Genomic DNA, 123871 nt, shown 5'->3' with positions numbered 1-123871 from the left:
AGTCTGTTTAACCCTTATAAGAAAATAAATCGAAGATTTTCGTTGTTCATTGTTATAGGAACGAGTGTGTATGATCATGAGATAAGAGATAAATTGTTTAGAAGGAAGGAAGAAAAATCTATTCTGAATTGTATCGATTATCATATGATATACTTATAGCCTATTGATATCGTCAAGCGATCAAGGGAAAAAGAGTAAAGGAAAGAGCGAAGGAAAAGGGCGTTTCAACGAGGAGAAGGCGGTGGAGGGAGGGAGGTGGGTGGGAGGGGAGGGGGGGGACGAATGGGAAAAGACTGAACGAAGAAAAATAGGGAGGGTTTTCGATTCAACGCCGTTCTCATTTATCATTCGACCTCAAATGCCAATCTTCTTTTGGGTGGGATAATACAAGAGAAAAAAGAAAGAAATAAAAGAAAGAAAAATAAAAAGAAGAAGAAGAAGAAGAAGAAGAAGAAGAAAGGAGAAACGAAGATAAAGAAAGTCTCGAGAAATTCGACAGGATTATTATTTGTACAAGAATTAAATTCTCCCTTAATTCTTTGCTTTTTTTTGTTCTGTTTGTATCTTTTTTGTTTTCTTTCTCTCTAACTCCCTCCCTCCCTCAAAGAAGAGAAACATTAAAAGATCTTAATGCAAGAAAATCACTGAATGATAATCAAACTCCCTTATCCCTGCCTCTTCACCTAACCTCCCCCCTCCCACCCCTACACCCCTCGTCGTCGCTTCCTATTTTGTTTCGTTTTCACCCCATTAGGCTTCTTGTTCTTCGATGAAATCTACCGTGAATACCGTTTCGTTTCGGTTAATCGACGAGATCGTTCGATCGATTTCGATTATCGAAGTCACGTTTAAACAGCGATCTTTGGCTCCTGCACAACTGTACATACATACATACATACATACATACATACATGCATACATACATGCATATATATATATATATATATATATATATATATATATATATATATATATATATATATATTCTCTTTTTTCTTTTTTTTCTTTTTTTTTTCTTTTTCTTTTAACGCGTTACCATTCTGTACGTGATCGAGGCAAAGGAAGAAGGGGTTTGAGGGGGTTGAAAGAAAAAAAGCAGCTAATGCGAGTCGCCATATTGAAAGGGATTTGGCAAGGTACCAATGATCATTCCTGTATCGGCAATATTCACCTCGTGTCGTTACACGAAAACGTAGATACGTATCCTATATATATATTGTTATATATTGTAGTATTGTTCGTCGGTGTTGAATGAACTTTTTCATTAAAAGGAAAGAAAAAAAACAACAAAAAACAGAGAGAGAGAGAGAGAGAGAGAGAAAGCAGAAAGAAAAGAAAGAAAAAGTATTCCCTAGGTAAAGCACGTACCTATCGATTTTGGATAATACTTCGTATAAAATTAAAAGTCATATCTATCATCGATTATGACCATCTCCAAACCCTCATCATCTTCAACTCTCATGAGTGAAATTTTTCATATGACCGCTTGAAAATTCTTTATATCGTTAAAATTTATACGGTGGCGGGGGAGGGGGGAGGGAGGTGCTGGTTGGAGATTCTTACGAAAAAGAAAAGAATGTTCTTTTCTCTTTCTTTTTTTCTGTTTTCTTTTTTCTGTTTTCTTTTTTATTTTTCTTTTTCTTTTTTTCTTTATTTTTTCTTTTCCTTTTATTTCTCTCCTATCCGCCCTCTCCTATCCCGTGATTTTCGATCGATCGACGAATCAATGTTGTTCATTCAATTCTCTCGCAACGGAGAGATCGAGAGAGAAAATTCGTAAAGCACAGCGGGAGACTTAATCTTTTTCCCGTTCGTTTCGTTCGATTTGTCAGCGGATATCCCAAAGAGACGTGAACCAAATCGCGAAGTTTTCATCCGTTTCGCTATTTATTCAATTTATTGTTCTCTCTTTTTCTTTCCCTTTCTCTCCTCTTCTCTATCTATCCTCATTCTTTTTTTATTTCTTCCATGTACGTATAGTCGTATAAAAAATATACTTTTTTTTTTTTTTTTTTCTTTTTTTTTTTTACAGGTCAAACAATTCGATCTTTTGAAATCCTCCGGCGTAGTTTCGTATTTCGAGATGAAACGAGGGAAAAGTGAAATGCCAAAAAGAGTGTGTTTCGCAGGATCTCTCCATCAGAACCTAAATCTCCTTTGAACGTGGTCCAACGATAATAGTCAGTCCTCTCTTGGATTTACATCCGGTTACTGTAGGCCGAGGAAATGAAAAAAAAGGGGAAAAAAAAAAAGAAAAAAAAAGAAAAAGAGAGAAAAAAAAAAGAGAAAAATAAATCTCTCGTTATTTTTCGTTATTCAACGAGAGATCTGGAACGAGAAATAACGAGAGGAGTTTCAATCTCTCTCACGCATCGAAATTCGGAACGCGCTTGATATATCAAATGAAGTGACAAGAGAGAAGTAGAAAGTTGAAGAGAGTGCGAGGAGAGAGAGAGAGAGAGAGAGAGAGAGAGAGAGAGAGAGAGAGAGAGAGAAAGGAGTATTTGTAAGAGGGAGAAAATGCTTATGCCGTCATTCGATGCTTCCCCACGCTTAGTTGCACGTGCTATGCCATTACTGCCGGCTCGAAAAATTCTCACGTATTTTTCCAACCTTTTTCTTACCTTCCTCCTTCTGATATCTAGTTTTCTAGATAAAACTTTCGACTGTTATCGATCTCCACCATCGCCACTTCCTTCTCCATTTCCTCCTTTCGAGTTTACGAGAAAAATATATTGTCTTCGATATATAATATCTATACTTTGTCATAACGATAGAAAAAAAGTAAGTATAGTTCTTGAGAAAGTGCTAACAACTTGGATATAATGGTAATGTTGAGGAAAAAAATAAGTAAGTAGAAAATGAATGAAAAGCAAGATCTTTTCAAATATATATATATATATATATTGATGATTTTTTAATGTTCTATCGATTAATTGATAAAATATTTTTTTACGAAGACATTACTATCTACTTCTCCTTCTTTTTTTTCATTTGTTTTTTTTTTTTTATTTTTTGCTTCTTCTTTTTTTTCTCCTTGATTGCATTTAATCCTTTCCATGCGAACGATCGATGGAAAGAGAATCGCACGAGGTTGTGCCCCGATGTAAAAGGAGAAGTGCCCAGCGATGGATCATCGTATAACTCGGAAATTCTATTGCGATAACTCGATCCAAACTGAAAGTCGACTTTGTGCTCGGTGAAACGTATAGAAACGACGTCGGACTCTATATTAATGGGTGGTAACTCATGGTAGCTCAAGAACGTAACCGCGAAGAGGGATAACTTTGAGTAGGTATATCAAAGTAAGCCAAGCGTAGAAAAGAGATAATCAATTTTATTTTGAAATCGAGAGTGATTTTATAATCGGCTCTTATAAGTTTTTACTATTTAGTTTCTATAAAATTGGTCGGTCCTTCTTTCTTTTTCCTTTTAACCCTTTCCTCATCTTTTCCTTTTTTTTTTTTTTTTTTCTATTTTGTTGTTTAATATGAACACCATGGGAGATCTTTGAAGTCCTCACGTACGCGGATATACGGGCAACCTAAAATCGAAAAGAGGGCTCGTGGGAAGCATAGTTTCTGCAGTGATTCGACAAATCGTCGAGAACTGCAGTCCGTTTGTGTGTTCAGGTGCCAAGTGAAGGAGATCGGACCGACAAATTGCTCTAGAAACTTCGAAAAACATCGTTCGCAGATTTTAAGAATTCAGGAGGTTTGCCAAACGACAGACTTTCGTCGCAGACCAACAGACCGCAAAGATTTTAATGTCCCGAAGAAACGACTAATTTTCTATCTATGAAATTTACGAACCTGACATACGCGATAATTTTATCTCATCCTAACCCCCCCGCCGACAATCCCCATCCCCATTGAGATTTATCATTATTAAATTATTATTTTTATTTTGGTATACGGATTAAGTTAAATGATTTTAATCGATCATAATTGTTCGAAACTCTTGGATTAATATTTTATAGATGTTTTTATTTTAAACGTATTAATTTTTAAGATAATACAATTTAGCATTAACTTTAGTATCAATTAATTTTTGTTTACCTTTGGAGTCAATTTGAATCGAGAGATGCTGAATTGACAATATCGACTGTTGATTCGTAGAAAATTACTTTACCGACGCATGCTTCATGACTATACAGAAACCTGCAATATCGACGGACGTAAAAAAAAAAGGATACACCTCTCGCTCGATAATCATAGGAAAGATCTGTCTGGTCTGATAATCATAGGGAATTACTTGAAAGAGATAGAAAAAAGGAAGAAAACAAGAAAAGAACATTTTCTTTTTCATATTATTATTTTTATTAATTATATTAAATAAATCCTATTTATTAAATAACGTATAAATATTATATCAGATATATAAGCGTCGAATTATTTTCGTATAACGTTGTCAAGTGTTTAAATTATTCTCATAAATCTATAAACGTAGTCGGTGTGAGTCATAGCTTTTTACGTTTTAAGAGTTGTATTTTTTTTTCTTTCTCTCTCCTTTGAAAGAAACCGTTAAAATATTTCGCAAACGTATATAAATATTTAGCATGGAATGTGGTATATAATTTATTGTCAAAGAAGCGCGATTACCAGCTATGTATATTTTCCTACCCACGTGTACCATGTGCTTTCTCTAATCCATGCCAATGACTTTTCAATGACGATAAATTCATTTTAACGTCGACAGTATCGTCGAGATAGTTCACCATGGTATTAGCAAAATAGAGTTCGACTTAGTATTGATAAATATAGATAATTCGAATACATGAGAAAATTCTCATGTCGGTTAAAGGACAGAAAAGTAAAAAGTGAAAAGAAAAAAACAAAAAAAAACAAAAAAAAAAAAAATAAAGAAAAGAAAAAAGAAGAAGAAATGTTAAAAAATGACATGGTATTATCAAGAAATTATCTTGATTTGTAATTCGAGACAAGATCCATTCATGATAAGACGATCTTAAGAGTCACGAAAGTTTGTCGAACGGAAGAGAAAAAACTCAGACTAAACTTTTCGATCGGCAGCACGTAATCATCTGATGATGAGCAGCGTCCATCGCGTGATCGAGCTGCTCCTTTAGTTCCCTCGCTTTCACGTAAACGTCCTCTTTCATAAGATTATAACACATGGCGATCAGTCCCATGCCAAGAAGAAGATAGACGAAATTGATGACCAATTTGGTATGACTGCTCTCCGTGGATTCACCGAGTGTCCATCCAGGTATAAAATCTCCCATACCGATCTTACAGAGTGAGGTCACGCAAAAATAAGTGCTGTCGAGAAGATCCCAGCCCTCCCATTGGGCGAACATGATCGATCCAACTAGGACATATCCAAAGATAACCCAAAGACAAGCGGTAGAGGGTACGGTTATCCTTTGCCCAGGTTTTCTCTGTCCCGTACACTCGTGTAAATTTGTGTAGAGCCATCTGAACGTTTGTGCCAAGATTTTTCCCATGTTCAAAAAATATAAAACGTATAAGGGAATTCCCAATACGGCATACATGACCGTTGCACCTTTGCCCCATGGAGTTCTAGGTACCAAATTTCCATATCCGATCATGGTGAATATCGATAGGCAAAACATGAGAGCTGCGGGGAATGACCATTGCTCGGACGAGGTCATACCGATGTTACAACTATTTTTCAAATAGACAGCGGTAAAATTTTCCTGAAGTTCCCTAAGAATATTGTTCGATACAACGAAGAAAGCCGTCCTATTGAATATATTTACCGTTTGGTCGCCTGCTGTTCTATACCAAAGAATTTCAGCGTACATCCTTTGAATCGGATAACGATAACAATCAGGATCGACGATACTGTTCTGCTTCTCGATCATTATGAAACCAAAAGCACCCACTATGGCATAGCCAACGACTAGTCCACCTACGCCAACTTGAGTACACATAAAAGCGACCAACTTACGACAACAATCCTTTATTCGTTCTCTTGCGTCTGGTCCTGTAGACGTTGAGGAAGAATCACGACTTCTAAGGGACGATCTTACCGTTGGTCGAACCATTATTTTACAACGATCAACGGACCTGGAGTAATCAAAAAAGTACGAGAGATACGATATCGTGGGGAACCACATGGAACTCCACCCTGGCTGACACTAAACGACTTTCCTAAACCGCTTTTCTATTTTCGTTCGGAACGCGCCTCTTCTTCGTCTCTTCGTTTCTCTCTCTCTCTCTCTCTCTCTCTCTCCCTCTCTCTCTCTCTCTCTCCCTCTTTCATCGCACATGGATACATGTATATAAGCATGTAGATATATATACATTTATATATGCATACAGCATCCATCTTTCTCTCTTCTCTTCGTTTCCTCTTTGTTTTTTACTCGAAATCTTTAGCGTACTATATCCGACTCCACTTTATATCAACTTAGTATTCTCTTGGATATTAAAAGAAGAAGAAGAAGGAAGAGAAGGAGAGTACAGAGAGAGAGAGAGAGAGAGAGAGAGAGAGAGAGAGAGAGAGAGAAAGAGAGCTTTCTTATCGATAGAAAAATAAAAAAGGAAAAAAGTAAAAAGAAAATTTATTCTTATTCCTTATTCGAACAAGTTTCCTTACTCATCTATCTTTCTACTGTCATTTTATTATTTGATTAGTTTGAATCGTCTTCGCAGTACGTTAATTAGTAATCGATAAATAACGTAAAAATCGTGATTCATAAATCATTGGCGATATCATTTATTTATTATCGAGCGTATGTCTGTTCTTCAATGTTTTACTTAATTGCTTTTTTTCTCTCTCTCTCTCTCTCTCTCTCTCTCTTTCTTCCTTTCTTACTTTCTTTCTTTTTATGTTTTCAAAAATAGAAACGTATTAATGGAATAATGGCATTTTCTATTTGCTCCTATGGCTATATTATTGGCATTATTTCAACCAGACCGCGAATAGAGAGAGAAAGAGAGAGAAAGAGAGAGAAAACGAGTACCGAGTTTCACGAACTTTCAGTTTCTGCATATCTCAGTAAGAATAAGTGGTTGGACCACGTTCGCGAAATATACCGCGAAACTTGAAATAGTTACACTCGAGATAGTTATTTCTCTATGCTGCCAAATGAATTCTTTACGGTCTATGCTCTTTCTCTCTCTCTCTCTCTCTCTCTCTCTTTCTCTTTCTCTTTCAAAGATGAGAAAACGATCATCGGACACATAAAAAATTCGAAGGACATTTGATTGAGAAAACTTTTACTTTTACATAATATTATTTTCTATCAAAAGAACTTTCTTTTTTTTTCTTTTTCTCTTTTTTTTTTGTTTTTTTTTTTTTTTTTTTATTTGTTTCTTTCTATTCTACTTTTTCAGATCGAGAGAGAAAGATGGTTGTTTTGCGAAACTCGATACGCAGAATCTGTGCTCGTTTTCCTGGTCATACTATTTCAAGATGTAGACAGTATCATTTTACGAGCTCCTTTTCTCTCTCTCTCTCTCTATTTCTCTCGCTTTCTCTTTTTCTCATTCGTATTGTTTGAACTTTATCTGATTTTTTATTCCAATCTATTCGGTGAATGTCGAATTAAAAATAACATTACACACCGCTTACATCAACAGACAAAAATTTCTTTTTTTTTTATAATTAATTCAATTATTATTTTATTCAACATTTCGACAAGTTATATTTAATAATAATAATAATAATAATAATAATAATGATATTTTAACGTGAAAGTAAGATTTAGATATCTAATAATCGATATTAAATAATTCTAAAAAAAAAAAAAAAAAAAAAAAATTATAACGATTAAACAAATTAATCAATCAAAATATCAATCAATAAATAAACATTAATACAATAACAAATAATAATAATGATAATGAGAAAAATATAATATTTTGGTTTTTCGATTAAATGGACGCGATCGATGGGGGGGGGGGGGAGGAAAAAATCCTTAGTGATAAAAAAAATAAAAAGAAGAAAAGAGAAACAAAAAAAAAAAAAAGAAGAAAAAGAATCCGTTGGACGTATAAATATCAAAATGGAATTTTTTTATTTATCTTTGTTTCATCTTTTTTTCTTTTCGAATAAAAAAAAGTTCACGATCGCGTATTTCGGACGAACGAACGACAAACGAACGAACGAACGAACGAACGAACGAACGAATGAAACGATAGAACGATAGAACGAATGGCGTTGGTTGTGTCGATTGAAAAGTTTAGAGAGGAGAGTTTAGAAGAGGTGCAAACCAGCGTGTTTGAAGCACGAAGCCGGTCAATTGGACGAGGGAGGACGCGATCACGAAACGGCTGATCGCGCTGCTGGCTTCGTCCAGGCTCGTTGACGAAGCTCGTGCAAACGTTAAATCTCGTCGATAGGTCCTCTCTCACGTAATCTCGAGGGTTATTCAGTCAGATTTACGTCGCGTATACAGCCAGCCAGTCAGTCAGTCAGTCAGTCAGTCAGTCAGTCAGTCAGGCAGTCGTACACCTGACGCTGACACACGACAATTGTGTGTGCGTGCGCGTGTGTGCCTATCTTTTTTTTCTTTCTTTATCCATCTATCTATCCATCTATTTCCATTTTTTCCCCTTATTTTCTCTCTCTCTCTCTCTCTCTCTCCCTTTCTCTCACTTTTCTTTTTTTCTCCTTACCAAACGAATTCTCTCATTTTAAAGAACTCTATCTCGTACCAAGTTTTTTATTTGTTTTCTTTTTTTTTTCCTTTTTTTACTTTTTTTCTTCTCTCCTTTCTTTCACGAGATGTGGATTTATCCTACGTTCTTCATCGTTATCGCAGGTAAAAAAGAAAAAGAAACGGAAGTTCGCGATCTTTAAACTGTTCTGTCTGTCTCTCTCTCTCTCTCTCTCTCTCTTTCTTTCTCTCCCTTTCTTTCTCTCTCCCTCTCACTCTCTCTTTCTCTTTCCATCCTTCCGAGGGGTGGCTTCGTTTAATTCGATTTTTCCAAGAGTCTTAAATCCCTCGGGTCATTCGTTTCCAACAATTTCATCATTTTTATTCGAGGAAGCCAATAAAAAAAAAAAAAACAAAAGAAAAAAAAAAAAGAAAGAAAAAAAGAAATAAATCCATGCCCTTGCTCTTTCATGCGAGAAAATTCCAAAGTTGTTATATGTATTATTATCTTCTTTTTTTTTTTTTTTTTTTTTTTTTTTTTTTTTTTTTTTTTTTTTTCTTTTTCCATTGCGACGGTTTATCGACACGAAACATCGTCGAGAACGACGATGACGATAATGAAATATTGCGATGATTGAACGGAAGTGCGAGTTGCGTTCATTAAAATCTGCTGGTCGTTCGAACGATTCGACTATGTAATATAACGATAATAATGGCTATCTATAAAGCGCCGGCGTTTCTATCTACGTTACACGATTGTGCCTCAATCAGGATGGATGTTCTTCATCTCCATCAATCGTTCCGTTCTCGGAAGTTTCTATCTCTATCTCTTTCGTCCTCTCTCTCTCTCTCTCTCTTTCTCTTTCTCTTTCTCTCTTTCTCTCTCTCTCTCTCTCTCTCTCTCTCTCTTTCTCTCTCTCTTGTTCTCGTTTCTCTCGTATCAATGGTAACAAAAAGTGCGTACATCGAATGGATGTTCCGCGCGAGTGACCAAATGAATCTGTGCTTGGGCTTAACGGTCAATGAGGTCAATTCTCTTTCCTGTCGTGCACATTCAATTACTTGTTGGGTTCATTGAGTAAATGCACTACTGACGAGGAAACGTTCTTTCCCTTATTTTTTTTTCTTTTTTGTTTGTTTGTTTATTTGTTTGTTTGTTTGTTTGTTTGTTTGTTTGTTTGTTTGTTTGTTTGTTTTACTTTTCGTTCGGTTTTCTACGTTTCCACTTTTCAATCGATTAAATGATTAATCTCAAAGAAAATCGAGAAGAATTTTCTTTTTCTCTTTCCCGTTAAAAAAAAAGAAAAAAAAAAAGAAAAAAAAATAAATAAATAAATAAAAGAAAAAACAAAAAGATATGGAAAGAGTGTATTCAATAGAATTTCGTTTCAATGAATTTCATTAGGTCAATGAATATGTATCTCATTATGACGTATTGTTCAATTCGATAAGATGAATTCTATTCGATAATGACTATTACGTTAGAGATGTATTTATTTAGTGTGACCTGATCGATTCGATCGGATTCATGGCAATTTCATTCGGTACACGATCATAATCGTTCTTTCCTCTACTAATTACAATTCAATGTAAACTTCGATCGTGTGATCGTGTAATCTTCTTTTGTAATTTTTTGCACTTTTGTATATAAAACGATTTAAATAGATAATCTATAATATATATTTATAAATTGTATGTTGAATTTTTATTTTTGATTTGTTTTATTTCTAGGTGTTCACACGGTCAGAACAGCCGATTGGTCATATTGGGGAGATCATGGTAATTTGCCTATAATCAATTTTAATCTATAACAATAAGATAATGAAAAATGATAATAATTTGTTGACGATCGATGTACGATGAAATTATCGATAACAATCGAGGACGAAGATAACGAATCGTTTACTTTTTAATCGTCGACGAATAGTAACCACAATGATCGAGCTATAAATTATTTTTTTTTCTTTTTTTTTTTTTTCTTTCTATATTTTCCTTCTTCTTTTTCTTTTTTACGCTTACGACTGACAATTCAAAAAAAAAAAAAAAAAAAGAAAAAAAAAAGGAAAACATTGAATATTTACTCGTTATTTCATTTATCTAATTTTATAAATACTTTCTCTTATAAATAATGTATAATATTATATGAGCGTTTTATGTACGTATTTTATTCGACATTATGATATTTTTCTCGTAATGACACGTCGGCACGTTAACGAACGTGACACCCAATATTAAATCGTAATCACAAGATCATAAGATTCTTAGCGTACGTTATTAATTTCTGCACGGCCAATGATACTAATAATGTGACAGTGAGAATTATATCGTATGCCTCGCAGAGACCAATGCTATTTCTAGCAAAATGGTAACCGACTTCGCAACTTCGTTGAATATAAATTTACTCGTACCTACGCGAGAAACTTCGCGACAAATTCAATCGCTGATAACTATTATATGAGATTGGATAATTTGCTTATAACTATTTTATGCGATTTGAGTACACGATAAAAGAAAAAAGAAAAAAGAAAAAAGAAAAAAGAAAAAAGAAGAAAAAAAAAAAAGTAGGTCAAAGAACGAAATGTGTGAAAATTTTTTGCGAAAAGAAAAGAAAAGAAAAAAGAAAACAGATTTCATAATTATTTTTCTTTCCTTTCTTTTTCTTTTTTTTTTTTTTTTTTTTACCCTATTTAGGTCCTAACAATTGGCCAGGACAATGCAAAACTGGAAAGAAACAGTCGCCTATTAACATCGTTACGGTGAATACAATAAAAAAAGATTTGGGTGAGCTTCATTTCATAGGATACGATCATTCGTTCAACGGAATGGTAACCAATAATGGACATACCAGTAAGTAAAAGATATATTAGATAATAATTTATTTCGATAAAAGCAATTCGTAATACCACGATTATTTTTATTTTTAACAGTACAAGTTAATCTTCATGATTTGCCAATGCAATTGGAAAGCGAATATCTTTCGTCAAAATATACCTTCGAACAATTACATTTTCATTGGGGATCTGAGCATACAATAAATTCTTATCGTTATCCCTTGGAAATGCATTTGGTTCATTACAATGATCAATATAATAATGCCAGTATAGCATCTGAGAATAAGAACGGTATAGTCGTGGTTACCGTATTGTTCAAGGTAAATATATTTATGTTGTATTTACCTTTTTTGTTCTCTCTCTTTCTCTCTCTCTCTCTCTCTCTCTCTCTCTCTCTCTTTCTATTTTTATAAGAAAGAAAAATAAAAATATGTGGGCAGGACGGCGGGGGAGGGAGAAATATTTGAGATATACGATAGAAGGGTATATTGAAAAAAAAAAATTTGAAACTCCATCGAAGTTGAGCTATTTAAAAAAAGTAATGAAAAATAAAGAAGGAAAGGAAAAAAAAAAATACATGATAATTTATAAATATATGATAATTACGTTGTAGTTAAGTCAGGAGGATAATAAGGCATTAAATCCAATAATAAATGCAACTGAGCAAGTTTCAGCATGGGTCGGAAGTAGTACAGCTGCATTAAGAGCAAAACTCGTCCCCCATTTATTACTTCCGAATAATCGAAAGAGTTATTATACCTACGAAGGATCATTGACTACTCCTAATTGTCAGGAAGTAGTAACATGGTTCATAATGACTGAAGAACTCACAATATCCAAAGATCAGGTAAATGAATGTGAATACACGATTAAAGAAGATAATATCGAATAATTAATAAATATGTTTAAATTGAAGTGAAATGTTTTTTTCTCTTTTTTTTTTCTTTTTTTTTTTCTTTTTTTCTTTTTTCATTGCAGTTAGGAGTCTTCCAAGGCGTCGAGTCAGCCAATGGAACATTGAAATTCAATTATCGACCGAATCAAAATGAAGGCGATCGAGAGATTTATCATCATCTTTCAGGATATTCCAATGCCAGAAGAATGTTTTCGATTCATATATATCTTATCATTTTCTGTCTTTCCATTATGAAATTATCATAACTGCCAAATTCAATAATTTTTTGCACGGTAATAATGATCTTGCCAAAGATTATATAAGTAAGTATGACATATATATATATATATATATATATATATATATATACATGTCTTTTCTTTTTTTTTCTTCGATAAAACGCAAAACGCGTTATTTCGTAAGCAAAACGCCTTAATCGTTATTATTATTATTATTATTATTATTATTATTATTATTATTATTATTATTATTATTATTTTTATGCATAATCGCTGATAATATTTATTTAACAACTTTGTATTTTCTTCGAGATTTAGGATAAGGAAGTTTTCTTTTCTTTTCTTTTTTTCTTTTTATACGTAACTAAAGTTATTTTACCAAAGAGAAATTGTGCCATTAGAAAGTGCCAAATAATGGAAATGTGTATGTGTTTTTTTTTTCTTTTTGTAATAAAAAAAAAGAATAGTCGAATTGTATATTAGTTAATATTTGAAAACGTATTCGACAAAAAATATATTACTTATTAAAGGTGACATGTTATCTTTTCAAATATATAAAAGATAATATTATATATTGTATAAAAATATTCACAATCTATGCTCATAATTATTATCTAATAGAAAACATTTGCCTTTCTTCTTTTCATTTTACAATCGAAACGAATCTACAATAAGTGTACGATGAATTTTTTTTTTTTCTTTTTTTTTTTTTTTATATATATATATAATCTCTCATATCAATCACATATCTGGTAATATGTTGTACTATAAAATTAAGTGTCATAACAAACAACGACGTAACTATAAAAGGACTATAAAAAAAAAAAAAAGGAGAAAAAATAAAGTCAATCGATACAATACGCTATGCATATCTAATGCGTCAATAAGATTTAAAGTGATAAAGAATTTGCGTAGGAAAAAGTTTCAATATGAAAATTCACACGTAAACAAAATAATGCATTTAAATACAAACCACTATAAAATTAGGGTAGTTGTTGTTGACTCGTCGAAACGTTCTAAAATATATATATATATATATATATATATATATATATATATATAAAATTGTATGATAATTAATAATTAAAACGAACGTTTCTAAAAATATTAAATCAATTTGTCAATTAATTTCAATGTCAATCAGTATCCTCGGAATATTTTTTACTCTTGGAAGATTTCTTTTTACATTGCGCAGCCTTGTTACTCGAATACTTCCATCTTTTTTCATCGCGATCCTGTTGGCATCCCGTAGCGAAGAACTCTATGCTCGTACCGTGCTCATCCCTTTTATCATTGCTATATAAATTTCTCACGTTCACGCTGTACGTGCAATCTTGTTTAAGATTACGTAGATCGTAATGGGGCGTCTGCGAAATAAAAATATCTTTTTTTCTTTTTTGTGTCATTTCTTTTCTTTTTTCTTCTTAACATTCTCGAGAGATCTTGTTAGATATGAAAAGATATTGATCGAACGATCGTCGACGAGATTTATATGGAAGTTTGTAATCTAAGTAGTTAGAGCAAATATATGGTCGGACGATATCTCAGAGACCATTCATTTAATTTTTATTTATTTTAGAGGATAAACATTTTCATCGTTATCACGAGCAGACGATTAACGATAAATAAGATAAGAGAGACCTAAAGATTACCTGAATTGCTTTCCACGATAGTCTCTTTTTCGTATTCACATTGTCCTCGTAAATCGACGTAGTACATGATTCTTCCTTCCAACTGATGTTATACATTTTTGCATCTTGATTAATCGTCCATACCAATCGTACCTTAACGTCACCACAATGACATATCATTCTTCTTACGTGAAGACCTTCCTGATATCTTTCGCACCTGCGAGAACGTCTTCCGACGTCGGCTTCAATTGAAAGTGCACATTTTTTCGATGACTTATTCGACATTAATTATTATTCGTCGTCGAGTAAAAAAAGATAGATCAAAAAAAAAAAAAATAAGAAAAAAAGAAGAAAGAAGAAGAAGAAATAAAAATAAGGAAAAGAAAAAAAAAAAGAAAAACAAAAGAGAAAAAGTAGAGAGAATCCTATCTAATACTTTCCAAAAAAGATTCTTCGAGTTCTTACCAAAGGCCATATAATCCGTTGCGTTGAAAACTTTTGACGCCTTTCGTGAAGCCAAACGTCTTCCACCGTATAACGCGACCGCTTGTACTTGAAGAAAGTATTGACACTTTGGTTCTAAGTTCTTCAACTCGTAACAAGTTTTATCCTAAGACAATAAAGTTTGAAAATTCGTTGATACGAATGTCATGCGAAATTAGAAGAACATATAACATTTCTTCCCTTGGCATTTTAATTGCATTTTCAATGAAATTCCAAGGGACTTGTTTTCGTAAGAAATTAGGACAAACAACAAACGAAACATTTAATATACGGTATGTCCGATTTAAATATATTTTACATGATTATTATTTCCTTTAATGTTAAATAAATCCAAGAAAATTATTATTTAATATATATATATATAAATATTTAAATAAATTATATATTTATTTGAATTATTATTTATTATTTATTCATATAAAAATATTATTGTAATTGACATCGAATTGTTTTAAAAATATTATATACTAAATTGTTATTCTTTAATAATTAACCGTATCCATTTAGATAATACATTTAAAAACGGACAACGATTTATACATAACGATCGTATTAGAAATTTTGTTAACATGATTGTACCTTTAAAACGGTCCTGTGATATACGAGTACAGAATCGTTCGTTGGACTGTGAATGCGTCTGCTCCAGAAAACTTTGTAAAAGGTTATCGGAACGTCCGATGAGGGTTTAAACCATCGAAGATTGATTCTCAACTTTCCACCGACCAAACGTGCCCCTGAAAGGGTCAGGTTCTGTGGTTCTTTAGGATTTCGTGGCTCTGAAAGTAAAAAGAAAAAAAAAAGAATAAAATAAAAAGAAATAGAAGCTACAGGTTTTAGCTATATGTTCTTCCACCGACTATCGATTTCTGCATAATAAATTTAAAGGGAAATTGTACCTTTCACCTTTCATTAATATATTATACGATGATGATAGTCGGACAAAGTTAAGCCGATTAAAAAGGAAAGGATGAACAGCTTCTCTTCTTCTTTTATTTTCTTCTTTTTCATGTTTCTAATGTCAGATATTATTATCACTTATATATACATATATATATATATATATTTTTTTTTCTTTTTTTTTTTGCGTTTCGAACAAAGGGGATATTTCCGATCGACTAATAATTAGACGTACGACGAAAAACACAAGGATATTTATTAATAGTTAGAATCATATGCATATTTCAATAGCGAGACCAAGTATATATATATATATATATATATATATATATATATATATGTATGTATTCATTTTTATAAATAATAAATTAGAAAGGACCTGGATTGTTCTTTCAAAGGGAAATACAGTCGATACGGAACAACTTCGAAGTACGGATCTGTTTACGTAAATAATTCTATAAATTTCAAACGGTTCTTATCGATGTCGATCAATTTTCAAAACACCAATCGATTAAACGTCTTAGCGAATCTTTTTTCGGGCAATGTTTTACCCATAACTTCAGACGGATCTGAATTATCCTTACTTTCCGAATTATATGCCATTTCTACTTGGATAATAGTATTAATATATACAAGTGGTTGCATCATTGGAATATTTCGTGTGCCCAAAGAATATGCCTTGAGAGAATCTACAGTGAATTTAATAATCATCGTTGAGATTTTCTTTAATCTTTTTCATATGTACCGGCAAAGGAATCTTTTGAAACGATTGATCGGGAATTACAATTTTTTATTTTCTATCGATAATGATTTATTAAAAACCATTGTTGTAACTTACGTTGGGCCCGTAGAAAAAATGTTGAAATTTTATACGATTACCGAAGTCTCTACGGTTGTACTTTGGGTCTCAACGGCATTTATAACGTTCTTTCAAAAAGAAGAATTCGTACATGAGGATTACGTTCTACCAATTAGTTTCTCCGAGGAATCAATCTCACGTAATGTTTATATCATTAATGTTATCATTGAAATATTCGGATCTTTTTATGTGATTTTGAAAAAGGTCAGTACTGATATATACACTTTGCATTTAATACTATTGTTAACATCGCAATACAAGTATATGAGAATAAAATTCGGGATGGTATTTCGAAGAAAAGAAAATTCTTTAAAATCGAAATATCTAAGTGATCGTGTTATCGAGAAAGAACTTGATTCGTTGTTCCATCATCATTCCGTCGTTGTCCGGTAAGTCGGCCGTTTATTTCGTTAAAAATTAGTTTCTTTTTTTTTTTTTTTTTTTTTTTTTTTGAAAATCACACAGACACACGCTAATGCATCGTAATAAATTTCTTGCTTTCTTTTTTTGTTTTTATCCCTTTTTTTCTTTTCAGAGCCACGATCATGCTGAAAGAAATACTCTCGTTCAATGTTTGTATCATTCATTTGGACAGCGTCTTTCGATTTTGTTTTTTAAGCTTCATGCTTGCCACGGTATTATTTATGACATATTTCTAATGTAATATCTATTATTTAATGTGATTTTATACTTTTAGAACATGAGAATGAACATAGAAGGATTCATAATAATATCGTATAGCATTGCTGCTGTTTTACAATTGTACATGATATGTTTCTATGTACAAGAACTTTTCGAAGCGGTGAGTCGATAAACATAAAGATATATCAATTAATTCAATTTAAATCTTTTGTAATTAAAGGGTACAAAATTGACGGACGACGCTTTTAACGAAGAATGGTATTCCTGCGAATTATCGGTGAAAAAAAATTTCCAAATAATGATACACGCGAATAAGTTGAAGTGTCAGCTAACTCCATGTCAAAGCGTCGACTTGTCCTTACCATCTTTCATGCAGGTAAAAGAAAATCCAAAGTTAATGCAACTTTCATCGCTCGTTTCTAATTAGAATTTTTTTTGTTTTCTTTTTTTTTGTTTTTTTTTTGTTTGTTTTTTTTTTTGTTTTTTTTTTTCTTTGAGATTATGAATCAAGCCTACTCCGTGTGTCTGCTCTTTTTGAAGATGAAATAAAACCGGTTTGAAGGTGGAAGAAATGTTGGGCCCTCCGCAAAAAAATATCTCTCTTTGGGAGAATTTCATTTTGATGAGGTGCACGTGCTATTTCATCGAAACCAATTGTAAATGGGATCGATAAGAAATTAAACGTATCAATGTATCTTTTCCCTCATAGTTGTGAATTTCTTTAATGCTTAAAAATTGATTTCTATAAAAATAGTCATAAACCTTGATAATTACCTTTTGTCTTGAAAGGTCTCGATGGTTGAGAGTAACCCTTCGAACCATTTCCATTGATCGCTGCAACACGAAATTGATACCAATGGCCTGTCTTCAATCGACCACGAAGAGTCGCGTGAGGTTTCGTAGAAACATGTCGGACGGTCCATGAACTTAATCTTGATTCTAAATAACGTGGACCAATAAGATGACGTTCCTCCACTAAATATCTGACATCCCCGTTACCGGATACATTTGGATAAACATGACCAATGTTTCGCCAATTCAAATGAATGAGATTACTTTTTTGTTGTCTTATCTGTAGATTTTGCGGGATCGGTGGTAAATCTGAAATTTTAGAAAACTTTTATTAGAGAATTAAAATGATCGCGTTTATATTCATTATGTAAAGTATATATTGAGAATGTTGATTTACCAGTTCTGTTGTCTAAACCGACGGGATGCATACATGTAACTCCGCAATCGTGCGAACAACACTTTGCCAAATCTGGACAACGTGAATCATTGTCACAAGCGATCAAACAAACGGCTTCGAAGGGTGACATAAAAGCAGTATCAGGACAGTAACCAGGTTTCGAATAATTCGATGCTAAACAATTTTCTATACACTGAAACAATGTAGAAACATTTCTCTTTTCTAATAATAATATTGAGATTTTCTTTTCTGCTATTAATATCGATCCTTTATATACTTTGACGATATTACTCCGAAGATATAAACCGCTTGAAAGTTAAATAATGTGTTTTCAGTTGAAACGAAAAAAAAAAGAAGAAGAAATAAATAAAATAAAATAAAATAAAATAAAATAAAATAAAAAAATTTGCGGTTAACGTATCCCAGAAGATCGCCCGTACAATTTTTCTTTCCTTTCCTCTTTGATCGTTGCTTGTCTCCGCGTGAAACCGATTTCGAAGTACCAAACGAGCTACCAAACGAGAACTCTCCGATCGTTGAAACGTATATGATTATCTTAAGAGTTATTTTGTAAATCGATTCAGTTGAAATGAATTTCTTCGTTATCTTACCAAAAAATTATTTTTCGAGTGAAGAAAAGAGAGAGAGAGAGAGAGAGAGAGAGAGAGAGAGAGAGAGAGAGAGAGAGAGAGAGAGAGAGAGAACTAAAGATTCGACCCATTCGCTCGAACCAATCATCATCTTCAATTCTTTCTGTTTCGATTTGGATATAATTAAAAAAAAAAGAAAAAAGAGAAAAACCGTTGATTACCATTAATTTCACTTTCATAAAGTAAACACCAAAAAAGTCTTCCTTTTTAAAACTTTCATTTTATCTCTTACCTCTGATAATGTATTTGAACTTCGATAACTGATAAATCCTATGATACCTTGGTTAAAATGCATTGAGAAACATGAAACTTCGATTTCTGAATTTGCCAAAGTAATTTTTCTCAAATGGATCTCTGATTCTTGGCCGTATCATTGGCAGATGCAAGGACAGTTGAATGTCGGAAAACTAGCTTTTTCCTTTACGATCAATGACTCGGAATGGTTCGACGTAGTCGGTGGGAAAAGATTTATGTTAGAGATATGTAAGTCTTCCTAGGAGGAAGAAATTAGAGAAAGGAAGGAATAAAAGAAAGAAAGGAGGAAAGGATGAAGGAAGGAAGGAAGGAATAGAAGAGGAAAAGAGATATATAGCTTTTCGATTCCTTTTATCCATCTCGTTCTCTCTCTTTCTCTCTTTCTCTCTCTTTCCCTTTATCTAGATCGGATCCTCGAAGGAAATCCAGAAACGTTTTCAGCGTTAGTAGTTCCGAACACCGAGGGTATTCGCTCGGACTGTCCTGGCTGTCGCAGAAGAGGCATATATCATTCGAACGGTCGAAGAAACTGGTTCGCTTACTTATTGGCCTACTTTTTACGAGCAATGTAGAGAGGCGAACGTGTGCTTGCCTCGGCATCGGTGATCGCCCTACGGGGGCCGTTGACCAGCTAATGAGAGAACTTCACTACAAAGATATCAGAAGAGATATCGATTGATCAACATTGTTATTATCGTAAAATTTTATTTTAGTCTAACTTAACCTACTATTCCGATTTTATTCTCTTTTCTCTCTTTCTCTTTTCTTTTTAATCTTTCTCTCTCTCTCTCTCTCTCTCTCTCTCTCTCTCTCTCTCTTTATTAAGCCATTGATTTCTTTCCTATCTAGATTCTCTTCTAGAATTTCTATTCTTTTTTTCTTTTAAATATATATATATATATATATATATATATATATATATATATTTCGGCGCATAGTTGATCGATAAAGGATTTTAAACGTTCATCGATCATCATTCGTTTTCTTCTCAGGCGAGCTATTAGTTGCAGCTAGTTGACTAAAGTCAAGTTTAGTCGAGTCGTATCGCCACGCCTCGTCACGCGTCGCTTCGTGACTTGTAACAGGTAATTGTGAAAGTTGCGTAAAGCGCGGAAGCTTCTCTTATTTAATGATACCAATGGGAATATCTCGAATCGTATCGTCGGCATAATCTTCTCATCTTTATAGTTCGAAACTTTCCTCGAACCGTTGCCAAGCGAAACGGTGAACGCAAAATAAAGGACATAATTCAAAAGATTCGAACTCGAGAGAGAGAGAGAGAGAGAGAGAGAGAGAGAGAGAGAGAGAGACGGACGAGGGACTCCGAAAGAAAATAAATATAAGAAATACACACAGCGAGAATCGAATCGACGAAATCGATTGGAGCAAAAGAGAGAGAGAGAGAGAGAGAGAGAGAGAGAGAGAGAGAGAGAGAGAGAGAAAGAATTCAACCATCAGCGAGGTCTCGCATTATGCTCGAAAAGACTGGCACACGATGGTTCATGACCTTCGATTTCTCGACAGGAGAGGAGCGTAAAAGAAGAAGAGAAAGAAACAGGAAAGAAGAAGGAGAAGGTGGTGGCGGTGGTGGTGGTGTTGCTCCTGGTGATGGGATTGGGAAGGCAATGTGGAAGAGAAGAAGATGATGAATAAGAAGAAAACTACAAGGAAGAAAAAGAGAAGAAAGCGCAAAGTTAACGAAGTCGACCGCAAAGGAACGCCGACGAAACGCAGCGATATTGTAAACTGAAATTGTAATCCTCCCGCGATTCGTACTTGAATTAAGCCCAAGAAGGTCCTATCACGACTTTATTCTTGCAACTTCGTTCGAAGACCGGACTTGTTCCTTTCTCTCTCTCTCTCTGACTTTCTTTTCCCCAACTCCGTTCTTTCTTCATCATCTTCTGCATCAATTCAGAATCACGATCGGGTTGAGAAGAAAAGAAGGAAGCTTTTATCACCGTTCCCATTCGTGTTTCGATGACGACCGATCGTGGCGCCATTAACGAGGTAGATCGGCAGAAATCTCAATCTTTGCTTCTCTTCTTCTCTCTCTCTTTCTTTCTCTCTTTCTCTCTCTCTTTCTCTGTTTCTCTTTTTCTCCGCCTCCCTCTCTCTCTCTCTCTCTCTTTCTCTCTTTCTCTGTCTCTGTCTCTCTCTCTCTCTCTGTTTCTCTCTCTCTCTCTCTCTCTCTTTCTCTCTCTCCTTATAAAAGGATTCGTCGCGCGAAGATAGCCTGTAATTTCCAAGAGGGTAAATTAATGAAGTTTGTGTCCGAGAAACTTCTGGACCGCCCTCGTTGGCCCGAAGCAACATTGTTAACGAAATTGTATGGTGATTCATGCCGGGTCAATTTTTTACCTGTCGCGGAAATGAATAACTTTCAAGCGGAGAAGTAACCGTCCTCTTTCTTTTTCTTTCTCTCTACCTCTCTCTCCCTTTTCTTCCTCTCTCTACCTTTTCTCAGGTCAACATGAACTCTCCGATGCAATCAAAGGAAAGAAGATATTAAAGGTAGCCTTATGGTAACCATAAAGTTGCACAGCAACTTTTGATTGAGAGATGAGCAATCTTCGATCATCGGTTATCTCTTCTTCTTCTTCTTATTCTTCTCCTCCTCCTCCTCCTCCTCTTCCTTCTCCTCCTTCTTCTTCTTCTTTTTCTTCTTTTTCCAACCAAATCGTAACCAACGATTCCGTTTAACGAACTCTTTGAATTAACTAGCAAGATACATCGAACAAATATCCATTAAAGGTTGTATGTAAATTGGAGATAAGATTCACCAACAACTTTACGACAAAAGAAAGAGCGATAGTGATGTATAAGCAAAAGAGAAAGAAAACATTTCATCTCTTAAGGATGACGAAGCAATACGGTCAACAAGGAGACGTTCAGCTTGCTACTTTGAAGTCTTTGCACCGAGAAGCAAACACGTTTTCCAATTCCGACAGCGGCCAATCATAAACATTGCGAAGTTCATTCGTGACACATACGGATGTTCATAATTCAACGAGCCGAGAAATGAAGTCCGATTTTGACACATGCTCGTGATCGATTGAGGCGAAGTACCACGTAGATTTAACTTTTCGATAACGGTTACATACGATGTTGCTTTGCAACATTCGAAGAGAAGTTACCCTTCGAGATTCCATCGACATTGTGAAACGAAACAAAAGAAGAAGGAGAAGAAGAAGAAGAAGAAGAAGAAGAAGAAACAAAGAAGAAGAATAAGAAGAAAAAAGAAATTCATAGTTAGATCGATGGATCCTCTACTTTTTCGAGGAAGTGAAACTTTAATCGAATTAAATATATTTCTTATCCAAGGACAAATTATATTTATATGAAATCATTCATAATATTTAATCCATTTAGCGATTAGATCATCGTCTTGTAAATGAAATTTTTACGTCATACGAATTTATTTTATTTTACGTCATACGATAAATAATCCTCTTTACGAATAATCGCAAAGGATTTGAGGATGTCCGGCCGGTGTATTTCGCGAGTTTTCCAAAGAGCAAACGGTATACGATCTAATGTCACCGTTAAGATTGATCGTCGGTGCAACAGGGATAAGAACCTGTTTTCGATAATGTCGGAAGATACGTTTCTAGTCCGCCTATAGAGAGACAGAGAGAAAAAGAAAGAGAGAGAGAGAGAGAGAGAGAGAGAGAGAGAGAGAGAGAGAGAGAGAGAGGAAAGAGCAAGAACGAGAGAGGAAAGAGAAAAAAGATAACAAAAAGAAATGAGTAGAGGGAGTCACAACATTGGAACTCGCGTTACGCGTTGCCGGTATAAGCTTTTATAGGCTATTACTTCGGAGACTTTATTGCCACCCGCCAGTCAAAGCTTCAGGGCTATCTCCTCCACCTTTGTCATAGTCCTCTATACCGGTACAACCGATTGCCTGAATCATTGCAAACGTTATGCAGCCAAGAGAGAAAAGAGAGAGAGAGAGAGAGAGAGAGAGAGAGAGAAAGTATTAGCAATAAAGGAACTCATTGGAATCACCCAAACGTAAGTCATATCTGTATGTAACCGAGAACTCAAAAACTATAACACGATGATGATTCTCTCATCAAAGTTTAAAATAACATTTGTCATTGGACAAAACTTTCGAATACGTTTTCGATAATCGATAATCGGAATCAACTTTGGACAATAATTTCAAAGTTCAGCGGAGGTTTAACGTTAAAAGGTAGGAAGGAAAGGGAAAGAAAAAAATTTATAAAAAAGGAGAGAGAGAGAGAGAGAGAGAGAGAGAGAGAGACTAATGCATCGATATTAAATATTAATGAACAGTCACATCCATAATGAAACGTGGAACGATTTGTAAGCACGTAACTTGGATTTATCGCGGAAATGAGGAGATATGCGAGTGAGTTAATCGTTTGTCGAGGAAATAAGAAGAAAAATAAAAAAGGAAGATAGGTGAAGGGGGGGGGGGAGGGGAAAAGAACAAGAAAAGGAGGACAAAAAGCGGAAAAAAGTTCGAAGAAGAAAAGAAAAGAGAGGGAGGATGAAGAGGAAGAGGAGGAGGAGGGAGGAGGAGGGAGGAGGAGGAGGAGAGAGGATAAGAGGTAGAAACACGAGATGGAAGGACAAGATCCAAGTTCCCAGGAAACCACGCTTACGTATAAACGGTTTGCTTGCATCGCGTTTATTTGCGAGGATCGAGGAATCTCTTTCTCCGGCACTTTCGCCCTCGAAATCGCGTGGATCCTTCGGCTCGATTAGCATTTTCGAAGTTCCACCTCTTGCCGCGAGCGAACCCCATAAATCGTCGAGCGTGACGATGATTCAAGTGGACGCGGATTCAGGGACATTCGCATAATTAATTAGATGCGGACGAAAGTGCACAAAGCCTCGAACGCCGAATGATTCATGCTTGCTTCTGCTTGAGTTTAAGCAGCAACGATGTCGTGGTTCGCGCACGATATATATATATATATAGACGCGTATACTCATGTGAAAGCGCACGAGCGCACAGATACACGCACACACACACACACACACATATATACATACATACATACATACATACATACATGTACACGTAAGTACGCGCATGCGAAGAGAGAAAACCGACTGGTCCGGTGATTTTATCACGATATAAATTTTAAATCGTTCCGCGCTTCGAACAAAGTACTACACTTGCGTTATACTCTTCTTTGCGTTAGCCGCGCCTTTACTCAGCCTCAGGATTGGCCATTTTTGCACACTCGCTCGATCGTTTCGTTGAAGAAGAAATTGATCGACAAAGAAATCGATCGAAGGAAATTTAACGCTCTTCTTCCTCTTTCTATCTCTCTCTCTTCCTCTTTCTCTCTACCTATCTGTCTATCTACCTATATATAAACATATATTGTTCTCTCTCGAATCTGATTAAATTTTACCTCGTCCGGATGATTATCCCCGCAGCGTGCGTCGCATCTGGCGACTCTGATCGAGTCGTACTCCTCGACATACTTTGTCCACGAGGCGAAACATCCTGGCAATAACAACCACCATGGCCACCACTCTGTGAAGGAACAAATGAAGAAAAAAAAGAAAAGAAAGGGATCTGTTTTGTCTATTCATAAAACAAAATATATTATATCACGATACATATATTTAACATATTTATACGTATAACAAAGAGAGAGAGAGAAAGAGAGAAAGAAATAAAATAGATAAAGAAAGGATAGAAACACATGAAGAGGGACGGAAAATTTTCAATAAATCTCCGTAATTCACATATATAGACGAGAGTATACAGAAAGTAGTAACGTAAACGATTGTAGTATACTATGTTTATGTATTGAGATATGACCGAGTTACCATTTCACGCCTCATTAAAGGGATTTAATGGATCTCACACGCGCACGCGCGCGCGCGCGTATACACGCAAAAGAAAAAAAGAGAAATAGAGAGAAAGAGAGAGAGAGAGAGAGAGAGAGAGAGAGAGAACAACCGGCTTAATCGTTCGTTTTATAGATATATACCAAACCGGAGAAATTAACGAATCCGTTAAAAAGCTAGTACTTTATGTACATGAGTGTTACACCTATATAATACGTACAATGTTTCTGGAATTTCTGATACCTCAGTGAAAAATCCTTGAGGATAGGACGTAGAGGTACTTAACGTTTTAACATAAGGATTCCTAGAAAGAGAAACGCATCGGATGAATCTCATAATGGAAGAGACCTTTAATACCCGTTCTTTCTCTCTCTCTCTCTCTCTCTCTCTCTCTCTCTCTCTCTCTCTCTCTCACTGTCTCTCTCTTTACTTCGAGAGCTAACCGATCCAAGAAGTTCTCTGGCTATCATTACGATCTTAACGTTTTACGTTAAAAGCGAAAAAGCAGGCGCGACCTTCTTATTCGTCGGACTCTCGATAGGAATTCCGAAGGAGGAGTAGTAGTCGAGAAGAAGACTTCCTTCGCTTTCTTCGGGAACTCAGGGACCACGGTATCTCGATCGCGATCGTCCGCATAAATCGTATTTTGCTAAATCGAAGAACAATCTTCTTCTCTTTGGATTCGAAGCGGGCTCTCTCTCTTTCTCTCTCTTTCTCTATCTATCTCTTTCTCTCTGTCCTTCCTTCTTTCTTTCCTTTTATCTATCTCTCTCCGTTTCGCGTACGAGCGCTTCTTTCACCGGCGTTCGAAAGTAAAAAAGACGAATTCCTAAACAAGTTAAGTGGCGATCGAAGGTACCCAAGTCGTGGTACCGGCTTACAAGCTGCTAAGCCTCTTCTTCGACGAAGCGCCATCGTGGAAGATGCAATAGGAATGTGGAAAACTTTACTATACTCTTTCTTTTATTGTCTATCCTATCTATCCTATCTATATATCTATCTATCCATCTTCATATATATATATATATATATATATATATATATATATATATATATGAATATATATATATATCCTTCCTTTTTCGTTCATTTAGAATTTTAAAATAACCACAAGAGTTTTCAACATTGATAGTTTATCTTCTTCTTTTTTTATTAACGAACGTCTATCGTCGATCGTAGATTTTTCTCCTTAAAGGAAAAAGAAAAAAAAAAAAAGAAAGAAAAAAAGTACGAAGGAAAAGAAAGAGAAAAGTACACTTCGAAGATTTCATTGAACATCGATCGGATCGACCCTTTTAGTCTTGACCTTGTCGAGCAACAAGTTACGATATTTCCATTCTATACGAATCCGAGCAAATTCTCGAAATGGCACTGATCCGATCGTGCTGCTGAATCTTTCTATTTAATTCTTCCTCATTCTCTCTTTCTTTCTTTCTTTCTTTCTTTTTCGTTTTTTTCTTTATTTGATCGTGTCTCAATAAACTTTTTCACGATCGAACTTTTCTATTTCGTTCTTTTTTGTTTTAGCTTTTACCACCTCGTCGTCACGCCTTCGATACGACGAAACTTTCATTTGATTAATTTCACGTGGGAATATCGAAATGTCACGATTGCGATATGTTGTTTACATCGTTGTACGTTCACGTAATTAACAGTACCGACCGAGGGAACCAACCGAACGAACTTATGATCGTACGAACGTACAAATGAACGAACGAACGAACGAACGAACGATTAAAAATGTCTTCTTGAGAAAAAGCACACGCCTTATGATCGGTTCGACTTCTAAGATTTCATATGCGTTTGCGAGTATAAGAGAAATATGAAACTCTAATGCAGTCGAAACATCGAATTGTTTTGCATTGCCACACGTCGTAAAAGAGAAAGGGGATAAAGAAAGAAAAAGAGAGAGAGAGAGAGAGAAAGTGTGCGTGTATATGTGTGAGAGAGAGAGAGAGAGAGAGAGAGAGAGAGAGAGAGAAAGCTTTTGAAACTTTATTCCGTTTATCTCTAGAAATGACAAAAATAGATTGATCGATTGAACGATTAATCGATTGATCGATCGATTGATCGAAAAAAGTTTGATCTTTGATAAAAAAGATTTTTTTGAATTGAAATGGAAAAACGAGATCGATCGACGTTTCAGAAATAAGTTGGTTGTTTTCTTTTCTTTTTCTTTTTTTTTTTTTTTTTGTTCTTTTTTTCCCCGTTTAATGTCAAGAAATATGCGCGAAGAACGTTAGAAAGTTTGAATAGATCATAGGGCAATCTTATATAGATGTTTAACTGCCGGTCGAGATGATGAGTACAACCTTTCTTTTACACCTTCCGTCTCGATCGTATCTGTCTATATTAGCGATTCTTAATCAACCTAACTCGTACAATTTTCACCGTATAAACGATGATTTCCTATTTTCTAATTCATCATCCTCGTTTTATTTATTTAAAATTTCTTTCTACTTCCATATTTCTACATTTATTATTTATAAAAATATTTTTTTATAAATTCAAAGGTTCAACAATATCTAGGATCGATTAACATTTGATAAATGATAATTCAAACGCGAAAGATATGACAACAAATTATATATATATATATATATATATATATATATATATATATATATATATATATATATATATGTATATATACATAAACGAGATCGTTAGAAATCTGTCCCTTATTATCCTGAACGATATTCGACCGCTTTACAGGAAGGATTTTATCGAAAGCGATGACTCATATACCTGTTTTCTTAATGCCAGTTCGACTTTATTCACAAAACTAATCCCTGCGATACCTCGAGAGGAACGTTCTCTCGGTCCTGCTCGATCGACTGTTAAATCCTAAATCTTTTTTCGAGGGCACTCGCGAAGGTAATATATACTATGGTTGTCCTTGATCGATGATACGCGAGTTAGAATCCAAAAGTGTAATTTCTTTGTCCAACGGAGATAATTTGGATTATTCAAAATTCTATGAGTTTCTTAATGAAAAAGGAAAGAGAAGAGAGAGAGAGGGAGAGAGAGAGAGAGAGAGAGAGAGAAGAGGAAAAAAGAAAAAAGAAAAAAGAAAAAAGATGCACAACGAATAAAAGATTCTCACTTCAAATCGAACGAATTACTCACACTTGTGTGACGTGGACGCAACACCCCCTCCCTCCCACACCACCCGTCTAAAAAAACAAAGGTTAAAATCATTCTGAAAAGAGAAAGAAAAAGAGAAAAGAACAAACGAGGTGAGAGACACGTGGTGGTGAGAGAATAAGGGGAACTCGGTAAAAATTAGGGCTGGAGCTTCGCTCGTATCTCCTACCCCTCGGTCTATAACATACGTACTTTTAAGGGTGGTGGTAGTAGGTGGTGGCCGCCAGCCGTTGCTGCCTTCGATGCTGCTAGAGCCCGAGTTGCGTTTGGACGTTGGCCTACCGGGTGGAAGCATCGAGCCGCTTGCCAAAGGGACCTTCGCCGTCAGCTGAAGTCTAATGAAGATGATAGACGTCCTCGATAATATTGTTGGACGTTCAAAAAATGATCCTTTTTATCACTGATAACGAGAACGACAATCGAAAACGAAGAAGAACGTTCTCCTCATAAACGAACATTCAAAGAGAGAAAACGAAACGCAGCGGTTACGATCGAGACGAGGCCGTTCGAACTGGGATCGAGCTTACTTTCCTGACCGGGCCGATCCTGCTGCTGCTATTGCTGGTGGTGGTGCTGGTGCTGCTGGTGCTGCTGCTGTTGGTGCTGCTGCTGCTGCTGCTGCTGGTGCTGGTGCTGCTGGTGCTGCTGCTGCTCTTGCCTGCCGCTTGCCTCCCCCAGCACTTCTCCTACTCTAACTCCGGCCCACACCATTCGTTTCCACCACCCTTCTACCACCCATCGCAATGACCGAATCATTAAGTTCAGGAAGGGTCCTACCTTCGTTAAGGAATCTCTGCGCTTTCTGATCTCTCGATTTCTTTCTTTATCCTATACCCGACTCCATATCTTTCTTATTATACTTTTCATTTTATTCCTATATCTTCTATCAACGACAATTAGAGACAATTAGACTCTTTTTTTTTTCTTTCTTTCTTTCTTTTTCTCTTCCTTCCTCTTCTTCTTACCTTCCTCTTCTTTCCTTCCTTCCTTCCTTCCTTCCTTCCTTCCTTCCTTCTTCCCTCTTCTCCTTCTTTCTATTCTTTTCTTTCTTTTATTATTATTACATTAGATATACAATTACATTTCACGCTTCTTTTCGATCATCAGATAACATACATACATATTTATAACATCCATATTATATCTAAACATCTTTTTATTAACACACGTAAACTTACGTAACTTTTTTACATCATTTCGAAGAGGAGGTGGGAGAGATGGCAGGAGGAAGAGGAGGAGGAGGAGGAGGAAAAGAAGGAAGAGAGACAATGATTCCGAGGTAATTTATTTCAACGAACCCATAGTCAACGGGTATTTCGAAAATGGTCAAGAGAAAAGGGCACAGGAGTAAGTTGAGCGATTTTTATCGACGGGGATCGTGGGGTCTCTTTGCAAAATTAACGAGAGAGAAAGGTTTTATCGTCGACGGTTTCGTGAATAGGTTTTCAGCGGTGAAGGAGAGGGAGAGGGAACGAGATGATGGTGGGAGAGAGAGAAAGAGAGAGAGAGAGAGAGAGAGAGAAAGAGAGAGAGAGAGAGAAACAGAAAGAGAGAGAGAGAAAGAGAAAGAGAAAGAGAGAGAGAGAAAGAGAGAGAAGGACAGGGGGAGAGCCGAGGGTCTATCTTCGAGTTCTTGGCAAATCCTACCTCGAGCCTGCCGCACAGGTACTGCAACCTGTGTGGCATGAGAACGGGGCCTCTCTTCCCACATAATGAACGACTTCGAAGAACGGTAGTGGCATTGACCTGAATCTATTAGGGTTTTGGTTTGGCGGTATTATAACTGGCCGTGAATCAATCCCTTACATAGGAACGTTCACTTCATGGCACAGACAAAAATTCAATTTGTTTTTCCAAAGTTTTGAATCCATTTGAAAATGATGGTACTTCATAGGTTAAAGTTAATCGTAAATATTTCTTCTTCCATTTTTCAGGCAATCCTTACTCTCGTTCATAGTATCTGCGATGATCCTTAATCGGTCGATCGTCTAAAGTTTGGAGAAAGTTCAATCATCGAGAGGATCCTTTCGAGTTTAATGCGATTCTTATGAAAGGCTCGAACTTCTTCTTCTTTTTATTTTTCTTTCTTTTTCTTCTCTTTCTCTCGAATACGAATAAATGAGATAGATAGATAGATAGAGAGAGAGAGAGAGAGAAAGATTCGTGCCGAAATGTTAACATATTAGGAATGCGTGGTTGAAAAAAGAAGAAAGAGAAAAAGCAAAAAAAGAAAATATTTAATAAAATAAAAGGAAAGAAAAGAAAAGAAAAAATTATGAGGAACAATCTCTCACCACGTTCTTGTGCCTTCGGTTCCAAGCGACGTTGAACTTGACGTCATTAATTATCGTCTCGATTAGTGTATCGTACTTACTGCCAGGAGAACCTTTGAAACGTGTTAGCTGAAAAAACGTATGTGTAACAGTGTGAATTATCGTGAAAGTTTAGCGTAGGTCTTAAATTAGACAAAGAGTATTGTATGTGTGTACTAAATATGTATCTAATGTATCTTTATCCTACTAATCTAAATTATACCATTACTAATACGATACCGTTTCGATATTAAGAACTATCTTTTATATAATTTACAAACCCATTTAACGTTCTCCTCTTGATCCATAGTAGTGGAGAAATCGTAAAAAATGTTAACCAATGGATCGTAATATTCGATACTGAAAAAATATCGAAGGGTCGTAAAGCAAAATGTTCATATTGTTGTAGTAATACGATATATTATTTTTCTATGCCCTTGCGTGTTATATCATGATAGATGTCGAGGATCTAGCGATCACTTACTTGCTATACCTTTTATCAACGTTTTCGAGTTGTTCTATAAAGGCCATCGTTAGATTAAGTGCACTCGGATTATTAGCGATAGCCATAAGCGTAACCTCGACATATTGATTTTCATTATTCTTCGAATTTTTATTTTCGAGTGAAATCGACGACAAATACCTATAAACATCGTTCGACAACTACTTATATTTCAATCGAATATATAAAGTGCTTCTATTAGTTCGACATTTTTTATTTCTATATAGATCTATATAATATAATATAATATAGAAATAGCTTATATATCTTACCGTTCGATCAAAGTTATATTTAGAGTACAACCAAGAGCATAAGCGAGGCTATATTTATCGTTTTCTTTTGCTTCGTGATATTTGGCCAATAACTTCGACCATTGTTCTTCCGAAGAAAATTTAGCGTACGTACAATAGGCCCACAAACGAAATTCCCTCGTTAGATCATCTCTAATAAATAAAAATGAAAATTTTAATAATTTATTATTACGAATGGTTCTCAATTAATAATAATCGATAATTATAATTTACGTTATCGAGGTATCGTTTTCCAATAATTCATCTACAAAATTCAGAACGGATTTTATGCAAGTTTTGTGTCCCATCGAGCATGCCCATTTTGTCATTTCGAAATTAAATGTACTCCAGCTATCGATGTCGATTTCAAACAAATTTTTTACCTTCGAAATGTATACGTCCTCGACTAATTTGCACGTTACAAACTGAAACACATTTATTCCAACTAAGTAAAAATTTTTTTATGCCAATTTAAAGCCTATTCTATTTTGGGTATTTTAATTGATAAAAAATAATCAAAAATAATTTTATAAAAAAAGAAAAAAAAGGAATAGAAAGACAGATGGATAGATAGATAGATAGATAGATTGATAGATTGATGGATTGATAGACAGATAGATAGAGAAGGAAAAGAACAAATCGAGTTAAAGATTCTTTCATGTCGTTTCTTTGGACGAGCGAAGGTATATAATCGAGGAGTCGAGTAGGATTCGATTTATGTAAATAAATTCTCGTTCTCTCGATGGGTAGAAATGAGACAAAACGAGAAAAGAAAAAAAAAAAAAAGAAGGAAACAAACGAAATAAAAAAGAAAAACAAGAACGAAAAAGGAAAGAAGAAAAGAGAAGCCAAAAAAAAAAAAAAAGAAAAGAAAAGAAAAGAAAAGAAAAAAGAAAGAAAGAAGAAAAAGGAAAGGAAGAAACGTAAACGGTTTTTCGATTTTTTTTTCCAATGATAGTTTCTCCGAAAAGAAAACTGTTGCGTAGCAAAGTGGTTAATTAAGCGTTCTCGAAGGTTCGTATTTCGGTGCAAATAATGATTGAGTCTTTCAAGGGCTAATTGAACGTCGAATCGTAATGACAGGCGGCGGACGATGATCGCTTGTATTCCTGTCGAAGGGATAATCACTTGTTTTATGATGCTATACTTAAGACTTAACTGCACATAATAGGCGACATAACGCAGAACAACGTGGTAAACGATTTAAGCCTTTAAGCCTGTTATCGGCTATCTTGCATATCTTATCGTAGGTAGTAGCGGCATAAATTAATAATAAAATGAGAGAAAGAGAGAGAGAGAGAGAGAGAGAGAGAGAAAACACGTTTGGCTCTTTTTCGATCGGAAGGAAGAAAGAGAGAGAGAGAGAGAGAGACGATGGTGGAGGATAGAGACGAGTAAAAGGCGTTCGTATAAACGTACTTGTTTTTTAAAGATATAAAGTAATAACAAGAGAGATTGAAATGACGTTCTCATATAGAGAGAGAGAGAGAGAAAAAAGAAGAAAAGAAAAAAAAAAGAAAAAGAAAAGAAAGAGAAAAATCAAAAATAAACAAAACTTTTTAGATGTTTCACATGAAAATATTTTGGCACATTGAAATTTCGTCAAAGTTGTTTAATAAAAAGTACGATATTATGTGTAGATATTTTATCTCTTTATTTATTTCTTTTCTTTTCTTTTCTTTTCTTTTTTTTTCTTTTATTCTTTTATTTTTTATTACTTTTTATTTTTCTTATTTTTTTTTCTTTTTTTCTTTTTTTAATCTTTCTCTTTAATAACAAAACGCGAATGAGAGTAGTAATTACCTCGAAAACTTGAGAATCCCATAGACGATATTCGATATATTTGAAGGCATCCTTAACTGACAACCACACTGTTTCCTCGGTATCAACGTTGAACTTAAGAAGAATCTTCCAGAGGAAAGCTTGATCGAGTAATCCTGCGTTGAACATAGCAAAGGCATCATTCAGGATCTGGAGCTTTGTCGTTTCGGGAAGGATATCGAATCGATTCGTTAAAAGTCTCCAATTTTCTACATCGTAATTCACTCGGTACAATCCTGTTAAAAGATATATAAAAAGAGAATATTGAAATGTACGGGCTCGTTAACGTTAAATATCTTTTCTCTCTCTCTCTCCCTCTCTCTCTCTCTCTCTCTCTCTCACTCTTTTATTTTTTTAATTATTATTATTTTTTCTTTTTTTTGTTTTTTTTTTTCGTCCTTATACGAGATTATACTATACTACATTGTGACCTGTTTGGTTGATATTAAAGAGAATCCATTGATTATTGAAAATTGCTTCACTCAAGCCAGTATCATTAATCACCATGCGTCTTTCAAGCATCCATGCCTTCGGCAACGTCCCATCGAATCGCTGATCACTTTCGATTGTCCACGTTAAAGGGATGGACCATAATTCCTCGCTCGTACCATGAGGGTTTAAAGCGTCCCTATAAAATCTCTCCTAAAAACAGCATCGATTTTTTATCGTTACTTTGATCTTTACAAAATTTTCTATACTCGACGGATAGAAAAAGAGTAATGGTAATATTTTTTTTCTTTTTATATATATATATATATATTTTTTTTTTTTTTTTATATATTTTTTTTTATTGAGACCTGCGTTAGTTCAACAAGACCGGTCTCGTTATTCCTTAGGACGTGAACGACCGGAAATCCTGCATGATCGGTCCAATTTTTCATAATATTTCTCATGGAGAATTCCATATGTGACCTCGACTTTATTTCCTCTTGAAATATATCCCAAAGATCTTCCTGATCGGCGGCACCGTGACGATAAATATTTATGTATCTTTTGATCGATGAAAAAAAAATCGACTCGCCGAGAAAATGAAATATCATATTGACGAGACAATTGCCCTTTAGATATGCCCTTGAATCGTATATATCTCGAAGTGATTTTTTCATACTTAAATTGAGATACAACGGGTATGCCTTTTCCTTCGCTTCTCTCTCAAACATTTTACGATATTGCCCCGCCATAATATACTCCATACTCCAAGACGATTCGATCTGAAAGTTGTAACCGCAATGGAAATTAAAGGAAATGAAAGAAAGAAAAAGAAAGAAAGAAAGAAAGAAAGAAATAAAAGGAATGGGAGAAAAAAAGAAATAAAATAATAACGAAAATGATCGTTCTCACCATGCTCAAAGCCTTAATACCGAAGAAAGAAGAAAAGCCTTCTTTTAGCCATACATCGGACCACCATTTTGGCGTCACCAAATTACCGAACCATTGATGTGCCACCGCGTGCGACGCTATAATCGCGGATCTTAGCTTGCTATCAAGATGTTGCTTTTTATTTCGCACGAGTATGTTGTTCTCCCTGCAATCAGAACGTCTTATATTATTATTTGACGTGCCAGACTCGACGTATTCGTTCTCTTCTTTATCATTTTCAACGACCATGAAAATATCTTTTAACTTAATAACTCTTTCGATCATTACTGAGAACAAGTATTAACGAGTATAAGATTTTACAAACTTGTTGATAAATTATATTGATCTTTATGAAAATTATATTGACAAAATCGACAATAGATAATATAAATGACTATTCTATTAAAAGAAAATCTTTGATAAACATTGAGAATTATTTTTATATCGAGTAATTATTTCGATCATATTTCTTTTTTTGTTTTTGTTTTTTTTTTTTCTTTTTTCCTTTTTTTTAGCTCAAAATTCAAGATGACGATTATCAATTTTTTGGATTCCATCGATTTTGTAACATCCTATAGATTATTCCCACGTATGTGTGTGTATATATATATACACACACGCGCGTGCGTACGCGTACACACATACATCATATATACTGGTGAATATACCGAAACGTAATGAGACCCCAATTTTCCATCGACGAATATGCCAAACTTGGTACCGCTATCATGTCGAGCTTGTCCAAGTCGTAATGGAATCCCGTTAAATTTTGCATGAGCCTGACTATCCGAGGTATTAAATTTCCAATATACATGGTATCATTTTGCACGTCTTTTCTGGCGAACACATTATGAAATGGCCGATCGGTAACGTTGATCTGATAACTTTGGAAGTCAGTCACCATGAAAGCTACCAAGTACGTCGACATTGGTAGGGTTTTATTGTAATGATCCCAAACATGACCTGATATATCGTGACTATGAAATCATAAGGATACGTATTACATATTAAATTTAATCAGTATCAATAACTATATATATATATATATATTTTTTTTTTGTTTAACAAACTTCCTATCTCTTTCTTTTTCTCTTTAAAAGAGAAAAAAGTTCTTCCTTGGGATTTTAAATTGATAAAGAATTACGGTAAATACATTAACGATTGAGTGCACACTTACTTTATCTCGGTGGCAATAAGTATTGAATTTGAATGAGTCCGCATGTCGATCTTTCGACTAATCGAGATTCGAAAAGGAGTCTTAATTGATGGTTCGTCGAAGCATGGAAAAGTTCTTCGAGCGAAATCAGGATAAAAATTCGATACGGCTATCCACCTGAAAATATATCGAAAAATCGACGAAAAAATTGTACGTCTTGCCATTTATTATCTTTATTTTATTTTATTTCTTATTTTTTTTTGTCTTCTTCTTATCTTAACTTCTTCTTCTTCTTCTTCTTCTTCTTCCAAGATATAAATTTTATTGTTTTTTTTTTTCTTTTAAGCTCTTTAAATAACTTGTCTTACTAACCTTGTAACATTAGATATCTTGTTTCTATATTTGCTACGAAACAATCCAATCGGTTCTTCGTTTAAATCAGCGGTATATCTAATGCTCAGCATGTAACTTTGATTTTTGATCAAAAGTTGTAAGAGAAAAATATCGAGAAATTCATCGTCCGAAATTAACTTGTAATTCTCGATAATGTACGATTTGTTTGCGGGACGAATGTTCGTGATTTTGACGTTCTTTATATTTAATTTACGAGAATGAAGCCGTATGTGTTTTGTCGGATGTTTGCAATAAAGTTGAATCTTGACGTCACCGATGATACTAAAATTGTTCTCTGCCAATAACGGAATTATTCGCAATCTGTAGAAATAATCAATGGCTTAATGATTCCAGGTGTGACTTTTCCTCGATTTATATAGACATCTACATATATATTTTCTTCGTTTCGTTTTATCATATTTCTTCCATCATATATATATATATATATATATATATATATATATATATATATATATTTAGCTATATAGACGCACATACACACACGCATACTTACGTATATTCCAATGGTATAACCTGACTAGGAAGTTGAAAGTGAGACTGTTTTCTCAAAGCAGAACGATACCTATTCGAATCAAAATGCTTACTTTCATTGTGATTAACCAGAATCGAATTAATGAACCAATATATAATAAGAGAAGCGATCACTGTGGAAACTATTGCCATTAGAATAAATCGAATTTTCAAATGATAACATCTTCGCGGTTCCTCGTTTGTTATCTGCTGTCTTGCATAAGCTTGGAACGTAACTTCCGCGATATCTACAAAAGTTTTCAAATTATTCCAAAAAGATATTGGGACAAACTTTTATAAGGAGAAAAAAAGATATGTAAAAGAGAGAGAAAGAGAGAGAGAGAGAGAGAGAGAGAGAGAGAAAAGAGAAGAAAGAAACTACCTGCTGGTCCCGTATGATTTGCCATAAGAAATCGTTGTCTTATAGATTCGTCTTTGAAAAATAAAGAGAAACAAAATCAGATTTCTAGTCTCAAGGATTATAACCAACGCAAGAGCAAACGACGACTGACCATTTCCGAAGTCAAGACGTCAAAGGTTTACGTCCAACCAGATGCTATGTCCAAAAATATCCGTACACTTGTAGACACCATATTACGTTTACCACCAGTTCGATATATACCGTTTCATTAAGGCTCATCGTTTATCTCTCTCTCCCTTTCTCTCTTTATCTTTCTTATTAATACAGAGAACAATATTTTCATTTTGATTTTCTTTTCTTTCATTAACGTGAAAAATATCACACGAATTCCATGATTTTAAATCGATGAAGAAACGCAAGTATTAAACTCCACGACTTAGACTTGAGTCACGAGAGACTGATTTAACTGATTTAACTACTGCACGGTCTACGGTAATGTCGAACGGTTAGATGATCGTGCTGGAATCGTGGGAGTCTAATCTATCTTTAATACGCTGTTCCGGCAACGTTCAAGGTACACTTCGCGATCGTAACGCTTTAAGCTCGCTAGTTAAGCTCTCGCTATACCATACAATTTCTTCGTCGTTAATGACAAAACCAGAGATATCTTTCTTTTGGATCTTAGACTACTACCACTGGCTATTACTACTACTAATACTCCTTTATTATCTCTTTATCGTGGGAATCTTTCGAGATCTACGATCGAATCTTTTTTTTTTTATCCAACGGACGACAGGTTTATCGAATGAAATCTATGACGGATTCAGTAACTTACCGTAGAAAATTGTCGGTGACATTTCTTTTTTTACAAGATTAAAACAAAAAAAAAAACAAAAAAAAAAGAACAAAAAAAAAAGAAATAAAGAATAAAATAAAAAAGAGAAACTAAAGAATCGTTGATCTCGTTGAATTTTCAAACGTGTTATACCTCATAAAAAAATAAAAAAATTTTTAATTATTAAAAATGCGATTGATAACGTTAATGACACGTTACGAGCACGGAATGGCGCGCTCTCTCACAAAAGATATTTGACCGCGATCGAAAGAGTCGAGTAAACAAGGACATTTCTTTAAAGTCCGATCCAGTCGTTTTCTGAACAGACTGCTTGGCACCGCCGACCAGAAAGGTATCTCGTATTTCAAGGAATTTCGTTTCCTGTAAATGGTAGAGGAAGAAGGACGAGAAATAAGAAGAAATACTTTTGAATGAGGATGGAGAAACGAAGAGGAGGTCCTCCTTTTTTTTTCCTTTTCTCTCTCTCTCTCTCTCTCTCTCTCTCGAACTTATGGCTCGGTGAAAATGAGAGAGAGAGAGAGAAAGAGAGAGAGAGAGAGAGAGAGAGAGAGAGAAAGAGAGCAGAAAGGAAACTAAACAATACTGATGACTAATGAGGGGGTATATGACCCTTGAAAAAGGACCTGACCCATTCTAACACCCAACCTACTTTTCTCCGATGTTTTCTTAGGTGGCTTACTCCCTTACGTTTTTTACTTTTTTTTTTTTTTTTTTTTTTTTTTTTTATCTTTTCTCTTTTTTCCTTCGTAAATTTTATTTACGGCCATGATCGTCGACGTATTAACGGCCAAGCGCAATCAATGAAATTTCTCCGATCGATCTATGAATGAAGATGCAAACGGGTTTTTTTTCTTCGCTTATCTCATTCATTTTATTTCCTTTCGATTGACGATCGAACTTTTTTCTCTTTTTTCTTTTTTTTCTTTTTATATTTGTTCTTTTTCTTTTTTTTTTCTCTTCTTCTTTCTTTCTTTCAGTTTCCATTCGAAAGTACACACAAAAGGGAAGGTCTAACCTCCGTTACGATTATTTTCGCAATATAAATTCTCGAAGAGAGAGGATGCGTCAAAAGCGTGTCAGACCTTTCTAATTTAATGCGACACGAGCATGCCTCTCGATCGGAAGTCATTCTCGCATTCCAAAAGGGCGGATCTTTCCGGGCATCCTCTTGCAAAAAGATATTAGGTCCTCCCTCCCTCCCCCTCCCCTCTCTCTCTCTCTCTCTCTTTCTTTGACTTGTCTTTTCGTGTTTTCTTTTCTTTTCTTTTTTTTTTTCGAATAAGTAAATATAACTATATGTATCATAGTTTTATTATAAAAAAAAGGGAAGAAAATAAGAGGAAAGAAACAGAAAGGAGACGTGAACGAATAATCGATATGAGATCAAAAAAAAAAAAAAAAAAGGAAAAAAAAGGAAAAAGAAAATAAGAAAGTAAAAAAATTATAACGTATACAATACATATATTACTTCGTAAAAATATTCATGTATTCCTATAGACGAGAAATGAACGAGGGATCGCGCTAAACTTCTATATCTCTTTACGAGAGTACCTGATCGATAATATTCAAAATATATATAACGAGACGTGAAAGGGTCATTTAATAAAGCTTATCGTATTTAATTATATAGTATTTGACATAAGAAATATATAATTATTACGTACTTACCGCTGCTATATCTTTCTTCCTCTCTCTCTCTCTCTCTCTCTCTCTCTCTCTCTCTCTTTCATTCTCTCACTCGCTCTTTCTCTGTCTTCCTTCCAATATGCAGAAAACGCAGTAAAACTCATGAACATCGTATACGATAACCTTGATCAATTAATATTCGACATAAACGACGTTTTATTTTATAATCAATTTCTATGATTGCAATTAAAAGATCTTTCAATAAATTGAAAACTTATTTCGTTGGACAAAATATCATGACGATTATTCGTATAATTAAATGTAAATCTCGGAAAAAGTTAGTCGCGTTTTCTCATATTTTCTAAACACGCTCGTATTTCTAGACAGAGAAAAAGAGAGAAAAAGAAAAAAAAAAAAAGAAAGAAAGAAAGGAAGCAGAAGAGGGGAAAGAGAGAAAAAGAAGGAGGGAAAAAAAAAGAAAAATAAAAGATGAAAATCTTTTCGACCCGCCCATCATCTTCTTTCGCGAGATTTCGACCAGTTAATATTCTCTATGTACTATAAGACTTAACGATGATTGGTCCATTCCGAAAGAACCGTAACGAATATGTTCCAGCATCTTTCCAGCCCTCCTCCCACATGCAACGCGTTTCTCATATCTCGCCTACGTCCACCCTAGCCTTCTTCTCCTTGCCTTAACGTTTTGCTCTCAAGATACTCAACTACGAATGCGTTTCTTTGACATTTCCAAGTTGCTTCTAAGACAATACGCACGACGACTCTAATCCAAGCGCGTTAATTAATATCTTTATTTATTCGTTCGTTTATTAATTTTATTATCAGGAAAAAAGAAAAAAAATACGAGCTTCTTATACATATATATACATATATATATATATATATATATATATATGTTCGTAAAAAGTGAAATCGTGAGGAATATTATTCGTTTTTGTCTTTTTTTCCCTTTTTTCTTCTTCTTTTTTTTTTTTTTTTTTCTTATTTTTGTTCGAAGAGATAATCACGAAAGGATAAAGAATAAAAGGAAAAAAAAAAAATAGAAAGGATCTTCTTCCATCTTTACGATCCTTAAAGATGGAATCCTGGACGGACAATGTTAATTCGAATCAACGCTTATCGGATGAGATTTTCGAATCTTCTTACTTCGATCGAGAAAACTTACGGCTTGGAACAAATTGCGAAACGTTCTGGAATCACAAGTACTGGAACAGATCTTCCAGTTCCTCGAGCATTGTTAGCACCTCAAGAGAAATGGGTCAACTTCTTGCTCCGTATAATGCCACTGGCAGTTACTCACAGAACACGGATGCCAGTCAGAATTATCGTCTTTACAGGTATATACAGTTTAAAAGACATTTCTATATAGAAATAGATTATATCCAATCGATTATTATTATCATTATTATATTTTTCTATTATTGATTTTTTCTTTCTTTTTTTATTTTATATATATTTATAGGATTTATATAAAATGTTATATAATATTCTATAAAGAGATTAAAAATGAACGATTAGAATGGACGTGTCAAATCGGAATGTTTGACATTTAATATTTTCTCCGAAGGTGGGGTCAATATTATCAACGAAGTGATCGAGACGACTCTATGGCTGATCCCTCTCGAGATTTTTTTGGCGAGAAACACACCGACAGTCAAGTGACTACCACGGCCACGGTCATTCGTACGGGTGAAATTTTACACTTTCAAAGTAATTTACAAAATAACCTTGTCGACTCTGAACGACGAGACACAAAGTTTCAAACTTGGCCGACGGCTCAATCTCAACTCGATCTTCCTAACTTTTCTTGCGACGAAGAACCTTCTTCGGTTGATCACGGTAAGTTTATACATATATATATATATATATATTTGAATGAGAGTCTCTCATTTTTTTACAAGAGAAAAAAAAAATAATTGTTTCAAATTTGAACCTTATAAAAGTAGGAATACGTACTAATCAAATGATCGATTAAATAGATCAATAAAGAGTCAAAATCGTTTATTTTCTTTCGTCGATCTTTCTTAGAAGGAAGAAGAAACAAGTTCTCGATTGAAGGAACATAAAAGCGAGAGATTTTTACGAGGAGCTTTCGCATTCCAACGACATTTGCTTGTTGATAATCCGTTTGCATTAACCGCGTTTATAGCTTCGCCGTCGCCGATGCGGCTGTAACAGACCCAGTATAGCCTAAATATTTATGAGCAAGTTATATCAGCATCGGTACTCATTAACCCGCATGATCTTACGTAAGAAACGTACCTAATTGTCGGCCCTTTATTTCGACTTTACTACCACGTAATCGCGATCATTCGTATGCATAGAAATGGTTATACATTTTGTGGTTTACTAATGTAAAAGAAAAGATTCAGATGATAATCAAAAAATATAGAAATTTCAATAAAAATTTCTCTTTAAAGATAAACTGTATTTACTTCGATCAAATTTAAACTTTAAATGTGATCGTTTTTCATAATACTAACGTGTAACCCAAAGAAATAAGTTAAATTTATAATAAATGTGAAATACATAGAAAATTTAATGAGAATTATCGAAGCAATAAATTAGAATCACGTTCGTTTTATTTCATTCGGTTAAAAAGAGCTTGACAATGTTGACCTAAATATATATCGTTTGGTCTTATCAATGACGTAATTAATCATAAATGTTATTGAAGGAATGATCGTAAATTTGATATATTTTCATTGTCTTTTAGAAATCGAATTACGCGTTTCGTTGACTTTCAAAAGTTCTCGTTCTCGTACTCGTCATCAACGAATTTCAACGATTTACGTCAGACGATAATTAAAGTAGTCGGGCATAGAGACAAAAAGGAGCATAAGAAAAAAAGATGAAGAAAAAAAAGATCTAAAGATCCTTCGTCATGCTAACACACCGGAATTCTAAGCGGCGATTTAGATATTTCTCTAGACTCCGACGCGATTCAATTAACTTTCACGTTTTAGAAGCGGCATCAACATCGCACAAGGGTTTATCAGTCGGCACGGCGCACTACTCGTGCAATGACGCATCGAATATGCGGCTATTTTCATCATCACGCGGCATAAGACGACAAAAAGGTCGGCCCGCGGTAAAATTCTCTTGTAGTTCCGCGAAGTGGCAAGAAAATCGCTCGCTTTAAGGAATGACTCGATCCTACTTGACCATTCAGATTTATATATATATATAAATCTTAGTATATATATATATATATATATACACACACATTCTTTTTTTGCAAGAAAAAAAAACCTTGTATTTCTTAATATTACAGTCAAGTTTATTAAAATATTATATGATAGAATTTTCAATCCATACTTGCGATATACTTCTGTTTCTTCTTCCTTACTTCCTTTTTCTTTATTTCTTTTTTTTTCGAATCGGCAAGCAAACAAGCAAGCAAGTTGGTTCTTCCTTTTATATCATATACTAATAAAGTTAATCTCTACATTTAAGATATTTCACATTGTGCAATAAATATAATCTGACAAATGTTACTTTTAATTATTAGATTATTAATCTGTCTATTAATTTTTTTTTTTTTTATCGTAGAAAAGATAAGAAAATTAAATAACAATACAGTCGATAAACCGCGCAAAGAAAGGACAGCCTTTACGAAGCAACAGGTCCGTCATTTGGAATGCGAATTTGCGCACAGCAATTATCTGACGCGTTTGCGCCGATACGAGATCGCTGTTGCATTGGATTTAACCGAACGTCAAGTAAGAATTATACTCGATAATGAATATTTCTTCTTAGATATTTCATATGCTAACATATAAAAAAAAAAAAAGAACAAAAAAAAATTTACTGATACAACTCTGTCTATTTTTATAGGTCAAAGTATGGTTTCAAAATAGACGCATGAAGTGGAAGAGAACTAAAGGAAATACAACCAATCTACGAGAACGAAATGCTGTATCTTAATACACTTGATATTCGAACATAAACGTAAATGTATGTACATAATAGTTAATATTAATTATTTACTCGTACTATGTTATGTAAAATCCTTTCAAAATTTGTACATTATTTAGAACAAATCGTTCATTGACGCAATTTAAATATTTTGATTATCAACTTGTTCCACTGGTGGAACAAAAAAAAAAAAAAAAGAAAAAAGAAAGAAAGAAAAAACGCTTAATAAAAATCACATTAACGAGTTAGAATATTTATTTTATTTCGTTTCTTTCGCTTGCTCGTCAGGAAGAACGATCGAATTGAATTTCAAATTAATACCATTCTCTTTTAATTTCTCCTCCAATTTTGTCAGATTTCTTAAACTCTTTTTTGTATATAGCTTGTGCTTATCGTCACTTATAATAGAATTTCTAATAATCGTTATCTTTCTTCTATTTATTACTTTTGGATACCTCGTCTTCGTCCAACTTTTTCCAACGAAGAATCCTATGTGCTGTTTCTCTGGTGGTATATACGTGGCTACAAATTGTCATATAAAATATAATAATCTTAAACTTTAATTTGTTTTAAATCAATATAATACTGAATATAATACCTTTCAATAATCTACCGCACATTAAATAATTATTCATCGTTTCGGCTGCTATCTTAGCAACATCAGGATATTGAAATTCGACGTAACCATAACCTCGACTAATTCCAGTCTACAATGAATTAGGAAGAACATAATTAACATAATTGTTTAAAATATATATATATATATATATATATATATATATATATATATATATCATCATGATAATAAAAGGAATGTAAAATGTATGTATAAAAAGTCTGTACCTTGCTAGATCTTACAAGCCTAACTTTGGTAACTCTACCAAATTGTGAAAAATAATCTTTCATTTGATCCTCAAAGAATCCATGTGGTATATGACCAAGATATATAAGTCCCCTACTCGACTTAAATTCCCATTTCTTTTTCGCAGCTTTCACAGTAAAAGATTCTTTCAGATTATCTTTTTTTGATCTGTCTTCAATCTGTTTCTTCTATAACAGCACGTAAAATTATGAATATATTTACAATTGATATTAAAGAAATTATTTGAAAACATAATTCTGTATAAACACGTGACACCTAACCTCAAATACTTCTTTAACATTTTTCACAGCTTTCCGTAGAGTCGATTCTCCTGAATTTCTTGTTGCTTTTGTTTTATTCCTCACAGCTTTCTTAAGTGCTTTATCTCTTAAAGTGTTTGTTTTATTTTTTACTTTCATTTTGATAAATAATAATACACGTAGATCTTATAATATCACTGTGCAACAAGCAACGAGCGACTTCGCCTTCGAGACGAAACTAGAGACATCTAGTTGTATCCGCTAACACGACGACGACGGTTTCTGATTGGTCGAGTAAAATGTGGGAAATTCAATGGCTTTACTTTTTCATTCTCATTTTTCTGAATGAATTTATTCAATTTACGATAGCTTATCAAAGTTCCCTGAATACAAATGGGCATGTTTTATATTTAAATAAACAACGTATAGGTAAAAGATTTGGACCTATGAGATAGAATTGAAAGATTACTTTAAAATATTTATATCTGTAATGGAAAGTATTGGAAAACGGTAAATAAAGAATAAAAAGAAAACAAGAAGAAGAAGAGGAAGAAGAAGAAAAGAAAAAGATAGATAAAAGAAAAAAAGTAATTGAACTAATCGATAGAATTTAATCTCTCTCATTCAAACTTTACATTGCATTCATTTCTGTTCGCATGTTTTGCGAGCTTACGTGCATACGTCCATAGATTTATCCAACATTTATGCGCCCTCGCGTTTCCCTTTAAAAGCATGACCTACGTATGTCTTAGCCTTTTCTATCCTTTTAACCTTTTTACAATCCTGTTTATTGTCGATTCTAGCAGGCTTTAAAAAATTCAACAATTTATCTTTGAAAGTCTATCTAAAAGTTAAAAATATCTCACAAACTTCCAATGTACACTATTTCCTTAATGCAATATTAACATCAAATATCAGTTATTTAAAATCGGTATAAAATTTTATAATGTAAGAGGAAAAACACGAAGATATCCCTTTTTTTTTTTTATAGGTAATAAGTATAATATAACTCTACTGGTATTCACCCCTTTTCTTAAGAGTATGGAAACTCATTCTCAGACATTCTTATGCCGGTATAAAGGTATTTCGAAAATCGTACTGTTTTCTAATGTTACGCGATCGCAACTAAAGTTTTTTTATGGAGACGGAGAGAAAGAATAAATAAGAAGAAGAAAAATAAAAATAGAAAGAGGAGAAGAAGAAGATACGAGAGAAAGAGGAGTATATGATTGAAAAAGAAATTGTTCGAGAATGTTATAAAAAATCAATGATCTTTAAAAGATATATACCAATAATTTTCTGTATTTCTTCTTCTTCTTCTTCTTCTTTTTCTTCTTCTACGTTTGTTGTATATTTTCAAAATATTTTAATAGATTTTCTACGAAATTTATTATATATTCCGTCGCTCTTACATCCAATCCCATACTAACGTAAACCATACTAAGGTTTACTAGTAAAAGAAAATTTTCTGAAAGATGTAAAGAGGGTGAAGAAGGAGAAAGAGGTGCGAGGAGTAGCGATGGTAGTATATGCTATTGCGCACGCATCTTTGAATGAACATGCTTTTCAAGGCTTCAGTATCTCCGCCGAGGTTCGTGAGAACGGTATACCCAACTAAATCTCTTGATTTTATTTCGACATTGTATATCTCGTAACATTATAATCTAAAAAGGAAAAGTGTTCTCTTTTTTTTTTTTTTCGATCGAGCGATAAAAAGTTCTATTTGTCCGTTGATCGAATTAAAAAACGATAGACCGAAGAAAAAAAAGGAATAAAAATAAAAAGAAAAAGAAAAAGAAAAAATAAAAAGAAAAGAAAATAATAGCAAAAGGAAAAAAAAATGTTTCAACCTTTTTTTTTTTTTTACTTTTAATCGATCACAATGATCGATCATTTTTCTTTCGATCATTCGAGGATAACCGAATAATCATAATAATCTTAAAACTTTTCCATTTCCTATTTCTAGTGAAATTTTAATTATGGTGTACCCTCGGTGGTTGCGATTTCTCGATAAAGAAAGGACATGCGATACAAGGATTCGCGCGTGTATTTTAATAAATGTTTCGAATGTTTCAGATCAAAATTCAAATGTCAAAAGTAAAAGTGATACGATCCTTCTATCAAATTATCATAACGTTTAAGCTTTTGGGTTTAAGTGTGCTTTAAATTAAGGAGAATAGTTCTTCTTCTTTTTTCTTCTCTCCCTCTCTCTCTCTCTCTCTCTCTGTCTCTCTCTCTCTGTCTCTCCCTCTCTCTTTATTCCACGTTAGTGTTAATCTCCTGTGAAAATAAATGTGCTTGTTCTTCATCAACTTTAAAAATTCTTCAATCGCGGATCATCAAGGATCGTAGAAGAAGAATATAATCGACGAATTTATCGAAGATTTATCAAACGAATATTGAAATAACGTTAATTTTCGTAATAATAAAATATTGATATAATATAGAAGGAAGCACGATACGATTTATATTAAGATTGAAAACTGATCCTGAATATAAAAGAGATAATGATATTTGATATTATCGTTGTGTTATCTTAATGCAAGATTCTTAGGAAAACAAACTACAGGAGAAGAAGAATTGGAATTTTTAAAGGCGCATCTTTCTTAACTCAGATTTCAAGAGAGATTTTCTTATTAGTACAGTAGCTAAGCGTGTTTGACAATACTCTTAACAAGACTGTCCAATTAATAATAATCGTACAAAATAATAAATTCGAGAAGAAAAGGAAAACGAAAAAAAAAAAAAAACAGAACAAAAAGAAAGAAAGAAAGAAAATAAAAAGGAAAGGGAGAACACGTAATACCATTTTCGAATTGGAATCGATTAAAACTACCAATTATTCTATTCGTTAACAAGTTATTTTAATTCCGCTCGCATAAATCTTATGATTTTATTAATATATATATATATATAATAGAAAACGAAATGAAATCAGTTCGAGATCATTGAATCATTAAATTCACATTGAAAATATTCATTATCAAGAAAATATACCCATATTTGTTTGCGCATCGTTTATTAATTCGATTTTAAAAAGATTCTCATGAAAATCGTATTGGTTTTAAATGATAAACTGACGATTAAGTAAATAACATTTGTTAAAATCTAAAAAGGAGGAAGGATATTTTTTCTCACGATTATAATTGAAGAAAATTATTTGAGATAAAGTCTCGGATAAAATATGAATAGCGTTAATAAATTACATTTGTACAATTGCACTGCGTCGATTCTCGAACTTAATATATCTTTGTTAATAAAATTAAATCGTAGCGAGTTTTTAATCGTCTCCGAAGAAGCTTTAAGAAGATCGACGCAAAGAGATGTTCTTCGCGATGCACTTTCCGATTGTATCTTTGGTATTCAAGAACCACCATTCGATCTACCTTGGTGGCAAAAGCTTACATGGTCGTTGATATATGCGATCATTTTATTAATTGCAACCGGTGGAAATATAATCGTCATGTGGATAGTACTCGGTAAGGATTTTATCTACCTTCAAATTAATATTTTCATATTTCTATCGTAATTTTTAACATTAAAATTAGGAATCATTTCAACTCCATTTTATATCGTTCAATTAGATGATAACAATGAGATAACGATAACGTAAATATCGTAATCTCGTCCTTTCTTATATTTCTTTATCACCTGTGCATTCAAAGAATCATTAAAAATTTTAAGTACAATGATAATATCTCGAAATTTTAATTGTAAACTAAAAATTCTTCTCGATATTTATCAGTTATCATTTTGGATAAGTTTATTAAAATTTCTTAATACTTTATTAAACTTTACTTATCGTTAGAAAAGAAAAGAAAAGAAAAAAAAATACTTTTACTTTCTTTACTTACGTTATAATTTCTATGGTATGATCTCACTTTTATCGGAATTTATTATCAACACAGAAATTATTCTACTTATATGCTACGATGCTAACAAAATAGATAAACTTACGTAGATATTTACGTAGGATATGTGTAAGAGTACGTAGATGATTACTGAATAATAATAAGAAAGTATTATCGCGACAATTTCAAATAAGATCAGTATTCTCGATATAGTTGTGAAATATTCTATCGGTGAAAATGTCCCATCGAATATCATTCTGAGATAGATAGATAACATGTTACTAATGAAACTCTCGAGCGTAAAAAAGTCCTACGTCAATCGTAACTTTTTTCCTTTTCTTTTTCCTTCTTCCTTTTTGGTTTCTTTTTTCTTTTTTTTTTTTTTTTTCTCTATCGTTCCAAAAACGAATCAATTAGTTTTACATCCATGTGAAATGACTTGTCAATGAGATATATATATATATATATATATATATATATATATATATATATATATATACATACATATACATAGGTGTAAGTATAGGAAAAATATATGAAGATCGTGTAATCGATCGGGAATACCTAAAGAAAGATATCACGTTACAGAATGATTTACGTCTTTCAAGGATTTTCTTTTCCTGAAACATATATTTATTACCGTCATAACGATACTCCTTTTTCTGTATCACGATATACTTAGAAAGACACAGTTATGGATAAAAAGGTATCCAACATATATTTCACGTTAACAAATCCTATATCTTTTATGTTTCCCAACGTTCGATAAAAATCCGAAGTGTATAAAACAGACGATGTAATATAAAAAAAAAAGAAAAAAAAAGAAAAAAAAAAAAAGAAAAGGAAAAGAAAAAAGAAAAAAATGTGGTGAAGAAAGTTGTCCGTCAAAAAAATAATTCAATTGCCCTGAATATCGTACTATGAAAGATAGTACCGTAATATAAAAGATAAAATGATATCCGTAAAAGGGGGAAAGAAAAAAGAAAAAGAAAGACAAGGAAAACGAATCGAAAAAAGAATTTCGCTTCAAATGTAATACAATTTTAGCTTTTAGCTTTCGACGGAGAACAAATTTGAAGATTTTTTCGATTTATTTGATTCTTTTCGAATAATCACCAATTCTTTTTTTTCTTTCTTTTCTTTTGTTCCGTGCAAAGGTCTTCTATTACTTTGAAAGCTGCAAGATATTTCACGAGATGGATAGACAAGTTTTTAGTAGCTAGCTACGTGATTTCGTACGGTCGAAAAAGTCGAACGTGACCATGCCAATGTTTATCCACTTTTAGTGTTGAGAAAGGTTTTTCTCATAAAAAATTCTTTAAGAAGGAGCAGACGAATCTAACTTTTCCCAAAAGTAAATCGTTCTAAAGTCCAATCGGTTTTTCTCCTTTTTTTTTCTTCCTTTCTCTCTCTCTCTCTCTCTCTCTCTCTCTCTCTCTCGTGTAAAGTCATTAGAAGTCAGAAATTTATTAGCATATCCTAGAAAATTAAACGAACTATTTTCGTAATATCAAACAAAATGTTCTTTTGCTTTTTCTATTTTCTTTCTCTCTTTCTCTCTTTTATTGATCTCTCTTTTTCATCCTAAATTTTCTTGAGAAAGTATTACGAGATATTTAACTCTATGGAGAAGGAACAGGTAGAATTTAATTACAGAAGAAAAATAGAACATATCCATTTATCAACGTGAAAGTATGTTCCTTCTGTGAAGTTTTTACCCTTACATCTCGTTAACTTCGAAATTTCCACCCTAACATTTAGCCAGAAATTGAACTAATCTTTGGTTCCCCATTGAGAAATGCTAGATGACTAAACATTTATACCATACGTATGTACATATATATATATATATATATATATATATATATATATATATATATATATATATGTATTACTGTGTGTGAAACGAGTGTTTGTCTTTTTTACGTGACAGGCTGGAAAAAAAGTTGTACGTATGAATATCATGATTGCACGTTTTGTTATCGATCTTTGGGTCTGCGAGTGAGAGAGAGAGAGAGAGAGAGAGAGAGAGAGAGAGAGAGAGAGAGAGAGAGAAAGGAGAAAAAAGGAAAAAAAAGAGGAACAAACATGTCTTTTCTTGTTGATATTTATCTATGTTTGATGAGAGGCAGAAAGAAAATTTTAATTTATATATACCATCAATGTATGTTATGCATGTTAGTAATTCTATAAAATGAACATTTTCTCATTGGGATAACATATTTTCATTGACAAATGCACAAATATAAAATATAAGGGAATGCACTATCAAAAGATACGATGGATAAGTGTAATAAAAACTTTTGCAACTCCGTCAAGGAGAAAAGCTATATCTATGATCCTTTAGAAGTCCTTTCCCTTTTTTATAGACTGAATTTTTTTTACTTCCGTGATTTTTGTCCCCTCGAGGGTTACCGCAAATTCAATGAGGTGACACGTGTCGGTAAAGGGCATCCTTCCTTTTTCTTTACCACTTTCGCTAAAACTTTTCTCATATTTTAGGGCAAATGAAAACGGGCTGTTGCTAAAAGTTTATCTAACATTTATAATGATCTCTCTCTCTATCTCTCTTTTTGTCTCTTACTCATTATGATTACATTATTGGATTATGGAAACAAATATACGTATTGAAATGAAAAAGTTTTCTCTTTTCATTTTATAAATCGTTTCACATTTTTCTCTCTCCCTCTCTCTCTCTCTCTCTCTCTCTCTCTCTCTTTTTCTAGTGAAAAATCCTTGTTATTTTTCGCAAGTTAAGTGAGAAACAAAGAGAGTGAGAGAAAACTGATCGTCGATAGAAGACGTTTAAGAAAATGTTGAGAGTTTGATAAATATGTTTTTCTTTCAACTATCGACTCCATGAAAAGTGAGTAGTATTAAAGGTTGCTGTTCAGTTAGAGCGACGAGAATACGATCGATCTTCGTAACTAATAACGTTTGCCTAACTACAGACAAAGTAAGATATATATATATAAATAAAGTAAGATATATATATATATATTTTTTTTCTCTTTTTCCCTTTATTTTTTGTTCTTTTTTTCTATTCTTCTTCACAACAATTTTCCACTAAGAACAGCAAATTTTTCGCATTACGAACGCATTTATTATAAGCTTGGTGGTACCTACGTAAAAGCTGAGTCAACACGAAGGGAATTTGCTTATTTTATCGGTGGAAGAATTTAATAGGCACTCAAAATTGCTTTTACGAGAATATAAAAATGTTCAGTAATGTTAGATAGAAAAATTGTTTAGTAATGTTAGAATTATCATGATCCTTGACCATTCTTATCAATTTATAAATGTTATAATATTATATTTTTTAAAATAATATATGAACGATACCCCTTGAGTATACTGTTACATCGTGAATTTGCATAGATGAAATTGATTAGAGAAGTACGAGGATATTTGGAGATAATTACGTATCATTTCGAGATAATTACATTTACATTCGTGATTTTAACGATTTTATTTTAAGAAAGAGAAATAGAAGGGAAAAGAGTGGAAAAATAAAAAATGTATAAAGACATTTTTTTCTTTTTTTGTTTCACATGTATATGGGAGAGAGGGAGAGGGAGAGGATGGAGTAGTATAGAGATGGATATTAAAATTTCATTGTTGTCATGGGCGATGGTTCAAACTGTGCCATCCAAATGCGTTAAAGTACATTTTATGAATATTCAACTATCCTTCCTCTATCTCGAACATAACAAATTCATTTTTTCCATTTTTTTTATTTATTATTATCCATATCGTTATTACGAATATATTTGCATAAACCATGAAATTAAAGTAAAAATTTATGAAAAGATTAAGATCATCGGTTGTGAAAAAAAAAAAAATATATATATATATATATATATAATTTTTGTGAAAAAAATTTGTGAAAAAAAAATATATATATATATATTTAAAAAAAAAATAGATATTCATTTATTACATAAAGTTTCTTTGAAAATGTTTGCTTGTGATTTCTTCAAATCATTTCTAGGCGTTGAATCATTTGCATAAGGAAATTGAAACGATAATGTTAAAGTAGATAGGTAGATAGATCGATAGATAAGTTGGTAGATACTTCGATTTACTTTGAAAATACTCAATAAATCCAACGGGTAATTCCACTGAAAGCATTATTTTGCAATTACGACAACGTTAACATTACAGATTGGAATATAAATAGAATTTAATCGAAGGCAAGTTTTAAGATAGATTTTGATCAGATAATCGGATCTATCTATCTTCTTATTTTATTATTCCTGTTCGAGTTTTAAATCAAATGAATTTTTCTAATTGAAATAATTTACACCTAATGGATGTACATAGAGTTTGAATTTCCGATGATCTTCTTCGAGAACTTTAGCAATTAATTCTTCTAATCTTTCAAGAGATCTTTTTTTATTTTTTATTTTTACAAGTGAAAGCCTTTAAAAAGATTAACACATATATCTATATATATTCTTTTTTCTCTTTCACAGCACATCGTCGGATGCGTACTGTTACCAACTATTTCTTAGTGAATCTCTCATTGGCAGACCTGATGATGTCGTTACTTAACTGCGCCTTCAACTTTATTTTCCTCCTTAACTCTAGCTGGCCCTTTGGTGCTATCTACTGTACTATCAACAACTTTGTCGCTCATGTGACTGTCGCGTCGAGTGTCTTTACATTGGTGGTTATATCCTTCGACAGGTATGTCCTACTTTTTTTTCTTCTTCTTCTTCTTCTTCTTCTTCTTCGTTTCTTTTCTTTTCCTTTTTTTTTCGCCCCTTACTTTATGTATATTCTTTATTTAAATATTACTACAAATATACGATACATTTTTTAATATATTACGTAGATATTTCATACTATATGAATTATCTAACGATAAATAATATTGGATGATCATTAAAAAAAATATTTCCTTAAGAAAATATACCTAATTAGAAATTAATAGCGAATACCTTATCGTTGGTTTAATGATCATCATTAAAAATTATTATCCATAATATTTAATGAATAATACAATGCCTCTCGTGTATAATTAGAAAACAATTTCGAATCTTCATTATATAAAACAAAGTTCATTGTTAATTAATGCGATTTAAAATAATTTTCAAGCGATTAAATTTTATCGAATTATTAGGTGTTACTTAAATCGAACGTAATAAAAATATAATTTTAATAAATATAATATATTATAATTTGTCATTCGTCGTGATTATCATAAAGAAATTTTTCAATGTAATTTGTAAAAAATATTTATTTTGTGAGATCACTTTAAGAGTTAAATATAAAAGTTTAATTAATGATGTTTAAGAGTGATAGATGTTTAAAATAAGTTTCCCAAAGTTTCATCTTAGACGAAACTCCAAAAGAAAATAAAAATATATTCAGACGAAGATAAATTAGATGCATGATTTATTTACTTTCTCAATTTATTTATAAGTTTCATTGTCCTCTATTGACAGAAAAGATACTCGATATAAACGATAGAAAGAATCGATTTGTTTATGTGTAACGCAAGTAGAGATTATGACACGTATTCGAATATGTATGAATGAAGTTTTATAAATCGTCTCTAACTAAGTTCATCTATGAGAAAGTATCAATGCAAAATATTTCCGTTCAATGATTGCTTCGACGAAGTCTATGCCATTTTTCTTTTATTTTATTTATGCCATTTTTTCTTTTTTCTTTTTTTTTTTTTTGGATGGATGAAATTTAGAGAAAAAGGAAAACAAAAAAAGAAAAAATAAGAAAAGAAGGAAAAAAAGAAAAAAGAAGAAAAACTCATTCATCATCGCGTCAATCAAAATCACGGAGGAACTTGATTCGACGTCGACTCAACTTCCGAACTTATTTTCTTTTGTATCGATCGTACTTATTCGTCTAGAAAATAAAAAAAAAAAAAAAAATACTCTTCGATTCAGCTTATTTCGTCGAATTGGAAAAAAAGAAAAAAAAAAAGAAGACGATATAATCGTATCGTAATTTTTGAAATTTTGGGAAGAGACGGTGGTTGAGGATAGGTGATAAGAGGAGAAAAAAGATGTTAACATTTGTGACGAATCCCTTCGAAATTCTTTAAATATGCAGGAAGTCTCTCCAGATTCGAAAACAGCTACGTATCTTACATAAATTTAAATAAAACAACGATCAGAAGTTTCCTTTCTTTCCGTTTTGTCTTTTCCTTCCTTTCATTCCATCATTCATTCATTCATTCATTCTCTCTTTCTTTCTTTTCCTTTCTTCCTTCTTTACTTCCGTCCTTCATCCTTTTCTGTCATTCACGAAATCGATTCGTCCTTTAACCAGAAATACGATTCCATCTATTCAGACTTTCTTACAAAGAAAAATTATCAAGTTTTACTTCTTTCCTTAACGATTAGATCAGTAATTTTCTTCTTAAAGGATGTAATTTACGAAAGTACAAACAAACGAACGAACGAACGATAGAGAAACGTAAAAATGGATACGGATAGAACTTCATAGTTCTTCTTTTTTTCTTTTTTCAATAGAAAAACTTCTTGTACGTGTACTCTAGCGAGTATACACGTCTAAATTTTCTTCGAAGTTTTGAAAAAAAAAAACAAACAAAAAGAAAAGAAAAGAAAAGAAAAAGGATAAGAGAAACTTACGGATACACGAAGGTTTGACATTGTAGCGTACGCGTTAAGAGCCAAGATAAAATAGAGTCGAATGTCGCATGTGGAGAAAGAAAAAAAAAAAAAGGAAAAAAAAGAAAAGAATAAGAAAAAGATAGAGAGAAAGAGAAAGAAGAGAAGAAAAGAAAGTTGAGATTTTTTTTGTTAACATATTCTGATAAAGAAAACAAATCCTCTCGCAATATACTCTGGTTACCTTTATCATCGTTGAGCTTGTCTTTCCTTGGCAGGTAATATATAAGATGCAAGAGTAATAAGATAATAAAAAGAGTACATCTTTTTGAAATCTAATTTTCTTTAGATTTTCTATTATCGTTAATTCTTTACAAAAATTAATTTCGATGTAAGCTGATATTTTCGATCAGAAACTAAGAGAAATTATCACACATACATATACACACATACACCCATCCACACGCACGTACACATATTAATCCAATTAAACCAATAATACTTTATGTGAAATAATGATCAAATAATTCTTTGAAAATTAATTCTATTTTTTAAAATAATTATTACACACACATATATATATATATATATATATATATATATATATATATATACTAATCAAACTAAATAAGAATTTGATCATGTACAAGTATGTCCCCTTAAAGATGGGGGTCTCGTACCAAAACTTCATCCGATAGAAATCTTAAATATACGAACGCTATGGATACAGATTTTCTCTCTCTCTCTCTCTCTCTCCCTCTCTCTTTCTCTCACACGTTCCCTCGCGAACCAAGAGAGAATCGTAGATTTTCTAAGACTGATAATAATATTTGCCGGTAATAATTAAGGCAGGATAATTAACGCAAAGAAAGATCTTTGCTGTCTCATCGTTTTCAGATAAGCTGCAAACATTTCAGAAGATTTATATATATATATATATATATATATATATATATATATATATATAATTTACCGAAATCAAAAAGCAAATAAATCATATATCCTATTATTTAATACATTTGACAATAACAATTTACTTGTCTCACTTGTTAAAACTGATCATTGCAAAATTGATTTTATTATTCTCTTATTTAAGGGATATAATAGAAAATAACAAAGAAATGAAAATAAAACAAAAGAAAAAGAATTAGAAACTCTACGAAACTGGACAAAGAGAAATGTTATAATGGAAGAGTGTTCTATTTGATTTTCTTTTTTTATTTTTTTATTTTTTTAAAGAAAAAGAAAAAAAAACAGAAAGGAGAAAAAATAATAGACCTGAGAGAATAAAATTCGATCGATTATATTTCGAGTGTCTTTCTTCTCTTTCATTGTTTGGAACGTGCTATCGCTTAAATTGAGTTCCATACGATATTCCAACGAAATTAATTCAAATTCCTGAATAAAGATGTATATTCTGTTATGCATATATATATATATATATATAGACAAAAAAAACCAAAAAAAAAATTAGCAATATCGACATCGTATCATTAAAGTTTAACATAGCTAATAATTAATAACTCAATGTAATTCAAAAAGTTTGGTTTCTACGATGAAAATAAATCGAAGTCCCTCGTACCACTTTTTTTTCTTTTTCTCTTTTTTTTTGTTTTCTTCGACATTTTCATCGACTTCGACATCTAAAAAAAAAGAGAAATTGATGAGATTGGATCGGAGAAAGTATCTGCGAGAATTAAAGTTTTTTTCTTTTTTCAAAGATCTGACTGCCAACGTTATATACATCGCCTCAACAAATGGAAAGAAAATTTTTCTTGGAAATTTTTTTAATCGTTTTAAATACTTTGCAAATTGTTCATATTTATTTTTACACATTTTATGTACATTTATCGTATACATAAATCAAATGCCTTGCGGCTTCGTGTTTTATCTTTTTTTTCTCATTTTATCTATTTGCCTCGTCTGCTTTTCCCATTTTGTTTTGTCCGTATTTTGTAAAAATGAAAAATAAAATTAAATATTAAAATATATTTTCTTCGTCTCTCTCTCTTTCTCTCTTTCTCTCTCTCTCTCTTTTTTTTATAAAACGTGTCATTAAGATTATTCTTTATGTTCTTAAACGAACATAATATTAATTATTACGGGATAATAGATATTTGTATAATAATTTTTTTTTCTTTTTTTTTTTTTTTAATAGAAATTTTATAATGACTCAATATTATGTCAGAAAAAGAAATGTTTTTATTAAATTATTTTTGAGAGAAATAAGAAGACGAAAACATTGAGAAATATAAATCAGTTTTTATAAGATCGAAGCAATATAAGGAGAAACAAAAATCAAACAAAAGTGTTGATGCATTCAATCACTATATTTCTTATTCAAATCTTATGCATCTTGACGCCATGTGTCTCTATGCAACCATATATTAGCATTTGAAGGAACGTTAGATAATAAGCGAAGTTTGTCGTAGACGTTTCAAGGATGTACGTTCGTAAAGGGAGAAATGAGACGTAAAAAATAACGGTAAAAAAAGGAATTTGAAAGGAACGACAAAAATAAATCAAATAGAAATAATCAAGAGAGAGAGAGAGAGAGAGAGAGAGAGTAAAATTTAACAAATCAAAATGTAATCTGTTATGGTCCCTTTATTTATCGCAAAAAAAAACGAACTGATTGGATTTCTGATCATTTCTTTAAAAATTGCCAACAACTATTTTTATTAGATATTTGCATTTCCCAAGGTCTTGAAATTTGCTTTCTAAGCAATTTCAAAACTATCTCGATTAAGAATTATACCCTCTGCCAGCTGCAGATATTTCTGTTAAATGTTTTTCTATTTGTGGAATAAATTTTTTATTTTCTTTCTTTTTCTGTTCTTTTTTCTTTTTTTTTTATTTCTCTCTTTCCTTCCTAAATGAATTCACGGAGATGAAAAAAATCTGGAGCATAAATGGAAACATTGTACTATATATCTTGTGTATATATATATATACACAAGAAGAAAGTGCTTTGATTAATGTTTATAATTAGTGTAAGTTAATATTGTATGCGCGAAATACACTTTTTCAATATTACGAGAAAATATTATTTATCTATAATAAAATACGCATATCTCGCACATTCAAAGAAAATTTTTTCAGTATCTCGCCAAAGCTTTTATTGTGAAATGCTTTCTTTGAAATTGCTTTGTTTCCTTATTATTTTATCATAGCATAATAATAATAATAATAATAATAATAATAATAATAATAATAATAATAATAATAATAATAATAATAATAATAATATTTTTTCTCTCATAGGCAAGAGAAATAAAACGGATTCGAAGTTTTTTATTTTCTTTTATACTTTTGATCCGTTCATTATGATACCGATAAAATGTAAGAATATGATTAGCTTGCCTCCTTTCAAGTGAAATCGACAATGTTCAAATATGAAAAAAGTATCCTCATATTTCGTTTGATCGATCATCAAATGCCATTACAATCTTCTATTATTCATTTTCCTTTTCACAATAGAACAAACAATTGCTGATTGCTCGTTACTGAAAACGAATCCTTAAAATTAATCTATACGATATTTTCTACAAATATCTGTATCATTAAGACAGTTACGAGAAATGAAATTGAATGAGACAATAAATTCTTTTATCTGCGGTATTGTTAATTTTCTGTCTATTTATTATATCTATCAACACAATATAGATCCATATATAAGGAGAGTCATTTACAGAAGAAAAGGAAAATCACGGCCACGAGTAAGACTATATATAACCCCTCGTTAATTAGATCAAATATTAAATAAAAACGAAAAGCAAGCATCTTTGTAAGAAAGAAATTGAATTTCTTTTTCAAATAAAAAAAAAAAAAAAATATATATATATATATATATATAGATATATGTAGATATATATGTATGTAATTTTATATACGTTCCTCTAACTCATCGTCGTAAAATTCAAGAGGTTGGAAAAATGGTTGTCAATAACAGAAAGAGAAAAAGAGAGAGGGAGAAAGAGAGAGAGAGAGAGAGAAAGAGAGAGAGATTAGTTTTGTGGTAACTCAGGGCGCCAAGTTTATTACTTCTTTGAGAAGAGACAAAATACAACGGGAGTAACTATGATAACAAAACCGCAGAATCTCATTCGCTTTACAATTTCGTCTGATTTACTTTCACAAACTTACAAAGTAGAAATATTCATATCGGTGTACTCGTTAACTCGGTATCTTTTTCACGTCATTAATATCGATTCGTTAAATCTCACAATTTCGTATGAATTAAAGAGAACAATTTCACTAATGCTAATCTCTATATAAGTTGAATTAGCAATGTAACGGAGCCAATGATAGATGATGATAATGATGTTTCGATAATATGTAATCGTATATAACGATCAATACGTATTGGAAATTGATAGAACTAATTAATTACTGTTATTCTAGAAGACGTATTATGCATCTAAATTAATATATATCGTAGAATGATATTGAATTATAAACAAAATCGATTATTTCCGAAGGAAATGAATTATTTATTAATTAATTAATCCAAATATATTTATGTACATGCATCAATCTATACGTATTGTTCCCTTTACGTTTCTTTCATCTTCTACCTGCTTTTATCAAAGATACGAGGCAAAGAAACATATAAAAGGAATTAAAAAAGAAATGAATGAATAAATAAAAAAAAAAAAAAAAAAAAAAAGAAAATGAAAGGAAAAACATCAAAAGAAAGAAAAAAGAAACAGAAAATACAGGGAGAAAAAAATAAAAAGGGAGAAATAACATGGAACGGAATGCTCGCATAGGAGAATGAATCGGATGAAACTTCAACGAGGCAATGATTGATAGAGCAAAACATAGATATAAAGAAAACTTCATTACTCCGATATAATTGTTTTCTGATTCATATGTTTCATGATCTATTCGAAGGAAATTTTCAAAGTAATATCACGATGTTTATTACAAAGTCTTCGACAAACAACGATCTCTCCTTTAATTATTTCACATCAATAATAAAAATCGTCTATAGAATTTATAGATATGTGTTGAATATGGTATCGTATATAAATACGTACGTATGTATCTATAATAATATCTTACATGTGAAGATGTGATATACCTTAAAGAAGATTTCGAGACTCTTGTATCTCAAGAGAAGAACTTTTACCAGGAAGATCAAAGAAAGTTCACCGTGTTTTTTCTTCCTTGCAATTTAGAGAGGTGGGAAAAACTGAAATGCCATTTTAAAATTCTCTCTCTCTCTCTCTCTCTCTCTTTCTATTTTCTTTTCTCTCTTTTTCTTTCCTTCTGAGCAAAGAAGCAGTTGGAAAACTTACGACCGTGGTTCGAAATACAATCACGAAATTTCGTTAGGGTAAGAAAATAGCTTAAATTATTTTACGGAAATGGCTAAAAATTTATCTTTCTACGAAAAGAAATTGAAGAGTGCCTAACGTTCGTGCCATTCGACAAAGAATTTCATTTAAATTTCAGGTCGAAAACATGTTCCTTCTTTCTTTTATACATACACACGTACATACACACACACACACACGAACACATACACAGATACATAGCTCACACGCACACTGTTATTTTCCGTAGTTAAAATTTTTCGTTCAAACTTTTGCATGGTAATCAAAAATATTTGAACGTTATTGGTCCATGACAGTACCCGTGAAGGCGTTTAAAATATCGTATAATCGATAGACGATAGAAGTGTAGAGGACATGCGATTCCCACGCATTTCGATTAACGAAAAAATTCCATTAACGCAAAACTCGTAAGCATCTGTTTGCGAGAATAGTAAAGCTCCTTCTTCGGCAGTTTTTCCAATTGGAAGAGCAAGGAAAACGCGTAAGGAAAACGTTAAGATGGCCTCTTTTCGAGGATCACGTCTAGTAAACTTCACGTTTAATCATTTATTTTCTCTTCCTTCTTTCTCTCCTTCTTGTTTTTTTTTTTTCTTTTATTTTCCTTGCTGTTGCTCTCTCTCTCTCTTTCTCTCTCTTTTTCTCAGTCCTTAGACGATGAAACATCATTCGAACTGAACAAAAAAAAAATATTTTTCTTTCTTCCTCTTTTTCTCTTTCTCTTTCTATTGTATTTTCAATAAAGTTTTTTAAATAGGAATATAAAAAGGAAATATAAAAATTTCAAATTCATTGATATTCCAGATCATATTGAGATTTTTTATCTGAATTTTGATTTAAGCTATCACAAATAATATCACGTTTCTCCGTTATTCGCGGATGTCAATAGAAGCTCCTTACAAGCTTTTCTCCTTTCAAGCGAAGGGGGAGAGGAAGAGAGAGAGAGAGAGAGCGAGAGAGAGAGAGAGAGGGAGAGAGAGAGAGAGAGAGAGAAATGTGAGAATCATAGACGCAAGAAGCTAACACCAATCCTTTCGGTATGAAAGGAAGGAGCTTTGAGCCGTTGAGCTGCTTTGAAGATGTTGCGAATACGTCGTTGCAAATAACTGTATTGCTCAAAGCCTCTCTCTATCTCTCTCTCTCTCTCTACATTGTTAAATGCATTAGATTCATCTGGAATTTCTAGGAAATAAAACAAATATACGTCTTCTCGTTTTATATATTTTATGTGTAATTATATGTATGGATTTTTAAAGCGTTCGTCATATTCTTTGCAATAAACGAATTTAATATAATCTTCTAATCCATTGACAATTATCAATTCATCCCGTTTCAGATATATGGCTATCATGCACCCTTTAAAACGGCACATGTCACGAAGGAGAACCATATTGACTTTGATTTTAATATGGGCAATATCGTCCATCTTGGCCATTCCCAATCTATTATATTCCACGACCAAACAGAAAAGGTAAAAATATTTGCGAATCGATATCAATGAACGAAAAAAAATCAACATTCAATATGTGTTCATTACAGATATTTAAACGGTAAAACAAGGATCTCTTGTTTTCTAGCCTGGCCCGATGGAGGATACTTGAATAGTAAAACAGGATACTTGTAAGTAAATGTTCTCGTTAAAGAAGTTATCTTAATAAACGATAAACAAATTGATTTTCATGAAGTCGCTTGAAAACATTTCGTAATTAGTAATGTTTGCACGTATGGATATAAATGATTGGAGAAAGAAAGAAAGAAAGAAAGAAAAAAAAAAAAAAAGAAGAACAATATTGAACATACACATATGTATTATTAACCAAATGACAATTCTTTTTAAGAAATTTTATTAAAAACAACTTTAACCGAATTAAAATCAATTTGCGTTTATTCCTTCGTACTAACGATTCGATTATATGTAATATATATTTACGAATTGTATAAGTCAATGAAACTTAGGAAATGAATGGATCAGTTAAAAAATTGATATTTTGTCTGTGTCGTGCGAAAGATAACGAAAAAAAGAAAGAAAAAAAGGAAAAAAAAAAAAAAAAGAAAAAAAAGAAAAAGAAAAGAAAAAAAAATTCGTTTCTTTTCTCGTTGGTTTTTTCCTTTCTATTTCTTTGTTCCAGTTACAATCTACTTTTTCTAAGTATGACATATCTAATTCCCATCGTGGTAATGGCCATTTGTTACACTCTGATGGGTCGGAAACTCTGGGGTTCCAAGTTCATTGGCGAGCTCACGCACAACCAGAAAGAGTCGATGAAATCCAAACGGAAGGTATAAAGTCCTCGGATCTTCTCAAAAAAAAAAAAAAAAAAGAAAAAAAAAATAAAGAAAAAAAAAGAGAGGGACGAAAGAAAATGGTTTCCTCCTAGCGATAATCACGCAAATACTAACGAAATCTTTTCTGGCACATTCCATGGCTTAAAAGAGAATCACGCTGAACTCATTATCGTTAACGTTACGAAAAATTCACCAAATGATATCTCAGAATATTCCTTGCCCAGAATTCATTTGTGGTTGAACATAGTAATCGTATTGGATAAGTCGAAATGAGAATGCTATCGATTTTGCAAATACTTACGTATACACATATATACATATAATACATATAACCATCTACGGTGATAAATCCTAAATCCTTGTAGGATTACGCTGACCATTCGAAGTCGAGATCGTAGCGATGCCCATTTAATGTCCGATCCGAATCAAATCCTCTTAATATCTTCTTTTTCCTTTCTTTTCTTTTTTTTTTCTTCTTCTTCTTCTTCTTCCTTTTTTCGTACTTTGTTAGAAAAAATACTCCTCGAAATGACAGATCCGTCAATTCGTCTCAATTATTATCTTTCTCTCTCTCTCTCTCTCTCTCTCTCTCTCTCTCTCTCTCTCTCTCTCTCTCTCTCTATTTTTCAGTCTCTCTCTATCTATTTATCCATATATATATATATATATATTTATCTATCTATCTCTCTATCTCTCTTTTTCTTTTTTTCTTTCTTTTTTTTCCAGGTAGTCAAAATGTTCATCAGTATCGTCACGATATTTGCCATTTGTTGGTTTCCCTATCAAGGATTTTTTATATTCGTTTATCATTATCAACACTTTATACAGACCAGTTATGTTCAACATGTTTATCTCAGTTTTTACTGGCTGGCGATGTCTAATTCTATGGTGAATCCTATCATATATTATTGGATGAACAATAGGTGAATATACATATATATGAATTTCTCTTGAAAATTAAGGAAAATTAAAAAATTTTAAATTAAGGAAAAATAAAAAATAAAAATATTTCTTCGCGATGTAACATGACATGCGGAAGAAAAAAAATATAATTACTTTGTCATTTATAGATTCCGAGTATATTTTCAATTGATAATTTGCAAGTGTTGTTGCGCGTTGGATCGAACGAACGTGAACAGTCCGCAAATGCGCGAATTTATAGAACTTCATCGTTCCGATCAAGAACGTTGTCGATGTGGTAAGTGTTCGTTGATTTATCTCGAATCAAAATTAAACTTTTGTTTGCGAAATAAAACGAGGAATAATAATAATAATAATAATAATAATAATAATATGAATATAAAGGAGTAAAAGAATAAGAATAAAAATAAGAATAAGAATGATGTATCCTTTTTAACGTGATATTGTGTAAGAAATAAATGAAAATTTTAATTATAAGAATCTAATTAAAATCTTCGATGTGATCGAAAATGTTGTTTATTTTTGATAAAAAATTCATTTCCAATCGAGACAATCCGAGATTCTAATATTAAAACTTTTCGAAGAACTTATCGATCTCATAGGATGCATAAAGAAATATTTTTTTTTGTCGTTTTAATTACTTTATCTCTAACCCCGATTATTATTTCTCGATTGATAAGTTCAATAGGCCAATCAGTACCTTGTGATTTTCTTTTTTAACAATATGCAAGAGAGCCAGAATTAAAAGTTTATTCTCCCATGGAGTTTATCTTTCAAGATCAAACTTCCGACTTTATCCTAGTTAAAGTTATTTACCGTTTCTAATACTTGAAGAAGAAACTTTACGTTTCTATAGAAAATAAAGTTATACATATATAATAAATTTCAATAACTATTACGATTCCTTATCATGGATGTTTCATTTAAACTTCCTTGTGAAATTTGCATTAAACATGGTTGACCAAAGAAAAATATATTTCGAAAGTTTTCGAATTTATACGATTTATAGCACATTCGGAAGTTTCAGATCAAGATAAGAATAAACAGAGAGAGAGAGAGAGAGAGAGAGAGAGAGAGAACGAGAGAGAGAGAGAGAGGGGGAGAGATTACGTGTTCATTTGATTTGTTATTTTTTCAGGACGTTTACAAACCACATCGATCCGATGGCGTCATAGCGGTGGGGAGAGTCACATTCAAACCTTCAGGATGAATTCTCGATCGACTTACGCAAATCGTTCTACCAAAGACGACACGGTCATCATTTGATAAATCAACAAAGAATAAATAAATAAAAAAAAAAAAATAAAAGTAGAAGAAAACATGAATGTGGATTTAACAATGATGATTTCGGAAACGATCGATCTAACGATCGATCGTATTTCAATGTCCAGAACGTCGTTCTAGATATATTATCGATCGTTATTTTTTAATATTCGGAAAACTCAGCGGCCCAACTTTCCTTTTTTTTGATAAATAAATAAATATGAACGTAATATATATATTGTAAAAGAGTTTGAAACGAGGGCAAAGTGGTAAATACACGCTACGCCATTATTTTCTTACGTGGGAGGACAGAATTGTAAAAGGAAGAAAAAGAAAAAAGAAACAAGAAAAAAGAAAAAGAATAAAGATGTTGGATTTAAAAGCTTCGCGAGGATCGATTCTCATACATTAAAAAGATTTTCAACTGGAATGTATCGCGTGTTATGTAGCGTATATTTATTTTTTTTTCAAAAAGCAAAGACTTTTCAGATAAATAGTTTCTCGTTCACACGCGAAAGAGAAAGAGGTCTCTCTCTTTCTTACACACACACACACACACACACACTCATTCTCCTCTCTCTCTCTCTTTTCTTTTTTCATTCATAAATTATAATAAAATGAAAAAAAAAAATATATGTATATATTTATATATATAAGCGAGGAATATATCCCCATAATCTTTCTACCTCGAATAAGGAATAATCGTTTAGAAAAATTTGTATTAACAAGTTTTCTGTGAATAAATTCAATGTAAATGTTTGTCCAGTTTAATCCTCGTGTCCCAATGACAATGCTATTTCCGGACTAATCGAGCGATATTAAAAGGAAAAAAAAAAGAAAAGAAGAAGAAGAAGAAGAAGAAGAAAAAATGGATTTTGTAAATTTTAATTCATCGAGCGAGCTTATTAAGATAAACATAAACAAACGATTAAATGTCGAGAAAATAAGGGAATGATAATTTTTTTCGGTGAAAAGAGGAACAAAAAAAAGAAAGAAATATTTCCCATGGATTAATAAAGTAATAGAAAAATCATGTTTATCCTCGGGAATCCTTTTACAGTAAAAGGATAATCTTTTCCGATCTTATACAGACCGGAGATGTCAACGGGAAGGATAATTTCGAGATTAATTCACCTGGAAAGGAAATTAATGTTAGCTGACGATGAGATAAGTAACATCCCTACTTTTATTTTTCGACTGATAAAGAAATGTCTTTGCCTCTCTCTCTCTCTCTCTCTCTCTCTCTCTCTCTCTCTCTCTCTCTCTCTCTATCTATCTATCTATCCATCTATCTATCTCTATATATCTTATTATCTTAAAAACACTTTTGATTTTTCAAGGATTCGTTCAGTCTTAGTAAGAGTTTTTTGAGAAAAAAAAAAAAGAAAAAGAAAAAAAAAGAAAAAAAGAAAAGAGAAACAAGAACTTTGAATTAAAGAAAACAAGTTTATGTGGACTTGTACTCGCCTACCTTATTAGAGGTTTTCTATCCTCTCTGGATATCAGGTACTAGTCACATAAAGTATGATAATCCTACAATTAGGACGTATTATTATCGCGTGACGATGTCTGTTTGGTATCGTATCATGCAATGGGAGACTAAACACATATTACTATACCTATTTGTGTCAAAGGTTTTTTTTCTTTCTTCTCGTATCTCGCCTAACTGAACGAACAAGTGGTAGAGACATTATTTTATTTAATACGCTCTCGTATTATTTATCGGTCCTTTAATATGACAAATTGGAAATTGTGCTGGATTGTGGGAGAACGGAAGAAAAAGGAAAAGAAGCAAAAAAAAAAAAAAGACAGAAAAAAGAAAAGATATCGATTTTTTTCATAGGAAATAAAAAAAGTTACGAAAGAGTAGGGGAACAGAAAGAAGAAAAAAAAAAAAAAAAAGAACAGGAGCTTCATGTCCATCGTAAAATTTCTTCCTTCGTTTGCTTTTGTCGCAGAATTCCGTTTTTGAATTTCGTTTTCTCTTCTTCTTTTGTTTACAATAAATAACGCATAAGCTACAATACACAGTTATTGTATTCTGAAATAACTTTATCGATCGGAGGTTTCGATACGGGTGCTCGACGAACAATTCGTATATCAGGGAATCCTCCATATTGACAATTTGCAATTTTGTTCCTATTGATCATGCTACTACGTTTGGACTAATGTTATTTTATCTATGTTAGTAGATATTGACGTTACATATGTTGATATATAGCTACATAGATGTATTAGCGAAAAAGATAAGGAATACTTGAATTCGTATTAATCGTGAAACATCTGACTGATCAATTAAATCGACGTAATAATTAATAGTTATGTATTTTTTACGTTTATATATTTATTAAGACAGTTCATTACCTTTCGTTCAAAGTTTGACTTTAGCGACAGGTATGAATGTTAAATTATGAACTACGATTTATAAACTAGAAGCAGAAACGAAAAATGCCGTTTTCGTCATGTATCTATCATATCAATCAATAAGCTTGTTAAGTTATATCCCTTTTGCACGTAACATAACTATCGAATTAGCCTGGGTTAGAATAAATAAATATTAGTATGCTGTGAAGTAACATTTTTCATTCTTTCACATTTATATTCTTCTTTAATGGTGCCGTGTCTGTTGTAATAATCCATAATAAATCTAACGTAAACGTCGGAACACATTTATTTTACGATCTAAATGCATAATGAATAATAAACATAATTGATAGGAAAATTAATGGAAATGGCAAATATTATAAATATTAGTAGTTTCTATCTACTAGTATCAGAATTTGATTGAAAAAAAATTTTTTATATAGATATTGAAATATACAGCCATTCGTCCGATAGTATTTGCGTTATATGATATACAATTAAATTTTGATATATCGCAAATAATATCGATCCAGGTCTCACCACGTGGAGGTTGCTGCATCTGAAGACCCTATTTTAGAATCCTGCATTTATTGATACTATTTTAAAATCTGTAGTATCGTTAAAGTAGCTATTAAAAAATCCACGATCTAAAAATTATTCTATTTTTATATTATTAATCTTTTATGTATTACTTATGAGAGATAACATTTTTAATTTAATTTAATTTAATTTAACGTGAAAAGAAGTAAAGATAGATTTTAATCTAAACAAATATTCATTTCCCGTAACGCATGGCAAAAGGAAAACTTGGTCACATATCCCAGAGTGCATGTTTCAACCTTACGTGCACCTTTGTTAGGTGCAGTTTCAATGTTCCACATGATTGCCATATCTTATACGTTTCGTGACTACGATTTTAATGGAATATAATTTTATAGAAATAAGAAATGTATTATTTATCAAAGATAAAAGGATAAATTTATTTTGAACTATAAATAAAATGAAAAAAGGAAAAATATATGAGATTCGCTTTTAACAATAAAAATATCAAAATATCAAATAATCATAATCTTATACGCTGAGCAAAGTGAGACATTTCCTTGTGTGTTCGTTTTGTCCTCGTGTGCACCTTGATTCAATGCACTTTCAATGATCTCCCACAATTGCCATATTTTATATGTTTCTTAATTATTACTTTAATATAGAACTTGATTTCATAAGAATAAAATTTAATCAAACTTTAGAAAAGAAATAAGATAAAAATATAATGAAAAATCCTTGGACTATCTTCTTTCTCACAAGCGAGTATTTTAATTAATATAAGAAAATTATGCACAATTTCGTTTGTTATTCGGACATTATCCATCGCAAATATTTCCTTGCTCATTCTTTATTGAAACTCGTTAAATATTGATCCTTTACTAATTTCGCGCGAGAAAAATATTTAAAAATTAACAAGGAGTTAATATTCTGATCTGATAAAACTATCAAAAAATAAGAAACCATTTACGAATAAATCTCCGAAGAAATTTACTTTTTTTAGTCAGTCCAATGCTCTTCTATTAATTAATTACAATCAATCATCCGTGCCAATTTAAATCTTTCGTTCTCGACATGATTGAATGATCGGAGGAATTTTAAAATTCACTTACCATATAAAAAGTTCTGCGATAGCTTTAAAACACTCGTCCACTATGTAGGTCAAAATTAAGAGTGAATAACTCATAGATCGAATGATCGCCGTAGATTGAGATCCTCTTCAACGATGCACTAACTCTAAATATATTTTTTAATGGACGATCACTGAAGTTAATTCACGAAACTCTATTGTCTTTTATAAATATACAGTTTTTAAGACCGTTAACAAAGGAAAATACTTTGCGAACAAACACTGATTCTAACGATTGCATTGTACGCAATCGATCTAAATTCACGATGTTGTTTAAATCGAAATGTCCTTACGTAACGAGAACAAACAGAGATCACTTTTATTTCGCAATATTTTTATTTTTATTTTATCGATACAAAGGTTCGATTTTATCATTGTTCCGCGTACGATTGCAATGACATTCTGAAACAGAAATATATGAATAAAGTTTAGTGTGATAATATCATTGTCATAAAAAAAAAATTGTTGAAAATATTGAAAAAATGTTTTGATAGAAAAATGAACTTAGTTTAGGATTTTTATTAATGTTTCCACCATGGATAACTTGATAATGAAGAAAAAAAAGTCAATATAATAATTATAAATAAGTTCTTATTGCAAATGACACTGACGCTATTTTGCGATCAGATGTATATGAAATAATATGTACATGAGAGTGAAAAGTTTGATGTTTACTCGTCGAAATTCAAAAACAAACTGATTCGATAACAGTCACTGATAAATTCATTGAAAAGTTTGTTTTTGTTAATGGGTTTTGTTTTGTTATCTCTTTATAAACAGTCACCTACAACGGGTTCAAATTATGACTCTATTTAAATAGTAATTTAATTATACCTCATATTTAACCTGTTTATTCAATTATGAAATGTTTGTACTATTGAAATAAATGTGCTATTGTTTAAATATTAGTTTGTTATACTTCGCGCACGTTCCAAATTATTTAAATAATTCTAAAATATTCGAAAGTATGATTTATTTAAGGTTACTCGTTAGGAAAGAGAGTGCTACGATGTTTACTCGTCGAAATGCAAAAGAAAACTATTCCGATAACAACCAAAGTCATTGAAATGTTCGTTTCTGTTGATATTACATTTAGCTAACGACCATGAGATAAAAATTATTAAATATTAGAATTTCAAATTAATATTATTTTACATTTATCGAGTATTACGAATTTTGTAATGTTTAAGCGAATATATTATCGTTTAAATATTAATTTATTATATTGCATTTACATTAAATATCGTTTAAATAATTAGGAAATTATCAATATTATTAATTATTGAAATGTGATCGTTACGAAAAGGAGCGATTTTCGATGTTTACTCGTCAAAATTGAAAAAAAGATTGGATCGATAAATGTCAAAGTCGATCGATAGTTTCTATTTTTCTTTTCCTTTTTTTTTTCTTTCTTTTTTTATATATTAAATGTAATCTACAAACTGTACATCAAAATTTAACTTTTATTTAAATTTTAAATTGAAATTATTTTATATTTAACCGGCGTTACGAGCTACATAATATTTAAACGAATGTGCGCTATTGTTTAAATATTAGTTTATTGTAATGCATGTAGTTTATAGATCGTTCAAATAATTATATCCTTAACTTAAAAAAAAAAGAAGAAAAAAAGGAATAAATTAATTATATGTCACAGCTTAAATTTATTCATAAAGCTCATTAGTACGAACGATTAAGAGGGTATTTGCTTATTTTTATCATAGATTCATTAGTGAAAAGCTCATTAAAACATGATTGAATACGTTACCGTGGCTTTTCCATATGAGCTTGACGAAATGCGTATCATAGCGTTTGGAATAGATTAGAAAATCTCAACATCAATTTACGCGTATCAAATAAGGAAGTGCAATCATCTGGTTCACGAAAACAAATCGCACATCGCTCTAGCATTTATATGAAAATCAATAATGGGGATGAGAGCTTCATATCTTTCGCCGTAATATTCAAGAGGCGACATTATACGAAACTTCTTTTTTCTTCTCCACGAAAAATGTCGTAAACAGCGTTTACGTTCATACAACGAGTCCAATCGTTGAAAGATCCAATTCTTAAAAGATTTTGATGAACGAGATCTCATTTTAACGATCGACACGGCTTTTTCGAATTTTTTCAAAAAGCTTTATTTTTATGATCATGAACTATCGTCGAAAGAAACATCATTTTTTCGACACGATTTTTTTCTTTTCTTTTTTTTTTTTCTTTTTTCGAAGAAAATAAGGCTTTTACAAAAATTCGAAAAAAAAAAAAAAGAAAAAACCATGTACTCTCTTTTAAACCTTTATCTTTAAAAACGAGATCTCCTTCATTAAAAAATCGTTCAAGAATTACGTGCTATACGTGCTGTTTCCTTTAGGCATTATAAAACCAGGATTAATGGAAACAACCTTAATCGAATAAATTTATTTCGTTAAAATAAATAAAGTTTCGTAACTTTTCGGAAGATAACAAAACGATTTGGTCGGAAAACGTGACTGGATTAGTTGTCGACTAATACTGCTATACTAATTCCAAGAAAATCCTATTATAGTTAGACTATATGGAAAGGTCAACCGTAGTGTTCTTATTTATTCGAACGTCTTTCGTTTAAGGATTCACCCTCTCCTTTTCACGGCAAAACTTTGTCTTATATTTACTAGTATTTGTCTCGTCGTTAAACGAGCTGAATTACATTCTGAAAAGGTAAAATCCATGTTTTGCCTGTTAAGCGACTCGTGAGAAAGTTTCTCCAAATTGTACAATTCCAAAATCTATATATATATATATATGTGTGTGTGTGTGTGTGTCTGTGTGTGTACATAAATACTTCCCTACCTAGCTATATATTTACCTATGTATCTACCTATGTAATGTAACTGTAGCTACATACATTTCACAAGATAAGTTATACGATCTTAGAATAATAAATTTTATATCAAATTTCCATTCTCAATGAAACGGTTAACCGCATCTACGTTTTTCTCGTGTTGTTTTTCCTTCTTTCCCTTCTCACTAATCGTCCTTCTTCTTTATATAAATTAAACGAGTTAAGATCAATGGAATAGACACTTTTCTACGAATATTTAAACAAATCTTTCGAATCATTTCTATTTTTATCTCGATTTTTTCTTTTTTTTTTTTTTTTTCTTTTTTTTTTACTATATCACCCGTTAAAAAACTCGATTAAAAACAGGAACATATTTTCGTAATTCAGAAGTTCATTCGATCGTTTTGAAATCTTCGAATCGAGAATAAACTATGCGTAAACAAGAAACGAGTAATAATTTACGATAGTTTTCCTTTCGATATATCGATATATTGGAAATTTTCACAGATCCATGAAAAAAAAAAGAAAGAGAGAGAGAGAGAGAGAGAGAGAGAGAAATGAAAAGTGTGGTAATAAATTGTCAGGATATAATATCGAATTTTTCCGACGTACGTATACATAGATATACCTTTCTGTTTCTTCGAGGAAAAAATGTACACATGAAAAATGTACACTGAAATCCTTTATTCCGTGACATTTAGTAACCTTTTTGAATTTACGTCCCATTGACGATTCGAACTCGCGAAAAAAATTTGTCGAACAATTTGTCGAACAATTTGTTGAAAAAAAAGACAGAAAGAAAGAGAGAGAGAGAGAGAGAGAGAGTCAATTCTTTTTTTACTGACTATTTCAAAAACTTGTGGCTTTATTTAATTTGATATTTTCTTCTGGATTAGAATATTTGGAGAAAGCAGATCGACAGTATTAAGTTTCTTATAAACATACAATTCGTATGTCGATAAAAGTAAAATAAAAAAATTTGCAATTCATATTAACATATTCATTTAATATTATTCTTCATTCTTTTCATATATATATCTATATACATTATTTGGTCTATTGCTCTCTCTCTCTCTCTCTCTCTCTCTCTCTCTCTCTCTCTATTTTTTCATTCTTTTTCTTTTTCTCTCTTCTTTGTTTTATTTCTTCCTTATGAACGAAACTTATCATCCAAATGGATCTATTATTCGAGAAAGGAGGATATCATTTTGAATTTTATCTCACTTTTATTAGTAAATCTAACGTAATAAGAACGAGAATGTAAATTATTTCGTAAGGTAATATACTTGCGATCTTATGAATCATTAAAACCAGTTATGTTTGTTAATTCACGAAAAAAGTTCTTTTCTTGTTCTTTTTTTAAGAAATTGACTCTTGGAAGGAAAGATTTCTATAAAAGTTTAATCCTTAAGAAAGAATTAATACGAATCTAATTATTAATAACGAAACTTCTCGAACGGATAATCGAGGATAAATCGATTTGTTATTCAAGTTTTAAGATCTCATCAAAGGGATCCATAAAACAAAGATGAGTTTTATATTTGAAGATTTATATGGGATTATTTTTGAGTCATAGATAATTCAAATAAAGCTTCTTAACGATTTATATTACAAGAATGAAAAGTGAAAAAAGGAAAAAAAGAAATATCGTTGAAACTAAATCTTTTTCTATTTCTCTAATGACTTGAATCAGAGGATTAGAGAGAGAGAGAGAGAGAGAGAGAGAGAGAGAGAGAGAGAGAGAGAAAATAAAAAGGAGTTCGTTTTTCGAGACTACACAAAGGATTTTTATTCATTTTATTTCATTTTGATTTTTCATTATTTTCTCTCGGCCTTTTTTCTTTCCCCTTACGCAAAAGAAATAACTCGATTGCATAGTACGTAACTACGAGAATTCTCTTATTTTCTTTTTCACTATTCTCATCCATTCCAAAATGGTTTAATTCTATCGTCGAATTGGAAAAAAGAAAAGAAGAAAAGAAAGAAAGAGAAAAAAAACAAGAAAAACAGAAAAGAAAAGAAAGAAGAACATTAAAGAATTACAAGGTTTTACTTTGTAATGATAAAAAAAAATTACTTTCTATTTTGCTTACAATAGAAAATGGGATAGAAAAATATTAATATATTTCAATTCGTACGTTTGACTTTACGAATCGTAACTTGAATATCAATATAATTTATTTATCTCCATTGGGAATAATTCCCATGTGAAAATAAATACGAATACTTATACAAAGAGTACAGTGTAACTCTCTCTCTCTCTCTCTTTCTCTCTCTCTTTCTCTCTCTCTCTCTCTCTCTCTCTGTCTACGTCGCTTCTCCCTATATTTATGCTCGAAGTATAATGAAAAGTTAACCGGTAATTAGTTACAAAGGTTTCAATCACGATTCATTCAATTAAATTATCGAATGATAATCACATTCTAAGGTCTGTAATTTATCTCTATTTCTCTCTCTCTCTCTCTCTCTCTCTCTCTCTCTCTCTCCCTCTTTCATCCCATAAAGTATAAACTACTTAATTAATAATTTAAATACTGTAATAGGGTAGACGAATAACATGGAATTGACATTTTATGTCGATAAATAACATAATACAATAAAACGATAAGATTCTAATGAATTATATAAATGATCTATTCATGCTCGTTTGAATGAAATAAATCTTACATAAAGATGTTATACACGCACACGCACACACACAAAATAACTCTGTATATGTAATATATATATATATATATATATATATATATATATATATATATATATATATATATATAAGCACGCTGTCTGAACATTTATGAATGATTTAACACATTATCAATGGTATTATTACGAGAGTAATTTTGCAAGTCTGAGTTAAACGTAAAAACTGAATAAAATCGATTTGCATCTTAGAGACATTTTTAATATTTGACAAATGAAAAAAAAAAGAAAAAAAAAAGAAAAAAAAAAGAAAAATACTAATTCGTTGTCTATCACACGTTGACAAAATGTTTTTCTCTAATCTTCTAAGCTATAGTTATCTCCTACTATTATTATTATCAACCAATCAACGTTATCTTACGTTGGTAATATACAGGCATATATTTTAGTTGATCGTATGAGCAACTACATTATCGATTCGACCGATCTGTAACATCTTGATGGTCCTTTTTTTACGAAATGCGTTTTTATATTTTCATATTTATTATTTTTCATATATTCGAGTCATCTCCCTCTCTCTCTCTCTCTCTCTCTCTCTCTCTCTCTCTTTAACATAACAGAGTAGATGATAGGCAAATACATAATTCATACATCAAAATATTCACATTTACATATCTTTTCTTACCAAACGTCTTTATCCCGATCTACTTCTTTCTAAATAGATCGATTTTATATCTCTTTTATGAATCCGTTTAAACTTAATATATCGTTCATAAATTTCCTTTCAAACGTTATCGCTTATCTTAGCTTTGATGAATTTCCTAATAGATAATGTGTAAAATCATTGAGTTATTTCTTCGTAGACTCATGAATAATAAATAAGCGAATTATATATCATGTAAACCGTAGAGATCATTGTTTTGAATCAAAAATAAATGATAAATTATTCTGTTCGACGTATCTTTTTTCTTTCTTTCTGTTTCTTCTTCCTTTTTCTTTTTTATTTAAATTATCTCTAAACTTTATTCGTTTAAAATTTACTTTTGTAAAGTTGAACAATACGTAACGTGTTTCTATGTATGTATGTACGTATGTATGTATATATGGTCACCCTAGTGACATGATGGTTATTAAATTTTATTCGTTAAGCTAAAGTTTGTAATTGTTCACGCGAGCAAAATTGAACTCCCTAATTTCCCTTGCGATTTCATTGACTTGGATAATACGTGGACAAGTTAACAATTTTACTCGTACGTTGTTCGTAACGAATGTTATTTTCTATTGTGAAACATGAAATTCTGGTATATTACATAAGCAACTTTGCGTTTATGCGTTATACTTTTTTATGACTGATAATTAATTAATTAAATAAATAAATTTGTTGAATCGAAGGATAACAAAATATTTGTGGTGTCGGTAACTTGCCGACATTCGTTATATCAAATATATATCCGAAGAACTTTATAACGTTGATAACGTCATTTAATTTTATATATATTTAAACGTATCTACGTGTGTGTCTGTGTGTGTAATAGATATTAATTGATATTAAAATAAAATTTAACAAAATTATTTATATATTATGATCTTTCGATGGAATTGAAAGTTTCAATTAAAACATATTTTCTCGATCGATAACTTGTCAAAACAAAATGTCAATTATCATAATTCTTTATTTATTTATTTATTTATTACGTCGATGGGTACAAATAGTACGTTTTCTTTTTTTATTTATTTTTTCTTTTCTTTTTTTTTTTTTTGCTTTTTTTTTTTTTTTAATCTTTTTTTTTTTCCCCATAAAAACATTACAGAAATCTTTTTCTCGGCCATAACGAGAAAAGTAAATGGCCATATTTACAATCGGTGAATTACAATGAACAATACACTTACTATTATACGCATTATTTATGTATATTACATATTTATAAGTTTGTATTAGCTGTAGAATTAAATGCTCGAGTTGTTAAAAAAGCAAAGAACACAATGGCAGTGTTTGGAGTACATAAATATTTATAAATATGTATGTATATGTATATGTATATATATATGTACGAATTACTTAGTCCTTATTTTTGTGTTAAATTTAAGAAAACCAAATGGCTTTACTTAAACTTATCGATAAGCATTGAATACCTTTTGAACATTTTTATCTTATCATAAAAATAACCGAGTATGGTTCATTAAAGATTCTTCGATTAAAATAATTAAGCTTTTCTCAGTCTATTAATATCTCTATTATGACTTAAATGAAAAAACTTATTTTTAGTTTAATAACATTTTGAAAATAGATACATATCGATTTCTTCAAGAAAAAAGAGAGAGATTATCTCTTATTATGTACACCTATTATTATAAAATATGATAATGTGTACAGAACGCAATTCCTATTTTCTACTCTCATATATGTAAACGATTTTATAATAGGATTAATGTTAATGTATTTTGTGTTAATATGTGTCAGTGTGTTTATAAATGTATATATATGTATGTACACGAGTGTGTGTTAGTTTATAAACGATCTGCAAAAAACAATACACTCGAGCTTATAAATTAGATTATTTTTCTATTAAAACGTTTCATTTTTCTATTCTAACGAGAGAAATTTTTCTCAATTTCTTTTTTTGCTTTATTATTATTATTTTTTTTTTTTTTTTTATTTCTTCTTTTTTTTCCTTTTTTCTTTCTTTTTGCTCCTTTTACAGCCGTTCAATTTTATCGATCTCTAAATCCTACACTTACAAAGATCGTTTGAAAACACAGAAAGCTTCGTGATTATTATTTCTATTAGCGGATTTGTACATGTCTATTAGATATTTCGTTAATTGAATGAAAGAATGAAAAATAAAGGAATGAAAAATAAATTGTTTTTCTAAGCTTTTTGATTAGGACGATAGAGAAGCAAGGATCCTATAATAGAATTAGAAGTATCTAAAAAGTTTATCTAAGAAGTTCCTTTCATTTAAATTATAATGATATTATCGTTTGCTTGATAATTAATTCTTACGCTTTTACATACGCATTGTTAAAAAGGTGTAATACTTTTTTAAACTTCGAGGTGCAAGTATATTATTATTTTTTTTTCCTCCTTAAAAAGAACTAATCACTAATTCGCATATATGAGTCATAGATCTTTTGAAAATGTTCTCTCATCAAATCATTTTGTAAGAAAAATAATCGACAGAAAGTGTATTAAAAAAGGAAAAAAGAAAAAAGAGAAAAAAAGAGAAAGAAAGAAAAAAAAAAGAAATGAGAAACATTTACAATGTACTCTATGTATCTTTTTACATAAAAATCGTCTATCGCTATTTATACAAATATATATATACATATATAATTTTTTTTTTATTTATTTTTTATTTATTTAATTATTTATTTATATAGTGCAGTAGAGGGCGTACGATTAGATGATTGAAAAAGTTAACGTGACGTGTATTATCATTAACGCTAACAATCATATATATCGTATGAAACTATTTTTTTTGACCGACCGACACTTTTTGGCACAACAATCAATTTATTTATTTATTTATTTATTTATTCATTCCTTTTCCCTTCCTCTTTAAGCATCATATTTAAAACGCTCATATTAATTTATTTTAAATGATACAATTTACAATCCATTTAAGATTTGCAATAATGAATCGGCCAAGGTTTGAAAATTTCTTATTATACATTTCCCGTCTCGTGTTATCTTATTTTTATTTGGTCAAGCGATTGTTTAAAATTACTTCTTCCTCTTTTTCTTTCTCTTTTTCTTCTTCTTTCTCTTCTTCTTCTTCTTCTTCTTCTTCTTCTTCTTCTTCTTCTCCCTCTCTCTTTTTTTTCCCCTTGTCTGTTTCTTTACAAGTAAATTTACAATATATACAGAGAGATTTCTCATCGCGTTAAATATTGAATTCGATTGGTTGCGATCGATCGAAAATGAAAAAGATTTTACATGGTATATTCGTTTATACAGTTTGTGACATTTTATAAAATATTTTCTTTTCTCAATTCTTAATGTGACAAATAATAATCAGGTATAATTAGTAAAATGAAACAAAATTTGCATATGTATTGATTAAATTGGGATTAATTTTATAAATTAAATTTAATCCGTGATAGAATAAAATTAGATCGAGATCAATGGAAAGAGAAATTATGATACTGATAGATTAATAAAAGTGTGGTGAAAGGAAGGAAAAAAAAAAAAAAAGAAAAAAAGAAAAAGAAAAAGAAAGAAAGGAAGAAAGAAAGAAAGCAAAAGAAAATAAACAAAAAACAAACAAAGACGTGTAATTGTTGTATTTATTGCAAAATAAAATCAAATAAATCCAATAAGAAATGTGATACTTCGATACACAAAAAGTTCATCGCAGTTTATCATGGTGTGCCTGCACGAACCTATGATACTTTTCTTATCTTAATTTTCCTTTTTTTCTTTTTTGTTGTTTTTATAATAATATCCAACTTTAAAATATTTTTAAAAATAACATTTATTATATAGTAGAGGCAGTTTAGGATCAAAATTAGAGATGTGAACAATGTTTTCCCACGTCTTACGTCACTCCATCGATTATTTTTGATTAATTATATTTTATATAATTAATTGATTAATTAATTCATTACAATTAATTTTACTGGAAGACACGAATAAAAGTCAAATATTAAAAAAAAAAAAAAAAAATAAAAAAAATAAAAAAAAAAAGAAAAGCTAAGAAGTATATCATTTTCGATTAAAAATATTTATTATCTTAAAAAGTTTTATTCGATATCTTTTTCTTGCAACGCAAAAATATAAAATTCGTAAAACGTAGTAAACATTATTTCCTTGAACATTATCTCGTTCGAATACTTACTTATTTATACTTATAATGTCATTAACAAGTCATTCAGATCGTGTGTATGTTTTAACGATAATAAAAATAAGACACAGCGCGATGATCATTATATGTTATTTCTTCTTTTTCTTTTTCTTTTTCTTTTCTTCTTTTTTTTTTCTTTCTTTCATTTTCCTTTTTCTTCTCTTTCATAAATTATACGTGCCTTCTTCTTTTTTTCTCTTTCATAAATTATAACGAATTATAATTCTTCCTATATATATATATATAATATAATCTAGCGCAAAATATACTATTCTCTGTAAAGTAAATTCGCGTATATTATCATCATCTCCTTGTCACGTGATCCGTATATTCTTCTAATGGGACAAAAATCATCGTTTCATAGAGAATATCGAATCAGGTGGGGGAGGGATGTAACTCAAGTTAATAGAACGATGTATTTATTCTCGGTAGTCAGGTTTAACAAGTCCTTAAATTAAAATAAAATGGAAAACTTAAAAAAAAAAAAAAAAAAAAAAAAAAAGAAAGGACTGAATAAGATTCACTAATAATATTTTTAACGTTTAATAAAAGGAAAACATTTTTGTTAACGTATCTTGTTAAACCTGCTTCCAATGTATTCACGTTTAATAATATTTCGTGAAATTGTACACTCGCTAATTAACTTAAGCTTTATAAATCATAATTAATAATTAATAAACGATATCACTTTGATCATTAGTTGACAAAGTTATATATGTAAGCGATGTCGCGCGATAAACAATAATTTGTATAGCAAAACAAATGTATATCTTAATTCGAACAATGATACCTTTCCGTCGAATGATCTATCCATCGATTATAATTCATCGACATAATTATATCGATAACATTCGAGCGATCTGATCTAATCTGTAAGAATGCGATTAACTTTACATGGAGTTTCATGGAAACTCCGTCTCCTTTTTCCTTTTATTTTTTCTTTTCTTTCTTTTTTTTTTTTCTTTTCTTTTTTTATTTTTTTTTCTTTTTTTTCTTTTTTATTTTTACATGAATTAACATTTATAATATTAATGCGCACCTGTTCATCGTATTTACGCTCGAACTTGTTGAAATAATTTTAGAAATTCTTTAAAATTTCACTTCATTGATAAATGTTTGAAGATACGTCGAAAATTATCGGATTGAAAGGAAAAAGAAAAAGAAAAAGAAAAAAACGATTCTATTTCACGGACCAGCCGTAATCAAATAATTCAATTTTAATTTCTTTCTTTCATTTGTTCGTCGATATTTTCTCACGAGTATTATTTAAACAAAAAAACAAAACAAAAAAAAACTTAATTTAAATCGTAGTAACAAGTTCGAGCGGAAGTAAGATAACGCATGACATCGACGCGTTCCATCGTGAATATAATAAAAATGAAATAACCTTTTCCCAAACTGATTGATTGATTGATTGATTGATTGATTGATTGATTGATAATTTATGTATTAAATTCGATCGAGTTTAAAGCAATACGATTGAAACGAACGATAAACAAAGTAAAATGTAAAATAAAAACGTACATTCGTAATTTTCGAACTTAATCTTAATACTAGAAAAAAAATAAAATTGATGTCTTAATTCCACTAAAAAAAAAAAAAAAAAGAATTAGAGAGACTTGCGAAAAAAAATGGAACAAAGTAAATATAACAGCCTAGGTAATGCTATATCTAAATTCACATTCGAACTTCGAATTAATTAACAATAGCAACGATATGATTAAAACTAAAAGAGAGAGAGAGAGAGAGAGAGAGAGAGAGAGAGAGAGAGAAAGAAAGAGAAAGAGATTATTATTAAGATCTTGTATCTTTAGATCTACTTTGAAACATTATTAAAAATATAAAATCACAAATAATCGAAAATTGATTTATTCGATCGCACGGATCAATCGAGATACCGAACATTTTTTGTTTTTTTTTCAGATTTCTCAAATCGATTGAAAATAAAATTTTACGATGATCTTATGCGTGAAAGCGATAATATTGTATAGCGATTTGTCGCATAACACATACTACAGATAGTTAGACGTGTCTCGTTCGACGGACGGACAGTAAAAAAAAAAAACAAAAAAAAAAAAAGAAAAAGAAAAAAGAAAAAGAGAGGAAAAAAGGGAGAGAAAAAAAGCGACAAAAAAAAAGAAAAAACAAAAAAAAAACAAGAAAAAAGAAGAAGAAGAAAGAAAAACATAAAAGAGCTTTAACCCCTATTCACGTAATCCGATCACGATCGCTCGACGAAATGCATATCGTTTTCAAGCTGCGGATCCCTTCAGAGTAACACCCACCTCTAGTAGCACCACCTCCTCCACCTCCTTCTCCTGTACCCCTCCTCTCTAACCCTCTCTAACAGAGAGACCGTAACACGAATGATTCTTTCGCTCGGTAAACTCGCTCGGCTAATACGTGAAAGTAGTAGAAGAGAGTCAAAGTTCTCGATGGAGGGAACGTGCCGGTGTTCGTGTAACAAAGGATCAATATGCTCGAAGTAGCTCGAGCAACCGTTTTAACGACCAATTGGAGGAAGGGAAAGTTATTGTGTACTTGTGTGTTATATGGCATCTCCTCTCTTTCTTTCTCTCTTGTTCGCTTACAATCTTTCTCTCTCTCTCTCTCTCTCTCTCACACACACACACACACACACATTCTCTTGTTATATCCCTCTTTCTCTTTTTCTCTCTAAGTCTCTCCCTCTCTCTTTTTCTCTCTCTCTCTTTCTCTTTTACGTCCTGTGTTATTTGTCAGTAGAGAAAGAGAAAAAGCTTTTACCGTGCGGTGAAGTTGGACACGTTCACCGCGCCCCCACGACGTCACGTCGATCGACTTTAAATGTCCTCGATGCATTTTGTTGTTGATCCTCGTTCAGTTATCTTCTCTCCTCTCTTCTTTCCTTTTCCTTTTTCTTTCTCTTTGTTCTCTCTTTTTTTTCTCTCTTCTTTCTCTCTCTCTCTCTCTCTCTCTCTCTCTCTCTCTCTCTTTTTTCCCCCCTTGTATTTTTTTCTCCCTTTTCATTTTCTTTTCATTTCATTTGCCGTCTTTTACTTCGTCTAGTATAAAACGTATACCAACGAGCGCAAAAGATCTCGTCGAAGTTCTTTTATTCGATTAAAAGCAAATAATGTTAAATCACGAAGAGTTTTATGATACTTTTTTTCCGATTTAATATGTCAAAGAGGATCTAAAAATTTTCTTCTATCTTATTAGAAAATAATGAACGAATCTTTTCTTATTATCGCATTCTCCAATATCGAAATTCTGTATCTTTTGGGAAGACACGGGTTTTGAATTTTTTTTTTTTTTTGTATTATCGATCGAATGAAATATTTCAGTGATCTCTATTAGTTTTCTCTCTCTCTTTCTCTCTCTCTCTCTCTCTCTCTCTTTCTCTTTCCTTTTGTTTAATCGGTAAACTCAAAAGGAAATCGTCTCAGCGTAAATCCATTAAAAGTTGTTGCTCGGACAAAGTTAACAAAGTCGAAATGTCTTTGTCTTTGTCTTTGAGGAATTCTAACCATGTTCGTTCTATTCGGCCGCAACAATCTCTGCTGAGCTTTCTAAATTGTAAAAAGAAAAAGCCAAAGAAAAAGAAGAAGAGAAGGACGAAGAAAAATAGAACGAGAGAGAGAAAGAGAGAGAGAAAGAGAGAAAGAGAGCAAATAAAAAGTAGTCACTCACGAAATTTCGGTGATATTTTTACGAGCTTGGATACGTTTTACGAGTAGTATGAACTATGATCGAAGTAAAAGTATATTAGTTTGTTGGTTCGTATTTAACATTTCGATAAAAAAAAAAAAAAAATAAAAAAAAATAAAAAAAAAAACTTTTTTTAAAAAGGATTTGATTCATTCACCTTCGAAATAATAATATTCTTATCTTATCGTGCTTCTTTTCTCTGATCACGAGAGACATCGCTTATATTTTATTCTCTTCATCAGAGCTAACCCTTTTCACTTTAAACGAATATCTCTGTGATAATAATGACAATGATGACGACGATGACGATAATGATAATGATAATGATAATGACGACAATGATTATTACTACTATTATTCATTATTATTATTATTAATATTATTATTATTATTATTATATTATTAATAGTAGTACTAATAGTAATAGTAGTAATAGTAGTAGTAGTAGTAATAGTAGTATTAGTATTATTTAATTATTTATTTATTATTAATATTATATTTATTATTATTATTATTATTATTATTAATATTATATTTATTATTATTATTATTTTTATTATTATTATTACTATTATTATTATTATTATTATTATTATTATTATTATTATTATTATTATTATTATTATTATTCGCTAGTTCAAATAAATTTGTTCGTTTTTCTTCAATGAGGAAAATCTGAGAATGTCGCGAACGATAGCAAAAATACTATGTATAGTATATGTACATACTTACATACACAATGTTTTTTTTTGTTTTTTTTTTGTTTTTTTTTTGTTTTTTTTTTTTGTTTTTTTTTTGTTTTTTTTTAACAGAGAAACAAAAAGGGTTTATTTCTGATTTGCGTGATCGATTATTTTTCATCTCTCATATCTTTATTTATAATATATCGGAGATGTTACCGATGCGCAGAAATCGACGTTGGAAATAAATTCAATAAGAAATGAAGAAAGAAAAAAGAAAGAAAAGAAAAAAGAAATGAATTGTCGCGATCGAAGTTTTTACCTTTTTACTAATATTTCTTTAATAAAATATAGATTCCTTTTCCTCCTCTACCCCCCCTTTATACCTCCCAACCCCATACTTGTAATGGTCCACCACCAAATACCATCACCATCACTACCACCACCACCACCACCATCACCACCACCAACACCACCACCCATGGCGAAAGGATAATGAACGATCGATTTCTCTCGCATCAATGAAAGGATCACAGGCTTGGACGGTAGCGAAATTTGAAAGAAGCACGATCCTTTCGATCATGTCAAATCCTTTTTAAATCCTTCAGCAAATGAAATAAGAATTATACGATGGACTTCACTCATTCTCGATAGAGACGATATTTCTATTTCTTCTTAACTGTGTTCGATGTTTTCGAGGATTCCTTTTCTTCTTCTTCTTCTTCTTCTTCTATTTCTTCTTCTTCTTCATCTTCTTCATCATCTTCTTCTTCTCCTTTTTCTTCGTCTTCTTCTTCCTTCTTATTTTTCCTTTTCCATGATATCATCGAGTATTGATACGTTGGATATTCGAAATTCGATCGACGCGGACGATCAGCATCTTTTCAATAGAAGATGCTAGACTGCCGTGGGGGCTCTCGATTGTCAATGCCATTTTGCCTTTTGCGCAAATATATCCGCTCGTAGATTTTGAGCGAAGCAAATTCCCAAAATCTGTAAAAAGAAGAAAGAGAAAAAAAAAGGGGAATGATATATAATGTTAATGAAACAATAAACGATCTATATAATCTTTCTATTTATCAAATTATGTATTAAGATTTTTTTGTCTTTTTTGTATCTTTTTTTTTCCCCCCTTTTAACATGCACGAGCTATAACATTGATCTCGCTAAAATTGCGTGCAAAATAAGAAACACATACATTATATGTCTGACATGTATGCGATATAATCTACTTGCCATTATACAATTTCATGCTCGCGATACTTACAATCAGTGAAAAGGCATTACTTCACGAACGACTCTCATTATTACATCTAGCAGAAATAAAAGCTATTAAAATTGTAACAGGATAATTTAAACAAAGAAGTTGCAAAACACGTGTTACGATATCTATCAAAGCCTCACCTTCAGATCGATCGATCGATCGATCGATTGATTGATTGATTCACACAATCTGCATGCATATAGATTTTCAAAACCTTTTTCGGACGTTTCGTCAACAAGGAAAAAAAAAAAAAAAAAAAAAAAAAAAAAAAAAAGAAAAAAGAGATGGAACAAAATTGATCGTTAAAGTGGCCGAAAGCAAAAGTCTTATGGTAAAAACCATTTTCTCTTTTCTTTTCCTAGTAAGAGTTCAAAGAGATTTTATTTTTATTATTAAAATTTATTTACTGAAAATGTAAACTCGTCGACAAAACGAGAAGTAAGATGTATAAGTTTCAAGACCTCATAATATATATCTATATAAATATATAAATATAAATATACATATATATATATATATATATATATGCATGTATGTATATATGTACATGATTTATATACATCAAATCCTTTTTCAGCCTCGATAAACTCTTTCAGAAAGCATATACCTGTGCAAAAGCCGTAACGACCGCGCCACTTGCAATTGGGAGAAGATTTCGTTCCATCCACTCCTCCCCTGCTTGAACGCATCCCTTCTCGTAAATCACTTTAGCGACTTCAAAGTTCTGAAAAAAACAAATCAAACCGGCCACCGATTTGCTCACCGTGTTTCTGTCCAAAACTTGTGATCGCGCCTATATTAGTCTCCTTAAAATAAATTATTGAAATATTTTGATTTATAATTTTTGTTCTTTCTTCTTCTTCTTCTTCTTTTTGTTTTCTTTATTTTTTTTCCTTTTTTCCTTTTTTCGTTTTTTTTTTTTTTTTTTTTTTTTTTTTTATATACAATTAATAATAAAACGGTGGGAGGTTATATCAAGAGAAATTTTGTGTTTATCATCATATTCCCTTGCTCGAAATTCTCATTCGATTTGGAAGGAAAAGAAAGGAAAAAAATATTTTTTTTTTCTTTTTTTAAGTATGCATAGTCTTTATGCATTTAAATTTTAGGATTTATACGATGAAAAATAAAGGGAGAGAGAGAGAGAGAGAGAGAGAGAGAGAGAGAGAGAAAAGAGAAAGAGAAAAAGAAAGGAAGGAAGAGAAAACTCATTCGGTCGTGAGAAAATTTATGAGAATACCTAGTAAAGACGCATGTATAGGAACGTAATGTTACTGCGAAGTCTAAGTAACAACGCCACTCTATTACTTTGTACTTCACATTTACCCCAAGAGTAAGAGTAACCACGCAAAGCTTTCAACCTCCCACCACCAGTCGCTTCCACTTTTCCTTCTCACCTCCCTCCCTCTCTCTCTCTCTTTCTCTCTCTCTCTCTCTCTCTTTCTCTCTCTCTCTCTCTCCCTGTCCTTTTCTCTCATTCTCCTGGATGTTCATAGAACTACGTAGGCATATATACCTGTATGTTCATAAACAGACTTAGAAGAAAATCTTGAAGATCATTAGGAATATCTACTGTAAAATTAGCAAAATTTTTTGCCATCATTAATTTAGATGGTTCCATGAAAAAAAAAAAAAAAAAAAAAAAAAAAAAAAAAAAAAAAAAAAAAAAAAAAAGAAAAGAACGAGGAAAAAGAGTTATACAGTAGAAACACTCATGCGACACTGTTATTTTTATTTCTATTTTTCTCTATTTTTCTCTCTCTCTCTCTCTCTCTCTCTCTCCTCCCCTCTCTTTCACTCTTGGCGACCCTCGTAAAACTCTTATCGTAGTACCGCTACATTGTATAAGTAGCTCATTAGCAAGGGTGTTAGATGCTCTAATTATTTGAGATTTTTACTCCTTCGGGAACTCGGAAGAGAAGAAAAAGAAAAAGAGAAAAAAAAGAGAGAGAGAGAAAAAAAAAAGAGAGAAAAAAAAGGAATAGCAGCGCATAGTAATAGCTGTTAATTTATTTCGTTCACGCGTCTTTAGAACTTTACTATCGAAGAACACAGGTCTATCTCTATCTCTCCTTTCTATTCTACGGTCACGTTGCTCTAAATCTTTTTCCTCCTCTTAACAAAATCCTTTTCTCCTTTCATCGCCAACATCGCCTAAACCCCTTCGCTTCACCAACCTCTTCTAATTCTCATGCCGAGTGACTAGACTCGGAGGGAAGCAAGAAAAATTCGTGGAAAAGAAAGAGACGTTAAATGCGAGAGAGAACTTAAGAGAATTAGAAAAGTAGAAAGTGAAGGTAAAGCTCTCTATGTTTGAAAATAGACAGATCCCTCGCTAAAGGTTTAATGGGATTAAACACGTCATTTTATGCGAGTTAGCTCGCTTAATTAATTTCTTTAAGTGTCGTCCCTTTTTGCCTAGAAACTCTTTCGTTTATCCAAAGAGAAACGAACATGGGTTATTTTATTTCTTTCTTCTTTTTTAACATCACTAGCAATGTTCAATTATTTTCAAAACGCTTACACCATTTATATTATTTTCATGTTTCAGACGTTGTCTCCATTTATTTTTTTTTCTCTCTTTCGTTTTCTTTTTCTTTTTTTTTCATAACTGTCACAGTAGACATATATATATATATATATATATTATTTATAAATAAAGAATAGTTCGATAAGAACATAATACTAGAATGTAATATTGAATTTAATATACCGCGATCATAGATACTTCAGTTGTACTTTTAGAACCCTCTGATAGGATTGAAATCAAACGTCACGATCTTCCTGAAAGCCTAAACGAGCATATATGCAACTTAGTTTTGACGTTAATTTATCGCGTTGATTATGAGACAGGAAAAAGTTCTATTACTGCGTCGCGTGTTAACAGCTCGTAAGGTTTCGTGCGTTTTATAAACCCAACGACACTCTTTCTCCCTTATATATATATTTCTCGAATATTTGATTGATCAAACTCGACATTTGTACAAAGATAAAAAGTTAAATATAAATAAATAGAATGTGTGTGTGTGAATGTGTGTAAGAGAGAGAGAAAGAGAGAGAGAGAGAGAGAGAGAGAAGGACTGAGATTATGTCATTGATATTTTTATAATATAAGAATGATAATTATTATACGATTTCAATGATAATAATCGCAGAAATTGAATCCTAGTCTATATTTATATTTTTATAACAATATAAGAAAAATTATTATTATTATTATTATTATTATTATTATTATTATTATTATTATTATTATTATTATTATTATTGATTACTATTATTATATGAACTTTATTATAATAATTTCGTCGCATTAACAAAATTCCCACTCAATCCCAAAAGAAAGAAATATAAAAAGATCTCTATCTTCAATTTGTTCTTTTCCTTTTTTTTATAACATAGTAATAATAGTAATTGATCTTTTATGATTCATTGATATTTGCCATTGATATTTTTGTAATAGCATAAAAAAAAAACTATTATTAATGTTATTATTATTATTATTATCATTATTATTATTATTATTATTATTATTATTATTATTATTATTATTATTACATTTATTACATGAATTTTTATCTTGTCTCACCACGTTTGTGAAATTCCAAGGGAAAAGAAATATATTCTTTTAACATTAATTCGGAACAATCGGTTACGGTACTTACCAGAGAAATGAGACACACGTTTTACGGAAGCTACGCCGTTATCCCGTTTTAATGACACAGCAGGGGCTTAACGATCGTATACAAGCTCATTACTTACTTGTTTCTCATCAACGTTCAACGATATTCGTACTAACGGCCATGTACTTTTTAACACGTATGTATTTTATGCGTGTATATATGTGTATATATATATATATATATATATATATATATATATATAGTGTGTGTGTATGTGCATTTCTTTTTTCTTCGTTTTCAATTTTTTTTTTATTTTTTTTTTTTTTTATTTTACGACAAGCATATAAAGAAATAATAAATAGATAACATTTAAACAAATCTGCATTATAAATATGTATGGTTATACATATATTTATATACATAATAATTTATACATGCGACATCGTTCGTTTACTAAAAATTATAAAGTAATAAGTTACAAGACGGTTGAGACTTTGGCGGATCGTTCGAACTTTCTTCTAAAAATGTTCTTTCTCTCGCTCAACTTTAATATAAATAAAATAAAGAGATTCGATAAAGTATGACGTAGAAAAAGCTAAGAAGAAACGAGAAGAAAAAGGGAGAAAAAAAGAGTACCAAAAAAAAAAAAAAAAAAAGGAAAAAGAGAGAAAGAAAGAGAGAGAGAGAGAGAGAGAGAGAGAAAAAAAGAGAGAGAAAAGAACAAGGAAGGAAAGCACAAAGCCGATGCGGTTACTTTGGGCGTCGCCATAGCAAAGTTCTAAGTCGTTCTAAGTTCACGACGGATTTGCCAGAGTTCTCTTTTCCAGGTTACCTTCAAATGGATAGGAACCATCGATACGTGGAGTCGATGCAAATACTTTCGTTGTTCCAAGAAGGAAAGAAAAAAAAGAAAGAAAGAAGGAAAGAGTAAAGAAAAAAAAAAAAAGAAAAACAAAAAGTAAAAAAAATGAGCCAACTTTTCCATAATTTTTTATCTTTCGTTTTGTTCGTGTAAAAAGGATTATAAGATGAAAACTCAGATAGAAACATATGCGTTTGTCGATCAATTACAAGCAACGTTGTCTTTAATATCAATTTTTTTTTTTTTTTTTTTTTTTTTTTTTTTTTTTTTTTTTTTTGAAGAAAGTTCAAAACGATACCGTCATAAGTCGGTCAAAATAAAGAAAGCAGAGTGAAATTAAAAGGGCTCCGTGCCAAAATGGAATACAAGGGAACGTTGTTTTTTCTTTTGTTCGTTCGTTTGTTTTGTGTTTTGTCTTGTCTTATCTCGTCTTGTCTAGTCTTGTCTTATCTTGTCTTGTCATGTCTTGTCTTGTCTTGTCTTGTCTTGTCTTGTCTTGTCTTGTCTTGTCTTGTCTTGTCTTGTCTTGTCTTGTCTTGTCTTGTCTTGTCTTGTCTTGTCTTGTCTTGTTTCGTCATGTCTTGTCTTGTCTTGTCTCGTCTTGTCTTGTTTCTATTTTGTTTTGTTGTTATTTACTTTTTTTTTAGTAAACGAAATACCTGAAGGACCATAGTGCTGACAACCGTACCGGCGACAGGCACAAGGTTCAGCTCTAGCCACTCCTCTCCTGCCCTTAGGCAACCTCTTTCGAATATACTCCTCTCTCCCGTCTGCATTTTCCGAAGGACAAACACAAAATCATCATTTCTACGTTTCTCTGTTGTTTCGTTTTATTTTTTATTTTGTTTTTTTTTTTCTCTTTTTTCCTTTCTTTTTTTTTCTTTTTTTTTTCATTCCTTTCCTTTCCATCTATCTCTATTTTCATTTTACCATTTATTTATTTATTTGTTTATTTTTATCTTGTTATTTTGACTGTCTAACGACATTTTGCAATTATCTTTTTCTTTTCTTTTCTTTTCTTTTCTTTTTTGTTCTTTTTTCTATTTTATAATAATTAAAAGATCAGTATGACACGCGCATATGGCGACGGCCGTGTTGTTCCATTTTTATCAAGCTAAAGGATTTAACGTTACGCTACGGCAGTCGCCTGCACTGCACCGATAACGCGAACACAAACATCGATATTTCTCTACGACCTTATTTATTTTCTTTTACGAAGAAGAAAAAACTCAAGCGAGCACTCGTTTCCTTTTTTCCTTCTTCTTTTTTTTTTCTTCTACTATCTTCTTTTTTGGTCGTTTCTTTCTTTTTTTTTTCTTTTTTTTTGTACTTAATCATATATATATATATATATATATATATATATATATATATATATATATATATATATATATATATATTTTTTTAAGGATACTCTTTGGAAAATGATAGAAGGATTGGGATTGATCATGGATCGATAGATCTGCAACGAGCTAGGGAAATCTTCTGCAAATAATTTCTTTCCTTTTTTTTTTCTTTTTCCTTATTTGATTGCTTCTACTATAAATTAACGCATTACGGAATAGACATTTCTTTCGTTAGTAATGCAAATCAATAGTCAATCATATTTTTCCATTTATAAGTATTTTTGAAATGTAATTCTCTGTAATTACGAAAAAAAAAAAAAATAGAAGATTTAAATGAAGCGTCAATTATTTCTATTTCGAAATCTCTTGAATGAATTCTTCTTAATTTTTATTTATTTTTTATATATCTTTTTCATTATTAATGGAAGATATCCCGTCCGTAATGTGTTAAAATGTTTGTAAGAAAAAATTAAAATTCCTTTCTTATAGTTATACTACGTGATTAGAGGTACTATAAAAAAAAAAAAAAAAAGGAAAAAAAAAAGAAAAAAAAATGAAGAAAGGGACGCGAAAAAAACGAAATACTATTGAAAAGTGTGAAAATTAATAGAGATTTACTTACGTAGCTAGGTTTCCTAACGTCATAGCCACACTGCTTGTTCTTGATAATTTCCTACGAAGTAAAAATAGAGATGAAAGTTCTTTGAAGTAGAAAATCGATATATATATATATATATATATATATATATATATATATATATATATAAAAGGATGATCGATAAAAAAAAATTGTTGGAAAACGTGAAGTAGTAGAGAAAAGAAAAAAAAAATATATATATATATATGTGTGAGTATAAAGAGAAAGGAAATGGAAACACGTTACGTTTGGTTTCCTTTTACAGCAACTGAAAGGCACACCACAGGCTTCCCTCGAGCCAATGTCACTCGACGAACAGTTGAAATAATTATTACGATCCCAATCCTTTGGGCCCTCGATACCGCAGCATTGTAACTAAAAGAAATAAATTAAGATTATTTTGTGAATAAAAGAAAAAAAATTTATATTATAATATCGTCGATATTTGAGATTGAATTCGAGAAACAAATTTGAAATTAGATAGTACGTTGTTAATGGTATAAATAATATAAAAGATTTTTAATGAACCCATAGTAAATGAATTTAATTTGTGAGAGTTTGAAGGATTGATTGCGTTATTAAATGTGTAGAAAAGAGAAAGAAAAGAAAGAAAGGAAGGAAGAAAGAATCCCTTATGTGGAAAAAGGACGAAGGTAAGTGGAATAAATAGACGATATTTAAGAAATGAAATCAAGGACGACTGTTGTAATATAGGAAATTGATGTTAATAAGTAGACAAATGTAATACGAGAAAGCGGATTCTATAATCATTTTTATTTTGAAACGTTAATGGAAAATTATTTTTATTTTTTTCTTTCTCTCTCTTTTTTTGTTTTTTTTTTTTTTTTCTTTTACACCGTAATATTATACGTGTGTTATACATATACGAGATGATTGGATAAATAAAAGTATATGAAAAATATGATTATATCTTAATAGATAAGTTTTTGTTATTAGAAAATAGAGATTATTTCGAAAATTTTATGAAAATATTATAAACATTATGAATCATATTGGATGATATTTTAAACGTTGAATAATTAGTAAAAACATTCGAGAGTCATTGTTTTTTTGCTTAATTGCTTCCTTTTTTTTTTTTTTTGTTTCTTTATCAATTTTTTTCTTTATACTTTCAAAGTCTCTGTTCTCTCGCATTACCATGCGAACATAAATGATTTAATCGTGAAAGAGGAAGCTTTGAACAGCATACACTAGTTGGAATATGGCCTTCCTAGCATTACAGTTCTTACTCGAATTTGCATTCCTTTGCGATTAATATACGTTCGTCCATCTCTCGGCTCTCTGCACTTTATTTCTCTCTCTCTCTCTCTCTCTCTCTCTCTTTTCGTTTCATTTCTCTTTCAAAAAAGTTCGACTCTAATTATAGATTTTAACTTTTTTGCTATTACATTTTTTCCTTTTTAATTTTATCTTGCCTCATCCAAGATCCAGTATTCGAATACAAAATAATGTACAACTGATATGTATACTTTGAAAAATCGATTATTTTTCCCCTTTTTTACTTACCGTGTTTCATATAATTTTCTTTTTTTTTCAATCATCAATAGCATCATGTGTTAATATCAATTTTCGATAGGTAGGATATTACTAAAGCACCATCTGCGGTTTACAGTCGAAGAGCTAGCCTACCAATAGGATTACCAAAATTGCGATGGATAGGTATATCGCTAGGAGTCGCTTTCTATTGAAATCTCGTAAACCACGATTGGATGTCCTGTATCGATCGTCGAATACTATAGTACGTACATACACACACACACACACACACACACACACACACACACACACACACACACACACACACACATATATATATATATATGCACATACAGACACATATTGCTTACAAACCATTTCTCGTTCATGATTCAAATTCGAAAGATAATTATCAATGAGGATAGAGAATATTGAGACCTCGATTTGATTCATTAGATGAAATGTGTTCGAAAAGATTGAATAGATAAAAAAAAAATTGAATAGAAGAAAAAAAAAATTCAAATAGAAATCCTACCAATAGATATCTTTCAAAGAACATACCCAATCCTCTTGAATCCAATCGATCAAATTCTGTTGATCTGGATCCTCGCGATAGTGAATGATGAAAGCTTGGAAGCCCCCGGTTGCTTGTGATTTTATCTGTTAAAACAAATATTATTATTTTAATTGGGCGAAAGGAGAAATTAGGTATAAGAAAAAAAAAAAAAAGAAAAAGAAAAAGAAAAAACAAGAGAAAACAAAATATAAAAATGTGAAGATAAAAAGAGTACGATTTGTAATTCTAATCTAATATCTCCAAGTCTTAATCATATTCTCTTGAAATATATTAGTACGTAAAATCAACGGGATCCTGGATGGCCACTAAGAGTAGGAAGTTCAACGGGGGTTGGACAGAGAAAATATACGACTCCACTCGACTCTACTGACGGGGTTGCGGAATGTGTTTGGCTTGTTTGTTTTCGAGACTCGGCCGAGCTTTTCATCGTCGCAAAGACCATTAAGTTCACCGACCTCGTACTTGTTATGAATGTAACCCAGTCAGAATTATCTATCGTTTATGTATTCTGTTTTCCTTCCTTTCTTTCTTTTTCTTTTCTCTTTTTCCTTTTCCTTTTTCTTTCTTTTTTTTTTTTTTGTTTTCAAAAAGAAATATCTTTCCCACGCCATCTCGAACTCCATTTTTTGCTGGCTCGTAAAAAAAAATTAAAAAAAAAAAAAAAAGAAAAAAGAAAAAAGAAAAGGAAACAAAAAGGAATAAGAAATTATATACAAAAGGACAAAGAAAATAGAGGGAATATATAATCTTACCCAGTCTTTAAAGATGAAGCCTAAAACACCGGCAGTCATCTCCATTAGCAGCAATAACGCCAGGAATATCGCGTACTATAAAGCAAGAGTATATCAAACGATTTAATACTTTTCAGATACAATTATTAAAGGTGTCATGGGAAAAACAGTAAAAAAAATAAATAAAAAATAAAAAACACAGAGAGAGAGAGAGAGAGAGAGAGAGAGAGAGAGAGAGAGAGAGAGAGAGAGATCAAAATGTAATTCTTGACAAATTAATATAATATCATTTGATATGAACTTATGAAAGTACTCGATCGAAAGAAAATTTGATGTATCTTTTATCGGTAATCTTTATTTTGTAATGCAACATGAGATAGATCAAAATGATTAATATCAAAATATTTTTTCAAAAGGACTCGTGACGAACCAATGAGATTTATATCGCGGATAAATATGTGGACGAGCATTTTGTAATATGTCTCTCTCTTTCTCTCTCTCTCACTCTCTTTCTCTTTCTCAAAACAAAAAATAATCTCTCTCTCTCTCTCTCTCTCGAGAGAGAGAGAGAGAGAGAGAAATAGATTATTAGACGATCAAAGAACGGATCCCCATATGACATATATAATTAAACATTCAACGTGAGTACTCACTGCGGCTAGGAGGCACGTATTTTCCCTGAGTGCGCCGACACACCCCGTAAATCCGATGATAAATGTCACTGTACCTGCAATAAGGAAGATATTATCGTTCACTGTCACAGCACAATAATGGTGAAGGGCGAGAGGATGAGAATGGGGTAGAAAAGGGTTTCTCATCGTCGAAATTATTTTTGTCTGCTCGGGCATATATAATATGCACTGTGCTTTGAATTTTATAGAAATAAGTAAAAGATTTGAACGATTGAAAACATGAAAGAGAGAGAGAGAGAGAGAGATTAAGAATCTAACGTAAGAACGAATTTGAAATTTTAATGGAAAAATTTCAATGGATTCTTCGATATCTTATAAGTTAAGAACCGATTCCTTATTTTTATTTATCTTATCTTTCTTTCTTCCTTCCTTTCTTTTTATCTTTCTTTCTTTCTTTCTCTTTTTCTATCACCACGAAAGCCTCAACGATAAATTCCAGACTGGATGGATATTCGCGCGTATAGAATTCCTAGAGATCTCGGTCTGCGTGCTTCGATATAGTCGATGAAGGGAGAAAGGGAAAGGGTGGATGAGGCAAGGTAGAGGACTAGACAGACAGAGAGAGAGAGAGAGAGAGAGACAGAGAAAAGGGATAAAGTTTTATCGCTTGAAAGCAGATTGATATATAAAACCTGAAGCTCTCGATATGAAAAAAATGAAGAGATCTATCTGCGGTCTTGTGATTTTAAGAATTAAAATTAATGCTTTTCGAATAGGTTGATATACTTTATAAAAAAAAAAAAACAAAAAAAAAACAAAAAAAAAAAAGAAAGAAAGAAGAAAGAAGAAGGAAACAAAGGCAAAAAAAGGCTATATCGTGAGATCAAAAAAAAAAAAAAAAAAAAAAAAAAAAAAAAAAATCGTCGAGAGCGTAATATCAAATGAAAGGAAGAATGAACCGTTGAGCTGAGCTTACAATACATTGACATCGTTTAAAACAGTTAATTTGTGGAAAATGATTGAATTCATTAAAATGGATTTGTGAATAGAATTACGAATAAATTCAATGAATGGAAAAAAGGAAAAAGGTAGAGGTAGGGGTTAGAGGAGGAGTAGATAGAGAGAGAGAAGAGGAATGAGGGTTTCATACAATGGCTGACTGGAGTGAATCGTAAAAAAAGGGGTAAATTATATTCAAAGGATCATAAGAGATCGGTATTAAATAATAATGCCGATAAACTGCTTGCGGATATGAATAACTGACTTTTATTACTACTCTGGTAATAAAAATAAAAAATACACACACACATATATATATATATATATGCAAGTAAATTTGTGAAAGATAAAATTGTTTGAAAAAGAGGGAAAAAAAAATTAGAAGAAACATTCCAAATAATTTTGAAGTAATTTCACAAATCTGTATTGAAATGCTCAAATTTGTGTATACGTGTATATGTATACGTTTGTGTGGATGTTTGAGTGTGTTTACGCTTGAATGTCTGATGAAAAATATGAAAGAAAAGATGAAATGTATTTCGATGAGAAACGCAAGCGTGTTATTTTATCTCCTTTTCCTTATATATCAACGTGTTAGGTAGTATATATGGTGGTACATACGACGTGTTGCCTCCATGTACCGAGTGCGATATGTATGCGTCTTTCCAAGTGAAACGAGAACATTATTGGTGCGACAAACACCGAGAGAACATAAACTCATGCCATGCATAACGTGCGAACAGCGTTCCTCCATCAACGCGTATTCTGCTTTTCTACCGTCACCGCAAATACCTTTACTTTGTCGTTTGTAAAACTAACGTTCAGTAAGTTTATTTTCTTTTTTCTTTTTCCCTTTTTTCCTTTTTCTTTTTTACTCCCTCTCTCTCTCTCTCTCCCTCTCTCTCTCTCTCTTTCTCTCTCTCTCTTTTTATAAATATGAATTTTAATCATCGTTACGTAGCGACGAATTGGCAAATTTATTGAAAATTTCGTGATAAAGCGTGTATTTTTTTTTAAATTCAAAAAAACAAAAAGGAAGAAAGAAAAAAAAAGGAAAATAACACAAACAAATATCTAACTTTTTCTATCTCTCTTTCTCTCTCTATTTTTGTCAAATCGACGATAGTACGGGTAAACGCACGAGTGGTTGGATTATTTAAAGAGAATATGTTTCGATGTCGCTTGAGTTTTCGTTATAAATATTAACGAGAAAGAGAAAAAATAACGTTCGGAAACGTACCGTTTGATCTTGATTCGAACACGTTCGTATGAGTGCAAATCAAACATCGACTGAACGATAGAGAGCAATATACATAGTATGAATGAGAGGTTAGTCGAGGATAGATAGATAGATAGATAGATAGATGGACAGGAATTGAAAAAAAAGAATATGGGAAGGTTGAAATGTTAATTGGATGGAAAACGATTGGAAGGAAGAATCGATAAATAAATAATCGTTCTATCGTATATGTTTTATCGACGAAAACAAAACATGAAAAACAAAAAAAAAAAAAAAAGAAAAAAAAAGAAAACAAAAAAAAAAAGAAAAAAGAAGAAGAAAGAACGGCCGAACGAACAAACGAAAGAAAAAACAAATAAAAAAGGGGAAAAAAAATAGAACAAAAATAAAACATTGGCTTGTACCAGCAGTAGTGTCTGTGTCTACTGACGAATTGAATCTCTTCACGAGTCTCGAATTTCGAATTATACTAATATATATATATATATATAAAAAAAAAAAAAAAAAAAAAAAAGAAAGAAAGAAAGAATCAAAAAAGAGAAAGAGATAAATCGTTGTAAGTCGGCACGTTCCATTTTCTTGTTGTTCCAATGCTCCTTTCCGATGGTATACCAGTCCAGATCACGTGCAAACTCGATTTAGTTTGTGCTACCTTTAGAGTAGGAAAGCGCGAACGGATGAAACACATAGAGAGAGAGAGAGAGAGAGAGAGAGAGAGAGAGAGAGAGAGAGATGTGGTCCAAGCTCGAGATGTTTGGATTGGTCACAGAGGATTCCTGAATTCCCACCATTACATTCGACTAAACCGCGAGTGACCGCGCTCACGAGTGGCTTTCCAAGGTCCCAACCATTCGGGAATCCTCGAGTACATCGCCAGTAATCCGACTTACAGCATGCTTTGTGGAATTTCGGACGTGATCTTACCAATGGCCGTGTCTCGTCGCGTCGCGTCACATTGGAATGTCGTTGATAAAATTAACGAGAACGAAATCAACGAACAAAAGATTGGAATTAGTAGTTAGTTGATATCTACTATGTATCATTACAAAAGGTAATAGATTCTAACGAAACGATGCGCGTATAATCGTTCAACTTTTCGAAAAGTTCTATCCGAACGACGAATTTCTCAAATATCTCAAATTTCGACGAATTTCTCATATCTATCGTCTTTCATGGAAAATCACGTGTCGTGTATATCGAACGAATTGTCACGTTTAACTGTTATTTATTTAAATTTAAGAGAATTAAGAAGATTAACGCTATTCACCAAGTATTAATCCAATATTGTTTATACGTTTGTAAAAAGATACATAATTACATACTTGTCGAGTAATATAATATTAAACATTGTACATAGGATGTGTATATAGATATATATATATATATATATATGTACGAGAAAATTCTCTAGGTTTGATACGTACAGTAATGGAATGTGCCTAATGTGGGATTAAATACGTTCCGATTATTAAGCGGATTTGAGTCGTCTCTAATTAGCCAGTCTCTTTCGAGAATATCAGTAATCCGTGAATTATCTCTTGTAATCACGTGAGAGAGCATAAATAATAAGTGAATCATTTATTTACCAGAGAATGAAAAAGAGAGAGAGAGAGAGAGAGAGAAAGAGAAAGAGAGAGAGAGAGAGAGAGAGAGAGAGAGAGAGAGAGAGAAATATAGTACATACTTCACGTTCAATCCTTTTTGAACGTATTTCAAATAAATTTAAAATGATATTTATTCCAAATTTTCTATTTTTTGTTTTTCCTTCGAACGTTTATCATTCAAAGAGATAATTTTCATGCGTATCTACGTAATTATCAATCTATGTATTGTTGAACTCATTTCATTCTAAAACCAATATAATGATTCTACAATTATTTTCATCGGTAACAACACTTGTCCATTATTTAATAAAAAAAATAATATATATATATATATATTGACGATTATTACGTTCTCTAATGTTCAATATATTTTGCAACATTTAATATCGTAGAAAATAGTTTTAATTGTTCGATGAATTTTCCATAGGAAAAAATAATACAGAATCTATTGTCAAGGATGAAATAGAGGGATGAGATAGGGTGGGAAAATGTGATGTGGGACGCGAACAAGTTAATTAATTTGTTCCAATAATAATTATACATATAGATATATTTGACCGATCGTTCATAAATATCGATCTATCGAAGTCAATTAATAATATTTATAGTTTACTCGTTACGATTGTAATCATGCTAGTTATACGGAAATCGGTGTGATCGGTATAATGATTGATTCAATGAATCAACAAACGCACGGGGGAGAGTAAAGAGAGAGAGAGAGAGAGAGAGAGAGAGAAAGAGGGAGAGAAAGAGGGAGAGAGAAATAGAGGAGGGGAGGGGAGAAAGGGTATTAGTATGTGTCTATGTACTAGGAGTAAATCCATCGAAAGCGGGGCTGCAAAGCAATTCTCTCATTTGAACTCTGGCTACGTTAAAGCGCATGATTCAGAAGTAAGTTCCTTCGTAAATTCGGATTACTATGACTGATCGTGAACTAGTTATAGTGCTGACTCGTTCCTAATATCGTTTCTACAATAATCGGTGAGATGCGTTTCAATGGACGTCGAAATCCTAACGTTGCTTTCGAAACTACTTCATTATCTCTATCCTCAATGTGGCTTTTCGATATCTTTTTTTTTCTTTTTTTTTTTTTTTTTTTTTACAATAAAAAGATATTAACTTCTTTGCCTCTCTCTCTCTCTCTCTCTTTCTTTTTACCTACTCGCGTTAAAATTTGCCTTCAATAATTATCTAATTAGATAGGTACATAAAGGGAAATAAAGAGATATAATTGATCGAGAAAAAAAAAAAAAAAAAAAAAGAAGTAGGTAATAATCCGCGAAACTTTGTTCGAATTAAATGAAAAATTGCACATTCTTCTACTTTCCGTTCTTTTTTTCTAATTCTATTTTCTTTTTTCTTTTTTCTTTTTTTTTTTTTTAATTTTTTCCTTCTTTTTTTTCCTTTTGTTAATAGCCAATCGAATCAGTAGAGGCAAAGTAGAGCATTAAAATTTTCAAAACGAACTCGAGGTGATTCCACTGGCCACTCGGCGAGCAAAGGATTAAAACTCAAAGTTGAAGTGCGTTGCATACGCGTTTGGATTATTCGAAATAGCGAGAGGAAGATTGTAGAATATTTTAAATCCTCTCGTTACATCTATATGAAATTCAAAGAGAGAACAGAATATAAAAAGTTAAAGAGTAATATTATATATATATATATATATTATATATATATATATTATATATATGTATATATATAGAATACTTGCCGACTAGAATGAGTATAAATGCTGGATCGAGTGCAACGTTCGTGAGGCGGGACAAATTATTAAATGTGTCCTTTTCCGTCCATGCCCATACGCCTATCGCCATGATGCCCAAACCGAGCCACTGAAAAATCATAATTCATTGTATAAAACCAATGGAAATAATATAAATACAAAATTGTATCGAAGTAATAATAAAAATCAATTTGTTCGTATATACGTTTCAATAAAAATATTTTGATTTTCTAAATTAATTTGAAAACGATATTATAGAAAGTATTAATAATGCATATACGTATAATTTAGATATGTACAAATATGCTATGTTAACTGTCCACGTAATATTATTAATGGCATACATTGTACGTCACGTGCCGAAGATACCAGCGGAGACAAAGTGCCTACACCACCTGGGGCAGTGCACGATAACGTTCAGCATTTCGTAGGATAATCATCTTTAATCCTTTCTACGGCTTGACTCATTGCAACAATGCTATTTGCACGTGATCGATCGTAATTTTATTTGCTTAAAAATATCATGAAAAAAAAAAAAAAAAAAGAAAGAATAGAAAAAGAAAAGAAAGAAAAGTAGCTCTGCGAATATTTTATCAGATGAATTATTAAATAAATACAAGGAGAAAAAAAGAAGGATAAAAAATAGAAGAAGAATAATGAAAATAATAAGATTGAATTAATTAATATTGAAAATACGTTGGTGCTCGTTTAATCGTTAATTAATCGATTCGTCAAATATGTGGCAGTACGATGACAGCGATCTATTGTTAACAAAGGTACCATTAGTTTGACGTCAAAAGCATCGTCATTTAGGTGAAAGAGCACGATTAGCAGCCTCGCGGATTTAATCTTTCATCAATGCGTATCTATGTATGTTCATTGCACTCTGACTAATCACTCAACGAGGCTGCTTCGATACATGTTACATCGATCCGTATACTCGGAAACAGTGTCTCCTAATCGCACGTGCATTCAGAAGAAAAGGAGATAGATAAATAGATAGATAGATAGAGAGATAGAGAGAGAGAGAAAGAGACATATATAGAATCACATACTAAAGTATATATGTATGTACGTTGCAACGAATTTAGCCTCGACGTTTTGCAGTTGACGCGTTATCCGTAAATACATGTTCGGATAGAACGTCTCCTCGATTCGACTGCAAACAATTTCTCAACGTCGCATAATTCACGATCCAATCGATCCATATCCAGTTTATGTCAAATGCAAAATAATAGTACGACATGTGTGTAAATAAGTTTACATCCAACAAAAAAGAAAATATATATATATATATATATCTGCATTGATTATACTTTTCGTTCCTTTCAACATAAAAGAATTTGAAATATTAAAAGAACATTTTGATGTTAATTTATATCGTCCAATGAAAATTCACAAAAACACAGAGCGTACATATAACTTCTTTTATAACGATCTGGATATATAGATATTTTTAATTATTTATTTTAATTATTTATTCTTTTTATTCGTCGGTAACATTCTGCCATTTGCAGGCAATAAATATAACGTTCTTGTTTAATCGAAAAGAATTTTCCCCGATGGGAGAGTGGATATCCTCCTCCCCGTACGGCTTATTCCGTATAAAATTCAATATGCATTCGTAATGTCTGTTTCTTTAAAAAAGAAATCTCATTTTCCTGACCGAAACTTTTCTTTAGAAGCTGTCTATTGTTACCGTAGAATCGGGTCGTGTCATTCGATGAAACGAAGAGAGGAAAAAAGAAAGAAAGAAAGAAAGAAAGAAAGAAAGAAAGAAAGAAAGGAAAAGAAAGGAAAAGAAAAGGGAAAAGAAACGAAAAGAAAAATAGAAAAGGGCACCGGTATAGAAGAAGAAGGCAAAAGAATAGATAGAAAAAGAGATAGAAAAGGGAAGAAAGTGGAAATGGAATGTGCGTCCAAACTTTTAACGGTTTCGGGAGCTTATCTCATCTTCCAAGAGCAATGCCATTGCTCGACGTATACTCAAAGAAAACGGAAACCACTCTGGCGCGTAATTTAAATCCGCGCAAACAAAAAATAGACGAAGAGGAAATATATATCGAGAGAGAAAGAGAGAGAGAGAGAGAGAGAGAGGAGTAACGGAAAGAGGATAGAAACGAAGGAAGAAGAGAAGAAGAAGAAGAAAAAAAAAAGAAGAGAAAAAAAGTGATATAAAATCAAATAAAAAACAAGCTACTTGTTTCCTTTTTCTTTTTTTTCTTCTTTTTTTTACTCATAAATAAAACTCGTAAGAACGAAGTTAATCATAGTTTTTTGTTCGTTCGTTTCCTTTCTCTTTTTTTTTTCTTTTTCTTTTTTTTTTTTATCGTCGACGTCCTTCCAACAATTATTAAATAACTTGTAGAAATAATATCGCGTACACACACACATACACGCGAGCGCGCTCGCATCCGTAATCGAAAAATGAAACGTTTCACGTTAAATTTCGTAGAACAAATAAGACACGTATGAAATTTCCTTTCACTTTCGATTTTTTCTTTTTTTCTTTTCTTTTCTTTTTTTTCTCTCTTTTCGTTACATCTTTTTTTCGCTTTCCCCCTTCCCTAGTCCCTTCCCTTGCTTCCATCGCTTCGAAATCTCGATTTTTAACAGAGAACGGTACAACGACGTTTCGCCTACGGCGAAGTGGATCGTGCGAGATTGGAATAGTCGATTGCATTATTTACAAGCTCGAGCGAGGTACCTGAGCGACGTGTCATAAATATGAAATCCGCAATCTAGCGTTGAACAATCAAAGCAGTAGACGTGCGTGTGTATATATATATATATATATATATATATATATATATATACGTACGAATGTATCCATAGATATTACTCACGATAGGTCAAATGCACATGGAAACACGATGAAATATCCACAGAGAAATCCTAAGACGACGTGCCTCTTCCCAAGAGTTAAACACGGCACGTTCGACTGTTAGTGACCTCATTAATTGCATTAATTAAAAGCAACTACAGAGAATCGATGGTAATTCCGTTATGTCTCAAGCGATAACGAGGGTGGTCCGATGTCCGATGTCCGTAAGTTAAGGGTACCGCTTACGTGACACGTAATTCAAATGCTTTGGGCTATTTTATATGAGAAGGATACGTGTTGGTACATAAGTATCTACATATATACATGTATATATGTACACATACATACATATATACATATATATATATATATACACGTTAGAAGCTGTAAGACCTCATCTACGTTAAACTTGCGTTGATCCGTCCATCTTCCAAACCACTAACGAGTACGATATAGATACATATATGTACATACGTACGTACATGTATCTACTTAGATGCATATATCAAACTGCTATTAATTTTGAAAGTAAGCGAACTAACCTTAAGAAGAGAGATCACCGTGTTTAACGATGGCTATTAAAATTTGTCATCAAAATATAAATTAAGTATAGTCTTGTATCCAAGCGATCTATAATAAAATACACAAGCTGTGTATACTTGTTTGTTAATCGTCGATATTAATTCACTTTAATGGTGATCATAATGAAATAAGTGAACTGTACGAATAATTAAATGGAACGTGCGATCGGTCAAATTTTTCAAAAGTAGTAGTAACAAATCGGCAGAAAAAGAGAGAGAGAGAGAAAGAGAGTCTCTGCACGTTCCGAAAATCGTTTTATTTTTGGAGAGTTGTTCACGCTCGATTTGATATCGGAATTGCCGATTCGATACTAAACGCTCTTTCTATCTCGTTCGTGTTCCATTTATCTCCTTCTCACCCTCTCATTCTCTCTCCCTCGCTCTTCTCCCTATCCTCTCTTCGTTTTTTCTCCTCTGAGGCTTTAATTGATCGCGGATTAATTTATCCTAACGGAACGTGACACGCTTAAATTTATTCGAAATCCATGACGATACTACGGCGACTCGAATTATTCAAGTATTTTCACGTTATATTCGTCTTTATACCCGATTTCTTTTATTTCTTTTTTTTTTTCTTTCTTCTTTTTTTTTAATTTTTTTTTTTTTTTAATTTTTATTTTTCTATTTTATTTTATATGATTTTTCTTTTATTTCATTTCATTACAACTTTAGTTTTAATTAATATCTCGATACGTTGAATCGCGAGAACGTTTGGTCGATTGAAAACGATTGCCGCTTGACGTTAATTGCTTCTTAATTGAATGGAAAAAAAAAAAAACAAAAAAGAAAAAAGAGAAAAAAAAGGAAGAAAGAAACGTTTCAAGCTTCTTTCTGTGTAATTATTTTGAGAAGGGGAGAGAGCGAGAGAGAGAAGAAAAACGAATTTATTTCCTTTCGAGAACTTCTCAAAGAGCGGCTACTTTTCGGAAGAAGCTTTATTTATAGATTAAAATCCTACCCAAAGCTTCTTAATTTGGATGAAAGAATATCTATATTTCGATGAAAGAAATTTTCACTTTTCATTGATGAAAACTTCGAGTGAGACTCGCTTAAGAATAATTTCCCAAAAGTAATCAAATATACTTTTGTTAAAAAAAAAAAAAAAAAAAAAAAAAAAAAAAATATACATAAAAATAAAAAAAAAATCTTTATGCTTTCGTTATAAAAATTTTTCGACCCCGATATACCATTGAAGTACCATATAAAAATTTTTTCCATCATCGAAACACTTTAACGTTCGACGTCGAACAATATAAAAATGATTTTTCATATAAAAGATTTTTCATATCTTTGAATAGCTTCACAAACGTTACGTCGAATGATCTTTGATAAGAAGGATTGCTTATCGACAGACGAAAACGTATAAATATATATGTATGGAAATATCTTTGATTTCCTTTTTATATTTTCTGATTCTGCAGATATTTTTTTTTTTTTTTTTTTTTTTTTTTTTTTTTTTCAATAATATAATAACACACATAGGACATATGCACAGATATATCTATAGACAACAGATAATTCATGTCCCAGGTGAGAAAGAAAAATATCGTAAAGGAAATAAAGAGAAAAGGACAGGACATAGAATGCCGTTTATTTTCGTCCTTTTGTTGAAGGAAGAAAAAAAAAAAAGAGAGAAGAAAGAAAAAAAAAAAGAGAGAGAGAGAAACTTCGGAACCGCGACGCTTATCGTGAAGCTTCGAACGAATCGAAAATGAGTAAGAGAGAGAGAGAGAGAGAGAGAGAGAGAGAGAGGGAGAGAGAGAGAGAAAAAGAAAGAAAGAAAGAAAGAAAGTAAAAAGAAAAGAAAGGAAGAAAGGCGATGGGGATGGAGGGTGGGGGATACGAGAAGAGGGTGGAAGGACGCTTCTAGACAACAAGTCGGAAACTTTCAAGCTCAATTAAACTCAAACAAAGTTCGACTCGAGCCTGTGGCAATGAGAACGGATGAACGAACAGCTCGAGTGTCCTTTCGGTCGTTGGTCCCGTTCGTACGGTGCCAATTTCTCCTTCGATAAAAAACAAAGTGGCAAAGAGGATAGGAGATAGAAGATTTAGAAGAGAAGAGAAAGAATAGAGAGAAAGAGAGAGAGAGAGAGAGAGAGAGAGAGAGAGAGAGAAACAAGAGAAAACAAAAACAAGAAGGAAGAAGAAAAGATAGAAAGAAAGAAAAGGGGAAAGAATAGAAAAAGAACGGTTACGATGAAAACGGGCCGGAGGGTATGCGAAAAAGAAAGAGAGAGTAGGTACTTTAAACTCTTTCTCGTTTTCTTGATTACCATTCTACTTTTCGACTTCGTGCTCGATCTTTTGTTGCTTTCTATCACTCGACTTTTAAGTTCTTATCTGTTAATCTTAAATATTTTTTATTTATTTTCCACTTGTTCCATTTTTATTTCTTCTTATTTTCCTTTTTTCTTCTTTCTTTCCTTTTTCTTTCCTTTTTTTTTTTTTTTTTTTTTTTTTTTTTTTTTTTTAAATTTCCCCTCTCATTGTATATTACAAGGCGAAGAACAGCGCGATTGAAAAATAATTATTGAATCAAGTATCGCGACTTTAGAAAGATCTATAAGTATTATTCGTTATAGTTCGTTATTATCGAATTAATAGTTTTATCTTTCGGTCATTTATTATTTTATACGTTTTTAATACACTTTTTATGAAGATTTTTTTCTTTCTTTTTTCATTGATTTTGTTTTTTCTGTTTTTCTTTTTTTCTTCTCCTTTCTCTTTTTCCTTCCTTCTTTCGAAACGAAATTTGAGATATTCTTTTAATGATCGAACGCATTGAAAAAAAAAAAAAAAAAAAGAAAAAGGTGCATCGTTAAAAATGATTATAAATTTCGACTTGGATGATTTACAGTGAAGTCGAGCGATGGGAATACCATATTATATACGCAGGATAGAGGTAAATCCAGAGCAATTTAAACAGTCGAAGCACATTACATACGTGGTACATGGATTTCGTTTCCAACGTAAAATATCATAAATTACATCATTGAAATCCAATTAATTTTCTCTGCCAATGAATATCGTTGATTTATCGTCAATAAAATAACGCGTTCCGAAAGCGTCGCATTTCCTCCTATTCCCGTTGATGATAATTAAAATCAGCTGTTCTGGCTATTGGAAAAGATTCATTCGTTCGTATTTTATTAGATAATATTTTTTTTTGTTTTTTTTTTGTTCGTTTTTTTTTTTTTTTTAATAATAAAATTAATGCATTAATAATTACACGTACAACGTCAACAAGTGTTATTATTAATTACTAATTATGAATTTGTTTTACTGTGAAACCCATTAGTTTAACTGTACAAACAATGATCGATTCGAACGAGAGTCATTATCTAAATTATCCATTCCGTATAATCGAATGGAGAGAAACTACAAAAATACGAGAGAAAGAGAGAGAGAGAAAACAAGAAAGATGGCATAGTAGAGAGGACACTTTTTATCTTGTGATAGGAGTAAAGCCTAACAAATTACAGCGATGCTACTATCTTTTCTGGTTCGCAATTTTTCTCAAAAATAACTCTCTCCCTTTTACCCTTTGCTACCGCAACATAAATTGATTGTACGTACTAAAAGAGTATATCTAATCAAACTTCTATATATATATATATATATATATAGACACACATACACATAAAGTCATCTATTCTCGAAAATGTACATCGTTTATATCAGAAGATGACTAAATATAAATCGGTTTATGAAATGTCCCATATGAGCCCTTGAGGGATGCCACATAATTATAGGATCGCTTACTACCGTAGGCATTAATTACAATGGTGTCGATGAATAGATGATCCCCTATTTGTGCGTGTTATGTTTGAGAACCTGCATCACTATTGATTAACGCAACATCATCGATAATACGAATCGAATATAGGTAATACTCTGATAACGGAATAGCACACTTCTGCATACATACATACATACATACATACATTTATACATACATACATACATACATACATACATACATACATACATACATACATACATACATACATATATACATACACATACAGACACACATATCTTTACGAAGCAATACGAAGCAATTTCGAAGTAACAACTCTTGATGCGATTGAAAGTGCATTCGTGCGTAAATATAATATAACTTTCTACCAAATTGAAAAGTATAGTATTTTTCGAGGAAAGCAATACCGAAAAACGATAGAAAGAAAGGATCAAATTGATACAGAGCGTTATTCTTCTCTTGAAAAGGAAATCACTCGAATTTCTATAACGATAAAAAATAAAGAAGAAAGGGAAAAAAAAGAAAGCGAAAGAAAGAAAAAAAAAAAAAGATAAGAAGAAGAAGGATAAAACTAGTTCGATTCGTTCGAGAAGAATATAATCGAGAAATTTGTTCAACGTAACGATACGCTTATTTATTTTTATTATATACAAATCCATCAACAAATTCCATTACTTTCTATATATAATTACTTTACGATATATATAAATACGCAAAGAGATTCGTAAACGATTCCTTTCTTTTTTTTTTTTTTTTTTTTATTTTCGTACATAGGGGCAATAGTACACATTGCCTTTTGAGTTATTCATAGAGGCTTATTCACGGCTTTCCTAATTTCCACTTGAGGGAAAAGAAGATCCCTCGACTGTAAAATTTTTTCCGCGTTTACTTTTCCCGTATCGCTCGTGGACCTTAGTAAAATTGAATTTCACGGTTTAAAAGAAAAGAAATGTCAAATACTATTATTAATTTGAAATGAGATATATGGTATATGGTTTTTCTTCGATTTTTCTCCGTTATTTCATTTTCGTTCTGAAAATCGTCAATAAATAATGTGCTTCAAAGGTAAATCCATTGGGTTTTTTCCTAACAGGAAATCCAAGAGAAAACTTTTCTCATCGATGACACCTCGTATACGTAGATATATATATATATATATATATATATATATATATATGTATGTATGTATGTATAGGTAATATCGGAGATTACGATACCCCATGGCCGAAATCCTTGAAGTTATTTTATATGACAGCTTAATACATTTACGATGTAACCCCAGTGGCTTAGATGCAAATTTATCGAATAATTCTACTAACACGTACGTAGTAGTAGAAATTTATGCGAGTATAGGTACGAGTCTCTCTCTGTTGTATGCGAACGAACGAAAGACGTAGGTATAATCTTACGACGATCTCTAGCGATCTCTTTCCAAACTTTCATCCTTAGCTAAAATAAATGTTTACCCTCGAGAATTTTTATACGTTTGAACATGCTCGTTCTCTCGTACGTTTTTTCTTTTTTTTTTTTTTTTCCTTCATTTTTCATTTTTTTCTCCTTTTTCTCTCTTCTTTTTACTTTAAGGTGGTAAACTTTCAGAAGATATTACATATAATTCTCTAAGGGATATTTCGTTTTTTTTTTTTTTTATAAGAAAGAATATTAGGCAAATAAGTACTTACTTAGATGCCTATTAATAAAAAATAAAATATTGTATATTCCCATGTATACGATAAAAAAATTATTTTATATTATTGGGTTGGCAACTAAGTGATTGCCGGATTTCAAATAAGAAGGAAATGACAAAATCTGCAATCACTTAGTTACCAATCCAATATATACGATCATATTTTGAACGATCGAACTTTTCAAAAACTAAATCGAAAAATCTACATTGCATATCCTTCCTTTATCTTTCTGCACAAATAAAGCCATTCGGTTGTAACGAAACGTCTAGCTAACGCAACCAAACATTTCGATGCGGTAGAAAGCAATTGTGTTTTCCAGCAAAGCAACAGTAACTGCAGCAGCAACAACATGAGCAATAGCAGCAGCAGCAACAGCAGCAACAGCAGCAGCAGCAGCAGCAGCAGCAACATATAACAACAACAACAACAACAACAACTAGACTTTCATCGTTGAAACATTCAACGGGAAAACGAAATAACCTGTGAATATTTTTTTGAATCAAATTTCTCCCGGCAATGTTAAAATCTACGTGTTTGATTGCACATACAAACATACAGAAACATAACACGCGTGAGGCGCATTTACACGCTCCAATTCCATTCTATATATATATATATATATATATATATATATATATATATATATATATATATATAAATATATATACACACGATATAAGTATTCCCAGTTTACGGAATATAATTTATTGGAAAATTTTTTAAATAAAAGGAGAAGAAAAAAAAATCTGTGAGATAAATTTAATCTCAACTATGGCGATAAACTTTGTCACTTTTCAAAATGAAAGCGATTTGGTCATTTATATAAAGGAATGAAAATACTTTGTTATATTAAAATCCAAATGTTTCGAGCGATTTTAGCGATCACTAAAATTTATGTCACCAAGTTATAGCGCATCCCAGTTTCGCTACATAAATTTCCATGTAAATTCGATGCTTCCATCTCGGTCCACCCCTAACTCCACCTAACTCCTTTCCACCCCTCTTTCCACCATACTTTTCCTCGGCCCTCACGAATGCTAATCAGAATGCTCTCGCGTGCAGAGACTACGAATATTTTTAAATCCCGAAGGTGCAGTCGTCATACATAGAATCCTAATACGTACGTGTATCTATACGATATGGTATAATATTCCAATCGAACTATCACGATACCTCGTGAAAGATATAAAAGATAGTGTTTTTTTTCTTTTTTTTTTTTTTTTCTTTTTTTAATGGATCAAATATTTTATTAACTGCGATCCATTTCCCTCATCTTTGCCACTTCTCTATATATATGTATATACAAGTTATTATCGTTAATGATATTTTTTTTTTCGAAATACTCAAAATACATTTAACAATATTTTTTTTTCTTTTTTTAAATTTATACATAAATATATAAATGCCATTTATTCGAATAAACATTTATATATGATTTAATGGTTCGTTTTGATAATCGACATGATATTTGAAAGGAAGAAAATATAAATAACGATCGAATGAGTAATGTTTAAAAGCTGTTGGATATGAAATCGAAAGAGAAAAACACGTGTAACCAAATACTATGGATATAAAATTTTCTATAGAATTTCAATTTTATTCGTAAGAACTCGGAATGGAATGGGAAAAGGAGAAACAAGCCATAGAATAAACGTTTCGACGATCTTACTTTCTTCTCTGGTCCTACATTTTTATTTCTTTTCTTTCTACGTTCTTTTCGAATTTCGTTGAGATATAAAGGCATCGTGAACTCGTGTTCACCTCAGAAGGGATTACGAGAGAGAACGTCCGAAATAAAGTTGCTACTCTTCTTTCTCCGGTGGTTGCTTTTATTTCGTATTCCCGGCATTTTTAGCGATGAAACTTCAGAGCTCACGTATCCATGTATGTACCTATTATGCATGTACCTACATTTTTGAAGATATAAAATAAAATTTCTAAACGTGAGTTTACATAAACTGAATAGTAGGGTAAACGTGTAAAAATAATCACTGTGAAAGGAAGATCAAACTCTAATTTCGTTGAAACTTTAAAAAAAAGAAATACGTGAGGAAAATAAGAAAGAGAAAATATCTGTAAAGGTATGCAAAAGATGAGAGATACAGAAAGAAAGAAAAAAAGAAGAGAAATTTTCTATGTAAAATGTAGGTCGAAGAAAAAATAATCTTTCTTTTTCTCTTTTTCTTTTCTTTTCTTTTCTTTTCTTTTTTTTTTTTTTTTTTTTTTTTTTTTTTTTTTAATTTTTTTTCTTTTCTTTCTTTTTTTTTCACCACGATTCTATTATCCAACAAATTCCAATCTATCTTAGAAATCGAACAGAATTTTCGTCCCTCTTGATATCGATTCTCCCCTTTTGAATCTAACAGTGTCTAACTTTCTTGATTCTACTGTACGTAAACGATAGTTTTCTTCAAGAGATCGTCCTAACCCACTTGCTCTAGTGGTTTGAGCACGTTTGTAAGTTTTAAGTTGGAAGATAAACCATAGACCAAAGATCGTCCACCAACTTATACTAGGATATCTAAAGCAAAAGACGAGAGTCGTCCTCTTTTTCGAAAAAAAAAAAGAAAAAAAAAAGAAAAAAAAAAGAAGGAGGAAGAAAAATTGAACGAAGTTTTTAAGAGAGATCGTGCAAAAGAAAACGAAAAAAGGAAAAAAGAAATAAAAAAGAAAAAGAAGAAGAAGAAGAAGAAGAAGAAAATAAACAGAAAAAGGAAATAGAAAGAGAAATATTTCGGCAAAAATTTTACAAATTTCATTTCAACGATCTCTCTCCCTCGGTCGCTTAATTTCATTTGAATTCGGCGAAGTGACATTTGCGAAGTATTTCGAATTTTCTTTGGATCGATAAAGAACTCGTGGAATTTTCAATAGAACCCCCGAAGCAAAATTAATACCTCAGAGGGAAATAACATCGGATTGGGGGGGAGGGGGAGGGGGGCGAGGGGGAAGAATAAGAAGAAAAGAGAAAAAAAAAGAAAAAGAAAAAGAAAGAAAGAAAAAGAAAGAAAGAAAGAAAGAAAGAAAGAAAGAAAGAAGGGATCTCGAAAGAAGTGTCGCCGAGCATCGCTGAGAAAATTCCAAGAGGCAATGGATGGCATATTCTGAAATCTCTATCGTCTTGTCGACACGCGTTATCGATCTTAACCCTCCTGAAGTTCCTCTTCTCTTTTCTTTTAACGCACCAACGAGAATGGGAAGGACGACGCAACAGGCTGGAGAAAGAGAAGAGGAAGAGAAGGAAGAGGAAGAGAAGGAGGAGAAGGTGGAAAATTCGTTTCTTTCTCGTAGCAGCTGTCGCAACCGGTTCTTATATTAAAACTCTCGGGAAACAAGTAAGCAAGTATCTCCCTCCCTCTTTCTCCCTCTTTCTCTCTCTCTCTCGCTCTCGCTCTCGCTCTCTTTATTTCTCTTTTGTTTCCTAAAAGGGAAACTGGGAACTGGGAATGTATATTCTTTAAATTACACGAACTACCCGCTGTCTTCCCTCACTTCTGTAGATAAAGTTCGTGGGATGGAAAGAAAAAAAAAAATAAGAGAGAGAGAGAGAGAGAGAGAGAGAGAGAAAGAGAAAGAAATACCTTCAAAAGATCGTACGTAAGTATATAAAAAATGTATTCATCTTGTCGAACAATTATTTTAATATCACGAAGAAATTACGCGTGGACAATGCGTACTTGTATATAGGGAAAGAGAAAATAACAAAAAACAAAAAAAAAAAAAAAAAGAAAATAAAAAAATAAAAAACAAAACAAAGAAAAAAAAACACAGGGAAAAAAAAAGGGAGAAAAAAAAATTATCGAACTGTTCTAATATGAAATAAATATTAAATATTCACCAATAAATATTCTTAATGTTCGATTCGTTTCAACAGACGTATTGGTTTTATGAGAAATCTTTTATAAGGTCGATAACAGCTCAAATTTCTTTTTCCCTTTTAGACACCACGGTAAAGATTTACGAACGTAATGGAGGAAAGCGGTAATAAAAGGAATGCATTCCGATCGCTCGCTCGCTCGTTCTTTCCTTTTCCATTTTCTTCGTCGATTTGACTAAAGATCCCCACTTGAATCTACTCTTCGAATCTCTCTCTCTCTCTCCCCCCCCTCTTTTCCTGTCTTTTTCTCTCTATCATTCTTTTCAACATTGTCGCTATAAAACTTAACTGTAGATTGTCATGAATGGTGGAATCGAAAAAAAAAAAAAACGGAGAGGAAAGAAGAAAAAGCAAAAGAAAAAAAAAAAAAAAAAAAAAAAAAAAAAAGAGGACGAAAGAAGAATGTCGAATGGAAAAGAAAGGATTTTATAGAGGTCCCAGGGTAAAATGCGAATTTGAGAGTTCGTTCTCTTGTTAACCGAGCGGAAAGAAAGCTTCGATTCTGGCAAAGCTCATTACCTCTTTCAGCATTTCACGCTTAGCGAATCCAACATCTTTTCTCTTTACCGAACAGAAGAGATGATCTCGACGAAGGCGAAACTAATCTACGTTTATCGTTGTCAGAGAGGATCGCGATTTATCGTCAATAGAAACTCGGCATTATCTACTTCTTTCTTTCTCTCTTCTCTCTCTCTCTTTTAATATATATATTAAAACTCTACTACTATATATATATATATATATATATATATATATATATCTCGCTATCTTAAAGTTTCTATATAGAGAAAGGGTAAGATGAGTTCAACGTTGAATTACAAAGAAACGAAGGAAGAGAAAAGATGGACGATAAATGGAAAGATAGAACGTACATGAAGAGATACGATAAGATACAGTAGAGATGTACTACAAAATGAAACTAGAGAAAATGAGAGAGACAGAGAGAAAGAGAAATATATATGTGTGTGTGTACATATATATATATATATGTGTGTGTGTGTGTGTGTGTGAGTGTGAGTGTGTGTGTGTGTGAGTGTGTGTGTGTATGTAAGAGAGGAAGACAAAAGAGAAAGAGGAGCAAAGCCTTCGCGTCAAGACGATCACGGTTTAAACGGTGAAGAGCGCTCGGGTGCAGAATTCGCGTTGTCCAAGAACAATAAGCTCGGTGGAATTACGCGAAACGCGTTCCTAGTTTTCCGGAAGGATGGGAAAGGTGAATGGAAAGGCGAAGAGGTAGAATAATAGTAAGAGAAAGAGAGAAAGAAAACATAAGACAGACAGAGATAGAGATAGAGAGAGAGAGAGAGAGAGAGAGAGAGAGAGAGAGAGAGAGGGAAAGATAGATAGAAACGCTTTTCCAAGGGGTTGGAAATAGACTAAGAGAAATAAAAAGAAAAAGTAGAGGAAGAAGTAGGAGACGGAAGAAAGTGTGGTACGGAAAACGCAATTAAGGACGCTTTTCGGCCTTAGAGGATAAGAAAGAAAGAAAGAAAGAAAGAAAGAAAGAAAGAGAAATAGAGAATGGAAGGGAGAAAAAAGGGCAAGGAAGAAGAAGGCACCTCTTTCGGTGAGAAGAGGTGAGATGGGTAGTCCAACGAGCAGATAGATCCCTCGAGAAACCAAAGACGCCGTCTGGCATAAGAAAATGGAAGAAACGAAAGTTTTGGTAATCGAGGAGGCTCAGAGTAAAGAAACGGAGCTTTACTTGTTTAAAATCCCACGAGATGTGACATCGTAAGTAAGTAATTTTCTCGATCGATTCGTTCGAGCCTATTTCATCTTTTTTTTCTATCTCTTCCTCTCTCTCTCTCTCTCTCTCTCTCTCTCTCTCTCTCATTCTTTCCCTCTTCAGACGTGTTATCGATAGAATGACAAATGAATAATGTTCACATACTTTGCAATCTCTCTTTTATTTTCTCCTCCTCTTTCCTTTTTTCACTTCCTCCTTCCTCCTCCTTCTTCTTCTTCTTCTTTTTCTTCCCCTTCTCATCCTACTCCTTAGGATTTTACCAATTCGTGTCGCTTTTCGAGAACGTGGGGATGATCCGTGCGTGTATTTGAAACAATCGATTATCGAAAGCCTTCCACGAAGTAACCAAACTGCCGTCGGTTTATCGAAATTTATAGTATAGGTTTAATCTATCTACTCTCTTGAACCCCTACAGCCACATAACGAGCTAATCCTTTAGGATGCTCCAGGAAACTCATTAATTTATTAAAGTCGATGTTTTCGCTTACGAGAATGATCCTAAAAATAAATCATCGATAGATCGATGAAAATTAAAGAGAAGAAAGGAAGGAAGGAAGGAAAGCAACAAAAAAAAAAAAAAAGAAAAAGAAAAAAAATAATAATAAAGAAATTCTTCGCGTAAAGCTCATACATATGTATGTACATATCATTCGAAATATATCTAAACCCGAGGAAAAGCGTGAAGATGCTTCAGAGTACTTCAAGGCGGCGCGGGGCTTTTAAATTGATCGAATTTACGCGCGGCGCGAGCTAAGCTACGCCTTTCAGACGAGACTATTGATTTTCGTTGCTTTCCTTTATACGAACGCCCTTATACCTTCTACGTCTCACCCCTTCCCTCTCTATTTCTCTACCCCCTATCACCTATCTACCACCCCCTTTTCGCCCTTCTCTCAATTTTACTCTCTCTCTCTTCCTCTCTCTCCCTCTCTCTCTCTCTCTATATATATATATATATATATATATATGTGTGTGTGTGTGTGTGTGTGTGTATATGTATATGTCTATCTATATCTGTATGTAGATGTCTATCTATATCTATATCTTTATCTCTATCATTCTATCTACCTATCTATCTCTTTCTCTTTCTCTTTCTCTTTCTCTTTCTCTTTCTCTCGCAGACTACGCCATCCTGATATTTCGAATGTCCGTTAGTATTTGGGAACTAAATACGAAGTTCTCGTAGAAAGGGAGAATTTCGCTTATGAAAGCGACGCGTAGAGGAAGGTCCACCAAGAGTCCCTAACGCGTGCTTATATTCTTGAAACTATGTATATATGTGTGTGTGTATGTGTTCATACATATATTTATATGTATGTACGTATATATATATCCACGTTGAAGAACACACTTCTATGCTGACCATGTGTTTCGCTATTCAACAATCCACCTCTGGCGGTGGGTTTCTATGTGAACAACGAGATCTAAACACGATGTCAGAGCTTTCGTTAAACGAACTCGAACCCGAAACTGTAACCCGTAACTTCTATGAGTTCGACAATTTCCAGTTATATTATCGATTAATTGAAAGTTTGGTATGTATCCGTCATTAAAAAAAAAAAAAAAAGAAAAAAGAAAAAAAGAAAAAAAAAAAAGAAAAAAAAAGAAAAAAGAAAAAGAAATAAAGATTGTCAAAGCATTTCTATATGTTTCCAGTGATTACCTTTGATAATTTCATTGAACGTCTTTTAAAGAAAGAGAGAGAAAGAGAAAGAGAGAGAGAGAGAGAGAGAGAGAGAGAGAGAGAGAAGTCAAATAAAACTTGCAGATCGATCAACGATGTTTGGAGAATTTAAGGTCAGCTTCGTAACTAGATCGCGAAATACGACGTAACTTGCAGATATTCTAACCGAGAGAATCATCCAAGCACCACCAAACCTAAGACATACATATTTGCAAAGTCTTTGACTGGGGTGATGCAACGCGGCTTAACGAACGTCTATTTACCAAAAGTCTTTAACGCTATTAACCACGAATATTATTCTTAGTAGGTATATACCTGTTTAATATACCTTTTCTAATTTTTCTTTCCTTTTTCTTTTTCTATGATTTACGATCAGAAAATCTACAATCAGAATATCTTCGATCAGAAAATTGAAATGACGGATACAATAAATTTTGTTTGCAATTAATTAATCCTATTAATCACGAATATTTTTTCTTTTTTTTTTTTCTTTTTTGATATCATTCTTCGAGCTACTCGTTTGAATCAACGATTAGAACGATGGAAATCGTTAAAATTTGTTACATTGCAATTAACAATCAATCCCATCGATTATGAATGTTAATTTTTTTTTTTCTTTTTTTAAATCATCTTCTTCGAATTACTCCTCCGATAGAAATTAGTACGTTGTAAATCACGAATTTGTTGGAATTAATCGATAATGAAACGTTTGATTGAGGAATGATTTATTCGATTGGTACGAAAACCGAACGAGATTACAAAGGAGTCTGAGGAGTCGAAAGGCAACCCTTCACCAAATCAAACTACGATCTTACGAACGCAGGTCACGATTTATCGTCGTCCTGGTGACAGAACGTTCGTTATCCTTCCATCACCTTCTAAAGTGTTACTGTGAATGTAAGAAGATATAGAATGTATAGATTCGACACCGAAAGGATGAGAAACAAGTGTAAAAAAAATTGGTGGGAGAAAAAAAAAAAAAAAAAAAAAAAAAAAAAAAAGGAAAAAAGAAACAGAGAGAGAGAGAGAGAGAGAGAGAACATTTCGAATCGAACGATTAAAAATTTCATTCTAACTTTCTACATTCGATCTCTTAATCTCGTTCATTCTCTCTCTTTTTCTAAAAATGTAAAGACGAGAAAAAAGGAGTTTGCCGAAGCCATCGAGGGATTTACGAGCTGCGGGAATCGCATGGGTGAAAATTTCAAACGACGTAAGCGCTCACGTGACCACCATATCTCTTTCTCTCTCTCACACATACACAGACATACAGGCGTACATTTTACTCGTGATACAGAGTTACACTATGGCCGGTGTATCGGTGAAAAATGTCTGGACCCGATCGTTCAAAAGAGCAAAAGAAGAATCCTTTGCTCGAATTCTGATATCGAAAAATATTGACCACCTTATAACTCGACGAACGACTTCGATCCTTTCTTTAGAATGCTCGATCATTTCTCTCTCTTCTTTTTCTTTTTTTCTTTTTTTTTTCTCTCTCTTTCCAATATCTTTACAATACCCTTTCGTTGCTTTGAATAAAAAAAAAAAAGGAAAAAAAAGAAATAAAAAAAAGGAAAAAAAAAGAATTGTTTACATAACGATCAGATACAGAATAAAATAAAAAAAAAGGAGAAAAAAAAATAGAGAGAGAGAGAGAGAAACTGAAATCGTTCATTTTTCCAAGTCGTTCTTTCGTCACGAGCTCTGACCTAGCACAGTGTAAATTGGCATCGGCGACAACGAGAAAAAAAGAAAAAGAGAGAGATGTAGAGAGAGGTAGAGAGAGAGAGAGAGAGAGAGAGAGAGAGAGAGAGAGAGAAGACCAGTGACTCTCGTTAATTTCCCGAGGGTAACTCTCAAAACATCGAACCTACTACCTTCTCTCGTCATTTACATTCCACTGACGTACATACATATATACATACATACATACATACATACATACATACATACATACATATCTACGGTCGTTAAGCGCAAAGATACTTTCTTTTCTTTTCTTTCCTTATACGTATCGTATCCTGCATTCGTATACGTGTAATATACCCAGTAGAGAAAGAATTACAATGGCTTTCTGTTTTCAAACGAAAGAGATAAATAAAGAATAGGAAATAAAGAAACGAAGGGATAGAAAACATTCGTCATCGTTCCTTCTATCGGTTTCATAAAGTTATTTCTCCCTCTTTCTTTACTTTTTGGCATGACAGCCATGTAATAAAAGGTTCAACTGAGAACATTTATCAAAAAAGGATTCTGCGAAAACGTTCGGTTGTTGGGATACGCCAATGTACTTTTCTGAAATCTCATTCATTAGATGCAACAGCTACATGGATAAAAAGTGAGAGAGAGAGAGAGAGAGAGAGAGAGAGAGAGAGAGAGAGATTACTCTTGATTGATCGATTGTTCTTACAACGATTCGACGAGTAAGTATGATTTGCAAAAAAAAAAAAAAAAGAAAAAAAAGAAAAAAAAAGAAAGAAGAAAAAGAAAAAGAAAGAAAAGAGAAAAAAGAAAAGCAAATGAGATGATCTTCTCCCTGTAAGATTTTCTCTTCGCAATCATTCCTACTTCCTTTTTATTTCCTTCTTGAAACCTTGTCAGAATAAAGGAATGGAATGAAGAATGAAGGATCATTTCTTCGAAGAAAGAAGACTCGACAAATCGCAGGAAGTATTTCGACGTCGTGTAACGACCGCAATATGTCAGAATAACGATACACTTTCTTACTCGATTCTTTTATTGACCATGACGTTCCAATAAGGAATCGAATAATATTTCTCAAGGGATAACTCGTTATCGTATCGTTATATACATACATATATATATATATATATATATATATTTCATTAATATATTCGTCATCGTTCTTAATGAACAAATGTATTATAATTTTGTTAAATGTAAATAAAATTTTTGTTAAGGAAAAAAAAAAAAAAAAAAAAAGAAAACAAAATAAAAAGAAAGAAGAAGAACAAAATCAAATACAAATTTTCTTTATTTATTTGCAAGAAATTCCGTCCTTTTTATTCTGTATTTAATAAAAAAAAGAAAAAGAAAAGAAAATGCCAAATGTCATCCAACCTAACATCTTACCTTCCTCTTCTTTTAAGAGATCATACGTATATATCTTATCGATACCAACGGATCTGACATTAGACTGATAACGCGAAATATTCTCTCATTGTTGAACTATACCAAAGATCATTCGAGAACGTTGAAGATGGTATGCGATTAAAGGAAATTGAACGTCGCAGTGGTTAGCGATTCAAATTGAATTTTCATTGAAATGTATTAGTAATAGTAGTAGTAGTAGTAGTAGTAATAGTAGTAGTAGTAGTAGTAGTAGTAGTAGTAGTAATAGTAGTAGTAATACTAGTAATAGTAGTAGTAATCTCTTTAACGTATCTAAGGAATTCGAGAATTCCTTATCCAAAGGAATAATCGAAAAGTTTGCTATTTAAAAGTTAATTGTAAAAGAAAAATTGAAAATCCTTTCGTCATCTATATTCCATAAAATAATATAGTTTATGATAATATTCAATAGTTAAGTAAATCTTTTCTTTTTTTTTCTTTTTTTTTTTTTTTTTATCTTTTGTACACTTCGATGTCGACGATAAAGAAAAACGATGAGAAAAGAAAAAAAAAAAAAGGAAATAAAAGGAAACGAAGGAGGAGGAGAAAGGTGGGAGGAGGGGAGGGAGAAGGTAAAGGTGAATGCAAGCTTATACGACGGGGTCCTCGTTATGATTCGCATTCGTGTAAGTTGATTTGAAAAATACACAAAGTACTGATTGCGAGTAAATCCGATTAAGCGTAGTCGCGCAACGTCGACGGGGACGGGCGTTTTTCATTCGCGTAGAATGCACGATTGTCGCGCGGCACCCCTTTTCTCCTCCTCCTCCTCCTCCTCCTCCTCCTCCTTTTCCATCATCCCCTCTCTCTTTCTCTCTCTCTCTCTTTCATCTCCCATCAGTTCCGTTTCCTTTCCTCTTTAGATTCGTTCTTCACTTTTCTAGTCGCACCTTCATTAGCGCACCGAGAATAGCAACGTGAATTCGGTTGCTCGATTGCAAAAAATATCATCCTCGTAGATGATTCGATCGACCTTTTAAAAGATTTTCCTCTCTTTTTCTCCCTTCCCTCTCTCTCCCTCTCTCTCTTTCACTCTGTCTCTCTCTCTCTATCTCTCTTTTTCTTCTTCTCCTTTACACCTATCCTCAATATTCATCTTTCATTCTTAAATCTTTCAATAAATCACATGATCAACGAAAAAAGCAATGATAAATGAAATAGCAAAAGGAAATTAAAATATATCCCGACATCGAACCGTTATTTATTAAGAAGGAAAAGGAATAACGAATGAAAGAGGAAGTTTGTGTCACGTAAAACGACGAACTAACTTCGAACGGAGGGTTGCTAGCTAGTCGAAATTTTCGGTCCTTCGCGTACGTGCTTGGGTCGTGTGATGTAAGTACTCTTGGAAAAAAAAAAAAAAAAAAAAAAAAAAAAAAGAAAAAACAGATAAGAGAAAAAAAAGAAACTTCTCTTACTGCAATTAAGCTAATAATGGATGAGCCGAGAATAGTTGTGGCAAATGGGGAAAAGACCCGATAAAACTTCGAAGATCGTAAGGCCTAAGGGAGGATTACCTACACCCAATTTGTATGGCTAACCTTTTCTTTCTCCTATATATATATATATATATATATATATCCTCTTTCTCTTTATTTTTTTTTCTTCTTTCTCTCTCCGTTTCCCAATCTATACAAACACACACAAAAATATATATATATATATATGTATATATATATACACATCAACACGAAGTAATCGTTTAATGTCACGTACATGTCCTGCCCGATACAGAATGATTTATAGCACGGATATTGGAGAAACTATCGGCAGCTCGGCTGCTCGGCACTATGTTCGATTAAATATGAGAGAAGTTCGATCGCGAGAGATACACCAGAATGAGGGTTATTGCTCATCGATGAAATGCTCCTTGGCGATCTCGAATTTCTCTTCCAATTACGATTTTCTTCCGTTCTTTCTTTTTCTCTTTTACTTTTACTCTACTACCTCTTCTCCTTCTTCTTCTTCTTCTTCTTCTTCTTCTTCGTTTTTTACTTTTGCTCCTTTTTCTTTTTCCTTATTCTTTCCCTTTCTTTTTTCTTTTCTTCTTTCTTCTTTCCTTTTTCTATATAGCTCGGTCGTGAAAACTTCGTTAACGACGTTTCAGACGAACTGTTATCTCGTTACGGAATGAAACGAAGTCGAAAGATCTGTTCGCTAAACGTAGTCTACGTTTACAGTGATTTCTACAACTTTTCCACTTGTTCAATTTCAATGTAATATAATGAAGAGAAAAAAGTTTTATATATAGATCAAATATATATATATATATATATATAAAGATCTTATAAGTGTATATATATAGAAGTATATATATATATATATATATCTTGTAAGTATGAGATAGATAATTGATAGGAACGTCAGGATTGCTACGTCATATCGTTCGAACTACGTTGTTATATCGGGCGATCGATAGATAACAAAGTGCTATGTGTCCTTTCTCTTCTATGAGAAAATTTCGCAGCAATTTCCGCAAATATTCGATCGTTCGTCGAAGTCAACGCTTTGATCATCACGAACTTCCTACGAGATAGCTATTACCAGTTTCGAAACTTTCTAATTTGCGAAAATTTGTTTCGGATTATTAGACTCGAGTTCGAAGGTTTCGTTGTTAAAAAAGAGAGAAAACAAAAAAATTATATATATATATATATATATATATATATATATATATATATATATATATATATATATATGTGTGAAAAAGAAAAAAAAAAAGAAGAAAAAAAGCAAAAAATGTAAAAAGGAAAAAAAGAATAAATAAAAAGAGAAAGAAAAAGGAAGAGGAAGAAGGATGGGTTTGTTTAAACGCGGGGGTTTTTTTGAGGGGGGTGATTTTTTTGGGGGGGGGATTTGGGGGGGCGGGAGGGGGGGTTCACTAGAAGGGTTCACGTTTGAAGATGTTTTATTTGACCGATGCCGTAAGAAAAATCAATAACCGAATGAATACCGTGAATAGACGCGTGAACCGATGGCGAAGTGAAGCGAACTAAAGCGAGGCAAAGCGAGGCAACATCAATCATCGAGTGTTTGCACCAACGAATCTCCCCATTACCTACGAATTTCTAACGACGGAATGAGGGAACCTCGATTTTCTGAAATCGCCACACCCCCGGAGTATGAACTTTTACACGTTGATGTTTAACAATGATCGCATATTGCGTATACATTATTATTCCTTAAAAATTTCATCTCGAGTTAAATCGAAAATTTCGATCCTTTGATAAAAGACTATGTTACTTAAAATACTTTGATCTTTCTTTTTTATTTCCTTTCCTTCCTTTTTTTGTTTTTTTTTTTTTTTTTGTTTCTTTCGCGTTCACAGTTTAAACTGACAATGAATTTTTTCGTTAAAAGCAAACAAGCAAGCAGGCAGGAAGGCAGGCAAACAAGCAAGCAAGCAAGCAAGCAAGCAAGCAAGCAAGCCGTTAGACGTTAAATGCCATGGTCGACGTCCTCGACTTTCACGGATTAGCAAGGTGCTTCAAAGGCGATGTTTCCAAGAACAATGGGCATCGGATTAACGGGCTTCGGTGCTGGGCATCTCCTGGCTCCTCGTGTTAGGAACCGACGAAGCATTGTAGAGTGATTAACGCGACACTGTCGCTTCCATGCTTCGTTCGCACGTTTGCTTAACCTTCGAGGCATGCGATACTAACAGATGCGTCGATGAGTGACGCCTCAAATTCACTTAAATAAATACTAGTTTGTACAAAATCGAACGGAATATACAAAGATGAATCATATATCGTTAATAAACGATTTGTTTTGAATTTTCTTTATTTTCTTATTCATTTGTATTTTTCTCTTTTTTTTTCTTTTATATATATATATATATATATATATATATATATATATATATATATATACGACGTAATATGATCGATGAGCGTTGAAATAATAATACATCGGACGTCGGGCTTCGCATTAAAATATTTCTCGTGGTAACACAGTGCAACTCTTCCCCATCTTCGTCATCGATCGTTTAAGAGAAGGGGAAGGGGTAGGTGGGAGAGGATCATGCAAAAAATACGTATCGCCCTTCGATGGCAATTGCTTTGAAAGTTGAAACTTCGTTCGACGAGCTTAAAGAGAATTTATTTTTTTCTTACTCATATTTCATTGAACAAAACTATCATAGAATAGGAATATATTCAATTTTCAATTGACGATTGTTAATCAAATTGCATCGGCGAAATTTTGCTTGAAAACAAAAAAAGAAAAAAGGAAGAAAAGAAAAAAAAGAAAAGACGAAGAATACTTCGAGATTTATTAAATTTCCTTAAAGTAATTTCATTGAAAATGAATAGTTTATACATATATACATGTACATATGTAATATTACATATACAATGTAAATCTGTACGTGTTTTATCAAAATAGAAACTACTCCAGAGCTTCGGTAACGCATTCATTATCGTTACTC

The 123871-nt window shown here is 32.0% G+C and overlaps 9 protein-coding genes across 22 annotated transcripts in view; 4 read left to right on the top strand and 5 right to left on the bottom strand.

Annotated features, from left to right (window-relative positions):
• The first annotated feature begins 2816 nt into the window (after window positions 1–2816).
• LOC124951631 (putative carbonic anhydrase 3) lies at window positions 2817–13275 on the top strand. 2 transcript variants are annotated; one of them, XM_047500335.1, is made up of 6 exons: window positions 2817–2850; window positions 10319–10366; window positions 11279–11434; window positions 11515–11738; window positions 12032–12265; window positions 12397–13275. In XM_047500335.1, exons 1-6 carry the CDS (start codon window positions 2826–2828, stop codon window positions 12577–12579), a joined length of 870 nt encoding a protein of 289 aa, XP_047356291.1. In that variant the 5' UTR covers window positions 2817–2825; the 3' UTR covers window positions 12580–13275. The 2 variants fall into 2 exon arrangements, with proteins under 2 accessions (XP_047356291.1, XP_047356290.1); XM_047500334.1 differs by lacking the exon at window positions 2817–2850 and adding an exon at window positions 8586–8752.
• On the bottom strand, window positions 4365–6135 carry LOC124951630 (TWiK family of potassium channels protein 18-like). Its single transcript, XM_047500333.1, has one exon. The coding sequence runs from the start codon at window positions 6098–6100 to the stop codon at window positions 5006–5008; it is 1095 nt and encodes a 364-aa protein (XP_047356289.1). The 5' UTR covers window positions 6101–6135; the 3' UTR covers window positions 4365–5005.
• Window positions 13102–29114, bottom strand: LOC124951627 (anosmin-1). 4 transcript variants are annotated; one of them, XM_047500325.1, is made up of 9 exons: window positions 28695–29114; window positions 28360–28502; window positions 24576–24700; window positions 18275–18467; window positions 17860–18186; window positions 15267–15463; window positions 14649–14793; window positions 14205–14425; window positions 13102–13919 (listed from the first exon to the last, which is right to left on the bottom strand). In XM_047500325.1, exons 2-9 carry the CDS (start codon window positions 28460–28462, stop codon window positions 13689–13691), a joined length of 1542 nt encoding a protein of 513 aa, XP_047356281.1. In that variant the 5' UTR covers window positions 28463–28502; window positions 28695–29114; the 3' UTR covers window positions 13102–13688. The 4 variants fall into 4 exon arrangements, with proteins under 4 accessions (XP_047356281.1, XP_047356282.1, XP_047356283.1 ...); XM_047500326.1 differs by having other exon boundaries at window positions 28360–28567; window positions 28695–28774; XM_047500327.1 differs by having other exon boundaries at window positions 28624–28706.
• Window positions 15977–40461, top strand: LOC124951628 (odorant receptor 85f-like). Of its 4 annotated transcripts, none has more exons than XM_047500331.1 (5): window positions 15977–16832; window positions 16979–17078; window positions 17141–17245; window positions 17306–17461; window positions 40390–40461. In XM_047500331.1, exons 1-5 carry the CDS (start codon window positions 16066–16068, stop codon window positions 40393–40395), a joined length of 1134 nt encoding a protein of 377 aa, XP_047356287.1. In that variant the 5' UTR covers window positions 15977–16065; the 3' UTR covers window positions 40396–40461. The 4 variants fall into 4 exon arrangements, with proteins under 4 accessions (XP_047356287.1, XP_047356288.1, XP_047356286.1 ...); XM_047500332.1 differs by lacking the exon at window positions 40390–40461 and adding an exon at window positions 17584–18796 and having other exon boundaries at window positions 16979–17015; XM_047500330.1 differs by lacking the exon at window positions 40390–40461 and adding an exon at window positions 17626–18796.
• LOC124951625 (thyrotropin-releasing hormone-degrading ectoenzyme-like) lies at window positions 29362–37780 on the bottom strand. Of its 2 annotated transcripts, none has more exons than XM_047500316.1 (15): window positions 36914–37780; window positions 36515–36779; window positions 35980–36321; window positions 35629–35784; window positions 35120–35428; window positions 34434–34617; window positions 33890–34303; window positions 33524–33734; window positions 33075–33328; window positions 31506–31696; window positions 31254–31424; window positions 30973–31122; window positions 30761–30839; window positions 30462–30569; window positions 29362–30155 (listed from the first exon to the last, which is right to left on the bottom strand). In XM_047500316.1, the coding sequence occupies exons 1-15, from the start codon at window positions 36936–36938 to the stop codon at window positions 30069–30071; spliced, it is 2946 nt and encodes a 981-aa protein (XP_047356272.1). In that variant the 5' UTR covers window positions 36939–37780; the 3' UTR covers window positions 29362–30068. The 2 variants fall into 2 exon arrangements, with proteins under 2 accessions (XP_047356272.1, XP_047356271.1); XM_047500315.1 differs by having other exon boundaries at window positions 30964–31122; window positions 36914–36953.
• On the top strand, window positions 40057–44001 carry LOC124951632 (homeobox protein Hox-A7). The gene is made up of 4 exons (XM_047500337.1): window positions 40057–40729; window positions 40960–41231; window positions 42945–43114; window positions 43230–44001. The coding sequence occupies exons 1-4, from the start codon at window positions 40470–40472 to the stop codon at window positions 43317–43319; spliced, it is 792 nt and encodes a 263-aa protein (XP_047356293.1). The 5' UTR covers window positions 40057–40469; the 3' UTR covers window positions 43320–44001.
• LOC124951633 (MKI67 FHA domain-interacting nucleolar phosphoprotein-like) lies at window positions 43294–44675 on the bottom strand. The gene is made up of 4 exons (XM_047500338.1): window positions 44454–44675; window positions 44154–44360; window positions 43909–44017; window positions 43294–43832 (listed from the first exon to the last, which is right to left on the bottom strand). Exons 1-4 carry the CDS (start codon window positions 44589–44591, stop codon window positions 43570–43572), a joined length of 717 nt encoding a protein of 238 aa, XP_047356294.1. The 5' UTR covers window positions 44592–44675; the 3' UTR covers window positions 43294–43569.
• Window positions 44676–46026: 1351 nt separating this feature from the next.
• Window positions 46027–65450, top strand: LOC124951538 (tachykinin-like peptides receptor 86C). The gene is made up of 8 exons (XM_047500068.1): window positions 46027–47911; window positions 52759–52972; window positions 61558–61692; window positions 61761–61841; window positions 62351–62501; window positions 63234–63430; window positions 63578–63705; window positions 64567–65450. The coding sequence occupies exons 1-8, from the start codon at window positions 47617–47619 to the stop codon at window positions 64692–64694; spliced, it is 1329 nt and encodes a 442-aa protein (XP_047356024.1). The 5' UTR covers window positions 46027–47616; the 3' UTR covers window positions 64695–65450.
• Window positions 65451–83444: 17994 nt separating this feature from the next.
• The window catches only part of LOC124951804 (tetraspanin-5), an 83387-nt gene continuing 42960 nt past the window's right edge, over window positions 83445–123871 (bottom strand). For 2 of the 6 annotated variants that reach the window (XM_047500711.1, XM_047500710.1), the window contains 9 exons: window positions 100132–100252; window positions 94596–94669; window positions 93964–94038; window positions 93196–93294; window positions 91384–91512; window positions 91123–91173; window positions 89814–89924; window positions 85277–85393; window positions 83445–84398 (listed from right to left, as the gene is read on the bottom strand). In XM_047500711.1, coding sequence (XP_047356667.1) covers window positions 84330–84398; window positions 85277–85393; window positions 89814–89924; window positions 91123–91173; window positions 91384–91512; window positions 93196–93294; window positions 93964–94038; window positions 94596–94669; window positions 100132–100252 — 846 coding nt within the window. In that variant the 3' untranslated portion in view covers window positions 83445–84329. Of the gene's footprint in view, window positions 84399–84672; window positions 84719–85276; window positions 85394–89813; window positions 89925–91122; window positions 91174–91383; window positions 91513–93195; window positions 93295–93963; window positions 94039–94595; window positions 94670–100131; window positions 100253–123871 lie in introns of all 6 variants that reach the window. The other 4 variants (XM_047500712.1, XM_047500715.1, XM_047500714.1 and 1 more) reach the window with 4 other exon arrangements.

This window comes from Vespa velutina, chromosome 9, assembly GCF_912470025.1.
Source record: "Vespa velutina chromosome 9, iVesVel2.1, whole genome shotgun sequence".
NCBI lineage: Eukaryota > Metazoa > Arthropoda > Insecta > Hymenoptera > Vespidae > Vespa > Vespa velutina.
This window is presented reverse-complemented; position numbering and strand designations above follow the sequence as displayed.

Excerpts from the sequence above, each read along its gene's own strand:
- LOC124951628 (XM_047500329.1), top strand. The coding sequence starts at position 16,066 with ATGTCGATCAATTTTCAAAACACCAATCGATTAAACGTCTTAGCGAAT. Across the intron at positions 17,079-17,140 it reads TAAGCTTCATGCTTGCCACG|AACATGAGAATGAACATAGA; the intron begins GTATTATTTATG and ends TTATACTTTTAG. Across the intron at positions 17,246-17,305 it reads TACAAGAACTTTTCGAAGCG|GGTACAAAATTGACGGACGA; the intron begins GTGAGTCGATAA and ends TTGTAATTAAAG.
- LOC124951632 (XM_047500337.1), top strand. The coding sequence starts at position 40,470 with ATGGAATCCTGGACGGACAATGTTAATTCGAATCAACGCTTATCGGAT. Across the intron at positions 40,730-40,959 it reads CAGAATTATCGTCTTTACAG|GTGGGGTCAATATTATCAAC; the intron begins GTATATACAGTT and ends TTTTCTCCGAAG. Across the intron at positions 41,232-42,944 it reads ACCTTCTTCGGTTGATCACG|AAAAGATAAGAAAATTAAAT; the intron begins GTAAGTTTATAC and ends TTTTTATCGTAG.
- LOC124951538 (XM_047500068.1), top strand. The coding sequence starts at position 47,617 with ATGAATAGCGTTAATAAATTACATTTGTACAATTGCACTGCGTCGATT. Across the intron at positions 61,693-61,760 it reads TCCACGACCAAACAGAAAAG|ATATTTAAACGGTAAAACAA; the intron begins GTAAAAATATTT and ends TGTTCATTACAG. Across the intron at positions 63,706-64,566 it reads TCAAGAACGTTGTCGATGTG|GACGTTTACAAACCACATCG; the intron begins GTAAGTGTTCGT and ends TTATTTTTTCAG.
- LOC124951633 (XM_047500338.1), bottom strand. The coding sequence starts at position 44,591 with ATGAAAGTAAAAAATAAAACAAACACTTTAAGAGATAAAGCACTTAAG. Across the intron at positions 44,361-44,453 it reads ATGTTAAAGAAGTATTTGAG|AAGAAACAGATTGAAGACAG; the intron begins GTTAGGTGTCAC and ends GTGCTGTTATAG. Across the intron at positions 43,833-43,908 it reads GTGCGGTAGATTATTGAAAG|CCACGTATATACCACCAGAG; the intron begins GTATTATATTCA and ends GACAATTTGTAG.
- LOC124951627 (XM_047500325.1), bottom strand. The coding sequence starts at position 28,462 with ATGCTTCCACCCGGTAGGCCAACGTCCAAACGCAACTCGGGCTCTAGC. Across the intron at positions 18,468-24,575 it reads GGGATAATCATCCGGACGAG|TGTATAGAAAATTGTTTAGC; the intron begins GTAAAATTTAAT and ends ACATTGTTTCAG. Across the intron at positions 13,920-14,204 it reads TATCGTGGAAAGCAATTCAG|ACGCCCCATTACGATCTACG; the intron begins GTAATCTTTAGG and ends TTTATTTCGCAG.
- LOC124951631 (XM_047500334.1), top strand. The coding sequence starts at position 8,716 with ATGTGGATTTATCCTACGTTCTTCATCGTTATCGCAG. Across the intron at positions 8,753-10,318 it reads GTTCTTCATCGTTATCGCAG|GTGTTCACACGGTCAGAACA; the intron begins GTAAAAAAGAAA and ends TTTTATTTCTAG. Across the intron at positions 12,266-12,396 it reads TCACAATATCCAAAGATCAG|TTAGGAGTCTTCCAAGGCGT; the intron begins GTAAATGAATGT and ends TTTTCATTGCAG.
- LOC124951630 (XM_047500333.1), bottom strand. The coding sequence starts at position 6,100 with ATGTGGTTCCCCACGATATCGTATCTCTCGTACTTTTTTGATTACTCC.
- LOC124951625 (XM_047500315.1), bottom strand. The coding sequence starts at position 36,938 with ATGGCAAATCATACGGGACCAGCAG. Across the intron at positions 33,735-33,889 it reads GTCTTGTTGAACTAACGCAG|GAGAGATTTTATAGGGACGC; the intron begins GTCTCAATAAAA and ends TGCTGTTTTTAG. Across the intron at positions 30,156-30,461 it reads ACCGAAGGCACAAGAACGTG|ACGATCGACCGATTAAGGAT; the intron begins GTGAGAGATTGT and ends TCCAAACTTTAG.